Source organism: Salmo salar, chromosome ssa06 (genome assembly GCF_905237065.1).
Source record: "Salmo salar chromosome ssa06, Ssal_v3.1, whole genome shotgun sequence".
Lineage (NCBI taxonomy): Eukaryota > Metazoa > Chordata > Actinopteri > Salmoniformes > Salmonidae > Salmo > Salmo salar.
This window is the reverse complement of record NC_059447.1, coordinates 19,869,154-20,013,332: the sequence shown is the minus strand read 5'-3', so window position 1 is coordinate 20,013,332 and position 144,179 is coordinate 19,869,154. Positions and strand designations below refer to the sequence as shown.

The window sequence follows — 144,179 nt, the reverse complement described above, 5'->3', positions numbered from 1 at the left end:
TGTAACGCTCATTCCTTCGATGATAAACGCGAATCCTAAGTTTTCATAACTGTGACCTTAATTGCCTACCGTCTGTAAGCTGTTAGTGTCTTAATGACCGTTCCACAGGTGCATGTTCATTAATTGTTTATGGTTCATTGAACAAGCATGGGAAGTGTTTAAACCCTTTACAATGAAGATCTGCGAAGTTATTTGGATTTTTACGAATTATATTTGAAAGACAGGGTCCTGAAAAAGGGACGTTTCTTTTTTTGCTGCGTTTACTTCTGACAGTGCAGCAATATGTAACAAGAAATATCTAACAATTTCACAACATATACCCAATACACACAAATCTAATTTCACAACATATACCCAATACACACAAATCTAAAGTAAAGGAATGGAATTAAGATTTCATAAATATTTGGACAAGCAATGTTACACTTACTACTTCTGTGGAAATTAAGTTTATGCTGTTATCTAAATTAACGCAAGGGAATGTGTTTATAGTTTAACTTTCTGTAAGTTTTATTTCAAAATAGTTTTTCAAAGCTGCATGCATAGTGGATGTTTAAGCACCACAAGAGAGACAGGCAGCTCTACAACAGTTGCTAGCTGCCGAGACTGAGAGCATACAGCACAGAAAAGCTTGTTGTGTTGTGCTTAAAAGAGTCCGTGCAGAAACACTTTTGGGTGTAAATGCGATTAACTGCGTCCAAAAAGTGTAAGTGTTAATGTTGACAGCCCTAAATAGACCACATCTTTACTTTATCTATGACATCAAAATGAAGTACACTCATACCTTTTTTTCCCGATTGTATTTTTTTTTTTAGTATTTTTTTTTGTATTTTGTATTATTTTTTTATTTTTTTACTGTGTTCGTTTTATCAGCTGTTGTACAATATGATATAAAAAACAAGAAAAAAAACATAATTTTGACTGCACTTGGCCTTTAATAACTAGTTGACAAGTTATTAATAGGCTATTTACTGATCTACAATATTTCCATCTGTTCCACTAGCTAAGTCCTTAATTTGGATTTTTGGTTAAGTTGGAGACGTGAATCCAACATATCTATTGTTGACAAACTCAAATTACATTTGAAATCAACCAAAGCTTGAAAAACTATAGGCCTATATGTTGTCTATTGGTTTTAATCCTGAGTTAAATTGAAACAATAGCTGTTGATAACCATTTGAAAATGCTATATAGTCTTAAATAGCATAGTTCATGACATATGATTACATTGATCAAATATGATTACATTTAAGGGTGCGTTCGTAAATTCACTCTGGCTATCTACTCCAATTTCAGAGCCCTCTCGTCTGAGTGTGCCAGAGCGCAGAATAACTGATACATTTACGAACGCTCAACACCCATTGAATATGGGCGGTGTCAGTAAACGTCGGCAAAAAAACATAATTAAATTGTTGCCAGCAGTACAGTTACAGACACCAATGCTCTGAATAACATGAAAACACCTATTAACCAGCTCTGCTAGGGCGAGTGAAATGGTCAGAGTGAGATTTTCTCTCATTTGTGTCTGGAAGTAGCTAGCAAGATCGCCAACATTAGCCAGTTAGCTTGGGAGCTTGACCCACCGTTGTGAGGTCAGAACGCTCGGATCAACCCTACTCCTCGGCCATAGCATCCAATGTGCTCTCTGACGCTTAGAATTTACGAACGAGTTGCTCGAGTTGAATCTAGCCTTTGGAATGACCTTAAATAAAATGTAAAAAAATAGCAACAATTAACTTATTTAGTTTTAAATGTGTTGAGATCCCTCAACAAACATTCTCTTGATAGCACGGTGATTATAGTCAATGACAAATATCAAAACTGGGCTTGGTTAAAACCCGGGATAGGAGAACAAAGGGATAGATGTAGATAGATCAGCTTTCCAGTAGGAAGTGCTGACCAGCATGTTGTTTGTTCTAATAGTGGATATAACGTTAAAGATCTGACGTTGTTTCAAAGGTACAAATTCAACATATTTTATACAAGGTTTGTCTACGTTGAAAATAGGTTAACATGATGACATAACCCTGTGGTTGAAATTTCACCCTCACCTTTTTGCAATTCCAATGTATTTTACACGTAGATTACAGTTAGTTTGTGCCCAGTGTGATATGTCTTAGTGCAGTTGCCTCTGTAGCAGATTAATGGAAGACGGTAGACCTCCTACACTACTGTACCTGTGTCTTCTGGCTGTAAAACACTGTTCTTCCGGTATTCCTTGGAACTCACAGTGTCACGTCCTGACCAGTAAAGAGGTTATTTTGTTATTATAGTATGGTCAGGGCGTGGCAGGGGGGTGTTTGTTTTGTGATTTTGGGTTTGATCTATGTTATCTATTTCTATGTTTTCCTTTCTAGTTCTTCTATTTCTATGTTGTGTATGTTTGGGTTGATCTCTAATTGGAAGCAGCTGATCCTCGTTGCCTCTGATTAGAGATCATATTTAAGTAGGGGTCTTTCTTCATGGGTTTTGTGGGTAGTTGTTTCCTCGTATAGTCTGAGCACCTTACGGGACTGGTTTTCGTCATTTGTTTTGTATAAGTATTTTGTTTCCTAATAAAAAGAAGATGAGCAATATAACCGCTGCATATTAGTCCGATGATTTCTCCTCCTCAGACGACGAACATTATGACATAACTACCCACCAACCAGGGACCAAGCAGCGGAAGAGGGAGCAGCGAGAGAGGTATCTGGAGTCGTGGACATGGGAGGAAATATTGGACGGGAAAGGACTCTGGAGGCAGGCTGGGGAGTACCAGAGACCAAAGGTGGAACTGGAGGCAGCAAAGGCAGAGCGGCGCCATTACGAGGCGTTATACGCACCGATTGGCAAGTGCGAGAGGCAGCCCCAAAAAATGTTTTGTGTGGCTAAGTCAGGTCGGAGTCCTGAGCCAACTTCCCGTGCTTATTATGGGGAGCGACGGATCAGGAGGAGAAATCATCGGACTAATATGCAGCGGTTATATTGCTCATCTTCTTTTCTATACGAGGAAACAACTACCCACAAAACCCATGAAGAAAGACCCCTACTTAAATATGATCTCTAATCAGAGGCAACGAGGATCAGCTGCTTCCAATTAGAGATCAACCCAAACATACATTTACATGTTTTTTTTTTTTAAGCCTTCCCTGTAGCTCAGTTGGTAGAGCATGGTGTTTGCAACACCAGGGTTGTGGGTTCGATTCCCACGGGGGGCCAGCACAGAAAAAAAATGTATGAAATGTATGCATTCACTACTGTAAGTCGCTCTGGATAAGAGCGTCTGCTAAATGACTAAAATGTAAAAAATAATGTAAGAAAGCACCGAGCTATGCGGAAATGCACACTGTATTGCCCAGCCGCATTCAAAGCCCGGTGCGATCGGTGAAAGCTCCTCAGCGTTGCCAGGCTAGGTTGAGCACTCAGCCAGGAAGGGTTGTGCAGGCCGTACGCTCCAGACCTCCAGTGCATCTCCAGGACCCAGTGTACCTTGTTCCTGCTTCCCGCACTAGCCCTGAGGTGCGTGTTACTAGTCTGGCACCCCCAAAGCCAGCCCCACGCATCAGGCCTCTAGTGCGCCTGCCCAGTCCAGTGCGTCCTGTTCCTGCTCCTCGAACTAGCCCTGAGGTGCGTGTCACTAGTCTGGCGCCCCCAAAGCCAGCCCCACGCAAAAGGCCTCTGGTGCGCCTGCCCAGTCCAGTACGTCCTGTTCCTGCTCCCCGCACTAGCCCTGAGGTGCGTGTCACTAGTCTGGCGCCCCCAAAGCCAGCCCCACGCATCAGGCCTCGAGTGCGCCTGCCCAGTCCAGTACGTCCTGTTCCTGCTCTGAGCACTCACCCTCCAGTGCGCCTCCATAACCCGGTACAGCCAGTGCCTGCTGTGAGCACTCGGCCTCCAGAGTCGCCCTCCAGTCCGGAGCTGCCAGAGTCGCCCTCCAGTCCGGAGCTGCCAGAGTCGCCCTGTGACCCAGAGCCTACAGCAGTGATATGCAACCCAGAGCCTACAGCAGTGGTATGCGGGGGTGGGCAGGTTAGATTGGGGACTAAGCCCGGAGCCAGAGCCACCTCCGTATTGGGGAAGGGTGTAGCACAAGAACCGTCGGTGACGGTGGCCACCCTCCCTTTATGTTTGGGTTTCTTTTTGTGGGTTGTTGTTTTTGAGGTGCATTCGGGGTCTGCACCTTTGGGGGGGGGGTACTGTCACGTCCTGACCAGTAAAGAGGTTATTTTGTTATTATAGTATGGTCAGGGTGTGGCAGGGGGGTGTTTGTTTTGTGTGTTTTGGGTTTGATCTATGTTATCTATTTCTATGTTTTCCTTTCTAGTTGTATTTCTATGTTGTGTATGAAGTAGGGGTTTTTCTTCATGGGTTTTGTGGATAGTTGTTTCCTCGTATAGTCTGAGCACCTTACGGGACTGTTTTTCGTCGTTTATTTTGTATAAGTATTTTTTTCCTCCTAATAAAAAGAAGATGAGCAATATAACCGCTGCATATTGGTCCGATGATTTCTCCTCCTCAGGCGACGAACATTGACACACAGTAAACACTTGGAAAAAGTCCTTGTCAATGTTGACTTGTTCCTGAAAGGTTGGTGAGAGAAAGTAAAAGCATAAATAAAGATTTATTTTCAAAGCATGAAATAATGGCTCTGTAATTTACCTTGATTTGTGTTTGCTTGTTGAATTTCTCTTCCACCTTTTTCTTGGCAACCTTATTTCTGCTCAATATACTGTCACGTTATTTTTTTTCCTAAAATAAGATTATGCTTGTCAGTCAACATTTATTCAAGCTGTAAAAATGGTTGGTGTACTGTTAACAAAAGTGATCTTAATATTACATGTCATACTCCACACATGTTGTCTGTTTTTGTGCAGATGAAACTGATGCTTCGACATTGTCCACCGTGTCCCAAGTAGCTGACACTTCTGTCTAAGATCTCCCAAGCTTCCTTCTCTGACACTGGTCGATTAATTTTACTCACAATCCACACGGTGGTGCATCTTCCAACAACCTGAAGTATTACATTTTTTGGGCATCTCAACTACAAGTGTATATGTAAATTGCAGGGTTAGGTAAAATCATTTGTTTGTAGTTGTAAATGCAGTGTATGAGAAAACATTTATAATTACCGATTTCCTCATCTCTACTCTTGTTGCAGTCTCCATTGCCTGGAAGATCAATCAGCACAATGTGCTCCAGAAGGTCTTTGACATTTGGTATCTTGATGGTCACAGACTTCACAAGCGGCCAATATTGTTACTCAGTATGTCACTCCGTAAGTTGCACCAAAGTTCTCTAGAGTTCTTCTGCCTAAAATGTTTATTAAATTCAGGATTATTTTCTAAGCAAAAACATGGCATATACAGTGCCTTTGGAAAGTATTCAGACCCCTTGACTTTTTAAATAAAAAAATAAGTTACACTTATTCTAAAAAAAATATTACAATTTATTTTTTTCATTAATCTACACACAACACCCCATAATGACAAAGCAAAAACAGATTTTTTGAAATTTGTGTATTAAAGTGTATTAAACAAACGGAAACATTATTTTCAGACCTTTTGCTATGAGACTCGAAACTGAGCTCAGGTGCATCCTGTTTCCATTGATCATCCTTGAGATGTTTCTACAACTTGATTGGAGGCCACCTCTGGTATATTGAATTGAATGGACATGATTTTGGAAAGGCACACACCTGTCTATATAATGTCCGACAGCTGAGAGTGCTCGTCAGAGCAAAAAACAAGCCATTAGGTCAAAGGAATTGTCCTTAGAGCTCCGAGACAGGATTGTGTCGAGGCACAGATCTGGGGAAGGGTACCAAAAATGGAAGATGACCAAAAACCTGATGGCCACTCTGACAGAGCTCCTCTGTGGAGATGGGAGAACCGTACAGAAGGACAACCATCTCTGCTGCACTCCACCAATCAGGCCTTTATGGTAGAGTGGCCAGACGGAAGCCCCTCCACAGTAAAAGGCACATGACGGTCCGCTTCGAGTTTGCCAAAAGGCACCTAAAGTCTCTCAGACCATGAGAAACAAGATTATTTGTTCTGATGAAACCAAGATTGAACTCTTTGGCCTGAATGCCAAGTGTCACGTTTGGAAGAAACCAGGCACCATCCCTACAGTGAAGCATGGTGGCAGGGACTGGAAGACTAATCAGGATCGAGGGAAAGATGAAAGGAGCAAAGTACAGAGCGATCCTTGGTGAAAACCTGCTCCAGAGTGCTCAGGACCTCAGACTGGGGGCAAAATTTCACCTTCCAATGGGACAACGACCCTAAGCACACAGCCAAGACAACGCAGGAGTGGCTTCGGGACAAGTCTCTGAATGTCCTTGAGTGGCCCAGCCAGAGCCTGGACTTGAACCCGATCGAACATCTCCGGAGAAACCTGAAAATAGCTGTGCAGCAACGCTCCCCATCCAACCTGACAGAGCTTGAGAAGATCTGCAGAGAAGAATGGGAGAAACTCCCCAAATACAGGTGTGCAAAGCTTGTAGCGTCCTACCCAAGAAGACTTGAGGCTGTAATCGCTACCAAAGGTGCTTAAACAAAGTACTGAGCAAAGGGTCTGAATACTTATCTAACTGTGATATTTAAGTTTTTTTAAATTAAATTTGCAAAAATGTCTATAAACCTGTTTTTGCTTTGTGATTATGGGGTATTGTGTGTAGATTGACGAGGGGAAAAAACAATTTCATCCATTTTAGAATAAGGCTGTAATGTAACAAAATCTAAAAAAAATCAAGGGGTCTGAATACTTTGCAAATGCACTATATATTTGTATAGACTACACCTAATATAGCATAGAATAAGTATTGGAATTTAATTGAATTTCACTGAATTAAATTCTATTTCTTTTAGTTCAAAATCAAATTGCAATTCTGTATCCCAATTGAATTGGAATTTACAGTTTGAGGCATTCTCAATTAAATTCTGAGTTGAGCCCAACCGTGACCTCCACTGGTCCTAGGGCCCTTGTTAAAGTCAACATGAACTTTACCCAGTACAAGGACATTTTAAGCAAAAACCTGGTTTCCTCTGCCAGGAAGCTGAAACTTGGCCGCAAATGGATCTTTCAGCAAAACAATATCCCCAAGCACTCATTAAAATCCATAAAGAAATGGTTAATTGGCCACAAAATCAACATACAGTTGAACTCGGAAGTTAACGTACACTTAGGTTGGAGCCATTAAAACTCGTTTTTCAACCACTCCACAAATGTCTTGTTAACAGACTATAGTTTTGGCAAGTCGGTTAGGACATCTACTTTGTGCAGGACACAAGTCATTTTTCCAACAATGGTTTACAGACAGATTATTTCACTTATAATTCACTGTATCACAATTCCAGTGGGTCAGAAGTTTACATACACTAAGTTGACTGTGCCTTTAAACAGCTTGGAAAATTCCAGAAAATGATGTCATGGCTTTAGAAGCTTCTGATAGGCTAATTTACATCATTTGAGTCAATTGGAGGTGTACCTGTGGATGTATTTCAAGGCCTACCTTCAAACTCAGTGTCTCTTTGCTTGACATCATGTGAAAATCAAAAGAAATCAGACAAGGCCTCAGAAAAAAAACTGGAAACCTCCACAAGTCTGGTTCATCCCTGGAAGCAATAACCAAATGCCTGAAGGTATTTGTCTGGTTCATCCCGTCAGTAGAGGATGCCTGGTTATTCTTTACAAGTGCCTTCCTCACCATCTTAAATAAGCATGCCCCATTCAAAAAATGTAGGAATAGGAATAGATATAGTCCATGGTTCACTTCAGACCTGTCTGCCCTTGACCAGCACAAAAACATCCTATGGCGTTCTGCATTAGCATCGAATAGCCCCCGTGATATGCAACTTTTCAGGGAAGTTAGGAACAAATATACACAGGCAGTTAGGAAAGCTAAGGCTAGCTTTTTCAAACAGAAATTTGCATCCTGTAGTACAAACTCAAAAAAGTTCTCGGACACTGTAAAGTCCATGGAGAATAAGAGCACCTCCTCCCATCTGCCCACTGCTCTGAGGCTAGGAAACACTGTTACCACCAATAAATCCACTATAATTGAGAATTTCAATAAGCATTTCTCAACGGCTGGCGATGCTTTCCACCTGGCTACCCCATACCCTGGTCAACTGCCTGGCACCCTCTACAGCAACCCTCCCAAGCCCCCACCATTTCTTCTTCACCCAAATCAAGATAGTTGATGTTCTGAAAGAGCTGCAAAATCTGGACCCATACAAATCAGCTGGGCTAGACAATCTGGACCCTCTTTCTAAAATGATCTGCCGAAATTGTTGCAAACCCTATTACTAGCCTGTTCAACATCTCTTTCTTATCGTCTGAGATTCCCAAAGATTGGAAAGCTGCCGCGGTCATCCCCCTCTTCAAAGGGGGTGACACTTCTAGACCCAAACTGCTACAGACCTATATCTATCCTACCTTGTCTTTCTAAGGTCTTCGAAAGCCAAGTTAACAAACAGATTACCGACCATTTCGAATCCCACCGTACCTTCTCCGCTATGCAATCAGGTTTCAGAGCTGGTCAAGGGTGCACCTCAGCCACGCTCAAGGTCCTAAACGATATCACAACCGCCATCGATAAGAGACATTACTGTGCAGCCGTATTCATCGACCTGGCCAAGGCTTTCGACTCTGTCAATCACCACATTCTTATTGGCAGAATCGACAGCCTTGGTTTCTCAAATGATTGCCTCGCCTGGTTTACCAACTACTTCTCTGATAGAGTTCAGTGTGTAAAATCGGAGGGCCTATTGTCCGGACCTCTGGCAGTCTCTATGGGAGTGCCACAGGGTTCAGTTCTCGGGCCGACTCTCTTCTCTGTATACATCAATGATGTCGCTCTTGCTGCTGGTGATTCTCTGATCCACCTCTACGCAGACGACACCATTCTGTATACTTCTGGCCCCTCTTTGGACACTGTGTTAACTAACCTCCAGACGAGCTTCAATGCCATACAACTCTCCTTCCGTGGCCTCCAACTGCTCTTAAATGCAAGTAAAACTAAATGCATGCTATTCAATCAATCACTGCACGCATCTGCCCGCCCGTCCAGCATCACTACACTGGCGGGAGGGGGAATGTTCGCTGCCATGTCTAACCGGTGCTAACAACACTGAAGCTAACTAGCAAACTCACTCTAGCTAAGGACAATTCCGGCGTCCGCGAAGTTTTACTCAAATAAGCATTGTTTGGGGGTAAACTAGAACAGGTGACTCTAATTTGCGGAAAGCATGGTTAGTTATCCGACTCTGACACCATGTTTGAATGTTAAATGACGAGACAGAGGCATTGATGCGAGTAACCAGTCTTGTTCAGTATATTGCAATACATCCGGGTATTTCAAGTACACCAGTAAAAACACTGGAGTTGCAGTAATTAACATTTACCAACAGATGGCATCACTGTGCCATCTTACACCCATAACAATAACGATTGTGTGTGTTGACAGAAATACTTTCCCCAAAACCTTCTCAGTTAAATGTTAATTGCAAAGTAGGCTTACCTGGCAGAATTATATAATGAGGAAGTATATCATTTGTATCGATTATTTGCTATTTGCAAACATTGCCATGAAATTAGCAGCAGGAGCAGCAGAACACAACCTAGCGTGGCACATTAGACTGCACATTTCTCACTTGCTAGATGTGCAATATGATTTAAGCGTTGACATGGACTCAGAACGTGACATCCAATTTTATAGTTTCTCTATGAACAATTGTAATCTAAAACCAGGAAAAATACACCTGGGTGGAAATATAAAACAGAATTTGGGGGGGGGAATCACTGATTTTATAGGGCCCCCCTAGAGTTGTTTATTAACCATTTACACATTGGTGCATTCACCTTATGATATCCAGTGGAACAACCACTTTACAATAGTACATCTATATTATTTTTTTTTGGGGGGGGGTTAGAAGGATTACTTAATCCTATCCCAGGTATTCCTTAAAGAGGTGGGGTTTCAGGTGTCTCCGGAAGGTGGTGATTGACTCCGCTGTCCTGGTGTCGTGAGGGAGCTTGTTCCACCATTGGGATGCCAGAGCAGTGAACAGTTTTGACTGGGCTGAGCGGGAACTGTGCTTCCGCAGAGGTAGGGAGGCGAGCAGGCCAGAGGTGGATGAACACAGTGCCCTTCTTTGGGTGTAGGGACTGATCAGAGCCTGAAGGTACAGAGGTGCCGTTCCCCTCACAGCTCTGTAGGCAAGCACCATGGTCTTGTAGCAGATGTGAGCTTCAACTGGAAGCCAGTGGAGTGTGCGGAGGAGCGGGGTGACGTGAGAGAACTTGGGAAGGTTGAAAACCAGACGGGCTGCGGCGTTCTGGATGAGTTGTAAGGGTTTAATGGCACAGGCAGGGAGCCCCGCCAACAGCGAGTTGCAGTAATCCAGACGGGAGATGACAAGTGCCTGGATTAGGACCTGCGCCGCTTCCTGTGTGAGGCAGGGTCGTACTCTGCGAATGTTGTAGAGCATGAACCTACAGGATCGGGTCACCGCCTTGATGTTGGCGGAGAACGACAGGGTGTTGTCCAGGGTCACGCCAAGGCTCTTAGCACTCTGGGAGGAGGACACAATGGAGTTGTCAACCGTGATGGCGAGATCATGGAACGGGCAGTCCTTCCCCGGGAGGAAGAGCAGCGCCGTCTTGCCGAGGTTCAGCTTGAGGTGGTGATCCGTCATCCACACTGATATGTCTGCCAGACACGCAGAGATGCGATTCGCCACCTGGTTATCAGAAGGGGGAAAGGAGAAGATTAATTGTGTGTCGTCTGCGTAGCAATGATAGGAGAGACCATGTGAGGATATGACAGAGCCAAGTGACTTGGTGTATAGCGAGAATAGGAGAGGGCCTAGAACTGAGCCCTGGGGGACACCAGTGGTGAGAGCACGTGGTGCGGAGACGGATTCTCGCCACGCCACCTGGTAGGAGCGACCTGTCAGGTAGGACGCAATCCAAGAGTGAGCCGCGCCGGAGATGCCCAACTCGGAGAGGGTTGTCAAATAACCATTATTTGACAGAAAACAGAGTGCACAACTTTCTCTTGTACACTAAGGACCCAAGGGAGAGCATAAGGAAAAAAAATCCTATTTGAAAGCTAGAAAAAAAATCTGTTGCTCGAGACATATTTCATTGTTTGAAAGTAGCTCTCATGCTAGAACATGTTATAGTGTATTTAAGGTTAGGGGAAAGGTTAGCTAACATGCTAAGTAATTGCAAAGTTGATAAAAAGAATAAGTAGTTGCAAAGTTGCTAATTAGCTAAAATGCTAAGTAACTAGATGTTTGCATTATACGTCAACCCATCCATCCGACCAACCATGGTTACATAACCTTTTGTCTTATGTAACCATACCAAACATCATCAAGAAGAAACTTTATATCCATATATTGTGACAAGTGATAAATTCACCTGAGCTCTGTAGACTGGTCTTCCCTGGCTGTCTGACCCTGCTGGGACACCTGCCACCATCAGTGGTGTAAAGTACTTAAGTAAAAATACTTTAAAGTACTACTTAAGTCATTTTTTTAGGTATCTGTACTTTACTTTACTATTTATATTTTTGACTACTTTTACTTTTACTTCACTACATTCCTTAAGAAAATATAGTACTTTTTACTCCATATATTTTCCTTGATACCCAAAAGTACTTGTTACATTTTGTATGCTTAGCAGGACTGGAAAATAATCCAAATTCATACACTTATCAACCGAACATCCCTTGTCATCCCTACTGCCTCTGATCTGGCGGACTCACTAAACACAAATGCTTTGTTTGTAAATTATGTCTCAGTGTTGGAGTGTGCCCGTGGCTTTCCATAAATTAAAAAAACAAGAAAATGGTGCCATCTGGTTTGCTTAATATAAGGAATTTGAAATTGTTTATACTTTTACTATTGATACTTAAGTATATTTTAAACCAAATACTTTTAGACTTTTACTTAAGTAGAATGTTACTGTTACATGAGTCATTTTCTATTAAGGTATCTTTACTTTTACTCAAGTATGACAGTTGGGTACTTTTTCCACCACTGGTCACCATCTGATCCTGCTAAGACAAGATTAGCATAGTTTTGTGTACTGTGCACAATGATAGTGAAGCCTGTCGTGCTGTTTATTGTGGTCAGTGTGAAAAGTAGGGAATTAGCTGGGGAAACTGACAGATCAATATCGTTACATTACTATATATTGACTCCAATAAAAACTCACAAATCAGTCTTCAATTGTTTAGCCGCTGGTTACATCTTGTTTGATTCAGGTCTAGTGGGATTGAGGTGAAAATAATAGTTAACGTTAGTGAGCTAGATAGGTAACGTTAGCCAGCTTTTGGCTAGATCTCTCGAACGGTACATCAACTGGTGAAAGCTATCCAAGATTTACTTCTGTTGAAACGGGACAAAACAAAGGCTACAAAACAACATTTCCATACACACAACAGCTGTTAGATAGTGCTATAATAATAGCCACCTCATATCGCTATCTGAAAGATGGCTAGAGCTGAACTGGCTGTTTTAGCTACTAGCTAGTGTCGTAGAAATTCTAATCAAGTAAGGGAGAAGAGACTTTCAATTTCAGGAGTAAATTGAGGACAGGAGGAAACACCTGTCTCCGCATTACATCTTCAAACTAAGGACAACCGTGTCATGGCATTCCTGACAGGGAGACGTGTCCATGCACGATGATGTATACAGGTAAGATAGCTAGCTACATTTTAAGATATTACACATTTTCAAATTTTGACAGAAAGTGGTTTAATTTAAAGCTAAAGTGTACTGTTAGCTAGCTAACGTTAGCTGGCTGGCTCCCTATATTTCTACCAGCATGTTAAATGTGCAACCAAAGGAAAAAAAACTCTAGACCACCTTTAGTCCACACACAGAGACACGTACAAAGCTCTCCCTCGCCCTCCATTTGGCAAATCTGACCATAATTCTATCCTCCTGATTCCTGCTTACAAGCAAAAACTAAAGTAGGAAGAATCAGTGACTTGTCAATAAAACGTGGTCAGATGAAGCAGATGCTAAGCTACAGGACTGTTTTGCTAACACAGGCTGGAATATGTTCCAGGATTCTTCAAATGGCATTGAGGAGTACACCATATCAGTCACTGGCTTCATCAAAAAGTGCATCGATGACGTCGTCCCCACAGTGACTGCACGTATGTACATACCTCAACCAAAAGCCATGGATTACGGGCAACATCCGCACTGAGCTAAAGGGTAGAGCTGCCGCTATCAAGGAGCGGAACTCTAACCCGGAAGCTTATAAGAAATCCCGCTATGCTCTCCAACAAACTATCAAACAGGCAAGGCATCAATACAGGACTAAGACCTAATCGTACTACACCGGCTCCGACGCTCGTCGGTGTAGTCCTGACCATAGAAAGCTGTTATTTTCTATGGTAGAGTAGGTCAGAGTGTGACAGGGTTTTTTTCTAGTTTAGTTTTTCAATGTTGTGTGATGTTCTAGTTTTGTATTTCTATGTTGGGCTTTGTATGGGATGATCTCCAATTAGAGGCAGCTGGTCATCGTTGTCTCTAATTGGAGATCATACTTAAGTAGGTGTTTTTCCCACCTGGGTTTGTGGGAGATTGTTTTTGAGATAGTGTATGTTTCACCTCTGCATCTCGGTTTGTTGTTTTTTGTTCTTTAGTTTATGTGTATGTATTGCATAGTTTCACAGTGAAAATAAAATGTGGAATGACACACACGCTGCACTTTGGTCCGCTTCTTCCTACGACAACCGTGACAGTCGGATGTGGTAGGGCTTGCAAACTGTTAGACTACAAAGGGAAGCACAGTCGCAAGCTGTCCAGTGACACAAGCCTACCAGACAAGCTAAATTACTTCTATGCTCGCTTCGAGGCAAGTAACAATGAAACATGCATCAGAGCATCAGCTGTTCCGGACGACTGTGTGATCACACTCTCCGCAGCCGATGAGAGTAAGACCTTTAAACAGGTCGACATTCACAAGGCCGCAGGGCCAGATGGATTACCAGGACGTGTACTCCGAGCATGCACTGACCAACTGCCAAGTGTCTTCACTGACATTTCCAACCTGTTCCTGACTGAGTCTGTAATACCAACATGTTTCAAGCAGACCACCAAAGTCCCTGTGCCCAAGAACACTAAGGTAACTGAAAATAATTGTATAATATCTGTACATTATAGGAACACCTGTAATTACAAAAGTACAATGATTCATGTTTTGCTTGAGATTAAGAATCAGTGGTAGAGACTTTGTAAGTGCATGAAGTGGTCAACTGTACAAAAGTCAGATGTCTGTGTTTGTGTGTTGAAACTATACTTTCAGTTCCTGTTGATACTATGTTCCAGTCGTAACTTCTGCTAGCACATGGTAGATATAGAAGAAAGAAGGATTGGGAAACTAACTGCAAATAACAAAAAAATGAACTCCCCCTAGCAGAGACATCTTTGTATTAGCAACTTTTAATTATGAGCTTATATGGTATTGAAGTTAAGGGACATCACCCTGGGCGGGGTGATCCTCAGTAGGGGATAAAAAGGGAAAACACCATATTTTGTGCTGAGTGTCTAGCTTGCAAATTACTGTACGTGTATACTCTGGGTTGCAATCCTTAATAAACAAATTAACCTCTGATCAAAGAAGTTTCCTGTGGTCACTTAGGGAAGAATTCCCTTACAATTCTCTGCCTAAATGACTACCGACCCGTAGCACTCACATCTGTAGCCATGAAGTGCTTTGAAAGGCTGGCCATGGCTCACATCAACACCATTATCCCAGAAACCCAAGACCCACTCCAATTTGCATACAGCCCCAACAGATCCACAGATGATGCAATCTCTATTGCAATCCACACAGTCCTTTCCCACCTGGACACATAGGAACACCTATGTGAGAATGCTATTAATTGACTACAGCTCAGCATTCAACACCATCATGCCCTCAAAGCTCATCACTAACATTTTACATTACATTTTAGTCATTTAGCAGACGCTCTTATCCAGAGCGACTTACAGTAGTGAATGCATACATTTCATACATTTTTGTATCTTTTTTTTTTTTTTTTTGTACTGGTCCCCCATGGGAATCGAACCCACAACCCTGGCGTTGCAAACACCATGCTCTACCAACTGAGCGACACGGGACTAAGCTACGGACCCTGGGACTAAACACCTCCCTCTGCAACTGGATCCTGAAATTCCTGATGGGCCAACCCCAGGTGGTAAGGGTAGGTAACAACACATCCGCCACGCTGATCCTCAACACTAGGGCCCCTTAGGAGTGCTTTCTCAGTCCCCTCTTGTACTCCCTGTTCACTCATGACTGCATGGCCAGGCACGACTCCAACACCATCATTAAGTTTGCTGATGACACAACAGTAGTAGGCCTGATCACCTACAAAGATGAGACAGCCTATAGGGAGGAAGTCAGAGACCTGGCCGTGTGGTGCCAGGGCAACAACCTCTCCCTCAACATGATCAAGATGAAGGAGATGATTGTGGACTACAGGAAAAGGAGGCCCGAGCACGCCCCCATTCTCATCAACGGGGCTGTAGTGGAGCAGGTTGAGAACTTCAAGTCCCTTGGTGTCCACATCACCAACAAACTATCATGGTCCAAACACACCAAGACAGTCGTGAAGAGGGCACGACAAAGCCTATTCCCCGTCAGGAGACTGAAAAGATTTGGCATGGGTCCTCAGATCCGTAAAAAGTTCTACAGCTTCACCATCGAGGCATCCTGACTGGTTGCATCACTGCCTGGTATGGCAACTGCTCTGCCTCCGACCGCAAGGCACTACAGAGGGTAGTGCGTCCAGCCCAGTACATCACTGGGGCCAAGCTTCCTGCCATCCAGGACCTCTATACCAGGTGGTATCAGAGGACGGCCCTAAAATTGTCAAAGACCCCAGCCACCCTAGTCATAGACTGTTCTCTCTGTTACCGCACAGCAAGCGGTACCGGAGCGCCAAGTCTAGGTCCAAAAGACTTCTTAATAGCTTCTACCCTCAAGCCATAAGACTCCTGAACAGCTAATCAAATGGCTACCCAGATTATTTGCATTGCCCCCCCCCCCCATTTTACACTGCTGCTACTCTCTGTTTATTATCTATGCATAGTCACTTTAACTCTATCTACATGTACATATTACCTCAATTACCTCGACTAACTGGTATATAGCCTCGCTACTGTTATTTAACTGCTGCTCTTTAATTACTTGTTACTTTTGTTCTTGTGTTTTTGACCTATATTTTTTCCTTAACACTTATTTTTCTTAAAACTGCATTGTTGGTAAAGGCTTGTAAGTAAGCATATGTTGTGTTCCTACCATGTGGTTGTCATGTTGTGTTGCTACCATGCTGTGTTAATAAAATAAATAAATACAACTTTTCACTGTAAGTTGAAAAGTACCTGTCTTATTCGGCGCATGTGACAAATAAGATTTTATTTTATTTAGTATATTCCTCACTGTGAAAACAGTCGATGGGACTGGAAAACTGGTCATTTAGCTAACAATCATTGGTAGTGATAGGCGAAACCATTCTATTTAAATACTTCATGGCCAAATCAACTAAAATACACTGAAATCAATTCAATATTCGGTTTGACCTTACTTAAAGGTGATTTGGCCATTTTAAAAAGTTTTTGTATTGTAGAACATGCTGCCACTTATTTGAAAGAAGTTGCAAATCTCTTACATTACTTTTCCTTATCTCATTTGCAGTAATTTTAGCATTCAATTTTCACCATACAAGATTTGAATGAAAACCCTTGGTAAACCCTCATTTAATATCATTTATTATAATGCTTCTACTTATTTAACGCCATTTCAGGCATTTCTAAGCGGTTTCAGAAACCTATTTCATGAGGAAATTGAAATGACCTATTTCATGAGGAAATTGAAATTACCTATTAATTATCTTTCCTGCAAATGAGCACACATTGATCAAAAAAGAGTTTACCGTGAAATGTTTGGAAAGTTTAAACAAAAATATGCTGATACTTACCACGTAAAGGCAATATTCTGCAAATTTGTTCTGACTGGTTTTCATATTCAAGCTGCAAAAAACACCTCAGTGTGGTAGCCATTCTTAACCCCTAATTTCCCCTCTATAAAATAGAATGACCTTGCTCAGTATATTACTGTGATTGAGATATAGTGCTTAAACTAATTTAAACTAATAAAAAAATCCTGTCATACAGTAACTTTGGCTTTATTCAACTACATAATTTATTGGCTGTAACATCTTCATGTAAAAAAAATGTCATGTTTCAAGCTAATGGTTTTAGCGGCAAAATTATATTTCTTATCATTTAAGAAAATAGCTTTCTTACATCTTTTATTGAGTGTTTTTAACCTAATAATAATAATAAGTGTTTCCAAAACTGCAAGTTATCTTGCAGGTTTCAACTTCGGTAGGGAAAAAATGACATGATACAAAACAATTATACTCCCCTGGCACCATTCAAAATTTTATTTTTTTATGAAATTATTATTATCATAATGTATCTGTAGTTAGTGTATCTATTCTAAATGCATGGTTAATAAGAAGTGCTGACGTGCAGATGTGGAAATTAGTGCAGAAACTTGAGGCCACTTTCTCAAAATGAAGTCTGTAGTTGTGTATTAACATTCAGAGGGATCAAGTCCACAGACAAATGTTGAAATACAGGAGAAGATAAACAAGAAGCTGGACATGAAGTTATGAGGATGTAGAAGTGAACATTGTGTTTGTAAAAACGATGTAATAACACACTTTCATAACTTAACAAGAAGAAGAGAACCTTTGGGATCAACATTTTTAATACAGTGTTTATTTCCAGTCTTGTGAAATGTTGAGCATGGACAACATTTCCCTTAACAACAGTTGCAAACATACAGTACTTACTGTAAGAAATATAATTACAAAGAAACATGGTGAAGGGTGCAAGTAAAGAGTCACTCCTAATGTATGTACTAATCAATCACACCTCACCTTTAAACTGTGTCAAAGCAAAATACAGTAGGCCAAAACACTGTTTTTACAATCATGTTGGAATAATGGAGCACCTACTGTGTGTGGAGCACCAGTTTAGGCTAGTTCTCTGTCACAACTGAATTCAACATTATTTTGTTGGGTTTATTTGTTCATAAAAAGTGTGAAAGGGTCTAAAGAATCTAAGGTCCAGGCACTCAGGTAGGTTTTAATATTAAAAGCTGTTATTAACTGGGCGTAGAGCATATAAAAAACATGTACGTGTTTCATCAGAGTGAAAGTGTCACGTCCTGACCAGTAAAAGGGGTTATTTGTTATTGTAGTTTGGTCAGGGCATGGCAGGGGGTGTTTGTTTTGTGTGTTTCGGGGTTTTTGTTCTATGTTATCTATTTCTGTGTTTATCTAGTTTTTCTATTTCTATGTTGGTTTTGGTAGGACCTCCAATTAGAGGGAGCTGGTTGTCGTTGCCTCTAATTGGAGGCCATATTTAGTTGGGGTTTGTTTCACTTGTGTTTTGTGGGTGGTTGTTTCCGGTATAGTCTGTGCACCTTACTGGACTGTTTTCGTCGTTTGTTTTGTTTAAGTGGTTTTCTTTAATAAATTTAAGAAGATGATCAATATACCCGCTGCATTTTGGTCCACTCCTTACGACGCCCGTTACAGAAAGTCATGGTGGATAGACAATGAATCGACCTGGAATAACCTCTTCATTCTAAAACTCCTCATTCTGAGACTAAGCAAAGGTTTCTGTTTAAATATTTGTCTATTCGCAGACTTAAACCCTGATGAAGGCTTTATGCAGAAACACGTAAATGTGACATTTTTTGGATACCTGTAGTGCTCCCGACACAATGTTTTCTCAATGCTTCAGAGTAGTTTCACATTTCACTCCAAAGGTCACATGTAGACATAATCAGAAAATTACATTATGCAATTTTCTTATTTCGCTTGAGTTTGTTTAAATCAGTGGTTCCCAAACTTTTTTTACCCTCTCTAGTACCAGGGTCAGCGCACTCTCAAATGTTGTTTTTTGACATCATTGTAAGCCTGCCACACACATACACACTATACAAATACATTTATTAAACATAAGAATGAGTGTGAGTTTCTCACAACCTGGCTCGTGGGAATTGACAAAGAGCTCTTCTAGGACCAGGACACAAGTAATAATAATCAATAATTTTGCTCTTTATGTAGCTATCTTACATATAAAACCTTATTTGTTCTTCAAAGATGGTGAATAACTCACCACAGGTTAATGAGAAGGGTGTGCTTGAAAAGATGCACATACAGTTGAAGTCAGAAGTTTACATACACCTTAGCCAAATACATTTAAACTCAGTTTTTCACAATTCCTGACATTTAATCCAAGTAAAAATTCCCTGTTTTAGGTCAGTTAGGATCACCACTTTATTTTAAGAATGTGAAATGTCAGAATAATATTAGAGATAATTATTTCTTTCAGCTTTTATTTCTTTCATCACATTCCCAGTGGGTCAGAAGTTTACATACACTCAATTAGTATTTGGTAGCATTGCCTTCAAATTGTTTAACTTGGGTCAAACATTTCGGGTAGCCTTCCACAAGCTTCCCACAATAATTTGGGTGAATTTTGGCCCTTTCCTCCTGACAGAGCTGGTGTAACTGAGTCAGGTTTGTAGGCCTCCTTGCTCGCACACGCTTTTTTCAGTTTTGCCCACAAATTTTCTATGGGATTGAGGTCAGGGCTTTGTGATGGCCACTCCAATACCTTGACTTTGTTGTCTTTAAGCCATTTTGCCACAACTTGGGAAGTATGCTTGGGGTCATTTTCCATTTGGAAGACCCATTTGCGACCAAGCTTTAACTTCCTGACTGATGTCTTGAGATGTTGCTTCAATATATCCACCTAATTTTCCATCCTCATGATGACATTTATTTTGTCCCTCCTGCAGCAAAGCACCCCCACAACGATGCTGCCGGTGCTTCACAGTTGGGATGGTGTTCTTCGGCTTGCAAACCTCCCCCTTTTTCCTCCAAACATAACGATGGTCATTATGGCCAAACATTTCTATTTTGTTTCATTAGACCAGAGGACATTTCTCCAAAAAGTACGATCTTTGTCCCCATTTGCAGTTGCAAACCCTTGTCTGGCCTTTTTATGGCGGTTTTGGAGCAGTGGCTTCTTTCTTGCTGAGCGGCCTTTCAGGTTATGTCGATATATGACTTGTTTTACTGTGGATATATATACTTTTGTACCCGTTTCCTCCAGCATCTTCACAAGGTCCTTTGCTGTTATTCTGGGATTGATTTGCACTTTTCGCACTTTTCATCTCTAGGAGACAGAACGCGTGTCTTTCCTGAGCGGTATGATGGCTGTGTTGTCCCATGGTGTTTATACTTGTGTACAGATGAACGTGGTAACTTCAGGCGTTTGGAAATTACTTCCAAGGATGAACCAGACTTGTGGAGGTCTGTAATTTATTTTCTGAGGTCTTGGCTGATTTCTTTTGATTTTTCCCATGATGTCAAGCAAAGAGGCAGTGAGTTTGAAGGTAGGCCTTGAAATACATCCACAGGTACACATCCAACTGACTCAAATGATGTCAATTAGCCTGTCAGAATATTCTAAAGCCATGACATCATTTTCTGGAATTTTCCAAGCTGTTTAAAGGCACAGTCAACTTCTGACCCACTGGAATTGTGATACAGTGAATTATAAGTGAAATAATCTGTCTGTAAATACGCACTCACAGCCCGGTGCGGTCGGTGCAAGCTCCTCACCGGTGTAGGACGAAGATGATCATTGAGCCAGGAAGGAGTAGGCCTGCTCAGCATGCTCGGTCTCCAGTTCGCCTCCATCATCCGGTATGTCCTGTGCCTCCTTCCCGCACTCGCCCTGAGGTGCGTGCTACCAGTCTGGCGCCACCTAGGCCAGTTCTATGCATCAGACCTCCAGTGCGCATGCCCAGTCCGGAGTGTCCTGTTCCTGCTCCCTGCACTGGTCCTGAGGTGCGCGTCACCAGTTTGGCGCCACCTAGGCCAGTTCCATGCAGCAGACCTCCAGTGCGCATGCCCAGTCTGGAGTGTCCTGTTCCTGCTCCACGTACAGAGCCTCCAGCGACGCTCCCCAGTCCGGAGCCTCCAGCGGGGTGTTTTGGGTGTGTTTTGGGGTTTCTGTTTCATTGTGGGGTTTCTAGATTTCTATTTCTATGTTTTGCTTTTTTTATGCGTTGGCCAGGTGTGGTTTCCAATCAGAGGCAGCTGTCAATCGTTGTCTCTGATTGGAAGCCATACTTAGGTAGCCTGTTTTCCATGTGTGGGTTATTGATTTGTGAGTAGTGTTTGCCTGCTCTGCGTTACGGCTTTGTTGTTTTGTTATTTAAAGTGGTTGGTGTATATGCATTTAGTTTCACGATTAATAAAAAGATGTGGAACTACGAACATGCTGCGTTTTGGTCCGATCCGTCAGAAAGCCGTGACAAACAAGAAATTTGTGGAGTGGTTGAAAAACGAGTTTTAATCACTCCAACTTAAGTGTATGTAAACTTCCGACTTCAACTGTAACTATGCAATGTTGGGTTGTATTGGAGAGAGTCAGTCTTAAATATTTTTCCACACAGTCTGTGCCTGTATTTAGTTTTCATGCTAGTGAGGGCTGAGAATCCACTCTTACATAGGTGTAGCTAACCAGCGCACTTCTGTATGTTGTAAAAGCGTTACATGGTCACTGCCCATATCATTGCATAATGCAGAAAATACGAGAGTTCAGGGGCCTTGCTTTAACAAAGTTAACAATTTTCACTGTGGTGTCCAAAATGTATTTCAAGCTGTCAGGCATTCCCTTGGCAGTAAGAGCCTCTCGGTGGATGCTGCAGTGTACCCAAGTGGCGTCGGGAGCAACTGCTTGCATGCGCGTTACCACTCCACTATGTCTCCCTGTCATGGCTTTTGCGCCATCAGTACAGATACCAACACATCTTGACCACCAAAGTCCATTTGATGTCACAAAGCTGTCCAGTACTTTAAAAATATCCTCTCATGTTGTCCTGGTTTCCAGTGGTTTGCAGATGAGGATGTCTTCCTTAATTGACCCCCCATAAACGTAACGGACATATACCAGGAGCTGTGCCAGGCCCGCCACGTCTGTTGACTCATCCAGCTGTAACGCATAGAATTCACTGGCTTGTATGCGAAGCAGTAATTGTTTCAAAACATCTCCTGCAATGTCACTGATGCGTTGTGAAACAGTGTTGTTTGATGAAGTCATTGTCTGTATAGTTTTTTTGGCCTTTTCCCCAAGCATTGTCCCAGCCAAATCCGCAGCAGCAGAAAGAATTAAGTCCTCTACAATAGTTTGGGGCTTGCCTGTCCTTGCCACTCGGTAGCTCACCATATACGACGCTTCTAGCCCCTTCTTATTAATAGTATCTGTTCCTTGTATACATGACTTACTACTGGAAAGTCATCTTTATTCTCACTCAAAAAACTCCCGTGGCTTATTTTTCAAATTGTCATGTTTCGTTTCTAAATTTCTGCGCAAGTGTGGCGGTTTCCCGTGAGAAAGTAACGGTTCATGTGATTGGATGTTAATTATTTGAGTGGGCTACCTGCATTTTACATTATGTTTTTCTTTCGCTGAACACTAGATGATTTAATTTTATTTTTGGCAGTTAAACGAGGCTACTCAGGTGAGAAAACAAACCCTGTTGGAAAATATAAATGGACTGTTTGAAGATGTGAAGAAATGTAATATTATATGATTAGGAGACACAGCCCCTAGAATTTGTATTAGGACTTGGCGGGTAGACAGGAGACACCGCCCCTAGCCAGGGTATTAGGATGTTGGGTGGTAGACAGGAGACACCGCCCCTAGCCAGGGTATTAGATGTTGGGGGGTAGACAGGAGACACCGCCCCTAGCCAGGGTATTAGGATGTTGGGGGTAGACAGGAGACACCGCCCCTAACCAGGGTATTAGGATGTTGGGGGGTAGACAGGAGACACCGCCCCTAGCCAGGGTATTAGGATGTTGGGGGGTAGACAGGAGACACCGCCCCTAGCCAGGGTATTAGGATGTTGGGGTGTAGACAGGAGACACCGCCCCTAGCCAGGGTATTAGGATGTTGGGGGTAGACAGGAGACACCGCCCCTAGCCAGGGTATTAGGATGTTGGGGGTAGACAGGAGACACCGCCCCTAGCCAGGGTATTAGGATATTGGGGGGTAGACAGGAGACACCGCCCCTAGCCAGGGTATTAGGATGTTGGGGGTAGACAGGAGACACCGCCCCTAGCCAGGGTATTAGGATGTTGGGGGTAGACAGGAGACACCGCCCCTAGCCAGGGTATTAGGATGTTGGGGGTAGACAGGAGACACCGCCCCTAGCCAGGGTATTAGGATGTTGGGGGTAGACAGGAGACACCGCCCCTAGCCAGGGTATTAGATGTTGGGGGGTAGACAGGAGACACCGCCCCTAGCCAGGGTATTAGGATGTTGGGGGGTAGACAGGAGACACCGCCCCTAGCCAGGTTATTAGGATGTTGGGGGGTAGACAGGAGACAGTCCACATTACATGGAGGGGGGAACAGGGGCACACAGGGTATTCTTAAAGGTCCAATGCAGCCATTTTCATCTCAATAATAAATTATTTCTGGGTAACAAATAAGTATCTTACTGTGATTGTTTTCAATTAAAATGGTCAGAAATAAACAGAGCAATTTCTCAAGCAATAATGTTGCTAGGACTGTCTGGGAGTGGTCTGAGTGGGGAGGTGAAAACTGAAAACTAGCTGTTATTGGCAGAGAGGTTTGGAACTCGTTTTCTTATTGGTATATTAACAAATTTATTGCCAGGTGATGTCATCAGGCATGCCAAAACTCCATCCCACCAAAACAGGCTGAGATTTCAGGCAGTCTTTTCAGACAGCTCCTATACTAAAATGGCATTATTATTATTTTCACAATTTCACAGTATTATTCCAACCTCATAAAAAAAAAAATGATTTAGATGTTCTATGATGGAATGTTGGCACCGGTCTTGGCCCTGCCTGCATACTCAGCCAGGGGGTGTGGTCTGGTATGAGTGAGTCAAAGAGAGAGTTTCTAGCTACTGCTGCAGTAGTGTTCAGTTCTATATTCACAATATTTACAAATCTTACTGGCTCAAACTGGTATATTATTTTACATGATCTTATCCAAAAGATTCATATATTTTCATACTGGTCCTCTGTGGGATATGAACCCACAACCCTGGTGTTGCAAGCACCATGTTCTACCAACTAAGCCACATAGGACTGGTATATGGTGTCCTTATCCATTATCATTTACATTTACATTTAAGTCATTTAGCAGACGCTCTTATCCAGAGCAACTTACAAATTGGTTATCCATCTGTCTGGGCCTCTCCTCTTTCACACGCAGACCTCGTTCTTTCTCCATTTGTATTCTTTCCTCGTGTTTATTGGGTGAGTCATTTCCTGAGAGCCCAGTGTTCAGCTCCAGGAACAGTTCCTATGGTAACATTCTCTCCCTACTGAGCTGCTACAGCTGTCCCAATGCTGTGTTGCTGTTGTTTACAAAACAAAGTGTCTCTCTCTAGTTTATATATGTGACTAAGATACAGTCAATGGATGGGAGGAAGTTGGGAATGTCCGTATTAATCATGTTATGCTAACTAAGCCCTGGGCCTGCATTAATAAAGCTCTTAGAGTAGGAGTGCTGATCTGGGATCAGTTTAGCCTTTTAGGTGCTAATTAAAATGTTAACTGTTATGAATACTGGCCCTGACTGACTCAGAGGGAGAGGGTTGTTGATTTCATGTTGAGGTAAGCTGAAACCAAAGAAGTGCTGATCTGATCCAGACCAAGGCCTCTGTCTTACAACAAATTATAAGAAGCTCAGGCACTGTGATTGAGTCACACAGTACCTTAATTCACCACGCCTCTGTTTTTCTCTCTCCCTTCCTCCTCCTCTGTTTTTCTCTCTCCCTTCCTCCTCCTCTGTTTTTCTCTCTCCCTTCCTCCTCCTCTGTTTTTCTCTCTCCCTTCCTCCTCCTCTGTTTTTCTCTCTCCCTTCCTCCTCCTCTGTTTTTCTCTCTCCCTTCCTCCTCCTCTGTTCTCTCTCTCTCTCTCTCTCTCATTTCCTCCTCCTCTGTTTTTCTCTCTCTCTCTCCCTTCCTCCTCCTCTGTTTCTCTCTCTCTCTCTCTCTCTCTCTCTCTCTCTCTCTCTCCCTTCCTCCTCCTCTGTTTCTCTCTCTCTCTCTCTCTCTCTCCCTTCCTCCTACTCTGTTTCTCTCTCTCTCTCTCTCTCCCTTCCTCCTCCTCTGTTTTTCTCTCTCTCTCTCTCTCCCTTCCTCCTCCTCTGTTTTTCTCTCTCTCTCTCTCTCTCTCCCTTCCTCCTCCTATGTTTTCTCTCTCTCTCTCTCTCTCTCTCTCTCTCTCTCTCTCTCTCTCTCTCTCTCCCCCCTTCCTCCTCCTCTGTTTTTCTCTCTCTCTCTCCCTTCCTCCTCCTCCTCTGTTTCTCTCTCTCTCTCTCTCCCTTCCTCCTCCTCCTCTGTTTTTCTCTCTCTCTCTCTCCCTTCCTCCTCCTCCTCTGTTTCTCTCTCTCTCTCTCTCTCCCTTCCTCCTCTGTTTTTCTCTCTCTCTCTCTCTCTCTCCCTTCCTCCTCCTCCTCTGTTTTTCTCTCTCTCTCTCTCTCCCGTCTTCCTCCTCCTCTGTTTTTCTCTCTCTCTCCCTTCCTCCTCCTCCTCTGTTTTTCTCTCTCTCTCCCTTCTTCCTCCTCCTCTGTTTTTCTCTCTCTCTCCCTTCTTCCTCCTCCTCTGTTTTTCTCTCTCTCTCCCTTCCTCCTCCTCCTCTGTTTTTCTCTCTCTCTCCCTTCCTCCCCCTCCTCTGTTTTTTTCTCTCTCTCCCTTCCTCCTCCTCCTCTGTTTTTTCTCTCTCTCCCTTCCTCCTCCTCCTCTGTTTTTCTCTCTCTCTCCCTTCCTCCTCCTCCTCCTCTGTTTTCTCTCTCTCTCTCTCCCTTCCTCCTCCTCCTCCTCTGTTTCTCTCTCTCTCTCTCTCTCTCTCTCTCTCTGCCTTCCTCCTCCTCTGTTTCTCTCTCTCTCTCTCTCCCTTCCTCCTCCTCTGTTTCTCTGTTTCTCTCTCTCTCTCTCTCTCTCTCTCTCTCTCTCCCTTCCTCCTCCTCTGTTTTTTCTCTCTCTCTCTCCCTTCCTCCTCCTCTGTTTCTCTCTCTCTCTCTCTCTCTCTCTCTCTCTCTCCCTTCCTCCTCCTCTGTTTTTTTCTCTCTCTCTCTCCCTTCCTCCTCTGTTTCTCTCTCTCTCTCTCTCTCTTTCTCTCTCTCTCTCTACCTTCCTCCTCCTCTGTTTTTCTCTCTCTCTCTCTCTCCCTTCCTCCTCCTCTGTTTTCTCTCTCTCTCTCTCTCTCACTCCCTTCCTCCTCTGTTTCTCTCTCTCTCTCTCTCTCTCCCTTCCTCCTCCTCTGTTTTTCTCTCTCTCTCCCTTCCTCCTCCGTCTCTCTCTCTCTCCCTTCCTCCTCTGTTTTTCTCTCTCTCATCCTTCCTCCTCCCTCTCTCTCTCCCTTCCTCCTCCGTCTCTCTCTCTCTCTCTCTCTCTCTCTCTCCTCCTCCTCTCTCTCTCTCTCTCTCTTCCTCCTCCGTCTCTCTCTTTCTCTCTCTCTCTCTTCCTCCTCCGTCTCTCTCTCTCTCTCTCCCTTCCTCCTCCATCTCTCTCTCCCTTCCTCCTCCGTCTCTCTCTATCTCCTCCGTCTCTCTCTCTCTCTCTCCTCCGTCTCTCTCTCTCTCCCTTCCTCCTCCGTCTCTCCCTCTCTCCCTTCCTCCTCCGTCTCTCTCTCTCTCTCCCTTCCTCCTCCGTCTCTCTCTCTCTCTCTCTCCCTTCCTCCTCCATCTCTCTCTCTCTCTCTCCCTTCCTCCTCCGTCTCTCTCTCTCGCTCTCCCTTCCTCCTCCGTCTCTCTCTCTCTCTCTCCTCCGTCTGTCTCTCTCTCCTGCGTCTCTCTCTCTCTTTCTCTTCCTCCTCCGTCTCTCTCTCTCTCTCTCTCCCTTCCTCCTCCGTCTCTCTCTCTCTCTCTCCTCCGTCTCTCTCTCTCTCTCCCTTCCTCCTCCGTCTCTCTCTCTCTCTCTCCCTTCCTCCTCCGTCTCTCTCTCTCTCTCCCTTCCTCCTCCGTCTCTCTCTCTCTCCTCCGTCTCTCTCTCTCTCCTCCGTCTCTCTCTCTCTCCTCTGTCTCTCTCTCTCTCCTCCGTCTCTCTCTCTCTCTCTCTCTCTCTCTCTCTCTCTCTCTCTCTCTCCTCCGTCTCTCTCTCTCTCTCTCTCTCTCTCTCCTCCGTCTCTCTCTCTCTCTCTCTCTCTCTCTCTCTCCTCCGTCTCTCTCTCCCTCTCTCTCTCCTCCGTCTCTCTCTCTTTCTCTCTCTCCTCCGTCTCTCTCTCTCCTCCGTCTCTCTCTCTCTCTCCTCCGTCTCTCTCTCTCTCTCTCTCTCTCTCTCTCTCTCTCTCTCGCTCCTTCGTCTCTCTCTCTCTCTCTCCCCGTCTCTCCCTCCTCCGTCTCTCCCTCTCCTCCGTCTCTCTCTCAAATCAAATCAAATCAAATGTATTTATATAGCCCTTCGTACATCAGCTGATATCTCAAAGTGCTGTACAGAAACCCAGCCTAAAACCCCAAACAGCAAGCAAAGCATGTAAAAGAAGCACGGTGGCTAGGAAAAACTCCCTAGGAAAAACTCCCTAGAAAGGCCAAAAACCTAGGAAGAAACCTAGAGAGGAACCAGGCTATGAGGGGTGGCCAACCCTCTTCTGGCTGTGCAGGGTGGATATTATAACAGAACATGGTCAAGATGTTAAAATGTTCATAAATGACCAGCATGGTCAAATAATAATAATCATAGTAGTTGTCGAGGGTGCAACAAGCACGTCCGGTGAACAGGTCAGGGTTCCATAGCCGCAGGCAGAACAGTTGAAACTGGAGCAACAGCACGGCCAGGTGGACTGGGGACAGCAAGGAGTCATCATACCAGGTAGTCCTGAGGCATGGTCCTAGGGCTCAGGTCCTCCGAGAGAAAGACAGAAAGAGAGAAAGAGAGAATTAGAGAGAGCATATTTAAATTCACACAGGACACCGGATAAGACAAGAGAAATACTCCAGATGTAACAGACTGACCCTAGCCCCCGACACATAAACTACTGCAGCATAAATACTGGAGGCTGAGACAGGAGGGATCAGAAGACACTGTGGCCCCATCCGATGATACCCCGGACAGGGCCAAACAGGCAGGATATAACCCCACCCACTTTGCCAAAGCATAGCCCCCACAACACTAGAGGGATGTCTCCAACCACCAACTTACCGTCCTAAGACAAGGCCAAGTGGAGAGAGCGGAGGAGCGGGGTGACGTGAGAGAACTTGGGAAGGTTGAACACCAGGACGGGCTGCGGCGTTCTGGATGAGTTGTAGGGGTTTAATGGCACAGGCAGGGAGCCCAGCCAACAGCGAGTTGCAATAATCCAGACGGGAGATGACAAGTGCCTGGATTAGGACCTGCGCCGCTTCCTGTGTGAGGCAGGGTCGTACTCTGCGAATGTTGTAGAGCATGAACCTACAGGATCGGGTCACCGCCTTGATGTTGGTGGAGAAACGACAGGGTGTTGTCCAGGGTCACGCCAAGGCTCTTAGCACTCTGGGAGGAGGACACAAGGGAGTTGTCAACCGTGATGGCGAGATCATGGAACGGGCAGTCCTTCCCCGGGAGGAAAAGCAGCTCCGTCTTGCCGAGGTTCAGCTTGAGGTGGTGATCCGTCATCCACCCTGATATGTCTGCCAGACATGCAGAGATGCGATTCGCCACCTGGTTGTCAGAAGGGGGAAAGGAGAAGATTAATTGTGTGTCATCTGCATAGCAATGATATGAGAGACCATGTGAGGATATGACAGAGCCAAGTGACTTGGTGTATAGCGAGAATAGGAGTGGGCCAAGAACAGAGCCCTGGGGGACACCAGTGGTGAGAGCACGTGGTGCGGAGACAGATTCTCGCCACGCCACCTGGTAGGAGCGACCTGTCAGGTAGGACGCAATCCAAGCGTGCGCGGTGCCGGAGATGCCCAGCTCGGAGAGGGTGGAGAGGAGGATCTGATGGTTCACGGTATCAAAGGCAGCAGATAGGTCTAGAAGGATGAGAGCAGAGGAGAGAGAGTTAGCTTTAGCAGTGCGGAGAGCCTCCGTGACACAGAGAAGAGCAGTCTCAGTTGAATGCCCAGTCTTGAAACCTGACTGATTAGGATCAAGAAGGTCATTCTGAGAGAGATAGCAAGAGAGCTGGCCAAGGACGGCGCGTTCTTGAGTTTTGGAGAGAAAGGAAAGAAGGGATACTGGTCTGTAGTTGTTGACATCGGAGGGATCGAGTGTAGGTTTTTTCAGAAGTGGTGCAACTCTCGCTCTCTTGAAGACGGAAGGGACGTAGCCAGCGGTCAAGGATGCGTTGATGAGCGAGGTGAGGTAGGGGAGAAGGTCTCCGGAAATGGTCTGGAGAAGAGAGGAGGGGATAGGGTCAAGTGGGCAGGTTGTTGGGCGGCCGGCCGTCACAAGACGCGAGATTTCATCTGGAGAGAGAGGGGAGAAAGAGGTCAAAGCACAGGGTAGGGCAGTGTGAGCAGGACCAGCAGTGTCGTTTGACTTAGCAAACGAGGATCGGATGTCGTCAACCTTCTTTTCAAAATGGTTGACGAAGTCATCCGCAGAGAGGGAGGAGGGGGGAGGGGGAGGAGGATTCAGGAGGGAGGAGAAGGTAGCAAAGAGCTTCCTAGGGTTAGAGGCAGATGCTTGGAGTTTAGAGTGGTAGAAAGTGGCTTTAGCAGCAGAGACAGAAGAGGAGAATGTAGAGAGGAGGGAGTGAAAGGATGCCAGGTCCGCAGGGGAGGCGAGTTTTCCTCCATTTCCGCTCGGCTGCCCGGAGCCCTGTTCTGTGAGCTCGCAGTGAGTCGTCGAGCCACGGAGCAGGAGGGGAGGACCGAGCCGGCCTGGAGGATAGGGGACAGAGGAAATCAAAGGATGCAGAGAGGGAGGAGAGGAGGGTTGAGGAGGCAGAATCAGGAGATAGGTTGGAGAAGGTTTGAGCAGAGGGAAGAGATGATAGGATGGAAGAGGAGAGAGTAGCGGGAGAGAGAGAGCGAAGGTTGGGACGGCGCAATACCATCCGAGTAGGGGGAGAGTGAGAAGTGTTGGATGAGAGCGAGAGGGAAAAGGATACAAGGTAGTGGTCGGAGACTTGGAGGGGAGTTGCAATGAGATTAGTGGAAGAACAGCATCTAGTAAAGATGAGGTCAAGCGTATTGCCTGCCTTGTGAGTAGGGGGGGAAGGTGAGAGGGTGAGGTCGAAAGAGGAGAGGAGTGGAAAGAAGGAGGCAGAGACGAATGAGTCGAAGGTAGACGTGGGGAGGTTAAAGTCACCCAGAACTGTGAGAGGTGAGCCATCCTCAGGAAAGGAACTTATCAAGGCGTCAAGCTCATTGATGAACTCTCCAAGGGAACCTGGAGGGCGATAAATGATAAGGATGTTATTAAGCTTGAAAGGGCTGGTAACTGTGACAGCATGGAATTCAAATGAGGAGATAGACAGATGGGTCAGGGGAGAAAGAGAGAATGTCCACTTGGGAGAGATGAGGATTCCAGTGCCACCACCCCGCTGGCTCGATGCTCTAGGGGTATGCGAGAACACGTAGTCAGACGAGGAGAGAGCAGTAGGAGTAGCAGTGTTATCTGTGGTGATCCATGTTTCCGTCAGCGCCAGGAAGTCTAGGGACTGGAGGGTAGCATAGGCTGAGATGAACTCAGCCTTGTTGGCCGCAGACCGGCAGTTCCAGAGGCTGCCGGAGACCTGGGACCACCAGGTTAGAGTGGCAGCGGCCACGCGGTGTGGAGCGTTTGTATGGCCTGTGCAGAGGAGAGAGAACAGGGATAGGCAGACACATAGTAGACAAGCTACAGAAGAGGCTACGCTAATGCAAATGAGATTGGAGTGACAAGTGGACTACACGTCTCGAATGTTCAGGAAGTTAAGCTTACGTTGCAAAAATGTTATTGACTAAAATGATACAGTACTGCTGGCTGGTGGAGTAGGCTAGCTAGCAGTGGCTGCGTTGTTGACTTTGAACGTGTAGCTGGCTAGGTAACCTCGGTAGTTTCAGTACTACACCTTGTCATGATACAAAGCAACTTTGTAGCTAGCTAGCTAACATAACACTAATCAAGACGTTCCTTGTAGTGTATTTAGTTTCAACAATGCTGCTCGTCGGTAATAGTTGGCTAGGTTAGGAAAAATGGCGTCGCGGGGGACGGAAATAGCTGGCTAGCTAACCTCGATGGCTGGCTAGCTAACAATTATCAATTAACAATTATCAAGCTATGACAAAGACAACTAGGTAGCTAGCTAGGTAACACAGGTCTCTCTCTCTCTTCCGTCTCTCTCTCTCCTCCGTCTCTCTCTCTCTCTCTCCCGTCTCTCTCTCTCTCTCTCCCGTCTCTCTCTCTCTCTCCCGTCTCTCTCTCTCTCTCCCGTCTCTCTCTCTCTCTCTCTTCCGTCTCTCTCTCTTCCGTCTCTCTCTCTCTTCCGTCTCTCTCTCTCTCTCTCTCTCTTCCGTCTCTCTCTCTCTCTCTCTCTCTCTCTCTCTCTCTCGTCTCTCTCTCTTCCGTCTCTCTCTCTCTCTTCCGTCTCTCTCTCTCTCTTCCGTCTCTCTCTCTCTTCCGTCTCTCTCTCTTCCGTCTCTCTCTCTCTCTCCTCCGTCTCTCTCTCTCTCTCCTCCGTCTCTCTCCCTCCTCCGTCTCTCTCTCTCTCTCTCTCTCCCGTCTCTCTCTCTCTCTCTCTCTCTCCCGTCTCTCTCTCTCTCTCTCTCTCTCTCTTCCGTCTCTCTCTCTTCCGTCTCTCTCTCTCTCTCTCTCTCTCTCTCTCTCTCCTCCGTCTCTCTCTCTCTCTCTCTCTCTCCTCCGTCTCTCTCTCTCTCTCTCTCTCTCTCCTCCGTCTCTCTCTCTCTCTTCCGTCTCTCTCTCTCTCTCTTTCTCTCTCTTCTCCATCTCTCTCTCCTCCGTCTCTCCCTCCTCCGTCTCTCTCTCTCTCTCTCTCTCCCGTCTCTCTCTCTTCCGTCTTTCTCTCTCTCTCTCCTCCGTCTCTCTCTCTCTCTTCCCGTCTCTCTCTCTCTCTCTCTCTCTCCCGTCTCTCTCTCTCTCTCTCCCGTCTCTCTCTCTCTCCCGTCTCTCTCTCTCGCTCCCGTCTCTCTCTCTCTTCCGTCTCTCTCTCTTCCGTCTCTCTCTCTCTCTTCCGCTCTCTCTCTCTCTCTTCCGTCTCTCTCTCTCTCTCTCTCTCTCTCCCGTCTCTCTCTCTCTCTTCCGTCTCTCTCTCTCTTCCGTCTCTCTCTCTCTTCCGTCTCTCTCTCTTCCGTCTCTCTCTCTCCTCCGTCTCTCTCTCTCCTCCGTCTCTCTATCTCCTCCGTCTCTCTCCCCCCTCCGTCTCTCTCTCTCTCTCCCGTCTCTCTCTCTCTCTCTCTCTCCCGACTCTCTCTCTCTCTTCCGTCTCTCTCTCTTCCGTCTCTCTCTCTCTCTCTTCCGTCTCTCTCTCTCTCTCTTTCTCTCTCTCTCTCTCTCTCTCTCTCTCTCTCTCTCTCTCTCCTCCGTCTCTCTCTCTCTCTCTCTCTCCTCCGTCTCTCTCTCTCTCTCCTCCGTCTCTCTCTCTCTCTCTCTCCTCTGTCTCTATCTCTCTTCCGTCTCTCTCTCTCTCTCTTTCTCTCTCTCTTCCGTCTCTCTCTCTCTCTTCCGTTTCTCTCTCTTCCGTCTCTCTCTCTCTCTCTCTCTCTCTCTCTCTCTCTCTCTCTTCCGTCTCTCTCTCTCTCTCTCTCTCTCTCTCCTTCTGTCCTTAGCGCCAGCTACTCGACTGTGGCCCTAGAGTTTGAGAAGGCGCATCAGATCGCTCCCGTGTTCAACTCACCCAGGATGTCGCGGTGGAGCCTGCATCTGCAGACCACAGAAGGGCTCTATGGCAACAACAGACTGGCTGACTTCTCCTCCCAGAACCACAGCAGCGGAGGGTCCATGTTATGTTACGAACCCCTTTTGCCCTGCAGTCTAGGGGGGATGGAAACGAGACCCGTAACATATCTCATGCAAATCATAACAGTGAAAAGGAACAGTGAGAACTAAAAGAAATCCACAGACAACCTAAACCTACCGTCAAAGACTTTAGGTTTATTTCAAACGCACGGTAATGGGATGTGGGAAAAAGGGGCTGAGCTGGACCCAAGGAAATAAATAATAAATATCCAAAAACCCCTAAGCTAGTCTTACCTGCTTCAAGAACAGCTAGCTAAATAACCAATAAAATACAGTGGGTGGTCCGCCCAGTTCTAACTAGGGTATTTAGACAAAGGTTTTCCTACGGGTAATGTATGCTCAAGGGTGACTTGGCTTGGGATCCCCTTTTCCCACTAACAAACAAACAGCCATACGCCACAGCAATAAATACTCACATGATACAGACTATGTGAGAAGTAGGCACAAAAACAAAAGAGAGAAAGAGACAGAGAGAGGAACTGACTGGGTTTGGCGACTGATGACTGCCACCTGTGACAAGGGCAGAAGGAGAGAAAACAAATACACACAGGATACCTGTATCCATAACAGAGAGAGTCATGGTAAGACTACACAGGGTCCAGTCAGAGAGAGTCACAGTAAGACTACACAGGGTCCAGTCAGAGAGAGTCACAGTAAGACTACACACACACATAAATGCAGACAGAAAGTTAGAAATATTAGCCTTATAGTAACATTAAACACACATACAGTTGAAGTCGGAAGTTTACATACACTTAGGTTGGAGTCAATAAAACTCGTTTTTCAACCACTCTACAAATTTCTTGTTAACAAACTATAGTTTTGGCAAGTCGGTTAGGACATCTACTTTGTGCATCACACAAGTCATTTTTCCATCCGGCACCAGTGTGCAGTCCAGAGTATCCGGCACCAGTGTGCAGTCCAGAGTATCCGGCACCAGTGTGCAGTCCAGAGTATCCGGCACCAGTGTGCAGTCCAGAGTATCCGGAACCGAGGGGGTCTGCCTGCGACCCGGAACTGAATGTGACTAACTGTTGTAAATGAGTCTGCCTACAGCGTGGAAATGAGGGAACCTGCCCATGAGCCACAACAAATTGAGTCTGTCTACGACCCGGACCCCAATGAGTCTGCCTACAACCTGGAGGGCAGGAGGCCGGAACCAGAGCCACCTCCAGGATAGGTGGGTTGGGGAGGGAGGGTGTAGCACAGTGCCGTCGTTGACGGCAGCCACCCTCCCTTCCCTCCCTTTTTTGTTTAGGGGGTATTTTTGTTGTTGTGGTATTGGGGATTTTTGTGTTTTCTTTTAAGGTGCATTCCGGGGTCTGCACCTTTAGGGGGGGCACTGTCACGTCCTGACCAGCAGAGGGAGTAGTGGTGTAGTATTTTGGTCAGGACGTGGCAGAAGAAGTCTGTATGTGTTGTCTAGTATGTCTGTTTCTGTGTTAGTCTTGTGACTCCTGATCAGGAACAGCTGGGGATCGTTGTTCCTGATTGGGAGTCATATATTTAGGAGTATGTTTGTCACTTGGGTTTGTGGGTGGTTGTGCTAACACTGCTAGTCTTTTTGTTTGTAGTAAGCCTGTTAGCCTGTCGTGAGTTCCGTGTTTATTGTTTTCCTGTGTATACTTTGCTTTAATTTATTCTTTACATTAAAAGATGAGTATCCACATTCCGCCTGCAGTTTGGTCCATTCAACACGGCTTCAACATTTATGACAACATCTCCAATTCATAACATGGATAGGAGTAAAAGATCCAGTCCAAAATAAAAAATTAAACACTATTAATCAACCAATATACTATGAAGAATCAATGAGCAAGTAGTACATAACCTCAGGCAAGGTTATCTCAGTTATGTAGAATATAGAGAGAATAATACAATGAATATCATACTGGTAAAAGTAAATTAGTAAATTACCTTCAGTTGCAAAAATAAAAGTAATAAGACATCATTTTAAAATAAAGCACTTTAACATGATCCTCCCTCGCAGACACCCCTTTAACAAAAGATCTATCATTGATAATAAAACCTGTTAGAAGATTATGGACATGGTCCGTAGACACTTGTAACCGGAATACCCTCTGTTACCTAACATATTAAAAGTGATCCTTATTTTAGAAGGCAAAACTAGCTTGAATTGAAATAAAAGATATATATATATATATATATATTCATTGATATATATATATATATATGCATATGCATCCAAATAGACCTTGGGGTCAGACTTATAGTCTCTCCTTATTCTATTGTTTGTAGTTTGTTGCTTAGCATCACTAGGATCCCATTCAGTGGCAGTTACCTGTTGAATCAACCTAACCCTTGCACAAAGGCCTGTCCATCCTTTTGGTAGTGTTGCCCTTAGTCTTTTCCCTCCACACATCCAGAAGAAATCTGCTACTACCACAGTCTGTTCTTCATATGGTTAATTAATGGCAGTGCTAAAGTTTGATTTTGACAATTATCATGAATAATTATTTTCCCATCCAACTTCCGGCTGCTTGATAAGTAGCCCTTCCCGGAGTGTCTGCGTTCCACATGGTTTCCTTATTTAGGTGCCATGTGATGTCACATTTGCCTTTGAATTTCCCCATCTCATTCTGTCCTTCTGTGCTGTTAAAACATTCATATGGTTGTTGATAATCTATTCGATAGCTATATGGGGCCTCTAGTTTTTGTCTACGTAGTCCATCACAATGTGTCGGAATGGACCTTCTGGCACCGGTATGTGACCTATGGGCGTAGTTATACCTTTACGTATGTTATTTTTCGCACATATTTCACATTTTGACAAGATTTCATCTACTGTTGCCTGTAGATAAGGTTTTTATTTTTCTTATCACCTCCCCCATTGCACAATGATCTAGATCATGTGCATCATTAATCAGCAACATCAATAAAGTAGTGGTGGCAAGTATGGCACCGTCATGTGTTCTCCATACTCCATGTCTATCAACAGAGGCTCCCCTCTGTAGCCAGGTATGAACCAACTCAGCCGGAGTTGTAATTGGCACGATGCCAACCATATCCATCAAAGGTGCAGTTAAAATAGGGATAATACATCTAGATGCCTTCTTGGCAGCTTCATCAGATGGATTATTACCCCTAATAACAAAGTCATTACCTTTTTTGTGCGCCTGACATTTGATTATTGCTAGTTTCCGAGGGTACATTAAAGCTGTCATTAGTTTAACAATTTGCGAGTGATGCTGAATGGGAGTACCATCACTTTTTTTTAAACCCTCTCTGTTTCCAGACTGCCCCAAACAAATGACATACACCATGTGCGTAAGCTGAATCAGTATAGATATTAACTGCCTTTCCCTTACCTAGCACACATGCTGCAGTCAGTGCCTGTAGTTCAGCCAACTGGGCTGAACAGGGTTGAGGACAATATTCTAATATTTCCTCAGTGAAAGCCTTCCCCTGTTGTTTAACTACTGCAACTCCTGCATGATTACCTGTGTAGTCCTTGAAACAAGAACCATCTACAAAGTAGTTCACCATGTTACTTCCCTCTCTGTCTATTAATGGAATGGATTCCAGGTCTGGACGCAGTTTGGTAAATGTTAAGGCTTCTGCAACACAATCATGCGCCTTCCCTTCAAACTCAAATGGGATTCTCTCGGCCGGGTTGACAGTGTTACATCTTTTAATGGAGACATCAGGATAAGTGAGGAGAGTCATGTAGTCTAAAGTCCTAGCATTAGTTAACACAAATTTACCCTGTTCTATCATCTACACTATTTTATGATGAGTGCTTATAATCACGGGATATCCCATGGGGATAGTTGACGCCTTGTCATAAGCATAATGCAATGCTGCCAACCCTTGATAACAGGGTGGGTAACACTGAGCTACCGGATCCAGTTTAGAACTGTAGTAAGCGATGGGCTGTTTCTTCCTACCACTACATGTTTCCTGCATAAGAACAGCTGCTGCATAATTATCACACCTATTTGCTACGTATAACAAACATGGTTTAGTGTAATCTGGGGTTGCTAGAGCTGGTGCTGTTTGCATCTCCTTTTTAAGGGTTTCAAATGCAACCAGAGCATCAGTGTTCCATTCTAGTTGTGCTCTCAGATTAAGCTGTCCAGCTTCTTTCATTATCTCTCTTAGGGGAGCTGTTTTCACTACATACTCCTCTATCCAGTCTGACCTGCACTGAACTGATCTGTCTGACTAGACCTGGGATAATCTCCTCATTCAAAAGACAGTTCAATATGATACACCTGCCCTGAACTGATCTGGCTGACTAGACCTGGGATAATCTCCTCATTCAAAAGACTGTTCAACATGATATACCTGCCCTGAACTGATCTGACTGACTAGACCTGGGATAATCTCCTTGTTTAACATGATATACCTGCCCTGAACTGATCTGACTGACTAGACCTGGGATAATCTCCTTGTTTAACATGATATACCTGCCCTGAACTGATCTGACTGACTAGACCTGGGATAATCTCCTTGTTTAACATGATATACCTGCCCTGAACTGATCTGACTGACTAGACCTGGGATAATCTCCTTGTTTAACATGATACACCTGCCCTGAACTGATCTGACTGACTAGACCTTGGATAATTTCCTTGTTTAACATGATATACCTGCCCTGAACTGATATGACTGACTAGACCTGGTATAATCTCCTCATTTAACATGATACACCTGCCCTGAACTGATCTGACTGACTAGACCTGGGATAATCTCCTCATTCAACATGATATACCTGCCCTGAACTGATCTGACTGACTAGACCTGGGATAATCTCCTCATTCAACATGATATACCTGCCCTGAACTGATCTGACTGACTAGACCTGGGATAATCTCCTCATTCAACATGATATACCTGCCCTGAACTGATCTGACTGACTAGACCTGGGATAATCTCCTCATTCAACATGATACACCTGCCCTGAACTGATCTGGTTTACCAGACCTGGGATAATCTCCTCATTCAACATGATATACCTGCCCTGAACTGATCTGACTGACTAGACCTGGTATAATCTCCTCATTCAACATGATATACCTGCCCTGAACTGATCTGGCTAACTAGACCTGGGATAATCTCCTTGTTTAACCTGTTGGGGCTAGGGGGCAGTATTTGCACGGCCGGATAAAAAACGTACACGATTTAATCTGGTTACTACTCCTGCCCAGTAACTAGAATATGCATATAATTATTGGCTTTGGATAGAAAATACCCTAAAGTTTCTAAAACTGTTTGAATGGTGTCTGTGAGTATAACAGAACTCATTTGGCAGGCCAAAACCTGAGAAGATTCCTTACAGGAAGTGGCCTGTCTGACAATTTCTTGCCCTCCTTGATCATCTCTAACAAATACAGGGGATCTCTGGCATGACGTGACACTTCCTACGGCTCCCATGGGCTCTCAGAAGGCGGGAAAAAGCTGAACGATGTAATTCCATCCCCAGGCTGAAACACATTAGCGCGTTTGGCAAGTGCTCTATCAGAGGGCCATTAGACTGAGGCTCATGCATGAGGGGATAGCATGCTTTTACTTTCACTCTCTTTGTAATAAAAAACGATTTCCCGGTCGGAATATTATCGCTTTTTTACGAGAAAAATTGCATAAAAATTGATTTTAAACAGCGGTTGACATGCTTCGAAGTACGGTAATGGAATATTTAGAATTTTTTGTCACGAAATGCGCCATGCTCGTCACCCTTATTTACCCTTTCGAATAGTGTCTTGAACGCACGAACAAAATGCCGCTATTTGGATATAACAATGGATTATTTGGGACCAAACCAACATTTGTTATTGAAGTAGAAGTCCTGGGAGTGCATTCTGACGAAGAACAGCAAAGGTAATAACATTTTTCTTATAGTAAATCTGACTTTGGTGAGTGCTAAACTTGCTGGGTGTCTAAATAGCTAGCCCTGTGATGCCGGGCTATCTACTGAGAATATTGCAAAATGTGCTTTCACCGAAAAGCTATTTTAAAATCGGACATATCGAGTGCATAGAGGAGTTCTGTATCTATAATTCTTAAAATAATTGTTATGTTTTTTGTGAACGTTTATCGTGAGTAATTTAGTAAATTCACCGGCAGTGTTCGGTCGGAATGCTAGTCACATGCTAGTCACATGCTAATGTAAAAAAGCTGGTTTTTGATATAAATATGAACTTGATTGAACAAAACATGCATGTATTGTATAACATAATGTCCTAGGGTTGTCATCTGATGAAGATCATCAAAGGTTAGTGCTGCATTTAGCTGTGGTTTGGGTTTATGTGACATTATATGCTAGCTTGAAAAATGGGTGTCTGATTATTTCTGGCTGGGTACTCTGCTGACATAATCTAATGTTTTGCTTTCGTTGTAAAGCCTTTTTGAAATCGGACAGTGTGGTTAGATTAACGAGAGTCTTGTCTTTAAAATGGTGTAAAATAGTCATATGTTTGAAAAATTGAAGTTCTTGCATTTTTGAGGTATTTGAATATCGCGCCACGGGATTACACTGGCTGTTGAGTAGGTGGGACGCAAGCGTCCCACCTAGCCCATAGAGGTTAAAAGCTTAGAAAAGTTCAGCACCATGAACCAGAGGGAAAGAGTTCTCTAAGCCCTTCAACTGAACAAAGAGAAAAGCAAGGCATCACGGTGTGTGTGTGTGTTGTGTGTGTGTGTGTGTGCGTGCGTGCGTGTGTCGTGAAAGTGCAATTCCGCATGTGAAAGTGAAATTTTGTTTTACATGTGAAATGGCAAATGTGATTTTCACGTAAACGTTTGTCACTTGAAAATGCAATTCCACTGAAAACTGAAAATCACATGTTAAAAGGTGGCGTTAATATGGTTTCACATGAAATTTACGCTCAAATGGTACATTTTTTTGTAAGTGTGGTGGTGATGACATGAAAATATATTGGGAACGACATCCATACAAGCATTACAGTCCGATTCCGCCCCCAACATAGTGTGAAATACACATTAGAACAATAGCCTAAATCTAGACTTATTCTGATAGGCGGTAATGAGGAGATTCCGGTAACGTGTGTGTGGAGTTATGGTTTTGGGCAAACTCAGTCTCAGTGCTTACATACTTCAGGTGCACAGCAACTGTAACTGAAATCACTGTTTATAATTAATGTCATTATTATTCCGAACTTAATTGAACTTGAGGAGGTTCTGGACATCTATTATATCTGATAATTGTAAGTCACTCTGGATAAGATTCTCTGCTAAATTACTAAAATATAAAATGTCAAATGTAAATCTGATCTGGTTTATGGAACATGATCTTTGTATGGTCACTTAACATCTATCCTGTGAACTGTCTTTTGAATGAGGAGATTAAAACAGAGATGCTTGTTCTAGGTCCCAAGAAACAAAGAGATCTTCTGTTGAATCTGACAATTAATCTGGATGGTTGTACAGTCGTCTCAAATAAAACTGTGAAGGACCTCGGCGTTACTCTGGACCCGGATCTCTCTTTTGAAGAACATATCAAGACTGTTTCAAGGACAGCTTTTTTCCATCTACGTAATATTGCAAAAATCAGAAACTTTCTGTCCAGAAATGACGCAGAAAAATTAATCCATGCCTTTGTTACTTCTAGGTTGGACTACTGCAATGCTCTACTTTCCGGCTACCCGGATAAAGCACTAAATAAACTTCAGTTAGTGCTAAATACGGCTGCTAGAATCCTGACTAGAACCCAAAAATTTGATCATATTACTCCAGTGCTAGCCTCCCTACACTGGCTTCCTGTTAAGGCAAGGGCTGATTTCAAGGTTTTACTGCTAACCTACAAAGCATTACATGGGCTTGCTCCTACCTATCTTTCCGATTTGGTCCTGCCGTACATACCTCAGGACTATCTGGCTTGATGACTCTTTGCTGTCCCCAGTTCACCTGGCCGTGCTGCTGCTCCAGTTCCAACTGTTCTGCCTGCAGCTATGGAACCCTGACCTGTTCACCGGACGTGCTACCTGTCCCAGACCTGTTGTCCCAGACCTGCTGGAAACCTGACCTATTCACCGGACGTGCCAGACCTGCTGTTTTCAACTCTCTAGAGACAGCAGGAGCAGTAGAGATACTCTCAAAGATCAGCTATGAAAAAGCCAACTGACACTTACTCTTGTGTTACTGACTTGTTGCACCCTCGACAACTACTATGATTATTATTATTTGACAATGCTGGTCATTTATGAACATTTGAACATCTAGGCCATGTGCTGTTATAATCTCTACCCGGCACAGCCAGAAGAGGACTGGCCACCCCTCATATCCTGGTTCCTCTCTAGGTTTCTTCCTAGGTTTTGGCCTTTCTAGGGAGTTTTTCCTAGCCACCATGCTTCTACACCTGCATTGCTTGCTGTTTGGGGTTTTAGGCTGGGTTTCTGTACAGCACTTTGAGATATCAGCTGATGTAAGAAGGGCTATATAAATACATTTGATTTGATTTGATCCCAGGTCTAGTCAGCCAGATCAGTTCAGGGCAGGTGTATCATATTGAACTGTCTTTTGAATGAGGAGTTTATCCCAGGTCTAGTCAGTCAGATCAGTTCAGGGCAGGTGTATCATGTTAAACAAGGAGATTATACCAGGTCTAGTCAGTCAGATCAGTTCAGGGCAGGTATATCATGTTGAATGAGGAGATTATACCAGGTGTAGTCAGACAGATCAGTTCAGGGCAGGTGTATCATGTTAACCTCTATGGGCTAGGTGGGACGCTTGCTTAGAAATTCTAGGAACAATTAGGAGGCCCGCGTCTTGTGACCGTAGCGTACGTGTAGGTATGTACGGCAGGACCAAATCGGAAAGATAGGTAGGAGCAAGCCCATGTAATGCTTTGTAGGTTAGCAGTAAAACCTTGAAATCAGCCCTTGCCTTAACAGGAAGCCAGTGTAGGGAGGCTAGCACTGGAGTAATATGATCAAATTTTTGGGTTCTAGTCAGGATTCTAGCAGCCGTATTTAGCACTAACTGAAGTTTATTTAGTGCTTTATCCGGGTAGCCGGAAAGTAGAGCATTGCAGTAGTCCAACCTAGAAGTAACAAAGGCATGGATTAATTTTTCTGCGTCATTTTTGGACAGAAAGTTTCTGATTTTTGCAATATTACGTAGATGGAAAAAAGCTGTCCTTGAAACAGTCTTGATATGTTCTTCAAAAGAGAGATCCGGGTCCAGAGTAACGCCGAGGTCCTTCACAGTTTTATTTGAGACGACTGTACAACCATCCAGATTAATTGTCAGATTCAACAGAAGATCTCTTTGTTTCTTGGGACCTAGAACAAGCATCTCTGTTTTAATCTCCTCATTCAAAAGACAGTTCACAGGATAGATGTTAAGTGACCATACAAAGATCATGTTCCATAAACCAGATCAGATTTACATTTGACATTTTATATTTTAGTAATTTAGCAGAGAATCTTATCCAGAGTGACTTACAATTATCAGATATAATAGATGTCCAGAACCTCCTCAAGTTCAATTAAGTTCGGAATAATAATGACATTAATTATAAACAGTGATTTCAGTTACAGTTGCTGTGCACCTGAAGTATGTAAGCACTGAGACTGAGTTTGCCCAAAACCATAACTCCACACACACATTACCGGAATCTCCTCATTACCGCCTATCAGAATAAGTCTAGATTTAGGCTATTGTTTTAATGTGTATTTCACACTATGTTGGGGGCGGAATCGGAATGTAATGCTTGTATGGATGTCGTTCCCAATATATTTTCATGTCATCACCACCACACTTACAAAAAAATGTACCATTTGAGCGTAAATTTCATGTGAAACCATATTAACGCCACCTTTTAACATGTGATTTTCAGTTTTCAGTGGAATTGCATTTTCAAGTGACAAACGTTTACGTGAAAATCACATTTGCCATTTCACATGTAAAACAAAATTTCACTTTCACATGCGGAATTGCACTTTCACGACACACGCACGCACGCACACACACACACACACACACACACACACACACCGTGATGCCTTGCTTTTCTCTTTGTTCAGTTGAAGGGCTTAGAGAACTCTTTCCCTCTGGTTCATGGTGCTGAACTTTTCTAAGCTTTTAAAGTATTTAAAGATATATATTTCTAATATAGTTTTCAGTTGATGGGCTTGGAGGAATCTCTCCCTCTGGTTCATGGTGCTGACCATTTATCAATCTAAATGGTCTCTGCAGATCAATGTGTTTTGTGTGTGGTTCGTGCAATTGAATATATCTGGTTGACAGTTGAATGTACTGCTGTCTTCTTATGTATTTTGCACTATGACAGAGACAGAGACATGCTCTACGACAGAGACGTGCTCTACGACAGAGTCGTGCTCCATGCCAGAGACGTGCTCCATGACAGGGACGTGCTCCATGACAGAGACGTGCTCCATGCCAGGGACGTGCTTCATGACAGGGACGTGCTCCATGACAGGGACGTGGTCCATGACAGGGACGTGGTCCATGACAGGGACGTGCTCCATGACAGGGACGTGCTCCATGACAGGGACGTGCTCCATGACAGAGGCGTGCTCCATGCCAGAGACGTGCTCCATGCCATGGACGTGCTCCATGACAGAGACGTGGTCCATGACAGGGACGTGCTCTATGACAGAGGTGTGCTCCATGCCAGAGACGTGCTCCATGACAGAGACGTGCTCCATGACAGGGACGTGGTCCATGACAGGGACGTGCTCTATGACAGAGGCGTGCTCTATGACAAAGACATGCTCTATGACACTCCATGTTTGAGATGCAGCTGATACACAAGACTATTGTAGAGTCTTAAAACACCCCATTCATTATGTACAGCGATGTAGCAGCCTTTCAAGAGAATGAGCTAGACCTAGATTATCTATTGGTCGATGTGAGAAAACATGAAATGGAAACCAAAGTAACCTATCAGCTTGAGGTACACTGTGTGGACAGCCTTTTCTGAACCAGCTCAGCCAACACTAACCACAAGGTCAACCATGTGAAAACCATGACTTGAATTCATGCTCATATAAACCTGCTTTTAAAATCAGTAGGTTACAGCAACATTATACATATGGCCTCCTGCAGGTTGATTTTGTAGTTGTGTGGTATTTCTGCTTTCTCTTTGAAATGTGTGTTATTAGATACAAAAAGTGCTTTGTTTTGTACATTTGTAACATGGTTGACAAAGCCCTTGGCACTATTTTCCATGCTTGTTGTGTAACATTCTCATTGGCTGATGATGTTCATCAATATCAGGTGTGATGAGACCTGAGTGTGGCCGCCCAGAGGAAGGAGCAGATGAGAGGAAATAGAGCTGTTGGTTTTGATTTGACATTAAGTTTGACCCAGTTTTAGAAGAATCATTTATAGTTTGATGCCCAGTTTTCCCCTGACTTTCTCCTGCCACTTTCTAGTTGTAAGTATTTACTGTCCTGTTGATGATGAACGTTGGGTGATGTTTGTCAATCTGGTTCACTAATCTACATGTTGAGTGGGGCTTGTCTTTTTCTAACTCTAAAGAACAGAGAAAATAGATACTGTACCGTTACCTGCTGATGGTTTGCTTATTTCCACATTTGTCAGCTCAACCTGGATTGTTAGAACCTGTGCATAATGTGTTAGGCAGAACTCCTTATGCTCCTGTTTAAACCTGGGGTGGTGTAGTATTACACATTCATAATATACATTTAGCATGCTGTATTTCTTGTAATGAGACCCATGATAATTGGAATTTGAAAATGAATTCTAATCATGTTGAACGTTGGTATTGATCATATAGAAGCTATTTTGTTTAGTATAATCATTAACCCTCCTCACCCTAAACACTACACCATATTGTTTCATGTGAAGGGAATCGCCACACCATAACTATTTATAGTCATTATTTATTGAGAAATAAACCCATAACAGGACATGATTTTCAAACATCCTATTTCCCCCACAATGGACATAACAATAATCAACAAGTTACAAAATGACTAAACATAACTATTAGGTTATAACAACATCACATTGACATATTTTGGTTAAATGGTCAATTGGAAAGAAACACATCCAGCTATTATTTCTGCATAAAAGGATATATAAAAGGATTAATCAATAATTCAAGCATAAACAATACCTCATCAATCCTTTGAATGAATGAAAAATAAACCAACACATGATTAATAAACTGGTTCAACACATTTGTAGAAACTGAATGGTGTTAAATGTCAACATAAAAATGGTAATTTATATTCACCACCATTAACATAAGTGAATGAGAGTAATGAGGAAATGCACCACCCTATTACAAAGAAAAATGGAATTACGAAGACAAAAGACAAATGATTGTAAATACTAGGACACACTACTAGCCTGAAGAAATCTGGTGTGTTAGTGGTAACATTCCACTCCTTGGTGCATTTATCAAGAAGGGACGCCAGCGCCTGTTCTTCCTCAGGTGGCTGAAAAGACTTGCCACCAGTTTCTACAGATGTACCATTGAGCTGCATACTGACTGGCTGTATCACCGCCTGGTACGGAAGCTGCACCCCTCTCCACCACAAGGCTCTACAGAGGGTGGTGAAGCCTGCACAGTTCATCACTGGGGGCGAGCTCTGAAGCATTAAAACTGCTGAACAGCTTATCAATGACTGTCTACCTGCAATCACTGGCTGTCTACTCACAGCACTCCACACATTCCCACCCACACAGACTCACGCACTCCCACACTCATTAATTTACATGCACACACACTCACACAGTGTATCCTGTGCACGTGACGAATAAACTTTGATTTGATTTTGATTGATTCTTGTCATGCCAGACTGTTTGGTATGACAAGAAGTGTCAAGTAGTGGAATGTTAGCACAAACACAAGACTATAACAGCTTTAACTTTAAATCCTCATAGACTTCCTGCTGTCAGTCTTATCTCCCAACACTCCAATGCAGATTAGGAGCATAGTGACTGTAGTATTCTGACATCCTGCTCTGGAAGAGGGACCGCTTGCTGCCCTTTGTCCAGCAGAGGACCAACCCAGGCCATCCCATTCATCAGCGGGAAGCTGCTGCTGCCATTGGTAGAAGAATGGGATTAGAAATGTTACTGTAAATGTACATACTTCCCATCAAAATACATAACAATACACACTATGAGAATACACACTCTGAATACACACATATGAACACACGCTCTGTCCACAAAACTGCACTGGACTCTGCAACAATACCTTACAATATTATATCAGGAATTATCTGGGAACTGATCTTTAAATGTACTGTATGATGTCTGTAAGAGGGCAGTGATTGTTTATGCAACAAAATAATGGGAGGAATGCAATGCACACAATATCGATAACACGATGAAATGAGTTGAATATCTGATGGACAGACGAATAGTTCATGTCTGTACAAGCCGTAAGTGAGGGCCGTCTATTTGAAATATTATGGTTATTTTGAGAAACTTTGCAAGTTACAGGGGCCGTTCTAATGTCCCTCCATGTTTCAGGTACTCATAGTGGGAGAGCAATAATAATAAATTATATGATATTCATCAGACGCTTTTATCCGAAGGGACTATATATATTTCTGCATATATTTTTCCATATGGGTGGTCGTGGGAAGCGAACCCACTATTCTGGCATTCCAAACACTGTGTTCTACCAACTGAGCTACAGGGGACCAGAGGAGTTTGATATTACCCAGGTCCTGGACTAGACGAGGTTCATAGATTTGGAGAGCTTTGTAGAAGGCAGATTTCACTCTTGTTCCTCCTGCTTGTACAGCATCCAACAGTAGTCTCATTTGTTCCTGACTGGTCCAAGCCCTGAGGATTCTTGAGTACAATTCATCTGGGATCATATTCTCCACAAGCAGGTCATCTGCTACATGCAGCACCATCTTGACCCTCTGAATGAGATCAGCCATATGCTTATCCACAAACGCTTCACCCGAGAGCTGGTTCAGTTCAGCCTCGGCACCTGAGATTCATGTCAGAAAATGCATACACAACTAGGTCATATTATTAGAGCCATAATTAACTAAAACCCTCAAGAACAACTGTGTTCTACATAACAAGCCAGTAAATACAACAAAACATATTTAATGACCTGAATGTGTCTCTCTTATTAACAAGACTCATCACTTGATGATGTACATAACAATAACAATGATTGAGTCTTGTCTTACGCAAAATGAGGTGAGGGGTGTACAGTGTGTTGAATACAGTTTAAATAAGTAGGAGGTGAGGGGTGTACAGTGTGTTGAATACAGTTTAAATAAGTAGGAGGTGAGGGGTGTACAGTGTGTTGAATACAGTTTAAATAAGTAGGGGTGAGGGGTGTACAGTGTGTTGAATACAGTTTAAATGTGTAGGGGGTGAGGGGTGTACAGTGTGATGAATACAGTTTAAATAATTAGGGGGTGAGGGGTGTACAGTGTGTTGAATACAGTTTAAATAAGTAGGTGGTGAGGGGTGTACAGTGTGTTGAATACAGTTTAAATAAGTAGGGGGTGAAGGGTGTACAGTGTGTTGAATACAGTTTAAATGTGTAGGGGGTGAGGGGTGTACAGTGTGATGTATACAGTTTAAATAAGTAGGGGGTGAGGGGTGTACAGTGTGTTGAATACAGTTTAAATAAGTAGGGGTGAGGGGTGTACAGTGTGATGAATACAGTTTAAATAAGTAGGGGTGAGGGGTGTACAGTGTGATGAATACAGTTTAAATAAGTAGGGGGTGAGGGGTGTACAGTGTGTTGAATACAGTTTAAATGTGTAGGGGGTGAGGGGTGTACAGTGTGATGTATACAGTTTAAATAAGTAGGGGTGAGGGGTGTACAGTGTGTTGAATACAGTTTAAATGTGTAGGGGGTGAGGGGTGTACAGTGTGATGTATACAGTTTAAATAAGTAGGGGTGAGGGGTGTACAGTGTGTTGAATACAGTTTAAATGAGTAGGGGTGTACAGTGTTGAATACAGTTTTAATGAGTAGGGGGTGAGGGGTGTACAGTGTTGTATACAGTTTAAATGAGTAGGGGGTGAGGGGTGTACAGTGTTGTATACAGTTTAAATGAGTAGGGGGTGAGGGGTGTACAGTGTGATGAATACAGTTTAAATGAGTAGGGGCGAGGGGTGTACAGTGTGTTGAATACAGTTTAAATGAGTAGGGGTGTCCAGTGTTGAATACAGTTTTAATGAGTAGGGGGTGAGGGGTGTACAGTGTTGAATACAGTTTAAATGAGTAGGGGGTGAGGGGTGTACAGTGTGTTGAATACAGTTTAAATGAGTAGGGGGTGAGGGGTGTACAGTGTGATGTATACAGTTTAAATAAGTAGGGGTGAGGGGTGTACAGTGTGATGAATACAGTTTAAATAATTAGGGGGTGAGGGGTGTACAGTGTGTTCAATACAGTTTAAATGTGTAGGGGTGAGGGGTGTACAGTGTGTTGAATACAGTTTAAATGAGTAGGGGGCGAGGGGTGTACAGTGTGTTGAATACAGTTTAAATGAGTAGGGGTGAGGGGTGTACAGTGTGTTGAATACAGTTTAAATGAGTAGGGGGCGAGGGGTGTACAGTGTGTTGAATACAGTTTAAATGAGTAGGGGTTTACAGTGTTGAATACAGTTTAAATAAGTAGGGGGTGAGGGGTGTACAGTGTTGAATACAGTTTAAATGAGTAGGGGTGAGGGGTGTACAGTGTGTTGAATACAGTTTAAATGAGTAGGGGTGTACAGTGTTGAATACAGTTTAAATAAGTAGGGGTGAGGGGTGTACAGTGTGATGAATACAGTTTAAATAATTAGGGGGTGAGGGGTGTACAGTGTGTTCAATACAGTTTAAATGTGTAGGGGTGAGGGGTGTACAGTGTGTTGAATACAGTTTAAATGAGTAGGGGGCGAGGGGTGTACAGTGTGTTGAATACAGTTTAAATGAGTAGGGGTGAGGGGTGTACAGTGTGTTGAATACAGTTTAAATGAGTAGGGGGCGAGGGGTGTACAGTGTGTTGAATACAGTTTAAATGAGTAGGGGTTTACAGTGTTGAATACAGTTTAAATAAGTAGGGGGTGAGGGGTGTACAGTGTTGAATACAGTTTAAATGAGTAGGGGTGAGGGGTGTACAGTGTGTTGAATACAGTTTAAATGAGTAGGGGTGTACAGTGTTGAATACAGATTAAATAAGTAGGGGGTGAGGGGTGTACAGTGTTGAATACAGTTTAAATGAGTAGGGGTGAGGGCTGTACAGGTTCATAACAAACTGGCATTTGATCTAACCTGTTGGAATTAGACACTCCCACACTCTTTGGTCGTTACTTCCTCTGTCTAAAAGACTCAGTCTGATGTTCTCTGCACCCGACATGCAGTCCAAAAATACCTGAAATGTGGGGTGGAAGTTTGGTCTATAGTCATAGTCAAACTGCCCACTCTGAAACACAAAATCAAAAAGAATATTAGCCAAATATAGACAGCAACAGAGAGCTAGAATTACTGTAGCTGGCCTTATAGCACATAGAACGTTTTTTCCTGTGGGAACTTCATGGTGTCAGGTACATGCACATAAAAACCACACATCATACCCAACACCACAAACCAGCAGTAGCACATCACGAAAGGAATACTTACACTGAGTGTACAAAACATTAAGAAACCTTTCTAATATTGAGTCACAACCCCTCTCCCCACAGTTTTGTCAAGTTGGCTGGATGTACTTTGGGTGGTGGATCATTCTTGATACACACGATAAACATGAAAAACCCAGCAGTTTTGCAGTTCTTGACACAAGCCAACTACTGTAACATACCCCGTTCAAAGGCACTTAAATATTTTGTCTTGCCCATTCACCCTCTGAATGGCCCACATACACAATCCATATCTAAATTGTCTCAAGGCTCAAAAAATATTATTTAACCTGTCTCCTCCCCTTCATCTATACTGATGGAAGTGGATTTAACAAGTGGCATCAATAAAAGATCAAAGCTTTCATCTGGTCAGTCAATGTCATGAAAAGAGCAGGTGTCCTTAATGTTTTGAACACTCAGTGCATATAGGAATGTATGGTTGTTTGTGATGACCATGCTTACTTTTGGCTGTATGCTAGAATTTGCCACCAGCTCACAGCAGAGACCATATTTTCCTCTAGGAGTCAATGTGCAGTTGGAGCTGGATTGAATGAAAGTACTCCCCCTCTGTTGATGTTCCACCTTCAAAGAATAAAGGTGCATTACTTCAAGACAAACTGATCAAATACATTCACACTAACAGTTCTGAGAGAAATCAAGTAATGGTAATGAGCCATTTTACCACCATTTATCCAGCTAGAGCAATATCTACATTCAATTTCATTCTACAAAACAGCTCTTGCCGTGTGCAGAATGAATTTATTGATACTGTAAATATTACCTCACAAAGTGGCACATTCTTGGGCAACAACATAACATTCAGTATGCGCTTCTGGGGTCTGTTCCCTTGTGGTTGGAGGAACAGCAGCACCTGGCTTCGGACCGGGAGGATGGAGAACCAATTTCTGATGAGGCCAAAGAGGGAGAGGTGTGTGATGGTTACAATCACGTGTGTAGCAGTCGTCTTGAGTGGCTGAACAATCTCCATGTTGCCATCAGTAACATGGGCCACGGACAAATTGTCATCTTTCTCTGCAGAATAAGAACAATGCTTTAATTGACTGTAAATAATGCTTTAATTTACTGTAAGTCTCATCCAAAGTACGTATTATTATTGAATGTATTATTCAGTGGTAATGTCATGTCATAGCCATTTTATTATTGAATTATTATAATTATTTTTATATTGCATATTAAAACAATCAATATACTGAAATGATGCATCACTTACCATCACACATACAGTGACGCATCACTTACCATCACACATACAGTGATGCATCACTTACCATCACACATACAGTGATGCATCACTTACCATCACACATACAGTGACGCATCACTTACCATCACACATACAGCGATGCATCACTTACCATCACACATACAGTGACGCATCACTTACCATCACACATACAGTGATGCATCACTTACCATCACACATACAGTGATGCATCACTTACCATCACACATACTGTGTGGGAGATGCAGTTGCCGGACAGACTGCTCAGGGCAGTCAATGCTGAATAGGGGTCCTGCTGGTATGCTGGAGCCCAGGAGGCTCCTGTCCCATTGAGTCATCATGTAAACCACATCTCCCTTCCCTTCCATCAGAAACACCAGTCCAGTGGAACTGCACTGGAAAATACCTGCCTTGGGGCATTGAAGCCTGCAAGGCAGATGAAAGGCAAAGTTGACAGTTGTAAAATATGTTTTTTTAATCAAAAGAGTCAACCACTCTTGACTTAATGTCTTTGTAGATTCTGTGTGGAACTGATTGGTACAGAGGAGGTTGGTGGGAGGCGCTATAGGACGGGCTCATTATAACGGCAGGAATGGAATAAATGGAACAGAGTCAAACGTGTGGTTTCCATATGTTTGATGTGTTTGATACCGTTCCATTTATTCATTCCAGCCATTACAAAGAGCCCGTCCTCCTATAGCTTCTCCCACCAACCTCCTCTGGATTAGTGGTAAACATGACCATAGGAAAAGGCCAAGATAAAGTAGTGGAAGTTTCAGTGATCAATAGTTACCTATACGTAGGCTTGCGGTTATGTGTTGTAAGATCTTTGACAATCTCAGGAGTTAACATTGTTACACCTGTTGGCACCTGTAACAGAAAAAGGAAGACCAGGCAACTCTAGTACATGGGATCAAATACTCTGACTGAATTGCTATGGTTGAGATGTGGTTAATCAACTCCCCACAAACATACCTGCACACGCTTCCTACCATTCCCAGACTGTGATTCAAATGTGGTAGTTTTTGTGTGTAAATCCAATCTTGGAGTGAATTGTACTGTACTAGAGCAACCCATCAGTTTCTCATAGTACATCTTCATCTTGTTATACTCCACAGTGACATCATCTGCATAAGAGAAAGGATTCAGGACAAGCATCAGCTTTTAAAAGGGAAGTTCAGGATTTTATAACTTCATGTTAGATATTGGCCAAATCCCCTGAAATTAACTCTGTATTTGGTTTGATGTTACTTTGAGGTGATTTGACCATTTCATTTTAAGAAAAAACACTTGCTCAAATGTCCCCATCACTTATATTGTTTGTTAGCTTGTGGTGGCTAAAGTTAGCTGAAGTTTGTAGTGACTGTTCATAGAAAACCAAACATGGATTACAGTTTCTCCTGGCTCATAGACTACTTTTAGGGTGAGGAACCGTCTAACATCAAGTTGTAAAATCCTGAACTTCTCTTTTAAGTAAAAAGCTATCTAGCTGTCATCCAATATTGTGGTTTCTTTAGTCATTTTAGGCTGCCATAGACAAAAATGCTGCAATGTTTTTGTATTGTCTTACTTTTTTGTAACCCAACATATAAAGGGTTATTACTCAATTGTTTACAAACAACAAGATTGTAAGTAATGTGAGTAATGTATAACTTGAAAACATTTACTTATGACAAAAGCTAAATGCAGCTCAAGATAAAGTGGACATGGTTACCAGCCTTGTTCTGACGAGTACTTGACTTGATTTCAACTATATTGGAATAGGTAAAGCATTTGGTCTGTTTAATTTACCTGGGAGAAACGAGCTGTTGGGGGTCTTGAGTGAGAGATCCATGGATTCTTGTAGTTTACACTTCAGCTGCATCACGATGTGATCCTAATGTAGGACAGAAATAATTATTTAGTCCACTCTCACATTAACTGATAATTGTACTTTACCACAACCAGGTCTAAATGCTGTGCACCAGGTGTTTATAAATTAGGTTCTTCTTGAGTGTATTTTGGTTTGTTTTCAAGCCGCAAATATCTAAATTCAGCAAGTGCGATCATAATTGCTATGGTGACCTGTGGAAACATGCAGATCCCAAGAGGAGTACTAAACTTAACCCATCTGAAAATGCACCCATAACCTGCCGTGTGAAAGCAGAATGACCATAGCAACAGCAATTGAGTACATAGTATATTATCTATGTTTACTTTTAGCAAACATCCATCCATCTGCTCTGTAACGTGAAGGGTTGTTACATATACAGACATTACACAACTGAACTTCATTTGAATGCTAACATACATGCCAAATGCTGCTATTCAAGGCAATATGGGCTGGAAACCTATATGGCATCACCATATGCATTTTTTTTTTTTAAATGGCCAAGATTTTGCAGTATGGCAAATGAACATCTATGTAAACGTTTATTTTTATGGGCTTGCAATGTTCCTACTGAAAAGAAAACATTTATATACCATGTCAAATCCTTTTTTAACTTCATCCATAGGACTCCGCTGATACAGACTGTATTCTATAAATTACCATAATGCTTTTGAATCAGCAATTTTAGAGAGCATTGAACTAAAATGGTACCAACTGATAACCAAACTGAAAGTAACAAATGGCACACCTATTGCCTTTTTAAATGCACTTTTGGGACAGAACCCTATGTACATACTGTTTTATCCAAGCAATATCGAAGCTCTTTTGCAAAATTTAGATGCGGAGTGGCCCCTAACTCTATTTTTATATACATTACCAGTCAAAAGTTCGGACACACCTACTCATTCAAGGGTTTTTCTTAATTTTTTCTATGTTATACATAGTAGAATAATAGTGAAGACATCAAAACTATGAAATAACACATATGGAATCATGTAGTAAACCCGTTTTTTTTAAACAAATCAAAATATACTCTATATTTGAGATTCTTCAAAATAGTCACCCTTTGCCTTGATGACAGCTTTGCACACTCTTGCCATTCTCTCAACCAGCTTCATGAGGTAGTCACCTGGAATGCATTTCAATTAACAGGTGTGCCTTAATAAAAGTTAATTTGTGGAAGTTCTTTCCTTCTTAATGCGTTTGAACCAATCAGTTGTGTTGTGACAAAGTAGGGGTGGAATATAGAAGAAAGTCCTATTTGGTAAAAGACCAAGTCCAAATTATGGCAAGAACAGCTCAAATATGTAGTCATCAAAAAAGTGTCAAACAAATCAAAATATATTTTATATTTGAGATTCTTCAAATAGCCACCCTTTGCCTTGATGACAGTGTTGCACACTCTTGGCATTCTCTCAACCAGCTTCACCTGGAATGCTTTTAGAATAGTCTTGAAGGAGTTCCACAATATGCTCAGTACTTGTTGGCTGCTTTTCCTTCAACATGCGGTTCGACTCATCCCAAACCATCTCAAATTGGATTGTGGAGGCCAGGTCATCTGATGCAGCACTCCATCACTTTCCTTCTTGGTAAAATTGCCCTTACACAGCCTGGAGATGTGTTGGGTCATTGTCCTGTTGAAAAACAAATTATAGTCCCACTAAGCCCAAACTAGATGGGATGGCGTATCACTGCAAAATGCTGTGGTAGACATGCTGGTTAAGTGTGCCTTGAATTCTAAATAAATAACAGACAGTGTCACCAGCAAAGCACCCCCACACCATAACACCTCCTCCTCCATGCTTTACGTTGGGAAATACACATGCGAAGATCATCCGTTCACCGACACCGCGTCTCACAAAGACACGGCGGTTGGATCCAAAAATCTCCAATTTCCACCTGTCTAATGTCGATTGCTCGTGTTTCTTGTCCCAAGCAAGTCTCTTCTTATTATTGGTGTCCTTTAGTAGTGGTTTCTTGGCAGCAATTCAACCATGAAGGCCTGATCCACACAGTCTCCTCTGAACAGTTGATGTTGAGATTTGTCTGTTACTTGAACTCTGTGAAACATTTATTTTGGCTGCAATCTGAGGTGTAGTTAACTCTAATGAACATATCCTCTGCAGCAGAGGTAACTCTGGGTCTTCCATTCCTGTGGCGGTCCTCATCAGAGCCAGTCTGAAGATACACTTGCACTTGAATGACCTTCATGTCTTAAAGGAATGATGGACTGTCTTTTCGCTTTGTTTATTTGAGTTGTTCTTGCCATAATATGGACTTGGTCTTTTACCAAATAGGGCTATCTTCCGTATACCCTCCTACATTGTCATAACACAACTGATTGGCTCATTAAGACGGAAAGAATGCATTAAGAAGGAAAGCAATTCCACAAATTAACTTTTAAGAAGACACACCTGTTAATGGAAATGTATTCCAGGTGACTACCTCATGAAGCTGTTTGAGAGAATGCAAAGAGTGTGCAAAGCTGTCATCAAGGCAAACGGTGGCTATTTGAAGAATCTCAAATATAAAATATATTTTGATTTGTTTGACACTTTTTTGATTGCTACATGATTCCATATGTGTTATTTCATAGTTGATGTCCTTACTGTTATTCTACAATGTAGAAAATAGTTTAAAAAAAGTAAAACCCTTGAATGAGTAGGTGTTCTAAAACTTTTGACTTGTAGTGTATATTTTTTGGTACTTTTTACCCCTTTTTCTATTTTGTGATATCGAATTGGTAGTTACAGTCTTGGCCTATTGCTGCAACTCCTGTACGGACTCAGGAGAGGCGAAGGTTGAGAGCCATGCGTCCTCCGAAACATGACCTCCAAGCCGCACTGCTTCTTGACACACTGCCCGCTTAACCCGGAAGCCAGCTGCACCAATGTGTCGGAGGAAACACCGTACAACTGGCGACCGAAGTCAGCGTGCATGCGCCCGGCCGCCACAAGGAGTCGCTAGAGCTGATGGGACAAGGACATCCCAGCCGACCAAACCCTCCCCTATCCTGGACGACGCTGGGCCAATTGTACGCCGCCGCATGGTTCTCCCGGTCAAGGCCGGCTGCAACACAGCCCGTGATCAAACCCGGATCTGTAGTGATGCTTCTAGCATTGCGATGCAGTGCCTTAGACCGCTGTGCCACTCGGGAGGCCGACCCCCCTCACTCTATTGAGACTGGTCGATACAAAACACTCCCATAGATAAACGTGTATGTACTTTTCGCAACAATGGTTACATTGAAACATAACGTCATGCCTTGCTTTACTGTGGGTTATTCAACGAAATTAGGGATGATCATTCACATTGATGAATGTGTATAGATGATGTACATTTTGAGGATGTCCAATCATGTCCAATCAATTGAATTTACCACATTTTTCTAACTATACTGTATAATGTGTCCAGGGCTTGTATCAGCTAACTTACTGCATTTCAAAGTATTTTACCGTGGTGCAGAGAGAAAAATGTGGAGTTTTATAAAGCTATTTTACACTATGTCATGAGGCTAAGAGAAAATGTTGCAGTTTTAAAGCTAATTTCCTGCAATTCTACACTTTTTGACATGGGACAGAGGAAAGAATGTGATGTTTTATAGCTTAGCTCACGCTCTTGTCCACATTTTGCAATGAGGATTATATACATTTTTTTACACTTTTAAAAATCCTTTCCTGCTCTTCTACACATTTTGCCATGAGGCTGAGAGAAAATGTTGCAGTTTTATAGCATATTGCCTGATATTCTACACATTTTGCTATCATATGCTATCCGGCCCTGAATGTGTCAAACCTTCAGGTTTATTAAACCACTCAGCATATCTTCCTTGGCCTTCTGGAAAATGTTGTTATTCTTCATGTGATGACGTAGCTCATCTTTCATCCTTTTCAGAGAATCTTTTCCTGTATGCTCTAATGCCCCTAAAACACAGTCATCATATTGTTTCCATAACCATTGTACGACTTCATATGCTATTAACACTGCACATTCTACATACAGAGCATTCAGAAAGTATTCAGACCCCTTGACTTTTTCCACATTTTGTTACGTTACAGCCTTATTATAAAATGGATGAAAATGTTTTCGATCCCTCATCAATCTACACACAATACCCTCTAATGACAAAGCAAAAACAGGCTTTTAGAAATTTTGCAAAAAACTTAAATATCACATTTACATAAGTATTCAGACCCTTTACTCAGTACTTTGTTGAAGCACCTTGGCAGCGAATACAGCCTTGAGTCTTCTTGGGTATGACGCTACAAGCTTGGCACACCTGTATTTGAGGAGTTTCTTCCATTATTCTCTGCAGATCCTCTCTGTCAGGTTGGATGGGGAGCGTAGCTGCACAGCTATTTTCAGGTCTCTCCAGAGATGTTCGATCGGGTTCAAATCCGGGCTCTGGCTGGGCCACTCAAGGACATTCAGAGACTTATCCCGAAGCCAATCCTTCGTTGTCTTGGCTGTGTGCTTAGTGTCGTTGTCCTGTTGGAAGGTGAACCTTCGCCCCCAGTCTGAGGTCCTAAGCGCACTGGAGAAGGTTTTCATCAAGGATCTCTCTGTACTTTGCTCTGTTCATCTTTCCCTCGATCCTGATTAGTCTCCCAGTCCCTGCTGCTGAAAAACATCCCCACAGCATGATGCTGCCACCACCATGCTTCACCGTAGGAATGGTGCCTGGTTCCCTCCAGATGTGAAGCTTGGCATTCAGGCCAAAGAGTTCAATCTTGGTTTCATCAGACCAGAGAATCTTGTTTCTTATGGTCTGAGAGTCCTTTAGGTGCCTTTTGGCGAACTCGAAGCTGGCTGTCATGTGCCTTGAAGAGTGGCTTCCGTCTGGCCACTCTACCATCAAGGCCAGATTGGTGGAGTGCTGCAGAGATGGTTGTCCTTCTGGGAGTTTCTCCCATCTCCACAGATGAACTCTGGAGCTCTTATAGAGTGACCATCGGGTTCCCAATTGCTCATTTTGGCCGGGTGGCCAGCTCTAGAAAGCGTGTTGGTGGTTCTAAACTTCTTCCATTGAAGAATGATGGAGGCCACTGTGTTCTTGGGGACCATCAATGCTGCAGAAATTTTTTTGGTACCTTTCCCCAGATCTACAGTGGGGCAAAAAAGTATTTAGTCAGCCACTAATTGTGCAAGTTCTCCCACTTAAAAAGATGAGAGAGGCCTGTAATTTTCATCATAGGTACACGTCAACTATGACAGACAAAATGAGAAGAAAAATTCCAGAAAATCACATTGTAGGATTTTTAATGAATGTATTTGCAAATTATGGTGGAAAATAAGTATTTGGTAAATAACAAAAGTTTATCTCAATATTTTGTTATATACCCTTTGTTGGCAATGACACAGGTCAAACGTTTTCTGTAAGTCTTCACAAGGTTTTCCCACACTGTTGCTGGTATTTTGGCCCATTCCTCCATGCAGATCTCCTCTAGAGCAGTGATGTTTTGGGGCTGTCGCTGGGCAACACGGACTTTCAACTCCCTCCAAAGATTTTCTATGGGGTTGAGATCTGGAGACTGGCTAGGCCACTCCAGGACCTTGAAATGCTTCTTACGAAGCCACTCCTTCGTTGCCCGGGCGGTGTGTTTGGGATCATTGTCATGCTGAAAGACCCAGCCACGTTTCATCTTCAATGCCCTTGCTGATGGAAGGAGGTTTTCACTCAAAATCTCACGATACATGGCCCCATTCATTCTTTCCTTTACACGGATCAGTCTTCCTGGTCCCTTTGCAGAAAAACAGCCCCAAAGCATGATGTTTCCACCCCCATGCTTCACAGTAGGTATGGTGTTCTTTGGATGCAACTCAGCATTCTTTGTCCTCCAAACACGACGAGTTGAGTTCTTACCAAAAAGTTATATTTTGGTTTCATCTGACCATATGACATTCTCCCAAATCCTCTTCTGGATCATACAAATGCTCTCTAGCAAACTTCAGACGGGCCTGGACATGTACTGGCTTAAGCAGGGGGACACGTCTGGCACTGCAGGATTTGAGTCCCTGGCGGCGTAGTGTGTTACTGATGGTAGGCTTTGTTACTTTGGTCCCAGCTCTCTGCAGGTCATTCACTAGGTCCCCCCGTGTGGTTCTGGGATTTTTGCTCACCGTTCTTGTGATCATTTTGACCCCACGGGGTGAGATCTTGCGTGGAGCCCCAGATCGAGGGAGATTATCAGTGGTCTTGTATGTCTTCCATTTCCTAATAATTGCTCCCACAGTTGATTTCTTCAAACCAAGCTGCTTACGTATTGCAGATTCAGTCTTCCCAGCCTGGTGCAGTTCTACAATGTTGTTTCTGGTGTCCTTTGACAGCTCTTTGGTCTTGGCCATAGTGGAGTTTGGAGTGTGACTATTTGAGGTTGTGGACAGGTGTCTTTTATACTGATAACAAGTTCAAACAGGTGCCATTAATTCAGGTAACGAGTGGAGGACAGAGGAGCCTCTTAAAGAAGAAGTTACAGGTCTGTGAGAGCCAGAAATCTTTCTTGTTTGTAGGTGACCAAATACTTATTTTCCACCATAATTTGCAAATAAATTAATAAAAAATCCTACAATGTGATTTTCTGGATTTTTTTTCTTCATTTTGTCTGTCATAGTTGACGTGTACCTATGATGAAAATTACAGGCCTCTCATCTTTTTAATTGGGAGAACTTGCACAATTGGTGGCTGACTAAATACTTTTTTGCCCCACTGTATGTCTCGACACAATCCTGTCTTAAAGCTCTATGGACAATTCCTTCAACCTCATGGCTTGTTTTTTTCTCTGATATGCAATGTTAACTGTAGGACTTCATATAGACAGGTGTGTGCCTTTCCAAATCATGTCCAATCAATTGAATTTACCACAGGTGGACTCCAATCAAGTTGTAGAAACTTATCCTTGGACGATCAATGGAAACAGGATGCACCTGAGCTCAATTTCGGGTCTGAATTCTGATTTACATTTTTAATACATTTGCAAAAACGTCTATAAATCCGTTTTTGCTTTATAATTATGGGGTATCGTGTGTAAATTGATGAGGGACTTAAAACATTTTTTAATCCATTTTAGAATAATGCTGTAATGTAACAAAATGTGGGAAGGGGTCTGAATACTTTCAGAATGCACTGTGTGTTTGAAAAATTCACAAATATCATTATTTTCATGACTAGGTCACAACAATTTATCTCAGATAATACAAATTAATTTCAAGACTTACTTATATAGCATCGATGCATGGAGTCCTTGATTGACTCGGTTAGAGTGGAGTAGATTTTTTTCTTCTTCTCGCGGAGGTCACAGATTAGTTTTGTCTTGAATTCAGTTTCCTTTCAGATAGAAAAACATGATCAAGAAGACCAATTATTTAAGTTGAAGAGATAGTTCACCCAAATTACAAAATTACATTTAAGTGGTTTCCTTACCATGTAAGCAGTATTTATTTGTTTGCATTCATTTTCATTTTTCAATTACCTTTATATATTCAGGGAAAACACATTGAAAACACTTTCTCTTTCACAAGTGTGCCCTGTTTAAATAGCTAAAAAGGCTTTGTGCACAAAACACAATATAAACATGTAAGCACTCCAACAGGCAAATACATTTTGCAACAAGCACACAACAGACATCAGAAACAAGTATATTTCTCCTTAAGCATTTCCTCAAACAATGCTTCCAATTAATTTAAAAAGGCACAAGGGGTTCAAGCCTGAGCACATTTTGCAGCATATTCCACTAATGCGGAGCATGAAAATTGAAGTAGTTTTTTCCTAGTTCTGAAACTACTTTTGGTAAATCTAGTGCTATCCAATCTTGTGTTCTTGTGCTGTATTTTATTGTTTAACCTTAATGAGCAGATATGCTGGAAATACAATATTTTTGGTTACGGAAAATACATTTCACAGCGGCTTAAATGGTACAATGATTTTCTACACAATGACTGTTTGTTTTGTCACATAAACTGAAATTAGGAAACCTATTAGAAGTTTAGCAACCAGGAAATATAAAAATGAAAAGCTGAACTTTCTTGAGTCAATAAGTATTCAACCAACTTTTTATGGGAAGGCTAAATAAGTTTAGGAGTAAAAATGTGCTTAACATATGACATAATAAGTTGCATGGACTTATTATGTGTTCAATAATAGTGGTTCATAAAGGTTTTTGAATTGCTACTTCATCTCTGTACCCCACACATACGATTATCTGTAAGGTCCCTCAATAGAGTAGTGAATTTCAACCACCGATACAACCACAAAGACCAGGGAAGTTTTTAAATATCTCCTAAAGAAGGACACCGATTGGTAGATGTGTATAAAAAACAACAACAAAAAACAGACGCTGAATATCCCTTTGAGCATGGTGAAGCTTTGGATGGTGTATCAATACACCCAGTCACTACAAAATACATCCGTCCTTCCTAACTCAGTTGCCGGAGAGGAAGGAAACTGCACCGGATTTCACCATGAGGCCAATTGTGATTTTAAAAATTTACAGAGCTTAATAGTTGAGGATGAATCTGAGGATGGATCAACAACATTGTAGTTACTCTACAATACTAACAAAGTGACAGAGTGAAAAGGAAGCCTGCACAGAATACAAATAATCCAAAACATGCATCCTGTTTGCAACAAGGCACTTAAGTAATACTGCAAAAAATGTGGCAAAGAAATGAACTTCTTGTCCTGAATACAAAGTGTTATGTTTGGGGGAAATCCAACATAACACATCACTGAGTAGCACTCTTCATATTTTCAATCATGGTAGTAGCTGCATCATGTTATGGGTATGCTTGTCATCGGAAAAGACTAGGAAGTTATTTAAGAAAAAAAGAAGGGGTCATGATAGGGGCTGTACCAAATGTTTGATGTATTGTAATAATTGATTACACTTATGTTGTATTAATAGAAGGGGAGGGGTTATAAGACCCCTCCCTCCTTACATTTATTGGGTCCTAGACTACAGATTAACAATATATTTTAATTATAAAGATTTAATATTGTTCCACAGTTGTTTTCTAGTCTCTCTGCCTCTTATAAAGAAACGGTCTGAGAAAGGTGTGACTGTGAAGACAGAACTCTGGAGGGGAGTGTAAGAGATAAGAGAGTCAGACATTCCACTATAAATCAACTTGGACATTTACTGCTAAGCTTTTAGATAACACTAAAACTATTGTTTATATAGCTATGTAGGCATGGGTTTGGTTTCATGAGTAGAAGGTAATGACAAAGGCAGTGACATCACTAAGATATATGACTCTAGGCATGATAAAACAACTCGGACCCTTTTCGAATTTGCAGAACTTACTCAGAAACATGCGTGCTAAGTTCCTGGTGTCAACTTCTGTCTGCAATTGCATTAATAAAGGTTGTTGAATGATTTAATTAAAGATATTGTCAGAATGCTAATTTCACCAATGAGCCAATGATTGACAAGGAACAAGGAACGAACCCCAACAGGGGTGTATGTCAATGTTGCTTTTCCAGATATTAATAAAAAAACCTACCTCTGTCTTGAGGAATATCAGATGTAGTGACATTTCTGGGTGCTTCCGAAACAAGCTGTTTGTGTCAAGGGTGAATGTATCAATCTGCTCCCTGATTGGGCCATGTTTGCCCTCATTTCTGAAACACAATGTCCAAATCAGAAGTATGGTTACCAGATTTGGTTGAATTCCATGTTGATTGAATTCCAGCATTAATTTTTTTATTTTTTTATACTGATAATGATTAAATGACTTACGGGAAATATGTCTTAAACTCTTTATCAATTAGACTTCTCATACATGAGGCTAAACTCTCATTAAGGTTTATTTCCCTTCTTATTTCCTTTTTCCCTTTTGGTTTGTGAACGCCGCCTTTCTTGCATAAACTCTTCACTACTTGATGATATCCACTAGCTTTTTTCCCTCTCTGGGAATAAAAAAAGAAAATATGTTCAATGTTTTTAACAGCACACCATTCGAAATCTATCATGCATAAGTATCTATCAATAGCTGCTTTTCCACTATTGTGCAAGCCTATATCTGTGGGAGCCAATTCATGCTATCGCCAGATAAATGTGAAAATCGAGAGACTCAACACACGATCATTTCATGTTTATAGGAACGTACCACTCTCCCATGTCTCTCTCTCTCCCTGGGAGTTCATCGGTTAGGATAATGACATCTTGTACACGTCACTTTGGTTTATTGTGGGTTCTTGAGTGGCTCAGGAGTCCAAGTTTTGAAACGCAGACTCTGAGACATGAGGGACAGACAAGTCCTTCTGTTGGTGTTGTTGGCCCGGTTGTGCAGTTGTGCACACTCTTCTCTGGCTTCAGTTAGATGGTTGTTTCTTTCCCGCTCGAAGATGCCTGTTGCTGATTGTCTTTGCAACACTTTTTGGGCCAGCCTGTCTTTCAATGCCCCTGCTGCAGCTCGCCAAAGAGAATGCTTCTTGGGAGACAGTGTTGGGGTATCCTGATGTTGTGGCATCGGAGCTGTGCCTTTATGCTGTTTGCTCTCTGCATTACCTCCAGGTTAAAGACCCTGTCACGCCACCGAATACCCATAATAGATCTCAGAGATTGTGTATGGAATGTTTCCATCTGTTTGATGTGGTGACTGTTCAGGGTCCAAGTTTCACAGCCCTACAGCAGGGTTGTGATCACTACCATAGTATTGATTTTCAGTATTGTGGAAAGAGGGTTGGTGTGATGGTTGAGTACCATGTTCCTAGGTCTTCCCAATGACTGGCTTGAGCAGGATTCTGCTTGTTATTTCTTGGTCGAGTGAGCCATCCCCAGAGATGGTGCTCCCCAGGTATGTGAAGTGTTCGACATTCCGGAGCTCAGATGTATTGCGGTAGATCCGTTGAGGCACAATCGTCGGCAAAGATGGCCTTATGGCCAAGATGATCTTGTGTATTGGTCTTTGCTTGGAGCCTGCACAGGTTGAAGATTGAACCAGTGGAAGCAGGGTGGTAGCTCCAACCCCCTTCCTTTGCAAGTTATGGGCAAGTCTATGGGCCAAATGTCCCCTCCCCTTCCAAAAATCGAAAGATGTGAACACCTGCGAAATCATGATTAGCCCAAATGACCAGTGACAAAAAATCTGCTTACTGGAACAAAGTTCTTCTTCAGATGTCGTATCCCACACTCTGTTGACATATGCTGCCAATAACAGTTATGTTACATGCGTCTGTCCACGAGAGATTACTCTCCCATTTACAGTGCATTCGGAAAGTATTCAGACCGCTTGACTTGTTAAACATTTTATTACTTTACAGCCTTATTCTAAAATGGATTAAATAGTTTTCCCCCCTCATCAAGCTACACACAATATCCCATAATGACAAAGCAAACATTTTAGAATTTTAGCAAATGTAAATATCACACTTACATAAGTATTCAGACCCTTTACGCAGTACTCAGCTGCCACCACCATGTTTCACCGCAGGGATGTTGCCTGGCTTCCTCCAGACGTGACGCTTGGCATTCAGGCCAAAGAGTTCAATCTTGGTTTCATCAGACCAGAGAATCATGTTCTGAGTCCTTTAGGTGCCTTTTGCAAACTCCAAGCTGGCTGTCATGTGCCTTTTACTGAGGAGTGATTTCCGTCTGCCCACTCTACCATGAAGGCCTGATCGGTGGAGTGCTGCAGAGATGGTTGTCCTTCTGGAAGGTTCTCCCATCTCCACAGAGAAAGGCTGGAGCTCTGTCAGAGTGACCATCGGGTTCTTGGTCACCTCCCTGACCAAGGCCCTTCTCCCCGATTGCTCAGTTTGGTCGGGCGGCCAGCTGTAGGAAGATTCTTGGTTCTTCCAAACTTTTTCCATTTAAGAATGATGGAGGCCACTGTGTTCTTTGGGACCTTACATTTTTGATACCATTCCCCAGATCTGTGCCTCAACTCGGAGCTCTACGGACAATTCCTTCAACCTCATGGCTTGGTTTTTGCTCTGACATGCACTGTCAACTGTGGGGCCTTATATAGAGAGGTTTGTGCCTTTCCAAATCATGTCCAATCAATTAAATTTACCACAGGTGGACTCCAATCAAGTTGTAGAAACATCGCAAGGACGATCAATGGAAACAGGATGCACCTGAACTCAATTTTGATACATTTGCTAAAATGTCTAAAAACCTGTTTTCACTTTGTCATTATGGGGTGTTTGTCATTATTGTGTGTAGATTGATGAGGATTTTTTTTACATTTTAGAATAAGGTTAACATTTGGAAAAAGGGAAGGGTTGTGATTGCTTTCTGAATGCATTGTATTTCAGTCTGAATATATCTCATTCTAATGTGAGTTACAAAAAGTAATCAAATCATTTTTGGGGTCCTGGTTGAGTCTTTAAATTTTCAGCTTCTCTGGTACTAGAACAAAATGGCTAGCACGGATATACTGTATGGTGACAATGGAAAAGCGCTTAATGTTAAAAAGTTATTTTTTAAATAGCTTACTGGTGCTATCACTTTATTCATTAATTTCTCGCATGATTCTTCTGACTGTCGAACTCCTTCTGAAAGGCATCGTTCAAAAGTCTCATAAGTCTCATCCATAGTTTCACCAATGGACTTGATCTTATCCTTGAGCCTTTGTTCCAGAACCTGGCACACCTCTTCTTTGCTGTCTGTCTGAAATCCAAACTCAACATTATGAATATAATATACTGATTCACATGTAAGGAGTATTTTAACTGAGAGAAATACTTTTGTTCTGCTGTAAGTACAATACCATGTCACTGCTTTTGGCTCCTTGTATCAGAGAGAGGATCCCATAAGCTCCAGAAACATAATCTGAAATCTTTGTGCGACGATCATTGAGATTTCTGAGAAATTCCTGAAGTTTGGGTATTTCTGCAACATCAGTTAAAAGAATCTGAGTCTTTAAAAAAAAAAAAGAATGACATACCAAAATCGAACTGCCAGTAGCTCAAGACCTGAAACAAGGATATGCATATTCTTGATACCATTTGAAAGGAAACACTTTGAAGTTTGTGGAAATGTGAAATTAATGTAGGAGAATATAACACATTAGATCTGGTAAAAGATAATACAAAGCAAAAACATGTATTTTTTGTTCCATAATTTTCAAAATGCAAGAGAAAGGCCATTATCTGACTTAGGACTCTAGGCGTAATATATATGTTTGCCACTAGATGGCAGCAGTGTATGTGCAAATCTTAGAATGATCCATTTCAAGTATGCCAAAATGTGAATAATTGGTTAATTGATACATTTTTAAGTACATACAGTTGAAGTCGGAAGTTTACATACACTTAGGTTGGAGTCATTAAAACTTGTTTTTCAACCACTCCACAAATTTCTTGGTTTTGGCAAGTCGGTTAGGACATCTACTTTTGTGCATGACACAAGTAATTTTTTCCAACATTTGTTCACAGACAGATTATTTAACTTATAATTCACTGTATCACAATTCCAGTGGGTCAGAAGTTTACATACACTAAGTTGACTGTGCCTTTAAACAACTTGGAAAATTCTAGAAAATGATGTCATGGTTTTAGAAGCTTCTGATCGGCTAATTGACATTTGAGTCAATTGGTGGTGTACCTGTGGATGTATTTCAAGGCCTACCTTCAAACTCAGTGCCTCTTTGCTTGACATCATGGGAAAATCAAAAGAAATCTGCCAAGGCCTCAGAAAAAAATGGTAGGCCTCCACAAGTCTGGTTCATCTTTGGGAGCAATTTCCAAACGCCTGAAGGTACCACGTTCATCTGTACGAACAATAGTACGCAAGTATAAACACCATGGGACCACGCAGCCGTCATACTGCTCAGGAAGGAGAACCGTTCTGTCTCCTAGAAATGAACGTACTTTGGTGTAAAAAGTGCAAATCAATCCCAGAACAGCAAAGGACCTTGTGAAGATGCTGGAGGAAACAGGTACAAAAGCATCTATATCCACAGTAAAACGAGTCCTATATCGACATAACCTGAAAGGCCGCTCAGCAAGGAAGAAGCCACTGCTCCAAAACCACCATAAAAAAGCCAGACTACGGTTTGCACCTGCATATGAGGACTAAGATCGTACTTTTTGGAGAAATGTCCTCTGGTCTGATGAAACAAAAATAGAACTGTTGGGCCATAATGACCATCGTTATGTTTGGAGGAAAAAGAGGGAGGCTTGCAAGCCGAAGAACACCATCCCAACGGTGAAGCACGTTGTGGGGGTGTTTTGCTGCTGGAGGGACTGGTGCACCTCACAAAATAGATGGCATTTTGAGGAAGGAAAATTATGTGGATATATTGAAGCAACATCTCAAGACATCAGTCACGAAGTTAAAGCTTGGTCGCAAATGGGTCTTCCAAATGGACAATGACCCCAAGCATACTTCCAAAGTTGTGGTAAAATGGCTTAAGGACAACAAAGACAAGGTGTTGGAGTGGCCATCACAAAGCCCTGACCTCAAGCCTATAGAAAATTTGTTTGTGGGCAGAACTGAAAAAGCGTGTGCGAGCAAGGAGGCCTACAAACCCGACTCAGTTACACCAGCTCTGTCAGGAGGAATGGCACAAAATTCACCCAATTTATTGTGGGAAGCCTGTGAAAGGCTACCCGAAACATTTGACTCAAGTTAAACAATTTAAAGGCAATGCTACCAAATACTAATTGAGTGTATCTAAACTTCTGACCCACTGTGAATGTGATGAAAGAAATAAAAGCGATAATAAATCATTCTCTCTACTATTATTCTGACATTTCACATTCTTAAAATAAAGTGGTGATCCTAAATGACCTAAGACAGGGAATTTTTACAAGGATTAAATGTCAGGAATTGTGAAAAACTGAGGTTAAATGTATTTGGCTAAGGTGTATGTAAACTTCCGACTTCAACTGTAACTGTGCAGTCTCCTCAAACAATAGCATGGTATTCTTTCATTGTAATAGCTACTGTAAATTGGACAGTGCAGATAACTTAACAAGAATTTAAGCTTTTTGCCCATATATGATATGTCTATGTCCTGGGAAATGTTCTTGTCACTTACAACGTCATGCTAATCACATTAGCGCACGTTAGCTCAACTGTCCCGAGGGTGGGACACCGATCCCGTAGAGGTTTTAAAAACAAGAGATGTATTTCTACCTTTGGTTGGTGTCAGTGTTCTTTGATGCTGGTATTGATCCTGGATTCAAGTACTGATTATTTAATTGTCCCATTTCTGTTCGAGTTTGATGAACTAAATGATTGATTATGGGCATAATCCTAGTTATGCATGCATAACTCAAATTAGGAATCAGCACTTAGTAGTGGTCAAAAGAGCAAGATGTTATTTTCAGAGAAGATGAGTCACAGGACATGAGAATAGCTTAGCATGCTGTAGGTGTACATACTACCCACAATATTTGATAGTCAATAATGCAAGTTCTTCTTTTCTATCATATTGTCCAGGTTACACTTGGAATTGTTATTGACTAAGACATATTACATGTTTAAATTTGCCAGATACGATATTCAAACAGGTATGCTGCTTAGGTGAAGTTTGTTGCTATGTAAAGCAGTTTACAACACAATACACAAAAAGAATCAACAAAAAAAAAGCATAGGCATATAAATACAGGACACAATTGTCTCTATGTCGTAGAATCAATAAGAATGTTCAGTTATCGTACCTGTCTCTACTTGTTGCAAATGCTTTTCCTTTTGGTATTCCTTGGAACTCACAGTAAACACCTGAAGGAAGTCCTTTCCCCCACTGAAGTGTTTCTGAAATGTGTTATGAGGCAATGACAGGCAATTAAATAATGTCCACACACTGACATTTTGCAAGCTCAAAAAATGTATATTCATTATGCTCGTGCAAGCAGTTGTGCTTCAACTAATTTATAATAATCAAATACATTTTGATATGATTGATAAATACCAGATTAGAACAACTTTCTTACCTTACCATAAATACAAATAAGCACCTATTACTAAATTGTTTGTTTTGTATATTAGACAACACAAATGTCGAATGAAAAGCTTTAGTGTACAATGTAATCTTGCTCTCATGTAATTCCATGAAATTCCTATATCTTCACCACTACAACATACAGTATGAGCATGTTGACAAGTCACAGAAGATTCCTTTATGTCAGACATAACTTACCTTAATTTCTTTTTGTTTGTTGAATTTATCCCTCACTTGCCTCTTGGTTGTTTCATTTCTGAGCAAAATACAGGTGTGTGCATCAGCCTTTTGATTTTCCTCAATGTCGTCTGTCTTGGTGCAGATGAAACTGATGCTTTGACATTCTCCACCAGGTCCAAAGAGGCTAACGGTGCTGTGTAAAATCTCCCATGATTCCTTTTCTGCAGTTGCTCGTGCAATGTCGCTCACAATCCACACAGCAGAGCAGTTTCCAACAAACTGAAGAAGTGTAACATTAACTTAAAAAGTCCCAACATTAAAGGTGTAAAATACACAATACACATAATATGAATAACATACATAGGCCTACATAATATGTTTAATCAACTGAACATAAATATAAATAAACTCAAATACATAGATATAGCCAGACACTTGGCTCTGTACCTATGATATTGATCTAACATCAACCAAATTAGAAGTTGTATGAATAAAATTCGAAATAGAATATCGAATCATCATCAACAAGAATTGTAAATAATTACCAATTTCCACATCTCATCTCTGCTCTTGTTGCAGTCTCCATTGCCTGGAAGATCAACCAGCACAACATGCTCCAGCAGGTCTTTGGAGTTTGGCACCTTGATGGTAATACACTTCACAAGCGGCCAATACTGTCTTTTAAATGTATCACTCTGTGTGTCACTCCGTGTGTAACAAGTTATCTTTTCAGAGAGTTCTTCAGCCTGCAATTGTAATAAAGCATCAATACATGCGTTGATGAAAAAACAAAGTTATTTTCTCCAAAAGAACACTGACAAAAATCAAAGAGCCTAAAACATGTAGTTCCATATTTTCCTGCAATCGCTTACAAAAGTGAATTTGTGCGGCAAACTTTCAGCAAGTTTGTGGCAAATTTGCTGCAAACTACATAGTGTGCAACAAAATGCTGCCAGAAGTTTGTAAATGTTTGCTACTAGTGGTGAGTTTGTGGCAAACCTTTGGCCACAATAATATTTATTCCCACTAGCGGCAAACAGTTTACTAGAAGCCGCTTCTGGTGAACACATGAGTTTCAAGACCTGTATCCATTGATGACCAATCAGGGGGATTAGGAAAAATCTGTATAAAAATGGAAACCAAGCTATCTAGCTAGCTACCTGCCAAAGATGTCTGGTGAGTGTCTAATTTAGTACTTAAACTTCCTAATAAACGTTTAAATTGTGTTCGCTAATTGATGCCTAGTTAGCAATGTCATGTTTTATGGGATAGAGTAATCTTTTTTTGTTGATACCAGTTTTAATCTGTCAGCACCACTGGCTGGCGAGCGCTTATCCTATTTTTTTCACAATTAATGTGATAGCTAGCTAATGATATATCTAAACATATATTTTTAGGTGAATATGTTGCTGTCTTTTAATACCAACATGCATGTCAATATGCTAGTGTCACTGATCACTAGCATGTTAGCTAGCACAACAGCTAAGGTAGCAACAATATGAGCTGACTTGACATCAAAGCAAGACTTCACTTTTGCAGATGGATACCCTTCCCCTACCTGTGGTGTTGGAGGAGGATTCATCAAAACCCTGGAAAGATGTTTGTGGGGTACTCACTCATAACACTTTTTTGAGTGATAAATGAGTGTATCATCTTCAAGCTTGTTACAGGCTTTGTTTTTTCCATTTATGCTTTGAGGTTGGACTTTAGCATGTTAGCGCATAGGGCGCGCCGATTGGTGTCACCTTCTTAGTCAGTTTGTGTTACACATGTGCTGGTTGCCATCTCTTTACTGGGAAGGTGTTTCAGCTGTGCTGGCCCAGGTGATATTTAAGAGTGAGCCCAGTGTTCCAGTTGTCTTGAGAGATGTGTAGGGTCAACACTTTGAAAGGGCTCCCCCTATGTGATTTATAGAAAAATATTCCTTTGTCTGATTTCCCTGATTTCGTTAGTTTTGCCCTACCAAAAAAATTCTGCACCATTGAAGGTCCCCAAGAACACAGTGGCCTCCATCATTCTTTAACGGGAGAAGTTAGGAACCATCAAGACTCTTCCTAGAGCCTGGCCAAACCTATCAATCGGGGAAAAGGGCCTTAGTCAGGGAAGTGACCAAGCACCAGATGGTCACTCTGACAGAGCTCTGGAGGTCCTCTGTGGAGATGGGAGAAACTTCCAGAAGGACAACCATCTCTGCAGCACTCCACCAATCAGGCCTTTATGGTAGAGTGGCAAGATGGAAGCCACTCCTCAGTAGAAGGCACATGACAGCCCGCTTGGAGTTTGAGGAAAGGCACCTTAAGACTCTCAGACCATGAGAAACAAGATTCTCTGGTCTGATGAAACCAAGATTGAACTCCTTGGCCTGAATGCCAAGTGTCACGTCTGGAGGAAACCTGGCACCATCCCTACGGTGAAGCATGGTGGTGACAGCATTATGCTGTGGGGATGTTTTTCAGCGGCAGGGACTAGGAGACTAGTCAGGATCGAGGCAAACTAGTCAGGATCGATGAACAGAGCAAAGTACAGATGAAAACCTGCTCCAGAACGCTCAGAACCTCAGACTGGGTCGAAAGTTCACCTTTCAACAGGACATTAACCCTAAGCACACAACCAAGACAATGAGGGAGTGGCTTTGGGACAAGTCCCCGAATGTCCTTGAGTGGCCCAGCAAGAGCCTGGATGAACATCTTTGGAGAGACCTGAAAATAGCTGTGCAGCAACGCTCGCCATTCAACCAGACAGTGCTTGAGAGGATCTGCAGAGAAGAATGGGAGCAACTTCCCAAATACAGGTGTGCCAAGCTTGTAGCGTCATACCCAAGACGACTCGATGCTGTAATCACTGCCAAAGGTGCTTCAACAAAGTACAGAGTAAATGGTCTGAATACTTATGTAAATGTGATATTTCTGTTTTTTATTTGTAATACATTTTTTTGCTTGGTTATTATTGGGTATTGTGTGTAGATTGATGAGGGGGGAGAAAACAATTTAATCAATTTTATAATGCTGTAACGCATTTTTTGGGGGAAAAAGTCAAGTGGTCTAAATACTTTCCGAAGGCACTGTAGATGTTGTAGCTACTGTACATAAAAATACTAAATAAACAATTTATTTGCAAAATATGCGGTCCTTGCTCTTATCTTCATTAGCATGCTGACCTGAAGTTGTATTGGATTTATTTTTCTCTGTTAAGACATTGCATACATGTTTAGTACATTTAGTAATTTTACTACCGTAAATTCCGGACTATAAGCCGCAACTTTTTTCCCACGCTTTGAACATCGCGGCTTAAACAATGACGCGGCTAATATATGGATTTTTCCCGCTTTCAAATTTCTTTTCTCCAAAAAAACACATTCTGTGACGTGCTCAGTTTTTTGGCGGCATGAAGCTTTCATTAGACCAATGAAATTGCCGAACGGGTTAAGGTCAAACAACTTTTTTGTTTACTGTTTAGATTAAATCGAGCGCTCTCAAACTTCCCATCATTCTTAGTACGGTTGTCATTTTGTCACCCTCATCATGGCAAAGACACGGAGAAATGCATATGATGCAGCTTTCAAGTTGAAGGCGATTGATCTGGCTGTTGGAAAAGGAAATAGAGCTGCTGCACGGGAGCTTGGTCTTAATGAGTCGATGATAAGATGTTGGAAACAGCAGCGTGAGGAATTGACTCAGTGCAAAAAGACAACTAAAGCTTACTGCAAATTTTTTATTTTTTGTTACAAGCCGTGTTTCGTTAAAGCCTATTTATTTTTGTTACAAGCCATGTTTCGTTAAAGCCTATTTATTTTTGTTACAAGCAGTGTTTCGTTAAAGCCTGTGTAAAGTTAATTTGTTTCAATGTACCGGTAGGCACCTGCGGCTTATAGACATGTGCGGCTTATTTATGTTCAAAATAATACTTTTTTTTAAATTCAGTGGGTGCGGCTTATATTCAGGTGCGTTTAATAGTCCGGAAATTATGGTATGTTTGTTTTAGTTTTCTGTGAGAAGCAACTTAATTTCAAGTTAAATGTGATTTGGTTTACGTAGATAAAACATTTCAATGTTAACACATAGTAACCAAAAAACAAAAGTCTAATTTGCATATTTATACTGTGTTTGCAGCAAACAGTTGAATTTTTGCCACAAGTTTCCCAGAATTGTTTGCCAGAAGTTCATAAGTCGCTGCAAATGTGCTGCAGTAGTTTGCCACAAAACTAATTTGCATGTGAAAATATGAGCTTGCTGCAAATTTGCGCCAAATTGGCCAAAGGTTTGATAGAACTGTTTGCCAGAAGCCTGTTGTTTTGGTAAGGGAATAAATACATGATTTAATATAATTTGCAATCAGATCTGGTTGCCTTCCTAAAATGATTTTTTTAACAAATGATTTTCAACAAAGCACACAATCTTCACAGAAGTGAACTAGCATGACAGTAACTTACTGTGTCACATAGAAATATTTTCTTGACTGATAAACGAAACTCTGGAATTTCTCTGAAGTGCTTCCTGTCCATTAGTTCTTCTAAGGTTGCCCCACGTCCATCTTTTCCATACAAAGCTGATATCTTTTCATTATCATCGCCATCATCGTCGTCATCCCTTTCATGGTCTTCATCATTTCCATCCTTGTAAGATCTGTCTCTTAAGATGGACAATAGCTCCTCTTTCCATTCCTAATAAAAATGTAAAACCATTACAAATGTCTAATGCATACTCTCTACTTAAATCTTCATTTGAAGATACAGTGGATATAAAGTCTACACACCCCTGTTAAAATGCCAGGTTTTTGTGATGTAAAAGAATGAGACAAAGATAAATCATGTCAGAACTTTTCCTACTGTTAATGTGACCTATAATGTGAACAATTCAATTGGAAAACAAACTGAAATCTTAGAGGGGGAAAAATGAAAAATAAAAACCTTACAATAACCTGGTTGCATAAGTGTGCACACCTCTTATAACTGGGGATGTGGCTGTGTTCAGAATTAACCAATCACATTCAAACTCACGTTAAATACAAGTCATTACACACCTGCCATCATTTAAAGTGACTCTGATTAATCACAAATAAAGTTCAGATGTTCTAGTAGGATTTTCCTGACATTTTCTTAGTTGCATTTCAGAGCAAAAGCCATGGTCCGCAGAGAGCTTCCAAAGCATCAGAGGGATCTCATTGTTGAAAGATATCAGTCAGGAGAAGGGTACAAAATAATTTCCAAAGCATTACATATACCATGGAACATCAGCTCCACAAACCCTGCTGGCTTACTACCTGCAACATGCTATCACCCTGTTTCCTCTATTCCGGAAAAGGATGATTAGTGTGACTTGCTTCAGCAGTCACATTCTTAATTTTGTCATATTTTTTTATTTTGGTTAGGCCAGGGTGTTACATTGGGTGGGCGTTCTATGTTCGTTTTCTAGGTTTTATTTCTTTCTTTGTTTTGGGCCGTGTGTGGCTCCCAATCAGGCACAGCTGAAGTTTGTAGTTGCTGATTGGGAGTCACACATAAGGAGCATGTTTTTCCTTTGGGTTTTGTGGGTAATTGTTTCTGTTGAGTGTTTTGCACCTGACAGGACTGTTTGGCTGTCAGTTTTCTCGTTTTGTTTTGTGTAGTGTTCTTTATTAAATTAAAATCATGATGAACACTAACTCCGCTGCACCTTGGTCTACTCTCTCTCCCGACAGCCGTTACACGTTTGCCTGCAATGTTAGGCTACCTTGTATCAATGTTTCTTTTATCGTTGCTTCTTCTTTTAAATTAATGCAAGGTGTCAATTGGGTCAATGACAGACCTCAATTCAGATCTTAGTTTTAGTTGCATTTCATTAAATGTACTGTTCATCATGACACCACTTCCAAAACATTGTGAGATTAGGATATAAACAGATGAAACAGATGCTATTACCTCCTCTGTCATGAACTCAATCTCTGCGATGTATTTCGAGTCTGTCATATTGGCCTCCACCTGGATCATGACCGAGGTGCATGCCCCTTGGTTTCCAGAGGGCAGCAATTTTGTCTCACCCAAGATGGTGTTAATCAGGAAGCTCTTACCAGCTCCAGTCTTCCCAAAAACACCCACTATCTCTTTTTTGTCTTTCTCCAGCGTTTGGATTTTACCTCTGTTAGAAATGAAAGATGAAACAATTAAAGCAATTTAGTTGCCTGTATGCATCCCTCCACATTTAAAAATGCATACCTGGAGCCTCCCAAGTGGCACAGCGATCTAAAGCACTGCATCGCAGTGATAGCTGCGTTACTACAGATCCTGGTTCGATCCCAGGCTGTGTCGCAGCCGGCCATGACCGGGAGACCCATGAGGCGGTGCACAAATAGGCCCAGCATCGTCCGGGTTTGGGGAGGGTTTAGCCAGCCGGGATGTCCTTGTCTCATCGCGCTCTAGCGACTCCTGTGGCAGGCCAGGCGCAGTGCACGCAGACACAGTCACTAGGTGTACAGTGTTTCCTCCGACACATTGGTGTGGCTGGCTTCCGGGTTAAGCGAGCATTGTGTCAAGAAGCAGTGCGGCTTGGCAGGATTGTGTTTCGAAGAACACACAGCTCTCTACCTTCGCCTCTCCCGTTGCAGCGATGGGACAAGACTGTAACTACCAATTGGGGAGAAAAAGGGGTAAAAAATGTTTTTTAATTATGCATACCTGAGGAAGTCAATGAGTTTTGTAGAAGGCAGATCATCAAGTTTGCTTTTGACACGTTGCATGATCTTCTTCACCTCTGTCTTGGTTTCAGTTTCTGGCAGAGTTAAACACAGGTCACCAACCAGCTATAACCTTGTTGTGTCAACATGCTTATAAAGGTGGAAAACATATTACATGAAAAAAATGAGGAATGCACAGTGGCATTCAGATCTGCTATCTCATAAACTGAGATAAAATGTTGCTGTGTGCTGATGTTAGAAGAGTTTACAGCATGTGTTGAGTTAAAGGAGTACTCCACTCAAACAACCATACATTTACTACTGTTAGAGAGATGGCTACAAGAGCAGAGCACTGGACACTATAACACCACTGACAAACTTTGATTTTGAAGTGAACTGCAATTGTAGCTTGTCCTACTGTGCAACATGCAAACAGAACAGTGAACTGCCAGTCATATGTACATATGTAGGATTCTCAATTAGGAATGTCTACAATACATCATGTTAAATGGTTTCCAATTAAAAGAGTGTTTCTTAAAATGATTGTGGTTCATATAAACACCATCATCCACCTACCAAATATTTCAGTTATTCTGGACGCAGCAACACGTTGTCGTTTGTTTGTTTGTTTGTTTGCATGGGCCTCATCAGATTTCCTTTTGCCTGGAAACAATTGGAAACGTATTTTATTAATTAATACACAAATCATCCAACAGCAGTCACAGATCTTCCAATCTCGTTATAGCCAATGCTGTTATGCATATGAGTTGCATCAGTCGGTGAAAAATAATTTCAGATGATCCATTTACTGTGTGCATATGGTAAAGGGTACAAAGGGTACATGCAACTCAAGTGTAAAGTATCTCATAATTCAATGCTTAACTGAGTGAGTTTTATTATATGTTTTGGAAATATAGTATCACTACATTTTTCTCCTTGTCATTTTCTAAAACTAGTATTTTAGCATAATTTTTCTGTAAGTGGAGATCTGAAACAACTGTGCTTTTTACCTGGAATATTCACTTGAAGAGGGCGTATTTTACTGGTTGAGGGTTCACTCTGAAGAAACACATAGATAATCAACAGGTTAACAAAGGAATTGTTCCACAAAACGTACAATACAAACATATCACAATTGTTATCGTTCTATGTAGCCTATATCTGTGCTTTTCTTGCTATAGTTTGAGATGCATTTTCTTTATTAATAATTTGGGTTTCTTCCTGTATGTTGTTTTCACTGACTGGTGTTGTTTATAGGTTAGATGTTTGCTATGTTGTATAGTGTTGTGACTATGAGAAAGCGCTTGCTAAATACATTTGATTGTTATTATCTTAATGTATTATTTTAGTCCCCGTGGAGTGCTCTGCTATCCTAATGTATGATAGTTAATCTCTGTAAAATGGCCTAAAAACTATCCAAGTTGTGCCAAGAAGTGATGCCTTAGCTGTGACCACATATAAATGAGATCTAGATTTTACCCACCTGGTCATACACTGTTTCCCCCACTCCAGAGGTGTTCGTTGTGGGCACACTTCCTGTACCTAAGAGTTTAACCAATGACCTGGCGACAGACTCACAACAATTGTAATTTTGTTGACATCAATGGGACATTATATGTAGTCAGTGATGAATAAAGAAATTATGTGTTTCTTACCTTTTAGTCTCTGATCGTTTAGGAGTTTGATTTCTGGGTTTTATGATGGCCTTTTGACAAGACTCTTGATTGACCATCTCACCAGTAACCTGGGGACAGAAGCCGTGTTGAGTTATAGGGTGACAAATATAAAGGTCTGTATGCTGATCTAAATAAAACAACTATGCATTTGGTTTAGTTAATAATTGTACTCGGGCTGAGGTTTCATGTACAGTAAATGGTTATATAGGGGGGTAAAATTTTTACATTTTCTGAGGAACTCTTGGAGGCCTTAATTGATACTGATGACCACGTGGCCGCTTGAATGTTCTTATCATCATCGGGTTGCTTCTGTTTCTGCAGTTATAAAAGAAAATTCTCTAAGTTGTTAGGCAAAGAACAAGAATGGTAAAATAACAGTTCAGACTTTAGTTACAACAAATGAAATCAAATGATATTGGTCACATACACATGGTGTTCGTGCAATATATTAACAACATTACGTTTTTGTCATAAACATCAACATTATCAAAACCACAAGCTAGAACAAGCGCATTTTAATTTCACTGGTAGAATCAGGAAGTTTTGACTTCCTGGGCATTCGTCTGCTCATAGTGCACCACAAAGTCCAGCATTCATAGCAAATGCAGATCCCGCCCTGCTAGGTAGATGGGACGTGACCACAACCTTGGTTGATGGCATTGTTTACTTCGAACGACTAACGCACAGTAATCTCAGAACGTACTGTAGCATTTTATTTTTTTAAATGTTTGTTTTTCACTAACGTTTGTCATCATGATCGTGTGTTGTTCTGTCTGGCTGTGCTAACTACAAACAAGCGTGAAAATTAGTTATCTTTCACTGTTCTACCTACCAAAGATTTACCCTGATGCTGCCAGTGATTTGCGGCTATCAAGAATGATGCTTGCGGTGACCAAAAATTATCAGAGGGATTTTCTGGCTGAGAAGTGATGGGACACTGTACCCTATTTTTCTCTCTTCACAACAAAATGGAAGATTCTTGATTAGAAGTAACGTAACATTCGCTGGAATAGGTAAATTAGCTAGCTAACGTTACAGTCCAGTATTGAATTTGGTAACCCACCAGCTAAATCATATAGCTAGCTATCTTTTGGACGCACACTGTCAATCAATTTGACATGGGAGTGAAGGTTGACATGGGAGTGAATATTCATTCCTGTCCCATCTTGTCCTGTCTATTTTTTTCCCGTACTGTCTTGAAACCCAGCAACAGTTCTATAACCCTGGAACTTTCCTGTCCCATCTTAATAAATAAAATCACTAACGTCCTGTGTACATTTTTACAAATAACTTCCTCCAAGCTGCTTTTCCTCTCTGATTCAGAGGGGTTGGGTTAAATTACGGAAGACACATTTCAGTTGAAAACATTCAGTTAGACAACTGACTAGGTTTCTCCCTTTCCTGTCTGTCCCCGCTCTGCCGTAGCATCGCATGATTAGCTGGAAACTTTAGACTGTTCTCAGGCCTTGTTGTAGCTAGATATGTTTGAGTTGCGTCGGGACAATTTTAGCAAACCCTATTCCTAAACTAAACCTAATGATCCTAACCTGCCACGTTAATTCTCCAAACCTACCACGTTAATTACCCTAACCTGTCACGTATGCTATTCTAAACCGGAAGATATGCCCAGAGCACGAAAGGGGGATTGCATTCAATTGAAATGTGTCTTCTGCATTTAACCCAACCCTTCTGAATCAGAGAGGTGCGGGGGGTTGCCATAATCGACACTTCCCCACACGAGTTGTAGTCTTTCAGAGACTGGAAAACATGCCAGTTTGTAGATTTAGCAATTAATCCCCTGATAAGAACATCACTGAAAGACGTCCAATGGATCTGTAATCATAATCTGTGTCACAGTAGTTATTTTACACCTAGTTTGTAAAGTACCTTGAGAAATGCTTTGTGTTTTTCTCTAAATGCAGACCGTGGTCCTATTTTTGGAATCAAGTTGATGAAGTCTTTCTCCTTAAGGGAGAGGAAACTTTCTTCATCAATTTCTTCATCTGAAATTAAGGAAATATACATTTTAGGCATCTCAATGTCATAAAATAATAATTACTGTATCAAATTAACAAATAAACATACATGTTTACAATTGAGGTGATATCTTTACTTGAATGTATAATAATACAATGTACAATAATAAATACATTATTTTAATCAAATCAATCAATTATTGTATTAATACACAATGTATTATACAATGTATAATAATACATCACAAATATATTCACCTTCAAACCTCTGAATCAAGTCACTGTGGTTCCACTCAGTTAATTTGTCTCTGACGAAATCAAATGATGCCATGAGACGTCACTATGAAGGGAGAGAAAAACTGTACAATTTAGATATTTGTGGTAGGTGATATCACGTTACCTTTATTCCAAAAGGTGTATGTGCAACTGTAAAGAAAAACATGATTTATTAAAACAACAAAAGCACATGGCATTCAGTATTTAAGCTTAATTTTCAAGAGAAAATCAAGTGCTCATGTTCTTGTGAATCCTAACCATTTTGTTATTGTAGGATGTTCGCAATAATCTTTCAGAGACTTATTTGTTCTCAAGAGAGGAAAGTTTCTCTGAATGCAAGTATATCGGTCTTTTCAACCCTTATCTACATATTCATTTTTTAAATATATGTCATGATTGTACTATTTACTTTGCTATAACTATTTGAAAGGTTGAGGCGCCTTTCAAGACCCTTATTTTGTATTATTTACCTCTGCAACACATGCACTTTTCATTTCTCTTTTACCTCCGATCTTCATATTGTTTTGTCTTTTAATTCTCATTAGGGATGCTAATTTCAGTAAATTTTGCTGCCGACTAACTAAATTAATTCCAAAAAGTACAATTATGTGACCATTGAAAATACTATGCATGGGTACAAGAACCCAACATTTGTCATTAAGAATAGCATTTTTTTTTTCACCTTTATTTAACCAGGTAGGCCAGTTGAGAACAAGTACTCATTAACAAGTGCGACCTGGCCAAGATAAAGCAAAGCAGTGCGACACAAACAACAACACAGAATTACACATGGAATAAACAAACGTACAGTCAATAACACAATAGAAAAAAAGCTCTACAGTGTGTGCAATTGAGGTAAGATTAGGGAGGTAAGGCAATAAATAGGCCGTAGTGGCGAAGTAATTACAATTTAGCAATGAAATACTGGAGTGATAGATGTGCAGAAGATGAATGTGCAAGTAGAGATACTGGGGTGCAAAGGAGCATTAAAAAAAAAAATAACAGTATGGGGATGAGGTAGTTGGATGGGCTATTTACAGATGGGCTATGTACAGGTGCAGTGACCTGTGAGCTGCTCTGACAGCTGATGCTTATAGTTAGTGAGGGAGATATGAGTCTCCAGCTTCAGTGATTTTTGCAATTCGTTCCAGTCATTGGCAGCAGAGAACTGGAAGGAAAGGCGGCCAAATGAGGAATAGTCTTTGGGGGTGACCAGTGAAATATACCTGCTGGAGCGCCTGCTACGGGTGGGTGCTCCTATGGTGACCAGTGAGCTGAGATAAGGCGGGGCTTTACCTAGTCTATTATCTCATATTATTGAACATGCTACTACAGTAATGAAGCAGACAATGTAATACATCATTTTTGACCATTTGCCAAAATGCAATTAGCAGAAAAACACTGTTCTAAAAGATGCACCTGATGCATGTGGTTTCATGTGACAGAGATCAGTGGTGTAAAGTACTTAAGTAAAAATACTTTAAAGTACTACTTAAGTAGTTTATGGGGTATATGTACTTTAATATTTACATGTTATACTACACTACATTCATAAAGAAAAAGAATGTAATTTTTACTCCATACTTTTTCCCTGACACCCAAAAGTATTCATTACGTTTTGACAGGAAAATGGTCCAATTCACACACTTATCAAGATTACATCCCTGGTCATCCCTTACTGCCTCTGATCTGAAGGACTCACTAAACACAAATGCTTCTTTGTAAAATTATGTCTGAGTGTTGGATTGTGCCCCTGGCTATCCGTCAATAAAGAAAAACAAGAAAATTGTGCCGTCTGCTTTGCTTATTATAAGGGATTTGAAATGGTTTATACTTTTCCTTTTGATACTTAAGTACATTTTAGCAATTCCATTTACTTTTGATACTTAAGTATAATTAAAACCAAATACTTTTATACTTTCACTCCAGTAATATTTTACTGGGTGACTTTCACTTTTACTTGAGTCATTTTCTATTAAGGTATCTTTACTTTTATGACAATTGAGTAATTTTTCCACCACTGACAGAGATGAATATCTCCATTAGAAACTTAGAAAGAGGGGAAATATAAATATGCAACGACTAGAACTAGTTGTTAATATGACCTCTTGAGCTGACAAAAATCCTAGTCCCCAAAATCGGGTACTAAGTTTTATTTTTATCGATTAAAAAAAACAAGTCTCATATGTAAGTCTAACATTTATGGCTGGTTTCAGCTCCTCCAATGGTGTGTATTATTACACTGCCATCTAGTGGATGTAAGTGCTACTACATGACTTAGTTTCATAACAGCCCATTCTATAATGTTCATTGGCTCAGAGAGGCTCATGTGAGTTGTATGGTGTAGCTGTGGCTCTGAGTATTGTTTATTCATCCTATGTAATGTACAGTATTCCCAGTGAATTTGGTGATGTGTTTTTTTTCCAATATCCAGAGAAATTAGTAATTAATTTTGTCAGGTTTATGTCCCATCCTGATATTATGCAACGTTAATGTAATGTGAGTATGAACATAATTTTTGGTTTCAAAGTGGCAGCATGAATTAAGTTAGCTTGAATTAGGGTTTAGCTTAGGTAAAATTTGATTCAGATTTTGATTACGATGATAATTCTGAACGATGATAATTCAATGCTAAATTTATTGCAAATGAGATAAGGAAGTGATACATGTTTTACAGACATTACAAAACTGTTGTACGATAGAAGCAACCTCCACTCTACTGGTGAATTGATGAAACATGCTCTTTTTCTATGGCCAAATCACCTTTAAGTCACGTCAAACCAAATATCGAGTTGATTTCAGTTGGTTTTATCACTACCAATGATTTTTTTCTAAATTACAGTTTTTTTTCCAGAACCATAGACTACTTTCAGGGTGAGGAAACAACTCAACTTAAATTTTAAAATACTGAACTTCCCCTTTATGTAAAAACTAATAGAAGATGGGTTTATCCTATATCTAGTCCCCCCATTTGAAGAAGTCATAAGTATTTGGACAAATAAAAATTCACAGGAAAAATACAAATTCAGTGTTACGAAATCGATTAACTAGCTGGCTAATATTATTGCACTTGCTAACTCTAGGGGTCTTGGGCCAACCTGCAGAGGGCACACTACATCACATATCTCTGCCCAGAAGGTCTCAGCTTGAGATACACAAGAATCATCTCCCTCACTAGGGAGAACCATTTCCTGGGAACCACTGTCTATGTATTCTCAGAAAATGTTGTGATGTTTTTTACCCCCTGTTCAGAGAAGTTAGTCATTGAAGTTGTTAGGTTTATGTCTTATCATACATCCTGATATTACCAGGTTCTGACCACTAGATGGTACTGTTCCCTGATGGTGCTGTTCCCTCAATGTTAAAAGTATAGTTCACCTAAATTACTAAATCACATATTGGTTTCCTTACCCTGTAAGCAGTTTATTATGGACAAGGTATGACAGCAACCCATGCTTTGGTTGGAGGGCTCTGTTAAGTTAAAATATGGAATCGTTTTTTTAAGTGGAACAGAGCGTTTTAGCAACATGAAACCTTGTTAAAATATGTTCATATACACCCCAAGAAGAATATCACACTTAAAAAAAAATATTCTGACAACAAGCACTTAGATATTGTCATTTACATGTTTTCATACTTTCATAGAATGTTCGAGAATGAGTCAGACATTTGTAAAAATTCTATAGCAATATAGTGGGAAAGCAGCAGTGCATTTTGACAATTTATAGACACTGAACTTTGAACTGGACTGTGTGTTAACATGCAACAGCAACAGTGCAACTTTAGATAATTAGAAAGCATTGGCCACAAGCCACAAAAATACACCTGAATGGATTTCTACAAATACTATGGGACTCCTATTACATTTGGGAACTTTACAGTCCTATTGATCAAACAACCATGAAAAGTTAGGCTCTCTCTCCCTCAGTTGCTTATGCACATCAGCAACAACAACAAGATCAACAACTAATGCTAGCCAGAGTGAGATAAGCAAATATCTAACAAGGGAACAGTAGATAAACCCTCAAACTTTTTCAGCTTGTAGTTGGCCATCAAAAGTGCCTGCTCGTCCTTCTGCAGCTTGCCTGCCAATGCATGATTGTTCCAACCCACATTTTGACGACTGAATGGGAACTTGCCTGCCTGCTCGCCAATTTGATCGATCCCAAATACATTTGATTGACAACTAAGATATATGCTAACTGTGGATAAAAGTCGTTCAAGTTCACCATAGCTAGCAAGCAAAGTGATTGACATTTCTTCCTAGCTAACCAAATGACACATGCAACAGCTGTAGCCACTGAAAAGGTGCGTAAAAGTTGCCCACACCCAATGACATAAAATCCTCCCAGCAGCTAGAAAGTTAGCTACTGTAGCTAACACATTACCAGCATTAGTTACATTTGTTCGTTTTTGTCCAAAGTATTGAGTCATTGAAACTGAAACATTCTGAATGGGTGGAGGCAGCAAACAATGTTCCAGGCCAGCTGTGATTTACAACCTGATTGCAGTATTTGTTGGACTACCAAGAAATGTATTGGTGAATTATATTAATCATGCATCGAACTGCATCCATCTATTCTGCCAACAATGCCTTACCCCAGGTCATGGAATTTTGGGGTAAAATATAACCTATTTGTAAAACCTCTTATAAAGTTGGTTTGGTAGCATAAACTAGGAATTTTATATTTTTACTGAAATTATGATTGTCTGTTTGTTTCATATCTGCCAAGTAGATAAATGTGATTTGGCCATGAAAGAAAATACCATTGTATGTTTAACCAACGCACCAGTAGAGTGGAGGTTGCTTCTATAGTAGAACAGTCTGTAAAACATTCATTACTTTTCCATATCTCATTTGCAATAACTTTAACATTGAATTATAATTTTACAAGATATTACCCAAGCTAAATTCAAGTTAACTTAATTAATGCTGCCACTATGATTTTTAAAATGTGTATATATACTCACATTACATAAAGGGTGCGTTAGTAAATTCATCTTGGCAATCTACTCCAATTTCAGAGTGCAGAATAATTGAGGAATTTACCAACGCCCTAAACTCGGTTGATCTGACAGGTATAAGTAGACATCTGTATCAAAAATTGAATAAAATGTTTGCCAGTAACACAGTTACAGTCATGAACCCTCTTGATAACATGAAAACACCCTAGCAGTTCTACCAGGGCTCTACCAAGGGTGAGTAAAAGGTTTAGAGAGTGTTTTTCTCTTGTTTACTGTATGTCTGTAAGTAGCTAACAAGCTAGCCAACTTTAGCCAGTTAGCTTGTGTGCTTGACTGCCATTGTGAGGTCAGAATGCTCGGATCAACCCTACTCCAACACTCAACGCTCCAATGCTACTCCGATCTGACAAAGCTATAAATTTACAAATACCCAGAGCGCGCTCTGAGCGCACTCTGACACTCTAGAGTGAATTTACGAATGCACCCAAAGTTGCAAATCTCTTACATTACAAAATCTTCTCATTTGTAGGAATTTTAGCATTTCATTATCACCTTTAACATATTAATCAAAATCTGAATACATTTAGCCCAAGCTTAACCCTAATCAAAGATAATGTAATAAATGTTGCTACTTATATAAAAATATATTTTTATACTCACATAAAGTTGCAAATCTCTTCAAAATTACTGATTGCTTTCCTTACTCTGAAAGCAGTCCTAAGCAATTTCAGGCATTTCTAAGCAGTGTCTTTCAAAAATCTTTTGCATGACGAAATTGAAATAACTGCATAGTTATGTCTTTCCTTTAAATGAGCCCACACTGATCTACTGAGAGTTGATCATGAAATATGTGAAAAGTTTAAACAAAAACATGCTGATACCACATAAAGGCAATGTTCGGCAAATGTATATTCTGTGCTACTGATACGGCTCTCTAGCAAGAAAACACACTGAACAACAAGAGTATGTGGCGTTGAAAGGAGTACAGCAGTATGGGTATACTATAGGTGTGGCTGTTCTTTGTCATGTTGTGACGCAAGGTTTACATTCATTGGCATGAGTTTTGCCATGGAGGCATAACTGAGCGGTTTCTGCTAGAAGGGCCAACTGCAAAGTAAAAATTGGCTATAATTGTAAAAATTCATGAAAACGAAAATGAGCTTTTTGGTCTTAATTTAAGGTTAAGGTTAAGCACTAGGGTTAGCAGTGTGGTTAAAGGTAGGGTTAGGTTAGGTTTCAAATCAGATTTTATGACTTTGTGGCTGTGTCAGATAGTGACCACTCTGCAGAGCTGCCTTCAGTACATGAGTCATCTCAATAAATGCCAAGCTGCTGTTGTGACTGGTTTTCATATTCATTTGCATGCAAAATTATGCAACGTACAAAAAACATCTCAGTGTGGTAGCCATTCTTAACCCTTAATTTCCCCTCTATAAAATAGAATGACCTTGCTCAGTATATTACCATGATTGCGCAATAGTGCTTAAAACAAATTAAACTCGTAAAAAATCCTGTCACACAATAACTTTTGCTTCATTCAACTAAATAATGCTTTGGCTGTAACATGTTCATGAAACATGTTTAATGTTTCAAGCTAATGGTTTTAGCGGCATAATGAATCTTTATTTTATTGACACTTTAATAAAATAGCTTTCTGGCTGGCATCTTTTATTGAGTGTTGTTAAATCTAAGAATAACAGTGTTGCCAAAATTGCAAGTTATTTTTCAGTTTTCTACTTGAATAGCAAAAACAATGACAGTACTATGGATGGGGCCATGTACCGTCAAATCTTGGGTGAGAACCTCCTTCCCTCAGCCAGGGCATTGAAAATGGGTCGTGGCTCAAGAAGAAGCACATTAAGGTCCTGGAGTGGCCTAGCCAGTCTCCAGACCTTAATCCCATAGAAAATCTGTGGAGGGAGCTGAAGGTTCGAGTTGCCAAACGTCAGCCTCGAAACCTTAATGACTTGGAGAAGATCTGCAAAGAGGAGTGGGACAAAATCCCTCCTGAGATGTGTGCAAACCTGGTGGCCAACTACAAGAAACGTCTGACCTCTGTGATTGCCAACAAGGGTTTTGCCACCAAGTACTAAGTCATGTTTTGCAGAGGGGTCAAATACTTATTTCCCTCATTAAAATGCAAATGCATCATTTTATAACATTTTTGACATGTGTTTTTCTGGATTTATTTGTTGTTATTCTGTCTCTCACTGTTCAAATAAACCTACCATGAAAATTATAGACTGATCATTTCTTTGTCAGTGGGCAAACGTACAAAATCAGCAGGGGATCAAATACTGTTTCCCCTCACTGTATAAAGCCTTTTTAACATCAGCCGATGTCACAAAGTGCTATACAGAAAACCCCAAACAGCAGCAATGCAGATGCACGGTGGCTAGGACTCCCTAGAAAGGCAGGAACCTAGGAAGAAACCTAGAGAGGAACCAGGCTCTGAGGGGTGGCCAGTCCTCTTCTGGCTGTGCCGGGTGGAGATTATAACAGTACCTTGCCAAGATGGTCAAACGTTCATAGATGACCAGCAGGGTCAAATAATAATAATCACAGTCGTTGTAGAAGGTGCAACAGGTCAGCACCTCAGGAGTAAATGTCAGGTCCGGGACAAGGTAGCATGTCTGGTGAACAGGTCAGGGTTCCATAGGTGCAGGCAAAACAGGTGAAACTGGAGCAGCAGCACGACCAGGTGGACTAGGGACAGCAAGGAGTCATCGGGCCAGGTAGTCTTGAGGCATGGTCCCAGGTCTCAGGTCCTCCGGGAGGGGAGAGAGAGGGAGAGAGAGAGAATTAGAGGGAGCATGCTTAAATTCACACAGGACACCGGATAAGACAGGAGAAAGACTCCAGATATAACAGATTAAACCTAGCCCCCCGACACATAAACTATTGCAGCATAAATACTGGTGGCTGAGACAGGAGGGGAGACACTGTGGCCCTGTACGACATTACCCCCGGACAGGGCCAACCAGGCAGGATATAACCCCACCCACTTTGCCAAAGCATAGCCCCCACACCATTAGAGGGATATCATCAGACCACCAACTTACTACCCTGAGACAAGGCTGAGTATAGCCCACGAAGATCTCCTCCACAGCACGAGCCCGAGGGGGCACAGGACCGGGAAAGATCATGTCAGTGACTCAACCCATTCACGTGACGCACCCCTCCTAGGGAAGGCATGGAAGAGCACCAGTAAGCCAGTGACTCAGGCCCCGTAATAGGGTTAGAGGCAGAGAATCCCAGTGGAGAGAGGGGAACCTGCCAGTCAGAGACAGCCGACTCACACACACACACACACACACACACACACACACACACACACACACACACACACACACACACACACACACACACACACACACACACACACACACACACACACACACACACACTTTGATGCCTAGCTTTTGTCTTTGTTCAGTTGAAGGGCTTAGAGAACTCTCTCCGTCTGGTTCATGGTGCTAACCTTTTAAGCTTTTAAAGTATTTCAAGATATTTATTTCTAATATAGTTTTCAGTTGAAGTGTTTGGAGGACTCTCTCCCTCTGGTTCATGGTGCTGACCATCTATCAATCTAAATGTTCTATGGACTGTAACATTTCAATGTGTTTTGTGTGTGGTTTGTGCAATTGAATATATCTGTCTTTTTCTGACAAACTTCAATGTGTAACCTGGGTGTGGCCGCCCAGAGGAAGGAGCAGATGAAAGGAAATAGAGCTGTTGGTTTTGATTTGACATTAAGTTTGACCCAGTTTTTGAAGAATCATTTATAGTTTGATGCCCAGTTTCCGCCTGACTTTCTCCTGCCCCTTTCTAGTTGTAAGTATATACTGTCCTGTTGATGATGAACGTTGGGTGATGTTTGTCCATCTGGTTCACTAATCTACATGTTGAGTGGGGCTTGTCTTTAACTAACTCTAAAGAACAGAGAAAATAGATACTGTACCGTTACCTGCTGATGGTTTGCTTATTTCCACATTTGTCAGCTCAACCTGGATTGTTAGAACCTGTGCATAATGTGTTAGGCAGAACTCCTTATGCTCCTGTTTAAACCTGGGGTGGTGTAGTATTACACATTCATAATATACATTTAGCATGCTGTATTTCTTGTAATGAGACCCATGATAATTGGAATTTGAAAATGAATTCTAATCATGTTGAACGTTGGTATTGACCATATAGAAGCTATTTTGTAAGTACAATCATTAACCCTCCTCACCCTAAACACTACACCATGTTGTTTCATGTGAAGGGAATCGCCACACCATAACTATTTATAGTCATTATTTATTGAGAAATAAATCCACAAAAGGACATGATTTTCAAACTACTCCTTTCCCCGCAATGGACGTCAGGCAATAATTTAACAATACTCAAATATACACTAAATAGAAAATTACAAAATTATAACTATTAGGTTAAAACATCACATTTACACATTTTGGTTAAATGGTCAAATGGAAAGAAACATCCAGATATTATTTCTGCATAAAAGCATGTATAAAACAATTAACCAATAATTCAAGGATAAATAGCCACATCAGTCCCTTGAATTAAACCAAACCATCAACACGTTATTAGTAAACTAAAATAAAAAGCTCTCAATAACTGTAGTAGCTCAAGGAATATGCTTCCATTCAATAGCAGACAAACGTAGTAAACATCTGTGTAATAAAGTACTTTTTGATGAGATATGAAAATTGAGACCAATTAAATAAACCGAAAAATATATGACAACACTCAAAATTGCATATAATGTTCAGATTACATCATTTCAATAGAGTTTTGCTTTTCCAAAAGTAGAGTAAGGCAACATTTCAGAGAAGTAGAATGGAAACTTTGGTAAACAGCAACAAAAGTTTTTCCTCTGGGATATTTATTTTCCTTCTATCTCTGTGGTGGATGGACCTGTGTAGGCTACAGTGCCACCAGAGCACAGAGTAGTCAGTCAGAAACATACAATCTGACTATTAATGACATGACTCTGCACCCTTATAGTTCAACACATTTGTAGAAACTGAATGGTGTTAAATGTCAACATTTCAAAATTAAAATAGTAATTTATATTCACAACATTAATATAAGTAAATGACAGAAATTAGGAAATGCACCACCCTATTACAAAGAAAAAAATGATTTACAAAGACAAAAGACATTTAAAAATGAACATGGTAACAAATGATTGTAAATACTAGGACACACTACTAGCATGAAGAAATCTGGTGTGTTTGTGGTAACATTCCACTCCTTGGTGCATTTATCAAGAAGGCACGCCAGCACCTGTTCTTTCTCAGGTGGCTGAAAAAACTTGGCACCAGTTTCTACAGATGTACCATTGTGCTGCATACTGACTGGCTGTTTCACCGCCTGGTACGGAACCTGCACCCCTCTCCACCACAAGGCTCTACAGAGGGTGGTGAAGGCTGCACAGTTCATCACTGGGGCGAACTCTGAAGCATTAAAACTGCTGAACAGCTTATCAATGACTGTCTACCTGCAATCACTGGCTATCGACGCACAGCAGTCCACACATTCCCACCCACACACACGTACACCCACATTCATTAATTTACACAGTGTATTCTGTGCATGTGATGAATAAACTTTGACTTGATTTTGATTGATTCTTGTCATGCCATACAGCCAGACTGTTTGTCCCTCCATGTTTCAGGTACTCATAGTGGGAGAGCAATAATAATACAATATATGACATTTATCAGACACTTTTATCCAAAGGGACTAAATATATTTTGCATATATTTTTACGAATGGGTGCTCCTGGGAATCAAACCCACTATCCTGGCATTGCAAGCACCATGTTCTACCAACTGAGATACAGGGGACAGGAGGAGTTTGATCTTACCCAGGTCCTGGACAAGATGAGGTTCATGGTAAAGGAGAGCTTTGTAGAAGGCAGATTTCACTCTTGTTCCTCCTGCTTGTACAGCATCCAACATTAGTCTCATTTGTTCCTGACTGGTCCAAGCCCTGAGGATTCTTGAGTACAATTCATCTGGGATCATCTCCTCCACAAGCAGGTCATCTGCTACATGCAACACCATCTTGACCCTCTGAATGAGATCAGCCATATGCTTATCCACAAACGCTTCACCCGAGAGCTGGTTCAGTTCAGCCTCGGCACCTGAGATTCAAGTCAGAAAATGCATACACAACTAGGTCATATTATTAGAGCCATAATTAACTAAAACCGTAAAGAACAACTGTGTTCTACATAACAAGCCACTAAATACAACAAAACATATTTAATGACCTGAATGTGTCTCTCATAACAAGACTCATCACTTGATGATGTACATAACAATAACAATGATTTATTCCATTGCGTAAGACAAGACTCAAACACATTCCATATCAGACATATAGCCATTGACAATGAGAAGGAAAAAAAACCCTACCAGGAGTAGGGTTGATTGGATTGACTTGAGGTGGTTTGAAATCTGAAGTTGTGTAGAAGAAAATCAAATCACATTTATTTTATTCTGTGTGTTGAATACAGTTTAAATAAGTAGGGGGTGAGGGCTGTACAGTGTTGAATACAGTTTAAATAAGTAGGGGGTGAGGGGTGTACAGTGTGTTGTATACAGTTTAAATGAGTAGGGGTGAGGGGTGTACAGTGTGTTGTATACAGTTTAAATGAGTAGGGGGTGAGGGGTGTACAGTGTTGAATACAGTTTAAATGAGTAGGGGTGAGGGGTGTACAGTGTGTTGTATACAGTTTAAATGAGTAGGGGGTGAGGGGTGTACAGTGTTGAATACAGTTTAAATGAGTAGGGGTGAGGGGTGTACAGTGTGTTGTATACAGTTTAAATGTGTAGGGGGTGAGGGGTGTACAGTGTGATGAATACAGTTTAAATGTGTAGGGGTTGAGGGGTGTACAGTGTGTTGAATACAGTTTAAATGAGTAGGGGGTGAGGGGTGTACAGTGTGTTGAATACAGTTTAAATGAGTAAGGGTGAGGGGTGTACAGTGTGTTGAATACAGTTTAAATAAGTAGGGGGTGAGGGGTGTACAGTGTGTTGAATACAGTTTAAATGAGTAGGGGTGAGGGGTGTACAGTGTGTTGAATACAGTTTAAATAAGTAAGGGGTGAGGGGTGTACAGTGTGATGAATACAGTTTAAATAAGTAGGGGTGAGGGGTGTACAGTGTGTTGAATACAGTTTAAATAAGTAGGGGGTGAGAGGTGTACAGTGTGTTGTACACAGTTTAAATAAGTAGGGGTGAGGGGTGTACAGTGTGTTGAATACAGTTTAAATAAGTAGGGGGTGAGGGGTGTACAGTGTGTTGAATACAGTTTAAATAAGTAGGGGGTGAGGGGTGTACAGTGTGTTGAATACAGTTTAAATAAGTATGGGGTGATGGGTGTACAGTGTGTTGAATACAGTTTAAATAAGTAGGGATTGAGGAGTGTACAGTGTGTTGTATAAAGTTAAAATAAGTAGGGGGTGAGGGGTGTACAGTGTTGAATACAGTTTAAATAAGTAGGGGTGAGGGGTGTACAGTGTGTTGAATACAGTTTAAATAGTAACGGGTGAGGGGTGTAGTGTGTTGAATAAAGTTTAAATAAGTAGGGGTGAGGGGTGTACAGTGTGTTGAATACAGTTTAAATAAGTAGGGGGTGAGGGGTGTACAGTGTGTTGAATACAGTTTAAATAAGTAGGGGTGAGGGGTGTACAGTGTGTTGAATACAGTTTAAATATGTAAGGGGTGAGGGGTGTACAGTGTATTGAATACAGTTTAAATAAGTAGGGGGTGAGGGGTGTACAGTGTGTTGAATACAGTTTAAATAAGTAGGGTTGAGGGGTGTACAGTGTGTTGAATACAGTTTAAATGTGTAGGGGGTGAGGGGTGTACAGTGTGTTGAATACAGTTTAAATGTGTATGGGGTGAGGGGTGTACAGTGTGTTGAATACAGTTTAAATTAGTAGGGGGTGATGGGTGTACAGTGTGTTGAATACAGTTTAAATAAGTAGGGGTGAGGGATGTACAGTGTGTTGAATACAGTTTAAATAAGTAGGGGGTGAGGGGTGTACAGTGTGTTGTATAAAGTTTAAATAAGTAGGGGGTGAGTGGTGTACAGTGTTGAATACAGTTTAAATAAGTAGGGGTGAGGGGTGTACAGTGTGTTGAATACAGTTTAAATAGTAATGGGTGAGGGGTGTAGTGTGTTGAATACAGTTTAAATAAGTAGGGGGTGAGGGGTGTACAGTGTGTTGAATACAGTTTAAATAAGTAGGGGGTGAGGGGTGTACAGTGTGTTGAATACAGTTTAAATAAGTAGGTGGTGATGGGTGTACAGTGTAATAACAAACTGGCATTTGATCTAACCTCTTGGAACTACAAAGACTCAGTCTGATGTTCTCTGCACCCGACATGCAGTCTAAAAACACCTGAAATGTGGGGTGGAAGTTTGGGCTATAGTCATAGTCAAACTGCCCACTCTGAAACACAAGATGAAAAAGAATATTAGCTAAATATAGACAGTAACAGAGAGATTGAGATACTGTAGCTGGTCATATAGCACATAGAACGTTTTTTCCTGTGGGAACTTCATGGTGTCAGGTACATGCACATAAAAACCACCCATCATACCCAACACCACAAACCAATAGTAGCACATCACAAAGGAATACTTACACTGAGTGTACAAAACATTAAGGACACCTTACTAATATTGAGTCACAACCCCACTCTCCACAGTTGTGTCAAGTTGGCTGGATGTCCTTTGGGTGGTGGATCATTCTTGATACACACGATAAACATGAAAAACCCCGCAGTTTTGCAGTTCTTGACACAAGCCAACTAGTGTACCATACCCCGTTCAAAGGCAATTAAATATTTTGTCTTGCCCATTCACCCTCTGAATGGCACACATACACAATCCATATCTAAATTGTCTCAAGGCTTAAAAAATATGATTTAACCTGTCTCCTCCCCTTCATCTACACTGATTGAAGTGGATTTAACAAGTGGCATCAATAAAAGATCAAAGCTTTCACCTGGATTCATCTGGTCAGTCAATGTCATGAAAAGAGCAGGTGTCCTTAATGTTTTGAACACTCAGTGCATATAGGAATATATGGTTGCATGTGATGGCCATGCTTACTTTTGGCTGTATGCTAGAATTTGCCACCAGCTCACAGCAGAGACCATATTTTCCTTTAGGACTCAATGTGCAGTTGGAGCTGGATTTAAAGGCACAGTCAACTTAGTGCATGTAAACTTCTGACCCACTGGAATTGTGATACAGTGAATTATATGTGAAATATTTTGTCTGTAAACAATTGTTGGAAAAATTACTTGCGTAAATCACAAGGTAGATGTCCTAACCGACTTGCCAAAACTGTAGTTTGTTAACAAGAAATTTCTGGAGTGGTTGAAAAACGAGTTTTATTGACTCCAACCTAAGTGTATGTAAACTTCCAACTTCAACTGTAGGTGTCTGGTTAGACTATAAACTCTCCTTCCAGACTCACATTCAGCATCTCCAATTTAAAATTCAATCTAGAATCGAATTCCTATTTCGCTACAAAGCCTCCTTCACTCATGCTGCCAAACATACCCTCATAAAACTGACTATCCTACCGATCCATGACTTCGGCAATGTCATTTACAAAATAGCCTACAACACTCTACTCAGCAAATTGGATGTAGTCTATCACAGTGCCATCTGTTTTGTCACCAAAGCTCCATATACTACCCACCACTGCGACCTGTATGCTCTCGTTTTACTGGCCCTCGCTACATATTTGTCGCCAAACCCAAAGGCTCCAGGTCATCTATAAGTCTTTGCTAGGTAAAGCTCCGCCTTATCTCAGCTCACTGGTCATCATAGCAACACCCACCTGTAGCACACACTCCAGCAGGTATATTTCACTGGTCATCCCCAAAGCCAACACCTCTTTGACCGCCTTTCCTTCCAATTCTCTGTTGCCAATGACTGGAACGAATTGCAAAAATCACTGAAGCTGGAGACTTATATCTCCCTCACTAACTTTAAGCATCAACTGTCAGAGCAGCTTACCGATCACTGCACCTGTACACAGGCCAGCTGTAAATAGCCCACCCGACTATCTCATCCCCATATTGTTATTTATTTTTTTGCTATTTTGCACCCAAGAATCTCTACTTGCACATTCATCTTCTGCACATCTATCACTCCAGTGTTAAAGCTAAATTGTAATTATTTCGCTACTTTGGCCTATTTATTGCCTTACTCCCCTAATCTTACTGCATTTCCACACACTGTACATGGATTTTTCTATTGTGTTATTGATTGTACGTTTGTTTATCCCATGTGTAACTCTGTTGTTTTTTTAGCACTGCTTTGCTTTATCTTGGCCAGGTTGCAGTTGTAAAAGAGAACTTGTTCTCAACTGGCCTACCTGGTTAAATAAAGGTAAAATATATATATATATATATATATATATATATATATATATATATATATATATATGTACAGTCGTTGCCAAAAGTATTAAAATAGTATTAAAGTATTAAAATATTAAATTTCACAAAGTCTGCTGCATCAGTTTCTTTAGATATTTTTCTCCGATGTTACTATGGAATACTGAAGTATAATTACAAGCATTTCAAAAGTGTCAAAGGCTTTTATTGACAATTACATGAAGTTGATGCAAAGAAACAATATTTGCAGTATTGACCCTTCTTTTTCAAGACCTCTGCAATCCGCCCTGGCATGCTGTCAATTAACTTCTGGGCCACATCCTGACTGATGGCAGCCCATTATTGCATAATCAATGCTTGGAGTTTGTCAGAATGTGGGTTTTTGTTTGTCCACCCGCCTCTTGAGGATTGACCACAAGTTCTCAATGGGATTAAGGTCTGGGGAGTTTCCTGGCCATGGACCCAAAATATCAGTGTTTTGTTCCCCGAGCCACTTAGTTATCACTTTTGCCTTATGGCAAGGTCCTCCATCATGCTGGAAAAGGCATTGTTCATCACCAAACTGTTCCTGGATGGTTGGGAGAAGTTGCTCTCGGAGGATGTGTTGGTACCATTCTTTATTCATGGCTGTGTTCTTAGGCAAAATTGTGAGTGAGCCCACTTCCTTGGCTGAGAAGCAACCCCACACATGAATGGTCTCAGGATGCTTTACTGTTGGCATGACACAGGACTGATGGTAGCGCTCACCTTGTCTTCTCCGGACAAGCTTTTTTCCGGATGCCCCAAACAATCGGAAAGGGGATTCTTCAGAGAAAATGACTTTACCACAGTCCTCAGCAGTCCAATCCCTGTACCTTTTGCAGAATATCAGTCTGTCCCTGATGTTTTTCCTGGAGAGAAGTGGCTTCTTTGCTGCCCATCTTGACACCAGGTCATCCTCCAAAAGACTTTGCCTCACTGTGCGTGCAGATGCACTCACACCTGCCTGCTGCCATTCCTGAGCAAGCTCTGTACTGGTGGTGCCCCGATCTCGCAGCTGAATCAACTTTAGGAGATGGTCCTGGCGCTTGCTAGACTTTCTTGGGCGCCCTGAAGCCTTCTTCACACCAATTGAACCGCTCTCCTTAAAGTTCTTGATGATCCGATAAATGGTTGATTTAGGCGCAATCTTACTGGCATCAATATCCTTGCCTGTGAAGGCCTTTTTGTGCAAAGCAATGATCGTCTTCCCTGTGGCTCAGATGGTAGAGCATGGTGTTTGCAACACCAGGGTTGTGGGTTCGATTCCCATGGGGGGCCAGTACAACAACAAAAAAAGCATGAAATGAAATGTATGCACTCACTACTGTAAGTTCCTCTGGATAAGAGCGTCGGCTAAATGACTAAAATGTAAATGACGGCACGTGTTTCCTTGCAGATAACCATGGTTGACAGAGGAATAATAATGATTCCAAGCACCACCCTCCTTTTGAAGCTTCCAGTCTGTTATTCGAACTCAATCAGCATGACAGAGTGATCTCCAGCCTTGTCCTCGTCAACACTCACACCTGTGTTAATGAGAGAATCACTGACATGATGTCAGATTGTCCTTTTGTGGCAGGGCTGAAATGCAGTGGAAATGTTTTTTGGGGGATTCAGTTCATTTGCATGGCAAAGAGGGACTTTGCAATTAATTGCAGTTAGTCTGATCACTCTTCATAACATTCTGGAGTATATGCAAATTGCCATCATACTGTCACGTCCTGACCAGCAGAGGGCGTATTGCTTAGTCTAGGTCAGGATGTGGCAGGGGGTTTGTGTTTGTTAAATGTTGGGTTGATGATTGGGACTTCCAATTGAAGGCAGGTGTGTATAGTTGCCTTTGATTGGAAGTCCTATATAGGTGTGTGTGTTTGTCTTTGGGGTTGTGGGGAATTGTTCTGAGTTTAGCCTTGTGCCTTACCAGACTGTCTGTATTTCGTTCGGTCACTTGTTTTGTTATTTTGTACGTTCATTTTGGAAGTTAATAAATCTCAAGATGAGCCTGCACATACCTGCTGCGTTTTGGTCCTCTTCTCTCCAGTACGACATTTTTAAGGATGAGTACGACTTATTTTATGACAGAATTCCCCACCAACAAAGGACCAAGCAGCGGAAGAAGGCTGGCGAGGTAAGGGAGACCGAGAGGCACCCCCAATAATTTTTTAGGGGGGGGCACAAGGGCTGTTTGACGGGGCAAGAGCTGCCCGCCAGTCAACAGTCGCCAGAGCTGCCCGCCAGTCAACAGTCGTCATCAGAGCTGCCCGCCAGTCAACAGTCGTCATCAGAGCTGCCCGCCAGTCAACAGTCGTCATCAGAGCTGCCCGCCAGTCAACAGTCGTCATCAGAGCTGTCCGCCAGTCAACAGTCGTCAGAGCTGCCCGCCAGTCAACAGTCGTCATCAGAGCTGCCCGCCAGTCAACAGTCGTCATCAGAGCTGCCCGCCAGTCAACAGTCGTCATCAGAGCTGCCCGCCAGTCAACAGTCGTCATCAGAGCTGCCCGCCAGTCAACAGTCGTCGTCAGAGCTGCCCGCCAGTCAACAGTCGTCGTCAGAGCTGCCCGCCAGTCAACAGTCGTCGTCAGAGCTGCCCGCCAGTCAACAGTCATCAGAGCTGCCCGCCAGTCAACAGTCGCCAGAGAGGTCAGACTGCGCTGAACTGCCGGAGTGGCCAGACTGCGCTGAACTGCCGGAGTGGCCAGACTGCGCTGAACTGCCGGAGTGGCCAGACTGCGCTGAACTGCCGGAGTGGCCAGACTGCCCTGACCTGCCGGCGTGGCCAGACTGCCCTGACCTGCCGGCGTGGCCAGACTGCCCTGACCTGCCGGCGTGGCCAGACTGCCCTGAACTGCCGGCGTGGCCAGACTGCCCTGAACTGCCGGCGTGGCCAGACTGCCCTGAACTGCCGGAGTGGCCAGACTGCCCTGAACTGCCGGAGTGGCCAGACTGCCCTGAACTGCCGGAGTGGCCAGACTGCCCTGAACTGCCGGAGTGGCCAGACTGCCCTGAACTGCCGGAGTGGCCAGACTGCCCAGACTGTCCCGAGTAGCCAGACTGCCCAGACTGTCCAGACTGTCCCGAGCTGCCAGACTGCCCAGACTGTCCCCAGTTGCCAGACTGCCCAGACTGTCCCCAGTTGCCAGACTGCCCAGACTGTTCCGAGCTGCCAGAGTGGCCCGACTGCCTGGAACGGCCTGCACCTGAGCCACCTCCAGGATAGGTGGGTTGGGGAGGGAGGGTGTAGCACAGTGCCGTCGTTGACGGCAGCCACCCTCCCTTCCCTCCCTTATGGTTTAGGGGTTATTGTTTGTTGGGTTTTTGTTGGGGTATTGGGGATTTTCTTGTTTTTCTTTTTTAGGTGCATCCTGGAGTCTGCACCTTGAGGGGGGGTACTGTCACGTCCTGACCAGCAGAGGGCGTATTGCTTAGTCTAGGTCAGGATGTGGCAGGGGGTTTGTGTTTGTTAAATGTTGGGTTGATGATTGGGACTTCCAATTGAAGGCAGGTGTGTATAGTTGCCTTTGATTGGAAGTCCTATATAGGTGTGTGTGTTTGTCTTTGGGGTTGTGGGGAATTGTTCTGAGTTTAGCCTTGTGCCTTACCAGACTGTCTGTATTTCGTTCGGTCACTTGTTTTGTTATTTTGTACGTTCATTTTGGAAGTTAATAAATCTCAAGATGAGCCTGCACATACCTGCTGCGTTTTGGTCCTCTTCTCTCCAGTACGACATTTTTAAGGATGAGTACGACTTATTTTATGACACATACAAACTGAGGCAGCAGACTTTGTGAAAATTAATATTTGTGTCATTCTCAAAACATTTGGCCACAACTGTATATATAAAAATAAGTCCAAAAATGGATGTATCAACTAAGGATTCTTGTTTTAATGTCCCTGACCAAACAAATGAGACCTCACTATGAAGAGAGAGAAACAGTTACATATTTGTGGTAAGAGATATCACATTACCTTTATTCCAAAAGGTGTAACTGTAAAGAAAAACATGATGATTTGTTAAATCAACAAAGCATATGCCATTCAACATTAAAGCTTCATATTCAACAGCAAATTTTACTTTGGTTTAATAGGGAAAATCTTTACTTTCATTCATTTTCTTTTCACCCCTAGTCTACTTTTATTGTATGTTTTATTTTCCTTAGTGTTACTTTCAAATATTAGTTTATCTTTTCTTTAAAAAAAAATCATGATTCTACTCTTTTTTTCTCTCTCCTGCACTTGTACTTTTCAATTGTCTTTTAATTGTCATCATATTGTTTTGTCTTTTGCAATAAGAAAAAGTATTAAATAAATAACTAAATGTTGGGATTACGTTCATACAACACACCTCTATGACTTTTTAAGATGTTTTAAGCCAAAGTACTTTAGGACCCAGAGGATAACACACCTGTCCTGTTTTTTGCAGCAACAGCTCAATTATACTATTGTACTTTCACCTTCGGATCATATTTACCCTGTCAATGTACTTTTCCATAACTGTTTTCTTATGACTTATGGTGAAATCATAGGGGAAGGAGTCTCACCTAGTTCAGGCCACTGAGGTATGGGATTTGAGCGGGAAGAGAGAGAGGGGAAGAATATAAACTGGACTGAAAGGGAGAGCCCCCACTCCTACCAAGTTCTACCAAGTTAGTTAGCTATAGTGAGCCATAGCGTTTATTGTTTTGGAAAGCCCTGCTAACCCTCTTTAGCCTGTATTAAGAGAGCAATAAAACCCTGTTGTCTGGTTCATCTTGATCTGCCATCTGCATGTTCTCCTAGTTAGCTAACTGAGGAGTAGACCCAGTAATTCCACACTATGATAAGTAGTATTTACTTGGTTCTTCTGGATGAAAATACATTGTAAAGGAAGTATAACCATGTAAGTAAAGTATTGCCAACAGTACAGCAGTGTGAGAATCTTCATTTGTGAGCTTATTCTGAGCAGAGTAACCAGTACAGCTAAAAGTATAGCACATAAATTGCGTCGAGTACAGGTCCTAAACTAATACATCATGTCAAACACTACATGGTGCATCTCCTTAGACCCAGATGTATCTCAGTAGTATTTGTTGTCTGTCAGTATTGTAAATTGTGGCATCAGTAGCCTCTGAAACATGAGAAACCTGTCCACTCGTCTGACATCACACTGATCCCTACACAAACACACACACAGTTGGACACTTTTTACTTTCACTCTCGATTCTGCTGAATCAAAAGTGTAGGATCAATTGTTATGGAGAATACACTTGTATCCTTCCCAGAAACAAGGGCTGGGGGATAATGCAATAACTTTTACTCCAAGCACTAACATGAGTTATTGTTCTGCTTTTTACAGACGGTAACTGACATGTCTAATACTGTAGCATTGATAGCCCTGCCCCACTATACATTATTATGATATTTTTATGACTATTTCACTCATCCACTTCAATTCTAACACTTTGATTGCCATTAAAACAAAAAATAAGACTTAAAAACACTGAAAAGAATTGTGTTTCTTAAAATCCCTGTCACAGAAGTTGTTCAAGCCTACGGTTACTTATGTAATTGAATGGATTTATACTATACTTCACATCTCTTACTGTCTCCTATACTTCGCATCTCTTACTGTCTCCTATACTTCACATCTCTGACTGTCTCCTATACTTCACATCTCTTACTGCCTCCTATACTTCACATCTCTTACTGTCTCCTATACTTCACATCTCTGACTGTCTCCTAATAAAGATGTGGCGGAGGGGAAGACATGTTCTCTGAGTAAGGAGATGACTCCTGTTTCTCCCCGGGCCACACATAGCACAGCTCCCAACTGGGAGGAGGGAAGAGGGAGTGGGAATAGGAAAGAATTCCTGCTCCGGAAAGTAGTGGATGTGGTGGATACGAGTCTGTCTGACCTGGGAGTGTGGAGAAGAGCAGAGAAATATAATTACTATAGAACATCCACCACTTGACGTGAATGGGACTGTCCATTCTGTCAGTCCGTCTGACCTGTGGATGTGGAGGAGAGCAGACAAATAGAATGACAAGTCAGTGTTGCTGAGTCAGTGATGGATGGACCTCTTGGCCGTGGTCTATTTAACAGTAGGCGTTGTAACAAACACACTATCTTGACCAGAAGACAATCTTCCTCTCAGCTCAGTTTATCTAATACTCTCAACCACCTGGAACTGAACCCAAGATTCTCACAGTATAGACGTGTCAGAGAAGACACAACCGATTGAGGACAGGAATATTATATGTACACACCCCAGCGTAATTCCCACAATCATCACCACAAACTAGTATAAATACCACTAAGTTCAACCATCCATGTCTATGTAGTAGACAATTTTCTGTTATCTGCAGTGCTTTACTGTAGAAATGTCAGCCATTTTACAGTGTAGCAACACAGACATTGTGCTGATTAAACAAAGAAGAATGCAGGCAGAAGAGTAAACATTCCATATCAAATATAACTTTATTTGTCACAAGCGCCGAATACAACAAGAGTAGACTTTACCGTGAAATGCTTACTTACAAGCCCTTAACCAACAGTGCAGTTCAAGAAGAGTTAAGAAAATATTTACCAAGTAGAATAAAATAAAAGTAATAATAAAAAGTAACACAATAACAATAACGAGGCTATATACAGGGAGCACCAGTACTGAGTCAGTGTGCTGGGGTACAGGTTAGTTGAGGTAATTTGTACATGTAGGTGGGGGTGAAGTGACTATGCATAGATAATAAACAGCGAGTAGCAGCAGTGTACAAAAGGGAGGGGGTGTCCGTGTAAATTGTCCGGTGGTGATTTTATGAATTGTTCAGCAGTCTAATGGCTTGGGGGTAGAAGCTGTTGAGGAGCCTTTTGGTCCTAGATTTGGCGCTCTACTACCGCTTGCCGTGCGGTAGCAGAGAAAACAGTCTATAACTTGGGTGAATGGAGTCTTTGACAATTTTTTGGGCTTTCCTCTGACACCGCCTATTATATAGGTCCTGGATGGCAGGAAGCTTGGCCCCAGTGATGTACTGGGCCGCTCGCACTACCCTCTGTAGCACCTTACGGTCGGATGCCGAGCAGTTGTCATACCAGGCAGTGTTGCAACCGGTCAGGATGCTCTCGATGGTGCAGCTGTAGAACCTTTTGAGGATCTGGGGACCCATGCCAAATCTTTTCAGTCTCCTGAGGGGGAAAAGGTTTTGTCGTGCTCTCTTCACGACTGTCTTGGTATGTTTGGACCATGATAGTTCGTTGGTGATGTGGACACCAAGGAACTTGAAACTCTCGACCCGCTCCTCTACAGCCCCATCGATGTTAATGGGGGCCTGTTCAACCCGTCTTTTCCTGTAGTCCACGATCAGCTCCTTTGTCTTGCTCACATTGAGGGAGAGGTTGTTGTCCTGGCACCACACTGCCAGTTCTCTGACCTCCTCCCTATAGGCCGTCTCATCATTGTCAGTGGTCAGGCCTACCACTGTTGTGTCATCAGCAAACTTAATGATGGTGTTGGAGTCGTGTTTGGCCACGCAGTCGTGGGTGAACAAGGAATACAGGAGGGGCCTAAGTACACACCCCTGAGGGGCCCCAGGGTTAAGGATCAGCGTGGCAGACGTGTTGTTGCCTACTCTTACCACCTGGCGGTGGCCCGACAGGAAGTCCAGGATCCAGTTGCAGAGGGAGGTGATTAGTCCCAGAGTCCTTAGCTTAGTGATGAGCTTTGTGGGCACTATGGTGTTGAACGCTGAGCTGTAGTCAATGAACAGCATTCTCACATAGGTGTTCCTTTTGTCCAGGTGAGAAAGGGCAGTGTGGAGTGTGATTGAGATTGCATCATCTGTGGATCTGGCGGTATGCGAATTCGAGTGGGTCTATGGTGTACGGGAGGATGCTGTTGATGTGAGCCATGACCAGCCTTTCAAAGCACTTCATGGCAACCGACGTGAGTGCCACGGGGTGGTAATCATTTAGGCAGGTTACCTTCGTTTCCTTTTGCACAGGGACTATGGTGGTCTGCTTGAAACATGTAGGTATTACAGACTCGGTCAGGGAGAGGTTGAAAATGTCAGTGAAAACACTTGACAGTTGGTCCGCGCATGCTTTGAGTACACGTCCTGGTAATCCGTCTGGCCCAGCGGCTTTGTAAATGTTGACCTGTTTAAAGGTTTTGTTCACATCGGCTACCGAGAGTGTTATCACACAGTCATCCAGAACAGCTGGTGCTCTCGTGCATGCTTCATTGTTGCTTGCCTCGAAGTGAGCATAAAAGGCATTTAGCTCGTTCGGTAGGCTCGTGTTACTGGGCAGCTCGCGTCTAGGTTAGCTTGCAGTGTGGAATAGAGAGCTCGACAGGTCCGTCTCTGTGTTGGACTCTGGAGTGAATAAAGTCTCGAGCGCACCGGAGCCGCTGAATATAGTGAGCTCGAGCTGTGGGAGTTGGGTGAGCCGCGTGCCTGATGCGCCTCCCCTCGCGCTCCGGTGGTGCTCTCCCATCAATTCACCAGGCCTGGGAGCTGGTTGGTTGGCGGATGATTTAAAAACATATCCTCCTCTACCTCCAACCCCTACCCCAACCCATGACGTCACCTACAAAAAAACACACGCGTAGGCTATTGATTTAGCTACATATTAACAAACTACATATAAAATAAAAAATTGAACATAATAACAAGATATATATTTAATGATGATGAAGATGATAAAGCCCATGCCTTTGACCATCACCAATCTTCCTTGATACACAGAGAGTAACCAACTGTTACAACACCTCTTAACAGTATCATGCATGAGTGATCCATTTAACAAACTTGTATCCAAGAATATGTCACCCAAATCATCAAATCAAATGTTATTTGTCACATGCTTAGTAAACAACAGGTGTAGGCTTAATAAGAATAGCAAAAATCACTGAAGCTGGAGACTCATATCTCCCTCTCTAACTTTAAGCACCAGCTGTCAGAGCAGCTCACAGATCACTGCACCTGTACATAGCCCATCTGTAAATAGCCCATCACCCTCATCCCCATACTGTTATTTATTTTGCTCCTTTGCACCCCAGTATCTCTACTTGCACTCTCATCTTCTGCACATCTTTCACTCCAGTGTTTAATTGCTAAATTGTAATTATTTCGCCACTATGGCCCATTTATTGCCTTACCTCCCTTATCTTACCTCATTTGCACACACTGTATATAGACTTTTCTATTGTGTTATTGACTGTGTGTTTGTTTATTCCATGTGTAACTGTGTTGTTGTTTGTGTCGCACTGCTTTGCTTCATCTTGGCCAGGTCGCAGTTGTAAATGAGAACTTGTTCTCAACTAGCCTACCTGGTTAAATAAAGGTGAAATAAATAAAATACAAATAATAATAATAATGTCCATTATTGAGAGTAAGACCATCAGTGTAAAGGCCCAGTGCAGTTACAAACATAATTTCCTGTGTTTTATATATATTTCCACACTATGAGGTTGGAATAATAGAGTGGAATATTGGCCAATATTCCATGGCAAAGGACTGTTCTTATGCACAACACAATTTGGAGTGCCTGGATACAGTCCTTAGCCGTGGTATATTGGCCACATACCACAAACCCCTGTGGTGCCTTATTGCAATTATGAACTTGTTACTAACACAAATAGAACAGAAACCAAGTATTTTGCGTCATACTTGCGGTATCGAGTCTGATATACACACTGCTGAAATCCTGTTTCAGCCAGGACCCAAACTACATATTAATCATGTACAGTGCATTCGGGAAAGTATTCAGACCCCTTGACTTTTACAAAATGTTGTGATGTTACAGACTTATTCTAAAATGGATTAAAATGTTGTTTTTCCTCATCAATCTACACAGATTGTACCCCATGAGGAAAAAGCAAAAACAGGTTTTTAGGATTGTAATAAAAAAACAACAGAAATATCACATTTACATGTATTAAGACCCTAAGACCCTTTACTCAGTAATTTGTTGAAGCACCTTTGGCAGCGATTACAGCCTTGAATTCTCTTGGATATGACGCTATAAGCTTGGCACACCTGTATTTGTGGAGTTTCTCCTATTCTTCTCTGCAGATCCTCTCAAGCTCTGGCAGGTTGGATGGGGAGCGTCGCTGCACAGCTATTTACAGGTCTCTCCAGAGTTGTTTGATTGGGTTAAAGTTTGAGCTCTGCCTGGGCCACTGAAGGACATTCAGAGACTTGTCCCGAAGCCACTCCTGCGTTGTCTTGGCTGTGTGCTTAGGGTCTTTGTCCTGTTGGAAGGTGAACCTTCGCCCCAGTCTGAGGTACTGAGCGCTCTGGAGCAGGTTTTCATCAAGGATCTCTCTGTACTTCGCTCCGTCCATCTTTCCCTCGATCCTGACTAGTCTCCCAGTCCCTGCCGCTGAAAAACATCCCCATAGCATGATGCTGCCACCACCATGCTTCCCCGTAGAGATGGTGCCAGCTTTCCTCCAGACGTGGCCAAAGAGTTAAATCTTGGTTTCATCTCATCAGACCTGAGAATCTTGTTTCTCATGGTCTGAGTGCTTTAGGTGCTTTTTGGCAAACTCTGAGCGGGCTGTCATGTGCCTTTTACTGAGGAGTGGCTTCCGTTTGGCCACTCTACCACCAAGGCCTGATTGGTGGAGTGCTGCAGAGATGGTTGTCACCTCCCTGACCAAAGCCCTTCTCCCCCGATTGCTCAGGTTGCCGGACAGCCAGCTCTAGAAAGAGTCTTGGTGGTTCCAAACTTCCTCCATTTAAGAATGATGGAGCCCACAGTATTCTTGGAGACCTTAAATTCTACAGAAATGTTTTGGTACCCTTCCCCAGATCTGTGCTCAACACAATCCTGCCTCGGAGCTCTACGGACAATTCCTTCGACCTCATGACTTGGTTTTTGTTCTGACATGCACTGTCAACTGTGGGACCTTATATAGACAGATGTGTGTCTTTCCAAATGATGTCCAATCAATTGAATTTACCACAGGTGGAATGCAATACAGTTGTCGAATCATCTCAAGGATGATCAATGGAAACAGGATGCACCTGAGCTCAATTTCGAATCTCAAAGCAAAGGGTCTGAATACTTATGTAAATAAGGTATTTCTGTTTTTTCTTTGTTTGCAAGAATTTGTAAAAACCTGTTTTCGCTTTGTCATTATAGGGCATTGTGTGTCGATTGATGAGGATTTTTTTTTGGTGTAAGGCTGTAACGTTACAAAATGTGGTAAAAATCAAGAGGTCTGAATACTTTCCGAATGCACTATATATGGTTGTTATATACTACGATGGTCTCTTCCATTTACCTGGGACGAGCAAGCTGTCAGGCGTCTTGAGTGATTGGTTTATGAATTGTTGTAGTTCACACTCCAGCTCCTCCACAATGTGTTTCTGATTTAGAACAGAAAGGTTTTAGATTTTCGGTAACACCTTATTTTAAGGTACATATATTAGCCACATATTTGTAGTTCATAAGAGCGTAAATAAGTTGCTAATAACGCCTTTATTGTGTCTTATTAGACATATATTAGGCATTAATGAAGGGTTTTCTTATTCAAACATAAGTAATGTTTTACTAGCCAATCCTTACTGCTAACCCTAATGTCTAACCCTTACCTTAAATTAAGACCAAAAAGCTCATTTTTATTTTCATACATTTTTGCAATATTGCCAATATAGGTAGGGAGGGGAAAATAAGAATGGGTCGCACCTACTGAGAAGGGGAAATGGGACAGACAGGACAAATAATGCATATTTAATTTTTAGTTTTTTTGTATATGTCGTTTTTGAGTATTATTGCCTGTCTATGATCTGAACCCCTCACAGAAACAAAAAGTTGGTCACAAAGAATATAGCCAGTTTTGACTTTGTAGATGGCCTATCTAAGGAAATGGCTCAGTTCTGCCTGCAGGACAAAACTCGTGACAATAAACGTCAACCTGCATTTTTTAAATTTCCTTTGCTGGTTCCAGAAACTGATTTCAAAACATTGTAAGCACCTGCTCTAAAATCAAGGGCATCTCAAGGACAATCAGTGCATTTCAAGTTAAATCGTGGAGGACCACAGAACTGATGGTTTTCCTTCCTGCCTTCAGACCTGGAAAGCCAGTTCAAGGAACTCTCTTCACAATCAATGATCAATTGAAAAGTAACAGCAGTTCCTGGCGGCTATTTGAATAGCCCTGCTCCTAATGCTGTCTCATATCGCTTTTCACCAATTCTTTTTTTGGTACAGAAAATCATAAGAATCAACTCAACAGTATCAACTGCTGTACAACTGAACGTCTTACGTGACTAAGGATGCTATAGATGTTCCTTTGTATTTGTCACTGAATGGTCAAATAAAGGGGGATGTAAACCTTCATTTCATTGAGGAGATCCAGCATTTCTTTCTTGGCCTTGTGGAACATTTCTCCCTTAGATTTCTTCAAGTGATTCCTCAGTTCCTTTCACATACTCTCCAGGCTGTCTGTTCCTGTATATTGTGCCGCCCCTAAAATACAGACAGCACATTTCACAACCAAGGTATGACCTAATTTGCTACTGAAATACTGCTAATGAAATTGTTGAAAAAATGTGTGATCCGAAATGTTATCCCAATACTAGGTCAACGTTTCTGTGTACTATAGATGAATAGTATAGAATAGCCAATTAAATATCAAACTCAAAACCTACTTTCAAAGCATGGGCGCATTGTGTCACTGATTGACTTTGGGCGAATGTTGTAGATTTTTTTCTTCCTCTCACGGATGTCCCTCTTTAGTTTTGCCTTCAATTTGGTTTCCTATCAGACAGAAAATATTACTCAACAACATTGTCATTAACTGTATTTGGATTCTCTTGACTAATAAATATAATAATAATATGAATCATCATAACATCACTCTAGCAACATAACTGCAATTTGATAATCTTTGCTTGATGCTCTGGGGGGAAAGGATCAGATGACAAATTGAGGGCCAATAAATATACTGTATTCATGAGGTGGCCATTATTTATTGACTAATGTTCCTTTTCTGAAGGAGTAGAAAGTGCTCCATTTAAAATCCAAATAAATCCTTCAAAAGTGTCACCTGTCTATTAGATTAGCTGTTAGCACATTGTCATCACTATCCACCCTAAAAACTCCACGTTTTACTATTTACCGCACTAGCCATATTTGGGTAGCACGTTCAAGGTGAATAAGGTCCCTAGGCCAAACGACAGTAGCCTAGCAGTCTTGCCACTTATTGCCACTCATGATAGCACAAAATCTGGGAGCAGCCTAAAATGAAAGCAGTGTTTGCTGTAATTAAACCTTTCCAGTAGTTTTGAGTGAATACAAATATCACACCCTACCTCCGTCTTGAGGAATGTCAGATGCAGTGACTCTTCTGGGTGCTCCTCAACGAAGCTGATTGTGTCAAGGGTGAAGTTATCAAATAATTGATTGAGCTGTCCTTGCTTTGATTTCTGAAATAAATTATGTTTTAATTAGAACTATAAGGGACCTACATGTATTCAATCAAAGCTGCTAACCGTGTGTGAAAAAGAAAGTTTGGAATCAAAACCAACAAAGCAAGGGTCCCCATTTCTGTATTGTGTGAAACCAAAATAGACCAATTGTATTGTTTATTGATTGAATAAGGCTCGTATCATTCCATGTTGATTGAATTCAGAGTTATGTTGATATTATAAATAGCAAAAGAACTTGCACATCTGAGGTTGCTTGTTGCATATGTGTGGGAATAGTTTAATGCTATCTTCAAAGAAAAGAAAAACTTGCAAACTGCTCATGCCAGTATCACTTTTGAGGACGGTGCAACTGCAGCCTGCAATTCGGGGCACTCCTGCATGTGGGCATTCCTGCATCTGCAGGAATGCCCACAAGCTAGCACATGGTGTTGCTAACTTGCAAGCTCACTAGTTAGCTAGCATACGGTGTCTCCCCAGCCTCCCACCTGCTGTGTGCTGGAGTAGCTAGTGGGAGGCAGTCACTGTTTCCCCCCAGTTCTGTTGACAACATTGAAGGTAGGTGTTCTGTAGGTGGGAGTGAAGGACACTAACTACCGGTTGCCCCTGCCTTCTGCTAGCTAGCAAGGAGGACTCTGCTACACGGGAGGCTGGGGCTGAAGTTGTACACTATTGTCCTTTTTCTGCTTCTCGGAGGCCAATATGAGCAAGTAAGTAGCGTAAAGAGCATTGTCTGAGCAAGAACTCCCAATAGCCCCAGAGGCTGATACATAGCCTAAGTGTAATGAACAAAATAGATACTCGATGAAGACCTGTACAATCTGACATTCATGTGGTATAGTCCTACACCACCCGGAGCAGCTCCTACGTTTGTGAGACAATACAAAATTCTGCTTGCAGCATACGCAGTGGTTCCTTGAGATTATCAACTCCCTATTAGCTAAATGGATAAATCAGGGAATGTAACAGTACGTACAGCGCTCCCGTGTGGCCTGTTCTGAAACCAACTGGTAAATGGCGTCTTACCGTTGACTATAGACAACTCAACAAACTGTCTCGTTGGCCAATGACAGCTCGACCAAGAGTTGCCAAAGGTGGCAAACGCCAGGTACTTCTCCACCGTCAACTTGGCGAATGGTTTCTAGACCATTACATTCAACCCTCGTGACCAACACAAGTTGGCTTTCTCTTTCTCGAACAAGCTCTTCACGTTCAATCGTTGCCCGTTTGGGTATGCGAACTCCCCCTCAGAGTTCAACATCTTCCTGAACAAGGCAATCCCGGACGCAGCCTCCAGGGGGACGATAATCTACGTGGACGACATTCTCATGAGAAGTGAGACTTGGTCACATCACCTCAACGAGATGGACCACGTTCTTACCCAACTCGGGATGGCAGGGGTTAAGTTGGCCATCATGATAGGACAATGGTGCAGGACCAGGTAAACTATGTTGGGCTTCTGGTGGGTGCTGAGGGCATCCTGACACAGTCTAACAGAATCTAAGCAGTCCGCAACATCAAAACACCAACAAACCTTCATGAGGTGCACAGTTTCTTGGGAGTATGTAATTACTCCCGTCAATTACACCCCATTCTTCTGGGATGGCACTCACAACAAAGCTGTGGCTTCCTTGAAAAACCTGCTTGGCGAGGCAGCCTGCCTGGTATACCCCAACAAAGACAAGATGTTCTTTTTGGAAGTCGGTTTCTGAGAGCACTGCCTTAGGACTGGGTTGTACCAAAAATACGACCAAGACAAATGTGTGGTTGCTTACGCAAGCAAAACACGCAAACCTGCTGAATAGAAATACTCAGACTGCAAAAAGGCGCTGCTGTCGACAGTCTGGGCGGTCAAACACTTCACCAGTTATGTCAGCGGACAAAAGGTGATCATAGAAACATGTCACCAGCCTGTGACTTTTCTGAAAAGCCAACAAATATATGAGGGTGCTGTACACAACAGCAGGATAGTGGCTTGGCTTATGATGCTGCAGATGTCACGGCTGTCGAAAGGAGCGGACCAAGATGCAGCGTTTTCGTAGTTCCACCTATTATTTAATCAGTGAAACTTAATGCAATACAATAATAAACTTGAATATGAACAAAACAGCAACCCGTGACGCAGAGAGAAAATAAACACTACTCAGAAATGTATAACCCACAAACAACAGGAAGAAACACCCCTACTTAAATATGAACTCTAATTAGAGGCAACGAAGACCAGCTGCCTCCAATTAGAGTTCAACCCAAAAAACAACAACATAGAAATACAATACTAGAACTCAACATAGAAATAGAAAACATAGAACAAAACACAAAACACCCTCTGTCACGCCCTAACCAACTCCACCATAGAAAATAACCTCCTACTATGGTCAGGACGTGACAGTACTCCCCCCCCCAAAGGTGCAGACTCTGAATGCCCCTCAAAAAGAACAACAACCCCCCCCAACACAAAAACACAAAGGGAGGGTAGGGTGGGTGACTAATGTCTATGGCGGCTCATATGCAGTACCCAGAACCTTCTCATCCCATGCATCCCCCAGTGGAGGAGGCAGCTCTGGTTCGGGGAGTGAACCCCATTCCACCCGCTGATCCCTTTGCTTATGTATTACCGGACTGTAGATCATCGCTGGAGGTTCTGGGCTGCAGGCAGCCGCTGGAGGTTCTGGGCTGCAGGCCGCCGCTGAAGACTCTGGGCTGCAGGCCGCCGCTGAAGACTCTGGGCTGCAGGCCGTCGCTGAAGACTCTGGGCTGCAGGCCGTCTCAGTAGGTTCCGGACTGCAGGCCGTCTCAGTAAGTTCCGGGCTGCAGGCCGTCTCAGTAGGTTCCGGACTGCAGGCCGTCTCAGTAGGTTCCGGACTGCAGGCCGTCTCAGTAGGTTCCGGACTGCAGGCCGTCTCAGTAGGTTCCGGACTGCAGGCCGTCTCAGTAGGTTCCGGACTGTAGATCATCGCCGGAAGCTCTGGACTGGGAACTGTCGCCGGAAGCTCTGGACTGGGAATGCGCACTGGAGGCCTGATGCGTGGGGCTTGGCATAGGTGGCGCCAGACTAGTAACACGCACCTCAGGGCGAGTGCGGGGAGCAGGAACAGGACACCCCGGACTGGGCGGGCGCACTGGAGGCCTGATGCGTGGGGCTGGCATAGGAGGCGCCAGACTAGTAACACGCACCTCAGGGCGAGTACAGGGAGCAGGAACAGGACACCCCAGACTGGGTGGGCGCACTGGAGACCTGATGCGTGGGGCTGGCATAGGAGGCGTCAGACTAGTAACACACACCTCAGGGCGAGTGCGGGGAGCAGGAAGAGGGCGTACCAGGCTGGGTAGACTCACTGGCATCTGGGTACGTGGTGCGGGCACAGGATATACTGGGCCGTGGAGGCACACTGGAGATCTCGAGCGTAGAGTTGACACAACCCGTTCTGGCTGGATGCTCAACCGAGCTTGACCAATGCAGGTCGCGGGCACAGATCGCTCAGTGCTTGCTTCGTTACTCGCTCCCCACGGTAAGCACGGGGAGTTGGCTCAGGTCTCCAACCTGACTCCGCCAATCTCCCCGTGCACCCCCAATTTTTTGGGGGGGCTGCCTCTCGCACTTGCCTCGTGGCTTGTACAGCGCCTCATAGTAACGCCGCTCTGCCTTTGCTGCCTCCAGTTCCTCCTTCGGGCGGCGAAACTCCCCAGCTTGACTTCCGGGTCCTTCCCGTCCAAAATGTCCTGCCAAGTCCATTTCACCTGCTGCTCCATTCACGCTGCTTGGTCCTTTGTTGGTGGGTTATTCTGTCACAGCTGTCAAAAGGAGCGGACCAAGATACAGCGTTTTCATAGTTCCACCTATTATTTAATCAGTGAAACTTAATGCAGTACAATAATAAACTTGAATATGAACAAAACAGCAAACCGTGACGCAGAGCGAAAATAAACACTACTCAGAAATTAATAACCCACAAACAACAGGAAGAAACACACCTACTTAAATATGAACTCTAATTAGAGGCAACGAGGACCAGCTGCCTCCAATTAGAGTTCAACCCCCCCCAAAAAACATAGAAATACAATACTAGAACTCAACATAGAAATAGAAAACCTAGAACAAAACACAAAACCCCCCCTGTCACGCCCTGACCAACTCTACCATAGAAAATAACCTCCTACTATAGTCAAGACGTGACAGCAGAGCCATGATGTAGTAGTCAACTACGCAAAAACGAAAAACCTGCTTTGGCGGTGTGTCAAGGCTGTGGTGACGATGAAACCGACTCTGCACCACCCCCGCCTTCGACCCATCACAACTTCGAAGAGAATGTGTGTCTTGACATGCCGATTTTATAGATTTTTTTATTTCACCTTTATTTAACCAGGTAGGCTAGTTGAGTTCAAGTTCTCATTTACAACTGCGACCTGGCCAAGATAAAGAAAATCAGTGCGACACAAACAACAACACAGAGTTACACATGGAATAAACAAACATACAGTCAATAATACAATAGAAAAGAAAGTCTATATACAGTGTGTGCAAATGAGGTAGGATAAGGGGGGTAAGGCAATAAATAGGCCATAGTGACGAAATAATTACAATATAGCAATTAAACACTGGGGTGATAGATCTGCAGAAGATGAGTGTGCAAGTATAGATATTGGGGTGCAAAGGAGCAAGATAAATAAAATAAATACCAGTATGAGGATGAGGTAGTTGGATGGGATATTTACAGATGGGCTATGTACAGGCGCAGTGATCTGTGAGCTGCTCTGACAGCTGGTGCTTAAAGCTAGTGAGGGAGATATAAGTGTCCAGCTTCAGTGATTTTTGCAGTTTGTTCCAGTCATTGGCAGCAGAGAACTGGAAGGAAAGGCGGCTGAAGGAGGAATTGGCTTTGGGGGTGACCAGTGAAATATGCCTGCTGGAGCGCGTGCTACAGGTGGGTGCCACTATGGTGACCAGTGAGCTGAGGCAGTGCTTTACCTAGCAAAGACTTATAGATGACCTGGAGCCAGTGGGTTATTCGACGAATATGAAGCGAGGGCCAACCAACGAGAGCATACAGGTTGCAGTGGTGTGTAGTATATGGGGCTTTGGTGACAAAACGGATGGCACTGTGATAGAGTGCATCCAATTTGCTGAGTAGAGTGTTGGATGCTATTTTGTAAATGACATCGCCAAAGGATCAGTAGGATAGTCAGTTTTATGAGGGTATGTTTGGCAGCATGCGTGAAGGATGCTTTGTTGAAAAATAGGAAGCCGATTCTAGATTTAATTTTAAATTGGAGATGCTTAATGTGAATCTGGAAGGAGAGTTTACAGTCTAACCAGACACCTAGGTATTTGTAGTTGTCCACATATTCTAAGTCAGAACCGTCCAGAATAGTAATGCTGGACGGGCGGGCAGGTGTGGGCAGTGATCGGTTGAAGAGCATTCGTTAAGTTTTACTTGCATTTAAGAGCAGTTGGAGGCCACGGAAGGAGAGTTGTATAGCATTGAAGCTCGTCTGGAGGTTAGTTAAGCACAATGTGTTTGTCTATTGTTGTGACCTGACGAAGGTCCGATCAAATTGTATGACCAATTTATGCAGAAATCATGGTCATTCCAAAGGGTTCACATACTTTTTCTTGCCACTGTATATGGCTTCTAACATGATTATGGGTAATCATTAATAGATTTTGAATAATGATGAATGAGAAATTTAGAGGCACACAGATCATACCCTCACCAAAAATGTGAACATCCCTTGTTATTGGTAATAGTGAGAGGTTAGCATGAGGGGTAAGCGATATGGAATTGTTTTAAGGTCATATCAAGAACCATTTAGCGATTTGATTTATAATTTTTGACTAATTGCTATTAGCCCATACAAACGCATTGAGTAACAGATTCACTACATTGAACATCAGACAGTCCCTCCCAAAAATCGAATGTAATGTATTCGCTTGGTGTCAGGAAACAGGTGCAGAGGTGAGTTTAATGATGAGATAAACATAACAGGATACTGAACATGACCAAAACCAACACTGCCTGATGACTGAGGCTACTGAAGGATAAATTAAGGGAGAGCGATCAAGGTGATGATGAGGTTCAGGTGTGCATAAGGATAGGGAGCAAGTGTGCGTAATGATGGTTACCAGGTGTGCGTAATAATGGTTGCCAGGGCCGGTGGTTATTAGACCGGCGACGTCGCGCACTAGAGCAGGCGTGACATCTAAAGGAAGTTTGTTCTGAAAGTGTCTGTCCTATATCTGAGAGATATAAGAAAGATCAAGAAACATAGTATATATATTTGTATATTTAACTCCTTATTTTTTTTACATTCCATAAATGTTTTCAACTGGTACCGGGGACCTTCAGACAAGTCTACCATTTCCGGCGCCGACAGAGATAGCGGTCTTCTGGTCAGGCTCCGTAGACAGGCACATCGCGCACCGCTCTCGAGCATACTCCTCACCAATGTCCAGTCTCTCGACAACAAGGTAGACGCAATCCGAGCAAGGGTTGCCTTCCAGAGAGACATCAGAGATTGTAATGTTCTTTTTTTCACGGAAACATGGCTCGCTCGGGATACGTCATCAGAGTCGGTACAGCCACCCGGCTTCTTCACGCATCGCGCCGACAGAAACAAACATCTCTCTGGTAAGAAGAAGGGCGGGGGTGTATGCCTTATGATTAACGAGACGTGGTGTGATCATAACAACATACAGGAACTCAAGTCCTTTTGTTCACCTGAACTAGAATTCCTTACAATCAAATGCCGACCGCATTATTTACCAAGAGAATTCTCTTCGATCATAATCACAGTCATGTATGTCCCGCCCCAATCAGACACATCAATGGCCCTGAAAGAACTTCATTTGACTCTATGTAAACTGGAAACCACATATCCTGAGGCTGCATTTATTGTGGCTGGGGATTTTAACAAGGCTAATCTGAAAACAAGGCTCCCTAAATGTTATCAGCATGTCGAATGCGCGACCCGGGCTGGCAAAACCCTGGATCATTGTTATTCCAACTTCCGCGACGCAAATAAAGCTCTCCCCCCGCCCTCCTTTCAGAAGATCTGACCACAACTCCATTTTGTTGCTCCCAGCCTATAGACAGAAACTAAAACAGGAAGCGCCCGTGCTCAGGTCTGTTCAACGCTGATCCGAACAATCGGAATCCACGCTTCAAGATTGCTTCGATCACGTGGACTGGGATATGTTCCGCGTAGCGTCGGACAATAACATTGATGAATATGCTGATTCAGTGAGCGAGTTTATTAGCAAGTGCATCTGTGATGTTGTACCCACAGCGTCTATTAAAACATTCCCCAACCAGAAACCATGGATTGATGGCAGCATTCGCGCAAAACTGAAAGTGCGAACCACTGCTTTTAATCAGGGCAAGGTGACCGGAAACATGACCGAATACGAACAGTGTAGCTATTCACTCTGCAAGGCAATCAAACAAGCTAAGCGTCAGTATAGAGACAAAGTAGAGTCAACGGCTCAGACACGAGAGGTATGTGGCAGGGTCTACAATCATGGACTACAAAAGGAAAACCAGCCCCGTCGCGGACCACGATGTCTTTCTCCCAGACAAACTAAACAACTTCTTTGCTTGCTTTGAGGACAACACAGTGCCACTGACACGGCCCGCTACCAAAACCTGCGGGCTCTCCTTCACCGCAACCAACGTGAGTAAAACATTTAAACGTGTTAACTTCTTATGGATGGGTGGCAGTATTGAGTAGCTTGGATGACTGATGTGCCCAGAGTAAACTGCCTGCTACTCTGGCCCAGAAGCTAAGATATGCATATTATTAGTAGATTTGGATAGAAAACTCTGAAGTTTCTAAAACTGTTTGAATGATGTCTGTGAGTATAACAGAACTTATTTGGCAGGCGAAACCCCAAGGACAAACCATCCAGGATTTTTTGGGTTTTGAGGTCACTCTCTCTTCAATGGGTTTCATTGAGAATCTATAATTCTAAGGCAGTGGCTTGCAGTTCCTATCGCTTCCACTGGATATCAACAGTCTTTAGAAATTGGTTGATGTTTTTCCTTTGTGTAATGAAGAAGTAGCCCTGTTCAGAATGAGGCTCGAGGGAAGTGTACTTTTTGATAGAGGCCCGCGACCTGAATAGCACTCTCCACTTTGTTTTCCTCCGGTATTGAACGCAGTTTATCCCGTCTTAATTTTTTTGGGATTATTTACGTAAAAAAATACCTAAAGTTGTATTAGGAAAGTTGTTTGAAGTGCTTGGACAAAGATTACAGGTAATTTATGAGAGATTTTGTAGTCATGTTGCGAAAGTTGGAACCAGTGTTTTTCTGGATCAAACGCGCCAAATAAATGGACATTTTGGATATATAACGACGGAATTAATCAAACAAAAGGACCATTTGTGATGTTTATGGGACATATTGGAGTGTCAACAGAAGAATCTCGTCAAAGGTAAGGCATGAATTATATGTTTTTTCTGAGTTTTGTGTCGCGCCTGGCGGGATGAAATATGATTGTCAGTATTTTTTCGATGAGGTGCTGCCCTCAGATTGTAGCGTGGTTTGCTTTCGCCGTAAAGCCTTGTTGAAATCTGACACGGTGGCTAGAAAAACAAGAAGTTCAGCTTTAATTTGGTGTATTGCACTTATGAAAGTTAAATATTAGTAATAATTTTTTTTGAATTTGGCGCTCTTCCATTTCAACGGATGTTGTCAAATCGATCCCGTTAACGGGATTTCAGCCATAAGAGGTTAACCCTCGCAAGGCTGCCGGCCCAGACGGCATCCCCAGCCGCGTCCTCAGAGCATGCGCAGACCAGCTGGCTGGTGTGTTTATGGACATATTCAATCAATCCTTATCCCAGTCTGCTGTCCCCACATGCTTCAAGAGGGCCACCATTGTTTCTGTTCGCAAGAAAGTGAAGGTAACTGAGCTAAATGACTATCGCCCCGTAGCACTCACTTCCGTCATCATGAAGTGCTTTGAGAGACTAGTCAAGGACCATATCACCTCCACCCTACCTGACACCCTAGACCCACTCCAATTTGCTTACCGCCCCAATAGGTCCACAGACGATGCAATCCCAATCACACTGCACACTGCCCTAGCCCATCTGGATAAGAGGAATACCTATGTAAGAATGCTGTTGATCGACTACCGCTCAGCATTTGACACCATAGTATGCTCCAAACTCGTCGACCCTGGGTCTCGACCCTGCCCTGTGCAACTGGGTCTTGAACTTCCTGACAGGCCGCCCCCAAGGTGGTGAGGGCAGGTAACAACATCTCCACCCCGCTGATCCTCAACACTGGGGCCCCACAAGGGTGCGTTCTCAGCCCTCTCCTATACTCCCTGTTCACCCATGACTGCGTGGCCATGCAGGCCTCCAACTCAATCATCAAGTTTGCAGACGACACTACAGTGGTAGGCTTGATTACCAACAATGACAAGACAACCTACAGGGAGGAGGTGAGGGCCCTCGGAGTGTGGTGTCAGGAAAATAACCTCACACTCAATGTCAACAAAACAAAGGAGATGATCGTGGACTTCAGGAAACAGCAGAGGGACCAGCCCCCTATCCACATCGATGGGACAGTAGTGGAGAGGGTGGAGAGTTTTAAGTTCCTCGGCATACACATCACAGACAAACTGAAATGGTCCACCCACACAGACAGCGTGGTGAAGAAGGCGCAGAAGCGCCTCTTCAACCTCAGGAGGCTGAAGAAATTTGGCTTGTCACCAAAAACACTCACAAACTTTTACAGATGCACAATCGAGAGCATCCTGTCGGGCTGTATCACTGCCTGGTACGGCAACTGCTCCGCCCACAACCGTAAGGCTCTCCAGAGGGTAGTGAGGTCTGCACAAAGCGGGGACCGAGAGACTGAAAAACATCTTCTATCTCAAGGCCATTAGACTGTTTAAACAGCCATCACTAACATTGAGTGGCTGCTGCCAACATACTTACTCATCTCTAGCCACTTTAATAATGAAAATGTTATGTAATAAATGTATCACTAGCCACTTTAAACAATGCCACTTTATATAATGTTTACATACCCTACATTACTCATCTCATATATATATATATACACTGTACTCTATACCATCTACATCTTGCTTATGCCGTTCGGCCATCGCTCATTCATATATTTTTATGTACATATTCTTATTCATTCCTATACACTTGTGTGTGTATAAGGTAGTTGTTGTGAAATTGTTAGGTTAGATTACTTGTTAGATATTACTGCATGGTCGGAACTAGAAGCACAAGCATTTCGCTACACTCGCATTAACATCTGCTAACCATGTGTATGTGACAAATATAATTTGATTTGATTTTGTGAGGCCTGTGGGTGTTCTAGAGCAAAACAACCGACATGTACTTGAGAGTCTAATTTTCCACAGAGGGGTCATATTAGTGTCACGCCCAAACTGTTCGGACACAGACAGAAGTTAGTAGATCCTCTGTATCGACTTCAGTCCCAAGATTCTTCTGAGGGTTGTAGCACAAAACGGAGAACACCATTGTGTTTGTGAGAGTCTCTTCTTTCCATAGAGGGGTTCATAATAGTTTGGAAGCTATAGGCAATTTTGTGAGAAGACCGATTGTCGGGATGACGCATGGTCTGACAAACATCTTCTGCAGATGCGGAAGTGCAATATCGGCAGATGCGGTGGATAGAGACGCATCCAATGCAAAAAAAAAGATATCTCTAGCTTAATAATTTTAAACTGACAGATTTTTATGGGAATATTTATATTATGCTAATTAGATTCTCATGGGCGCGGACATCGACTCTCGGTTCATGGCATTATCAGGATTTATTTAGATGTATTTAGAAAAATCTTATCTACTCAGTTAGAAACAAATACTTCAGTCATCATTCCCCATTCAATTACAAGTGGGCAAAACATAACAAAAAGCACAAAACAAACTGCAAAAGCATCCAAAGAGAAAGAAAAGTCACAAGAGTGATGTAGTCGTTGTGTGCATGGCATATTGGACCAAATTGTCACACCCTGATCTGTTTCACCTGTCCTTGTGCTTGTCTCCACCCCCTCCAGGTGTTGCCCATGTTCCCAAATTATCCTCTGGTTATTTATACCTGTGTTTTATGTCTGTCTGTGCCAGTTCGCCAGTGTTTTGTGGCTCATCTTCTGCTTTTTCCAGTCTCTCTTTTCTCGTCCTCCTGGTTTTGACCCCTACCTGTCCTGACTCTGAGCCCGCCTGCCTTACCACTCTGCCTGGCCTAACGCTGGGCCTGCCTGTCGTCCTGTACCTTGGCCCCAGTACCCTGGATTATTGACCCCTGCCTGTCTTGACCTGTCGTTTGCCTGCCCGTTGTTACAATAAACATTGTTACTTCTACAGAGTCTGCACCTGGGTCTTACCGGAAACCTGATACAAATGCTATACTTATGACGAATTTGTCCAAATACTTATGGCTTCTTCACATGGGAGGACTTGATACGTAAAGTTATTTTATTTCTAAATGGTAAACAGATATTATGGGGTCCAAAATTATCGATATCCTTGATAAAGATAAACTCAGCTGCATAAAATAAATAATTTAAATACTGACCTATGTTGTATGAATTTGGGGGGGGGGAATTGTTATTTTATACTAATACAATTGCTCATAGAAAGAGATTTTGTTAAACAAGTAGCAACCAAAATTCTCAAAAAGGTAGACGTCAAAATTATTAATTAATCTCGTCAAAAGTTTAGTGTTTGGTCCCATATTCCTAGCACACAATGACTACATCACGCTTGCGACTTTACACACTTGTTGGATGCATTTGCAGTTTGTTTTGGTTGTGTTTCAGATTATTTTGTACACAACAGAAATGAATGGTAAATAATGTATTGTGTCAGTTTGGAGTCACTTTTATTGTAAATAAGAATAGAATATGTTTCTAAACACTTTTACATTCATGTGGATGCTATCATGATTATGGATTATCCTGAATGAATTGTGAATAATGATGACTGAGAAATGTACAGAGGGTCGACGATCATACCCCAAGACATGCTAACCTCCCCTGTCATTGGTAATGGTGAGATGTCTTGGGGGTATGATCTTTGTCCCACTGTAACTTTCTCACACATCATTATTCACAATTTATTCAGGATGGTCCTAAATCATGGTAGCGTCCACATATATGTAGAAGTGTCTAGAAACATATTCTTATTTACAATAAACGTTTTTACCAATTTCACCTCAGATTCTGACATTTATCCACATTTATCCAAATGTCAAATTTCAAAGTCAATCTTTAGCGCTCCAGATGGATTTATAGCTCTTTATCTAATTTGTTTTATTTAATTGAACAGTTCTTTCTTGTTTCATTTTCTATTTATAGTGTAGAGTCACGGATGACTGTCACGGTTGTCGTCGGTGAAGGAGGACCAAAATGCAGCAGGTATGTGCAGGCTCATCTTGACGTTTATTTATTTTCAAAATGAATACCAAAATAACAAAACACGAGAACGAACGAACAACAACAACAACAACAACAACAACAACAACAACAACAACAACAACAACAACAACAACAACAACAACAACAAACAGTCTGGCAAAGCATAAGGCTAAACGCAGAACAATCTCCCACAAATGACAAACACAAACACACCCTAATATATGGGACTCTCAATCAAAGGCAAATAGACAACACCTGCCTTCAACTGAGAGTCCCAACCCCAATTAACCAAAACATAGAAACAGACACACTAGACTAAACATAGAATACATGAAAACCAAACAGTGCCCAAAAACCCCGGAATACTTAAATCAAATGCCCCTTCAACAAACACACCACCCCGAACCACATAAAACGAATACCCTCTGCCACGTCCTGACCAAACTACAATACCAATTAACCTTATACTGGCCAGGACGTGACAATGACTATGACAAGGGGAAGTTACAAGAACGGAGACTCAGTGAGTACATCAACAACTTTAAAGGTAAGGTAATTGGGTATCACATAATAAATATAGGCTTCATAATATGCACGTCAATTAAAGCGTGACCCACATAATAAATACCCTCTGCTAGTACATAGTTACTTGAAATATGTTAACCACACACCTGTTTAGTAGTTCTGGCCATGTACACCTCCTCACCATTCCAAACTAGATAACTGCATTCCAAAACGGAACTTACTGACAATACATTTACAGTAGCTAACTTTGATGGCAACCACACAAAACTGGATACAAAGGGCCTCATTGATCAATAGTTCGCAGAACACACTTGATCACAATTCATTGTAGGTGAAATTTCATGAATATTTCAGAATATTTCATATTTAATGAATATAAAAAAAAAAAATTGAACCTCATATTCATTAAATCCAGGAACATACCAGTGTGTACATAAATTATGTGAAAAAAATAAATAAAAAAATTGGAATTTACTATGATGCAATCTGGAGCTGTGTGAATCAAGCGTCTCAGAGTAGGAATGCTGATTTAGGATAAGTTTTGTCTTTTAGATCACCACGAGTTATCACATGGACATGGACACCTGATCCTAGATCAGCACTCCTACTTTTGAGACACTTCATACATCTCCAGGAGAAATTTTCTGAAATTACTGCACCCCTGTCTGCCTGTTGCCCAGTACTCAAACCCTCATAATTAGACTGCAAACTCTGCCCTATTTTAATATGATTCCATTATAATTGTACTTTTAGCTCAACAAATTTTGGAAACAAATGTGAAATTCCTACTTTGTGAAGAAAAAGCTCAGGAGGACTTGATTCCATGTTGGGGACCAAGGCTTATATTCAAAAAGAGACTTGAAGAATTATGTAACAAAGAGGTATATAACAAGCTATTTTATAGATTTAAAATGGCATAAGATGGGACCAAGTATTTTAAGGGATATGGATTAAGTTAACTCATTTTGTAATTTCTGTTAAATTGAATTTGAAACCTAACTCAGTTACACCAGCTCTGTCTTGAGGAATGGGCAAAAATTCACCCAACTTATTGTGGGAAGCTTGTAGAAAGCTACCCGAAACGTTTGACCCAAGTTAAACAATTTAAAGGCAATGCTACCAAATACTAATTGAGTGTATGTAAACTTCTGACCCACTGGGAATGTGATGAAAGAAATAAAAGCTGAAATAAATCATTCTGTCTACTATTATTCTGACATTTCACATTTCTGTTTTGATGAATGAAATTATAAACATTTTAGGCAGAAGAACTCTCTAGAGAACTTTGGTGCTACTTACGGAGTGACATACTGAGTAACGAATAACAGTATTGGCCGCTTGTGAAGTCTGTGACCATCAAGATACCAAATGTCAAAGACCTTCTGGAGCACATTGTGCTGATTGTTCTTCCAGGCAATGGAGACTGCAACAAGAGTAGAGATGAGATGTGGAAATCAGTAATTATAATAATGTATCATCATCTCATACACTGCATTTACAACTACAAACAAATTAATGTACTTAACCCTACAATTTACATATACACTTGTAGTTGAGTGTCACGTCCTGACCATAGTAAGTGGTTATTTTCTATGGTAGAGTAGGTGACTGGGGGTGTTTTTCTATGTTGTCTATTTCTATGTTTAGTTCTAGTTTGTCTATTTCTATGTTGGGGTTGTTTGGGTTGATCTCCAATTGGAGGCAGCTGATCCTCGTTTCCTCTAATTGGAGGTCATATTTAAGTTGATGTTTGTCCCACCTGTTTTTGTGGGTGATTATCTTTTGAGTAGTGTGTTTTCCTCTCTGTGTCACGGTTTGTTGTTTTTGTGTATTGCATTTAGTTTCACAATAAATATAATATGTGGAACTACAAACATGCTGCATTTTGGTCCGATCCTTCGAACAGCCGTGACATTGAGATGCAAAAAAATGTAATACTTCTTCAGGTTGTTGGAAGATGCACCACCGTGTGGATTGTGAGTGAAATTAATCGACCAGTGTCAGAGAAGGAAGCTTGGGAGATCTTAGACAGAAGTGTCAGCTACTTGGGACATGGTGGACAATGTCGAAGCATCAGTTTCATCTGCACAAAAATAGACAACATTTGTGTGGATTATGACATGTAATATTAAGATCACTTTTGTTAAAGAGTCAGTAGGGGCAGTGGCGGTTCTAGACCATTTCAACTGGGGGGGCCAAGCTGGGGCCAGTTGTACTGTTAGAGGGGCCAGTTACATTAGACGTTATTGTTGTCATATCTTTTCTTCACTGCATTGCAGGCATTAGCAGGCAAATTACCATGTTCCGAGTTGCCACTGTCTAATAACAGATGTAAAAAAGAACGATAGCAAAAATGTGTTATGTAAAAATTATTTCATACTCCACATTTAGGGGGCCACAAGGGGGTCCAAAATTGTTGTCACAGGGGCATTGCCCCCCCCCCCCACCAGAACCGCTAGTGAGTAGGGGGCCCCACTGTTCTGTACCTGTTAGTGGGAGGGCTTTTTGTCTTGTGCTGTACTTTCCTGGCTTGTCCTGGAGACTCACCCACCCTGAGAGAACAGAATAATTATGATTTTATCGCAATAATGTCAGCCAAACATGAGTACATGAGTTCTCCTGACAGAAATATACTATATGTGTGATATTTTATCATAGTCTGATCTCCTGGTACAAATTCAAATAAGGCATCTGGTTTGATTACAGATCCACCTTCTAACCAGTCCCACAGGACTGTCATTAGAGCTTGTGGCTTTCTCCTATGGACCACACATTATAGATCCACCATCTAACCAGTCCCACAGGACTCCACCCCCTCACATCTTCTTCCTGTCCAGTGATCTCTGTGTGGCAGCAGACAGCACTCTGTCATTAGGACTCCTGGCTGTCTCCTATGGACCACACACACACACAGCCAGCAGATTCTCAAATACAGTTACACATCAGAATCATCAACAGTAGGGTTTAGGCCAGGGTCAGTATATTTTAGGCCAGGGTCAGACATAGATTGTGTGACATATTAACCAATACTTTTCCATGGGTCTCATACGTTGAAGAAATAATGCAGTTTTTATATGTTTTTGTACATCAAAAGTTTATACATCTCTGCTTTGAAAAGCTAAATAATGTTTTGTCTTAGTTTACTTTTTCTAAGGGATTCTACACTTGTTTTTGTGAGAGTGACAAGGTTAAAAGCCCTCTGTTGTGTTTGGCCTATTTGTGTGACTGACAGTTAAAAGTCCCTCCCAGTGTGTTGTGGTTGGTCTACTGTATTTTACAGTCTTCTCTGTCCAGCTGCAGCAGAGCCAGCGTTTCCTCCAGGGGTAAAGAATATGTCATATCGAGCCACATGCACGCCCGATACGCATGCACGCACACACACACACACACACACACACACACACACACACACACACACACACACACACACACACACACACACACACACACACACACACACACACACACACACACACACACACACACACACACAAAACAGACAAAACACACACACCTTGGCAGACCATGAACAATGTTTGGTGCCCAAACTGTTGTGCCACACCAACTTCCAGTAAATTCTAAATCAACGTCTAGCTTTACTCACATTCTTGGGGGAGGTGCTTGACATCCATCCAATCTGATCTGGTTTATGGAACATATGTCAGTCATTAAATCTTTCCTCTGAACCATCTTTTGAATGGGGAGGTTATTAGAGGTCTATTCAGCCAGATCAGTTCAGGGCAGGTCTACCATGTCTGACTGTTTCAGAAACGTCCCGTATTCAAACAAATATAACACACATTCAGCAGTTAATCAGCCGAATACATTTTTTCAAGGGCAGGTGAGGATGATGAGGATGATGATTGCATTGTTGTTGTTGTTATTATTATTATTATTATTATTATACTATTACAACTATTATTACTACCATTATAGCTATTAGTATGATGGTGTTGATGATTAATAACAATAGTTGTATTTTTATTAATATTATTATTACTAATTGGTGAAGATCACAAGGGAAGAATTGGTAGGCTCTTGATAGTGACTAAGGTATTGATGATTGTTATTGTTGTTGGCAGTATTGGTATTGATCATATTTATTTTCCTGCAGCAGTAATGGGGAATTTTTGTATTATTATCATTATTGCTACTATTGTTATTATTATCATTATTGCTACTATTGTTATTATTATTATCATTATTGCTACTATTGTTATTATTATTAGTATCATTATTGCTACTATTATTATTATTATTATCATCATTGTTGCTATTGTTATTAATATTATGATTATTGCTAGTATTGTTATTATTATCATTATTGCTATTATTATTATTTGCTACTATTATTATTATTATTGCTATTATTATTATCATTATCATCATTGCTATTATTATTATTATTATTATCATTATTGCTATTATTATTATTATGATTATTGCTAATATTATTATTATTATTATTCTTATCATTATTGCTATTATTATTAATATTATCATTATTGTTATTATTATCATTATTGCTATTATTATTTGCTACTGTTATTATTATTGCTATTATTATTATCATTATCATCATTGCTATTATTATTATTATCATTATTGCTATTATTATTATTATTATTATCATTATTGCAACTATTATTATTATCATTATTGCTACTATTATTATTATTGTCACGTCCTGACCAGAAAAATTGGTTATTTGTCATTATAGTATGGTCAGGGCGTGGCAAGGGGTGTTTGTTTTGTGTGTTTTGATGTTTTGTTCTATGTTTATTCTAGGTTATCTATTTCTATGTTGGAATTGTTTGGGGTTGGTCTCTAATTGGAGGCAGCTGAATCTCATTGCCTCTGATTAGAGACCATATTTAAGTAGTTTTTTTTTCCATTGTGTATTGTGGGTGGTTGTTTCCCTGCATAGTCTGTGCACCTTACGGGAATGTTTTCGTCGTTTGTTTTGTTTAAATGTTATTTCTTTAATAAATAAGAAGATGAGCACTTTACCCGCTGCGTATTGGTCCCCCTTCAACGACGCTTATGACAATTATTATTTTTGTCAATGCTGTTAAGCTGTTAAGACCACAAATTAATATGGTAGAATATTGGGAAAATAAGTACTGTTGTTAGATTATTATTATTTTGTATTGGTTATTATTAGTATGATTATTATCACAATTAAATATAATTAGATATTATCATTATTATTGTGTTACATGTTTTGCTGTAATCTGGGAATCTGTTTTTAGGTCTTATTGTCCTCAGTACTATTTAATGTATTTCTCAAAATAGCAAATTGCCCAGGTAGCCATTGTTCAGCAGTGTTATGACTTGGGGGTAGTAGATGTTAAGGAGCCTTTTGGACCTAGACTTGGCACTCCGGTACTGCAGTCTCTGAATTGGGTGGCTGGAGTCTTTGACAATTTTTGGGCCTTCCTCTACCGAGCAGTTGCCATACCAGGCTTTTTGAGGATCTGGGGACCAATGCCAAATCTTTTCAGTCTCCTGGGAATAGGCGTTGTCGTGCCCTCTTCACGACTGTCTTGGCGTGTTTGGACCATGATAGTTTGTTGGTGATGTGGACACCAGGGAATTTGATGTTCTTGACTCACTCCACTACAGCCCAGTCGATGTGAATGAGGGCGTATTCGTCCCTCTTTTTCCCGTAGTCCACGAACAGCTACTTTGTCTTGCTCACGTTGAGGGAGAGGTTTTTGTCCTGGCATCACACTGACCTCCACTCCTATAAGCAGTCTCATCGTTGTTGATGATCAGGCCTACCACCGTTGTGTCGTCAGCAAACTAAATGTGTTGGAGTTGTACTTGGCCACGAAGTCATGGGTGAACAGGGAGTAGAAGAGAGGACTAAGGATGCACAAAGGGAGTTGTCAGGGGTCATAGAACTGTTACAACACAGAGACACCACCATCCACACTCCAAGGGAACAACTGGAGCCCACCACAATCTTCAGTTCCACACCCTCACATCCCCTCATCAGCAGTACCACTGTTTCTCATAGTGAACCTCTGGAACTCACACAGACTCAGCACAAGATAATCAGACCCAGTACAGCTCCTCCTCCCGCACCAGCACATTCTCCTCTTCAGATAGTTATGACCAGACCTTCCCAAGATCTTCACATGCCAGCCCTAGAGCACCAGTGACAGCGGCGCCATCCTGGGACCCTAAGTAGAGAGGAAGACAACAAAAGCCTACCTGTGGTCTCCAGCCCAGTCCATCCAAATACCATCGCTCCAAACACCACAACCCACAACAGCAGCACACAGGCAGAGCACCCTATGGCCTTCATTTTACGTGAATTGTCGTGAATGGTCTTAGCTCCGGTGACCTGAGATCTGTCCCCAACCCTCTTAATAGGAAAGAGAGGAGAGCTCAAGACCATGAAAGGAGAAGACCGTAAGGTGGGCACAGGAGAACTCTCGGAGCGGAAGGACCTAATATGGGGCTACCGGTGGGAGTTGGAAACAACCCACATAGGGAAGTACCTCCGGAAAACACACTCACGCCTGACAGTTTGCACTTGGTGGTCTAGATACTGACAGTTTGCACTTGGTGGTCTATAGCAACACCCTAAAGACTGGACACAGTTTTTAACTTACAACACCTCCACCGTAGACATTCCCTCACTAAAGTTAAGACTGACATTCACGACAACGCAGGGAGCAGGAAATTAGCTCTCACTGGCTAGAAACTTGTTACAGGACATAGTTTTAATACATTTTTTTTAGGACCTTTCATCTTATCTTTTTAACTACAGAATGAAGAAAAATGCTGTTTAACATACACTGCATATACAATGGTATAGTGCTTGAGATAATAAATAAGGTTGAAAAGTGGTAAGATTTGCCCTTTAAGATGCAGACAGCACACACAAGTTGTTCTGTTCAAAGTGTACATGTGAGAGGGAAAGAGAGAAAGAATAGGTTTCAACATGGATGGGGCTGGGAAGGCTGGGCAAATATTTTATTTGTATTTATTATTCAACCTTTGTCTCGGGAAGTCAGGAGTAGAAAGTACAATGATGACCTGGCAAACATGATGCCATCATATGTGCTGATAAAACCAACAAGATGCAACATAGGTAAACACCCACTGATTAGACCTCTTAGGGAAAGCTTCACAGTTAATTTATTACACATTCAATTTTAAGGTTTCTAATCATCTTAAAAATATTTGCATTAGAGTAATCAGATGTCAGACGTAGGCTGCTCTATCCTAACACATTAGGTAGACTAAATATTGTTTTTCTCAGAATAACAGTATCTATCCATCAAGAAATCGATACATAAATTTGTCTATCCATTGTAAATCCGGGGGTGGCTAACTCCACTTTATCCTGAATAAAGTGTCTGAGTAGCAAGTTGAAGACCAACCAAATCAGTTTCCCTTCCTCTCGTGAAGATTGAGTAATATCATTCGTACAATATTTGAGGAAGACAACTGATTAAATAGCCTATTTTATCAAGCATTTTTATTTTGTGTTAATAATGCATTTGACACTTCACGCATCACTAATTATTTCACATAAAAGTACATTATCTTAATCTGTCATGTTTTATTTACTGACAACATTAGTTAACAAAGAGCAAGTTACAAAAAGAAACATCCAATTTTGTCTTGATTATGGCATATATGAGGAAAGGTGTGCCCCTTTCTGTCCAATTAGGTCATTTTTGGACAACATTTCTGCAAGTAAAAATATGATAGCACTTCAGAATAGCGAACACATATTGAGGTACTATGCCCTTATTAGTCCAACATTAAGACAGTTTACTAAGAGTCTGTTTCTTGTGTAACTTGCTATTTGCTAACTATAAATATGCCTTTATTATAGCTAATTATAAGGTTATTATGGATTGGCCTGTACTACATGACTTATAATGTTTGAATAACAAAAAACTTAAGGTCTAATATTTGGCTAATACGACATAATAAAGGACTTACAAGCTACTTATATACATTCTTATAAACTATAAACTAGTGGATAATATGTGTACCTTAAAATAAAGTGTTACCAATATGGGTACAATTGTTAATGGAAATGTTGTCAAATATCAACATTTCACAAGACCAAAATATGTATTTTGTTAAGTTCGGAAAAGTTAGTTTTTACACACACAACGTAAAAACAATGTTCACTTCTACATCCTAACTTCATGTCCAGTTTCTTGTTTCTGATCAATCTTTTCTTGTATTTCAACATTTGACACTTTCCATTTCTCTGTGGACTTTATCTCTCTGAAAGTTAATACACAGCTGCAGTCTTCATTTTGAGAAAGGGCCTCCAAAGATTCTGCACTAATTTCCACATCTGCGCGTCAGAACTTCTTATTAACCGTGTATTTAGAATAGATACACTAATTACATATGATCATGGATATAGAATTGAAAATACTTCACTATTTTAATAGAACATTTCCAATGGTGCCTGTGTGGTATAATTAAGCAATAAGGCCCAAGGAGGTGTGGTATATGGACAATATCTTAAGCACGAGGCAATGCGGAGTACACCCTGGATACAGGTAACCAATGTAATTAGAACAGGACAAATATTTTTTGGGGTCATACCAGCCAATCAGCAATCAGGGCTCGAACCACCCAGTTTATAATTTTTTTCCTACCAAAATAGAAAACTGCTAAATAACTAGCAATTTTTGCAACACTTGTTATTGTTATTCTTAGATTTAAAAACCCTCAGCAAGAACACTTAAAGAATGCCAGCAAGAACGCAATTTTATTAAATTATCAGTAAAAGAAAGATGAATTTTGCTGCTAAAACCATTAGCTTGAAACAAAGAACATTTTTACATGAATATGTTACAGCCAAGACATTATTTAGTTGAATGAAGCCAAATTTATTGTGTGACAGTATCTTTTATGAATTTAATTTGGTTTAATCACTATTGAGCAATCATGGTAATATACTGAGCAAGGTCATTCTATTTTGTAGAGGGGAAATTAGGGGTTAAGAATGGCTACCACACTGAGGTGTTTTTTGTACCTCGCATAATTTTGCATGCAAATGAATATGAAAATCAGTCACAACAGCAGGTTGACATTTATTGAGATGACTCATGTACTGGAGGCAGCTCTGCAGTATGGTCACTTGCTGTTATAACCTACCTCATCAGTTAATCCAAATCAATCCAATCTACTCTGCAGCATGTGAGGTTGGCATTCCTGATCAATAAGTCAAAACAATCAATAAATACACCAGACATTTCTCTATAATCTATGTTGGAGATATATTTGACATAACATGTACTCAGTGGTGGAAAAAGTACTCAAATGTCATATTTGAGTAAAAGTAAAGATAACTTAATAGAAAATGACTCAGGTAAAAGTGAAAGTCACCCAGTAAAATGCAACTTCAGTAAAAGTCTAAAAGTATTTGGTGTTAAAGAAATAACAATAACCCACAAACACAGGTGGGGAACAGGCTGCCTAAGTATGATTCCTAATCAGAGACAACGATAGACAGCTGCCTCTGATTAGGAACCATACTCGGCCCAAACCAAAGAAATACAAAAACAACATAGACATACAACACATAGAATGCCCACCCCATGTCACACCCTGACCTAACCAAACAGAGAAAAACGACTCTCTCAGGTCAGGGTGTGACAATATGGAACGTTGCGCCGTGATTGGCTCAGTGTTCTGTCACTCATGGGGATACTACGTCACCACGAAGTGTAAGGGGAGACCTCGGAAATTCTAGCCCTTTGGGTGCTGACAGAGTTGCATTAGAAGTGCCCATCCATGAAGGCTCAAGGTCATTGGCCACAACTAAAATTATGTCAAATCACGCTATATGTACAGTAGCTTTGATTGGACTGATCATGTCATCATCATACTTTCAAAATCTTAGCTAGCAGTCATTATCATGAATCAAGTCGAGTGTAGGCCAGGCCAAAATATGTTATATTTATTATATTTCTTGAAGATTTGCTATTATTATTATTATTATTATTATTATTATTATTATTATTAGCATTATTCAGTAATATACAGCATATACATACAATGCCATCTAAATGGTTTCTCAAAACGTGGTATTTAATTACAATAGTGTCTTGAGACATGTCCCATAGCATTGCATGTCTTGAGACACAGGTGATGGCTGGGTATGTAACCTTAAATTAAGATCAAAAAGCCTATTTTTATTTTCACACATTTTTAAGATATAGCCAATTTTGTCTTTGCAGCTGTTCTATCTAGCAGAAACCCTTCAGTTTTGCCTACAGGGCAAGTTAATATCTGGTGTTATTATCATCCTGCATTCATTTTAATTAATGTATAATATTTTTGGTATTTTATTATATATCCTCATTAGCTGCTGCCAAGGCAGCAGTTACTCTTCCTGGGGTTCTGCAATATTAAGGCAATTACATACAATTATGACATTACGTTTCGCAACACATTATTACACACTACTCTACTACAACATATCTACAATACAAAATCCATATGAACGTGTGTGAAGAGCGCTTGTATGAGTATGTGTGTGTCTGAATGCATTTGTCTGTGACTGTGTGTTTGTGTGTCTCTTCATAGTCTGCACTGTTCCATTATGTGTAGTTTTATGTTTTTTAAACCCGATTTTACTGCTTGCATGATTTACTTGATGTGGAATACAATTCCATGTAGTCATGACTCTATGTAGTACGGTGCGTTTCCCACTGTCTGTTCTGGACTTGGTGACTGTGAAGAGACCTCTGGTGGCATGTCTTGTGGGGTATGCATGGGTGTCTGAGCTGTGTGATAGTCGTTTAAACAGACAGCTCGGTGCATTCAACAAGTCAATACTTTTCAGACCATGGAACATCCCAAAAATTCATCTTTTCACCCAAAAAATTGTAGCGTCCGAACGGCCTACAAACTTTTATGAACACACTACGGAAAAGGGCGACTCTCACGAACACAATGGTTTTCTCCGTATTGCCCTACTACCCCCACAAGTGTCACAGAACTCGTCTGAAGGCAACCCATACAAACAAATGGAAGTATGGAGGTAGTTTTGTGCCAAAAGGGTTCAATATTTGTCCAAATAAACAAAAATATTTCCTGAGGTTTCTTATATCTCCTAGATATATGACAGACACTTCAAAACCTTTTTGATACTGCATTTTTTGCAGATATGAATGTGTTATTCAATGCAATTATATGGTCTATAGTTGTAATGGCCAAATTCAATGTTTTATAAAATATCTTAAATTAAAAAAGATACACATAACCGGTAAAAGCTTGGACACACCTACTCATTCAAGGGTTTTTCTTTATTTTTTACTATTTTCTACATAGTAGAATCAAAGTAAAGACATATAAACTATGAAATAACACATATGCAATGATGTAGTATCCAAAAAAGTGTTAAACATATATTTTAGATTTTAGATTCTTTAAAGTAGCCACCCTTTGCCTTGATGACAGCTTTCCACACTCTTGGCATTATCTCAACCAGCTTCACGAGGAATGCTTTTACAACAGTCTTGAAGGAGTTCCCACATATGCTGAGTACTTGTTGGCTGCTTTTCCTTCTCTCTGTGGTCCAACTCATCCCAAACCATCTCAATTGGGTTGAGGTCTGCTGATTGTGGAGGCCAGGTCATCTGATGCAGCACTCCATCACTCTCCTTCTTGGTCAAATAGCCCTTACACAACCTGGAGATGTGTTTGGGTCGTTGTCCTGTTGCAAAACAAATGATAGTCCCACTAAGTGCCAGCCAGATAGAATGGTGTATTGCTGCAGAATGCTGTGGGAGCCATGCTGATTAAGTGTGTCTTGAATTCTAAATAAATGACACAGTGTCACAAGCAAAGCACCCCCACACAATAACACATCCTCCTCCATGCTTCATGGTGGGAACCACACATGCGGAGATCATCTGTTCACCTACTCGGCGTCTCACAAAGACACGGCGGTTGGAACCAAAAATCTCAAATTTGGACTCATTAGACCAAAGGACAGATTTCCACCGGCCTAATGTCCATTGCTCGTGTTTCTTGGTCCAAGCAAGTCTCTTCTTCTTAATGGTGTCCTTTAGTAGTGGTTTCTTTGCAGCAATTTGACAATGAAGACCTTATTCATGCAGTCTCCTCTGAACAGTTGATGTTGAGATGTGTCTGTTACTTGAACTATGTGAAGCATTTGTTTAGACTGCAATCTGAAGCTGGTAACTGTAATGAATTTATCACCTGCAGCAGAGGTAAATCTGGGTCTTCCTTTGCTGTAGCGGTCCTCATGAGAGGCAGTTTCATCATAGTGCTTGATGGTTTTTGCGACTGCACTTGAAGAAACTTTCAAAGTTCTTGAAATTGTCCAGATTGACTGACCTTCATGTCTTAAAGTAATGATGTACTGTCATTTCTCTTTGCTTATTTGAGCTGTTCTTGGAATAATATGAACTTCGTCAATTACCAAATAGGGCTATCTTCTGTATACCACCCCTACCTTGTCACAACACAACTGATTATCTCAAATGCATTAAGAAGGAAAGACATTCCACACCTGTTAATTGAAATGCATTCCAGGTGACTACCTCATGAAGCTGATTGATAGAATGCCAATAGTGAGCTGTCATCAAGGCAAAGGGTGGCTACTTTGAAGAATCTGAAATATAAAATACATTTTGATTTGTTTAACCTCTTACATCTAGACGTTCCGCTAGCGGAACACCTGCTCCAATATCCAATGATGGGCCTGGCGCGAAATACAAAGTCCTCGAAAATCTGAAAACTTCAATTTTTCAAACATATGACTATTTTACACCATTTTAAAGACAAGACTCTCCTTTATCTAACCACACTGTCCGATTTCAAAAAGGCTTTACAGCGAAAGCAAAACATTAGATTATGTCAGCAGAGTACCCAGCCAGAAATAATCAGACACCCATTTTTCAAGCTAGCATATAATGTCACAAAAAACAGAACCACAGCTAAATGCAGCACTAACCTTTGATGATCTTCATCAGATGACACTCCTAGGACATTATGTTATACAATACATGCATGTTTTGTTCAATCAAGTTCATATTTATATCAAAAACCAGCTTTTTACATTAGCATGTGACGTTCAGAACTAGCATTCCCACCGAACACTTCCGGTGAATTTACTAAATTACTCACGATAAACGTTCACAAAAAACATAACAATTGTTTTAAGAATTATAGATACAGAACTCCTTTATGCAATCGCGGTGTCCGATTTTAAAATAGCTTTTCGGTGAAAGCACATTTTGCAATATTCTGAGTAGATAGACCGGCATCACGGGCTAGCTATTTTGACACCCACCAAGTTTGGTACTCACCAAACTCAGATTTACTATAAGAAAAATTGGATTACCTTTGCTGTTCTTCGTCAGAATGCACTCCCAGGACTTCTACTTCAATAACAAATGTTGGTTTGGTTCCAAATAATCCATAGTTAAATCCAAATAGCTGCGTTTTGTTCGATGCGTTCAAGACACTATCCGAAGGTTAAAGAAGGGTGACGCGCCCGGCGCGTTTCGTGACAAAACATTTCTAAATATTCCATTACCGTACTTCGAAGCATGTCAAACGCTGTTTAACCTCTCTAGGGAAGGTGGGACGAAATCGTCCCACCTACGTAACAGCCAGTGGAATCCTGTGGCGCGTTATTCAAATACCTTAGAAATGCTATTACTTCAATTTCTCAAACATGTGACTATTTTACACCATTTTAAAGACAAGACTCTCGTTAATCTAACCACACTGTCCGATTTCAAAAAGGCTTTACAACGAAAGCAAAACATTAGATTATGTCAGCAGAGTACCCAGCCAGAAATAATCAGACACCCATTTTTCAAGCTAGCATATAATGTCACATAAACCCAAACCACAGCTAAATGCAGCACTAACCTTTGATGATCTTCATCAGATGACACTCCTAGGACATTATGTTATACAATACATGCATGTTTTGTTCAATCAAGTTCATATTTATATCAAAAACCAGCTTTTTACATTAGCATGTGACGTTCAGAACTAGCATTCCCACCGAACACTTCCGGTGAATTTACTAAATTACTCACGATAAACGTTCACAAAAAACATAACAATTGTTTTAAGAATTATAGATACAGAACTCCTTTATGCAATCGCGGTGTCCGATTTTAAAATAGCTTTTCGGTGAAAGCACATTTTGCAATATTCTGAGTAGATAGACCGGCATCACGGGCTAGCTATTTTGACACCCACCAAGTTTGGTACTCACCAAACTCAGATTTACTATAAGAAAAATTGGATTACCTTTGCTGTTCTTCGTCAGAATGCACTCCCAGGACTTCTACTTCAATAACAAATGTTGGTTTGGTTCCAAATAATCCATAGTTAAATCCAAATAGCTGCGTTTTGTTCGTATGCGTTCAAGACACTATCCGAAGGTTAAAGAAGGGTGACGCGCCCGGCGCGTTTCGTGACAAAACATTTCTAAATATTCCATTACCGTACTTCGAAGCATGTCAAACGCTGTTTAACCTCTCTAGGGAAGGTGGGACGAAATCGTCCCACCTACGTAACAGCCAGTGGAATCCTGTGGCGCGTTATTCAAATACCTTAGAAATGCTATTACTTCAATTTCTCAAACATGTGACTATTTTACACCATTTTAAAGACAAGACTCTCGTTAATCTAACCACACTGTCCGATTTCAAAAAGGCTTTACAACGAAAGCAAAACATTAGATTATGTCAGCAGAGTACCCAGCCAGAAATAATCAGACACCCATTTTTCAAGCTAGCATATAATGTCACATAAACCCAAACCACAGCTAAATGCAGCACTAACCTTTGATGATCTTCATCAGATGACACTCCTAGGACATTATGTTATACAATACATGCATGTTTTGTTCAATCAAGTTCATATTTATATCAAAAACCAGCTTTTTACATTAGCATGTGACGTTCAGAACTAGCATTCCCACCGAACACTTCCGGTGAATTTACTAAATTACTCACGATAAACGTTCACAAAAAACATAACAATTGTTTTAAGAATTATAGATACAGAACTCCTTTATGCAATCGCGGTGTCCGATTTTAAAATAGCTTTTCGGTGAAAGCACATTTTGCAATATTCTGAGTAGATAGACCGGCATCACGGGCTAGCTATTTTGACACCCACCAAGTTTGGTACTCACCAAACTCAGATTTACTATAAGAAAAATTGGATTACCTTTGCTGTTCTTCGTCAGAATGCACTCCCAGGACTTCTACTTCAATAACAAATGTTGGTTTGGTTCCAAATAATCCATAGTTAAATCCAAATAGCTGCGTTTTGTTCGTGCGTTCAAGACACTATCCGAAGGTTAAAGAAGGGTGACGCGCCCGGCGCGTTTCGTGACAAAACATTTCTAAATATTCCATTACCGTACTTCGAAGCATGTCAAACGCTGTTTAACCTCTCTAGGGAAGGTGGGACGAAATCGTCCCACCTACGTAACAGCCAGTGGAATCCTGTGGCGCGTTATTCAAATACCTTAGAAATGCTATTACTTCAATTTCTCAAACATGTGACTATTTTACACCATTTTAAAGACAAGACTCTCGTTAATCTAACCACACTGTCCGATTTCAAAAAGGCTTTACAACGAAAGCAAAACATTAGATTATGTCAGCAGAGTACCCAGCCAGAAATAATCAGACACCCATTTTTCAAGCTAGCATATAATGTCACATAAACACAAACCACAGCTAAATGCAGCACTAACCTTTGATGATCTTCATCAGATGACACTCCTAGGACATTATGTTATACAATACATGCATGTTTTGTTCAATCAAGTTCATATTTATATCAAAAACCAGCTTTTTACATTAGCATGTGACGTTCAGAACTAGCATTCCCACCGAACACTTCCGGTGAATTTACTAAATTACTCACGATAAACGTTCACAAAAAACATAACAATTGTTTTAAGAATTATAGATACAGAACTCCTTTATGCAATCGCGGTGTCCGATTTTAAAATAGCTTTTCGGTGAAAGCACATTTTGCAATATTCTGAGTAGATAGACCGGCATCACGGGCTAGCTATTTTGACACCCACCAAGTTTGGTACTCACCAAACTCAGATTTACTATAAGAAAAATTGGATTACCTTTGCTGTTCTTCGTCAGAATGCACTCCCAGGACTTCTACTTCAATAACAAATGTTGGTTTGGTTCCAAATAATCCATAGTTAAATCCAAATAGCTGCGTTTTGTTCGATGCGTTCAAGACACTATCCGAAGGTTAAAGAAGGGTGACGCGCCCGGCGCGTTTCGTGACAAAACATTTCTAAATATTCCATTACCGTACTTCGAAGCATGTCAAACGCTGTTTAACCTCTCTAGGGAAGGTGGGACGAAATCGTCCCACCTACGTAACAGCCAGTGGAATCCTGTGGCGCGTTATTCAAATACCTTAGAAATGCTATTACTTCAATTTCTCAAACATGTGACTATTTTACACCATTTTAAAGACAAGACTCTCGTTAATCTAACCACACTGTCCGATTTCAAAAAGGCTTTACAACGAAAGCAAAACATTAGATTATGTCAGCAGAGTACCCAGCCAGAAATAATCAGACACCCATTTTTCAAGCTAGCATATAATGTCACATAAACCCAAACCACAGCTAAATGCAGCACTAACCTTTGATGATCTTCATCAGATGACACGCCTAGGACATTATGTTATACAATACATGCATGTTTTGTTCAATCAAGTTCATATTTATATCAAAAACCAGCTTTTTACATTAGCATGTGACGTTCAGAACTAGCATACCCCCCGCAAACTTCCGGTGAATTTACTAAATTACTCACGATAAACGTTCACAAAAAACATAACAATTGTTTTAAGAATTATAGATACAGAACTCCTTTATGCAATCGCGGTGTCCGATTTTAAAATAGCTTTTCGGTGAAAGCACATTTTGCAATATTCTGAGTAGATAGACCGGCATCACGGGCTAGCTATTTTGACACCCACCAAGTTTGGTACTCACCAAACTCAGATTTACTATAAGAAAAATTGGATTACCTTTGCTGTTCTTCGTCAGAATGCACTCCCAGGACTTCTACTTCAATAACAAATGTTGGTTTGGTTCCAAATAATCCATAGTTAAATCCAAATAGCTGCGTTTTGTTCGTGCGTTCAAGACACTATCCGAAGGTTAAAGAAGGGTGACGCGCCCGGCGCGTTTCGTGACAAAACATTTCTAAATATTCCATTACCGTACTTGAAGCATGTCAAACGCTGTTTAACCTCTCTAGGGAAGGTGGGACGAAATCGTCCCACCTACGTAACAGCCAGTGGAATCCTGTGGCGCGTTATTCAAATACCTTAGAAATGCTATTACTTCAATTTCTCAAACATGTGACTATTTTACACCATTTTAAAGACAAGACTCTCGTTAATCTAACCACACTGTCCGATTTCAAAAAGGCTTTACAACGAAAGCAAAACATTAGATTATGTCAGCAGAGTACCCAGCCAGAAATAATCAGACACCCATTTTTCAAGCTAGCATATAATGTCACATAAACCCAAACCACAGCTAAATGCAGCACTAACCTTTGATGATCTTCATCAGATGACACGCCTAGGACATTATGTTATACAATACATGCATGTTTTGTTCAATCAAGTTCATATTTATATCAAAAACCAGCTTTTTACATTAGCATGTGACGTTCAGAACTAGCATACCCCCCGCAAACTTCCGGTGAATTTACTAAATTACTCACGATAAACGTTCACAAAAAACATAACAATTATTTTAAGAATTATAGATACAGAACTCCTCTATGCACTCGCTATGTCCGATTTTAAAATAGCTTTTCGGTGAATGCACATTTTGCAATATTCTAAGTAGATAGCCCGGCATCACAGGGCTAGCTATTTAGATACCCGGCAAGTTTAGCCCTCACCAAAGTCAGATTTACTATAAGAAAAATGTTATTACCTTTGCTGTTCTTCGTCAGAATGCACTCCCAGGACTTCTACTTCAATAACAAATGTTGGTTTGGTTCAAAATAATCCATAGTTATGTTCAAATATCCTCTGTTTTGTTCGTGCGTTCAAGACACTATCCGAAGTGTAAAGAAGGGTGACGCGCCCGACGCGATTCGTGACAAAAAAATTCATGGGGTCGCCTCGTGCACGCGCCTCAGTCTCATTGTCCTCTGATAGACCACTTACCAAAGGCGCTAATGTTTTTCAGCCAGGGGCTGGAATTACATCATTCAGCTTTTTCCCGGGTTCTGAGAGCCTATGGGAGCCGTAGGAAGTGTCACGTTACAGCAAAGATCCTACGTTTTCAATAAAAAGAGTCAAGAAGCCCAAGGAATGGTCAGAGAGGGCACTTCCTGTACAGGATCTTCTCAGGTTTTTGCCTGCCATATGAGTTCTGAGTTCTGACACCATTCAAACAGTTTTAGAAACTTTAGGGTGTTTTCTATCCAAAGCCAATAATTATATGCATATTCTAGTTTCTGGGCAGTAGTAATAACCAGATTAAATCGGTACGTATTTTATCCGGCCATGTAAATACTGCCCCCTAGCCCTAACAGGTTAAAATCCATTTTATGTGATTTTTCTCGTAAAAAAGCGATAATATTCCGACCGGGAAACCCTGTTTTCGTTCAAAGACGAAAAAATAAAACATGGAGTCGTCTCGTGCACGCGCCCCCAGTCTCATTGTTCTCAGATCGACCACTATCCAAATGCGCTACTGTTTTTCAGCCATGGCCTGCAAAGTCATCATTCAACGTTCTGGCGCCTTCTGAGAGCCTATGGGAGCGTTAGAAAATGTCACGTTACAGCAGAGATCCCCTGTTTTGTTTAGAGATGATCAAGAAGGCCAAGAAATAGTCAGAGAGGGCGCTTCCTGTTTGGAATCTTCTCAGGTTTTGGCCTGCCAAATGAGTTCTGTTATACTCACAGACACCATTCAAACAGTTTTAGAAACTTTGGAGTGTTTTCTATCCAAAGCTAATAATTATATTCTAGTTTCTGGGCAGGAGTAATAATCAGATTAAATCGGGTACGTTTTTTTTATCCGGCCGTGAAAATACTGCCCCCTATCCATAACAAGTTAACACTTTTTTGGTTACTACATGAATCCATGTGTGTTATTTCATAGTTTTGATGTCTTCACTATTACTCTACAATGTAGAAAATAGTAATAATAAAGAAAATCCCTTGAATGAGTAGGTGTGCCCACCCAAACTATCATTGGAAGCAGATGATGCGCTGGTTGTGGAGTGTTGTTCAGATGGAAGTGGATAGAAGGAAGCGGCCTCCCTCCTGAGTCGGTCATGAAAAGGAGGAGCAGGACCTCTTGTGTCCGGGTTTCCTCCAGAATTAGATTTTGCCCTTGCCTTTTTTGTCTTGGTTGAATTTCTTGATTTGACATTTTACATTTTAGTCATTTAGCAGATGCTCTTATCCAGAGCGACTTACAGTAGTGAATGCATACATTTCATACATTTTTGATTTTTTTTGTACTGATTTTATGCTCCTTTACTTCTGTAGACAGCTGGTATTGGAGCTCTTGATTAGTTTGAATCAGTTAATTGAATATTTAAACATTTTTATTTGACCTTTATTTAACTAGGCAAGTCAGTTAAGAACAAATTCTTATTTACAATGACGGCCTAGGAACAGTGGGTTAACTGCCTTGTTCAGGAGCAGAACGACAGATTTTTCTCTTGTCAGCTCAGGGATTCTAACCACCAACCTTTCGGTTACTGGCCCAACGCTCTAACCACTAGGCAACCTGCCGCTCCTGAATATGCTATCATCATTGACAGATCTTTGCAGAGCTGTGCGTTTCTCTTCAATCGTGTTATCCATTTCTCAGAAATGGCTAATACAGAGCATTTGGAAAGTATTCAGACCCCTGTCATTTTCCACATTTTGTTACGTTACAGCCTTATTCTAAGATGGATAAAATAAAATGAAATGCTCATCAATCTACACACAATACCCCATAAAGAAAACGCCAAAACAGGTTTTTAGACTTTTTTGCAAATGTATTAAAAATCAAAAACAGAATTACCTTATTTACATAAGTATTCAAACCCTTTGCTATGGGACTCAACATTGAGCTCAGATGCATCCTATTTCACTGATCATCCTTGAGATATTTCTACAACTTGATTGTAGTCCACCTGTTGTAAATTAAATTGCTTGGACATAATTTGGAAAGGCACACAACTATTTATATAAGGTCCCAGAGCAAAAACCAAGCCATGAGGTTAAAGGAATTGTCCTTGGAGCTACGAGACAGGATTGTGTCGAGGTAAAGATCTGGGGAAGGGTACCAAAACATTTCTGCAGCATTGAAGGTCCCTAAGAACACAGTGGCCTCCATCATTCTTAAATGGAAGAAGTTTGGAACCACCAAGACTCTTCCTAGAGCTGGCCACCTAGCCAAAACAAGCAATCGGGGAGAAGGGCCTTGGTCAATGAGGTAACCAGGAACCTGATGGTCACTCTGACAGAGCTCCAGAGTTCCTCTGTGGAGATGGGAGAACCTTCTGGAAGGAAAACTATCTCTGCAGCTCTCCACCAATCAGGCCTTTATGGTAGAGTGGCCCGATGGAAGCCGCTCCTAAGTAAAAGGAACATGACAGCCTGCTTGGAGTTTGCCAAAAGTTACCTAAAGGACTTAGACCATGAGAAACAAGATTCTCTGGTCTGATGAAACCAGGATTGAACTCTTTGGCCTGAATGCTAAGTGTCACATCTGCAGGAAACCTGGCACCATCCCTATGGTGAAACATGGTGGTGGCAGCATCATGTTGTGGGGATGTTTTCAGGGGCAGGGAATGGGAAACTAGTCAGGATCGAGGGAAAGATGAACGGAGCAAAGTACAGAAAGATCCTTGATGGAAACCTGCTCCAGAGTGCTCAGGACCTCAGACTGGGGCGAAGGTTCACCTTCCAACAGGACAACGACCCTAAGCACACAGCCAAGACATTGCAGGAGTGTCTTCGGAACAAGTCTCTGGAGGTCCTTGAGTGGCCCAGCTAGAGCCCGGACTTGAACATCTCTGGAGAGACCTGAAAATAGCTGTGCAGCAACGCTCCCAATCCAACCTGACAGAGCTTGAGAGGATCTGCAGAGAAAAATGGGAGAAACTCCCCAAATACAGACGTGCCAAGCTTGTAGCGTCATACCCAAGATACCTCAAGGCTGTAATCACTGCCAAAGGTGCTTTTTCAGTCTAAGCCCCGGACAGTGTCCAATCATGTCTACCCAAGGTACATGAAAGTCTAAAATGCAGATTATTTCAGTTGAGAATTAATATGTCTATAATCTCTTCTTGATGTCCAATTGGTATATTATGTTGAGATAAATGGTGTACAGCCTCACATTAAATAAATACTGACTTTCTAGATCAAATGAATGATCTTCTTTAACATTGAGTGATTGTGATTCTCTCTCAGGCCACAAAAGAGGGTCTGATGACCCCTCTACTTCAAATGATCAGGGCAGGGAAGGAAATAAACGCATTTGTGCCAGAGCAAAAGGAACTGCAGCAGCACCTACCCTCGGTAAGATATAATGGTTGTAACAGCTACTTTAAGAAACAAACAGTAAAACCAATAATACAACATTTTGAATTGTGGTCATGATTGCCATATGTTTGCTGTAAACATACTTGAACCACACCAAGTGGTTATTAATGATATTAAATGATATCATGATATTAAATGATATTAATGATATTAAATGCCTCTGGACTTAACCATCAGTGTAATACAATTATTACATCATAAACTCATTGTTTGTTCACCTCATCTCTGTGTGTGTGTGTGTATATATATAGAGAGATGGATGTCATGAAAGTGGCCAAAGAGGGCATTGGAAAAGTCCTAAGCAGTTTAGACAATGTGTCATCTCCATATACAAACATGGATTTCATAAACTATTTAAGGTAAGTGTACTTGAATTCTTTGAAAAGTTGTTATATTGATTTTTTACTTTTAAATGAATGATATACCCATTAATTCTTCAAGAATATACATACAGTTTCTAGTGAAAGTCTACACACCCCACAGTTTTTAAAATTACATTTAAAAAAAAGTTATTACATTTTATTTGTTTTCCTACCGATCTACACAACCTACTCCACATGTACAAAGTGAAAGAAAAAAATCTAGAAATTCCCCCCCAAAAACGAATCAAAAAAGATGTCTTGATTGCACATGTCGCCACATCATAGAATGAATACTTGGTGGAAGCACCTTTGACAACAATTACAACTGTGAATCATTTTGAATAAGATTATACCAACTTTGCACAAGTCTGAAGGCAACATATAGTATATCGTTTTGTTTTGTCAAAATTGCTCAAGCTCAGTAAATTCAGTTGTGAATCATTGATGGACAATAACATTCAAACCTTGTCTCTGATTTTCAAACAAATTTTCAAGCAAATCCTGAGTGGTCCAGTCAGGAACACTGAACACCTCTTGGAAAGCCATTCAGCATTGTTCACATTCTCTTAAGTCATAGCGCCACCCATCTCTTTAAGAATTCACATGTGAACAGGTCTCTTTGTGAATGGCTCTCTTTTGTCTCCTTTGTTTAGCTAGCTAACTAAACAAGTTCCTGAACCATAATCCCAACCTATGGTTTACAGCAGTGGTCACCTACCGGTCGATTGCGATCTTTAAGGCATTCCTAGTCAATCACCTGATGGGTTCTGACTTCTAAACATGAAATATTGTTAATCATCAGGTATCCTATGGAAAGGAGAAAGGCCACAGTCTGGTTGTTACACAAAAAGTTAATGATTATCTGTAGGAGAAATGTATATGGTTGCGGTCGCTGATAAGGGTGGAGAGCTGTGGATTAGTGAGGAATGGGGAGTACAGGTCAGGTCACAGTAAGAGAGAAGGAACAGTTTACTACCCACATCACTTAACTTCCTGCCTAGCAAAAAATATGTAATGTTTAGAGGGAAGGAGGAGACTTCACAACATTGAGGTATATCTACTTGTGCTG

The 144,179-nt window shown here is 41.6% G+C and overlaps 1 protein-coding gene across 3 annotated transcripts; it reads right to left on the bottom strand.

Annotated features, from left to right (window-relative positions):
- Positions 1 to 44,874: 44,874 nt before the first annotated feature.
- Positions 44,875 to 85,296, bottom strand: LOC106606549 (nuclear GTPase SLIP-GC). Of its 3 annotated transcripts, none has more exons than XM_045719901.1 (29): positions 84,988 to 85,296; positions 79,345 to 79,426; positions 78,998 to 79,113; positions 77,336 to 77,425; positions 77,090 to 77,178; positions 76,918 to 76,996; positions 76,445 to 76,493; positions 76,011 to 76,097; positions 75,436 to 75,529; positions 74,683 to 74,899; positions 73,216 to 73,446; positions 69,332 to 69,532; positions 68,805 to 69,065; positions 68,326 to 68,419; positions 65,427 to 65,548; positions 65,153 to 65,326; positions 62,450 to 62,619; positions 62,214 to 62,331; positions 59,931 to 60,039; positions 56,511 to 56,638; positions 52,637 to 52,721; positions 51,821 to 51,972; positions 51,639 to 51,715; positions 51,066 to 51,271; positions 50,384 to 50,634; positions 50,065 to 50,184; positions 49,259 to 49,409; positions 46,690 to 46,968; positions 44,875 to 46,059 (listed from the first exon to the last, which is right to left on the bottom strand). In XM_045719901.1, exons 2-29 carry the CDS (start codon positions 79,415 to 79,417, stop codon positions 46,043 to 46,045), a joined length of 3,840 nt encoding a protein of 1,279 aa, XP_045575857.1. In that variant the 5' UTR covers positions 79,418 to 79,426; positions 84,988 to 85,296; the 3' UTR covers positions 44,875 to 46,042. The 3 variants fall into 3 exon arrangements, 2 of the variants coding, with proteins under 2 accessions (XP_045575857.1, XP_045575858.1); XM_045719902.1 differs by having other exon boundaries at positions 44,875 to 46,056; XR_006770169.1 differs by lacking the exons at positions 44,875 to 46,059; positions 46,690 to 46,968 and having other exon boundaries at positions 50,384 to 50,507.
- Positions 85,297 to 144,179: the final 58,883 nt, after the last annotated feature.

What these genes read in the sequence shown, in the direction of transcription:
- LOC106606549 (XM_045719901.1), bottom strand. Translation starts at nt 79,417, where the DNA reads ATGGCATCATTTGATTTCGTCAGAGACAAATTAACTGAGTGGAACCAC. An exon ending in TTTGCAACAAGTAGAGACAG is followed by an intron (nt 65,549 to 68,325) that starts GTACGATAACTG and finishes CTGATGTTGCAG; the next exon opens with AAATACCCAAACTTCAGGAA. An exon ending in CATGCATCGATGCTATATAA is followed by an intron (nt 56,639 to 59,930) that starts GTAAGTCTTGAA and finishes ACTGTGTTTTAG; the next exon opens with GGGCATTAGAGCATACAGGA.